Source organism: Hoplias malabaricus, chromosome 12 (genome assembly GCF_029633855.1).
Source record: "Hoplias malabaricus isolate fHopMal1 chromosome 12, fHopMal1.hap1, whole genome shotgun sequence".
Lineage (NCBI taxonomy): Eukaryota > Metazoa > Chordata > Actinopteri > Characiformes > Erythrinidae > Hoplias > Hoplias malabaricus.
The window spans coordinates 3,411,925-3,556,103 of record NC_089811.1 but is presented as its reverse complement, the minus strand read 5'-3'; the positions used below and the strand labels follow the sequence as shown (position 1 = coordinate 3,556,103).

The 144,179-nt window shown below is 44.1% G+C and overlaps 3 protein-coding genes across 4 annotated transcripts in view; all 3 read left to right on the top strand.

Moving 5' to 3' along the window:
* The window catches only part of znf385b (zinc finger protein 385B), a 47,431-nt gene extending 5,484 nt beyond the window's left edge, over positions 1–41,947 (top strand). The window contains exons 2-7 of the mRNA XM_066640970.1: positions 143–253; positions 21,515–21,680; positions 28,917–29,207; positions 33,370–33,551; positions 38,010–38,111; positions 40,968–41,947. Of these exons, the coding sequence (XP_066497067.1) occupies positions 143–253; positions 21,515–21,680; positions 28,917–29,207; positions 33,370–33,551; positions 38,010–38,111; positions 40,968–41,180 (1,065 nt within the window). The 3' untranslated portion in view covers positions 41,181–41,947. The remainder of the gene's footprint in view (positions 1–142; positions 254–21,514; positions 21,681–28,916; positions 29,208–33,369; positions 33,552–38,009; positions 38,112–40,967) is intronic.
* Positions 41,948–70,174: 28,227 nt separating this feature from the next.
* Positions 70,175–134,830, top strand: sestd1 (SEC14 and spectrin domains 1). 2 transcript variants are annotated; one of them, XM_066641172.1, is made up of 19 exons: positions 70,175–70,296; positions 78,423–78,483; positions 78,931–79,016; positions 81,289–81,397; positions 83,955–84,045; positions 89,704–89,817; positions 103,404–103,517; positions 103,855–103,949; positions 107,152–107,207; positions 109,746–109,984; positions 117,961–118,083; positions 124,716–124,907; positions 124,997–125,111; positions 126,073–126,232; positions 126,656–126,737; positions 127,252–127,374; positions 128,640–128,831; positions 129,878–129,990; positions 132,393–134,830. In XM_066641172.1, exons 3-19 carry the CDS (start codon positions 78,962–78,964, stop codon positions 132,553–132,555), a joined length of 2,136 nt encoding a protein of 711 aa, XP_066497269.1. In that variant the 5' UTR covers positions 70,175–70,296; positions 78,423–78,483; positions 78,931–78,961; the 3' UTR covers positions 132,556–134,830. The 2 variants fall into 2 exon arrangements, with proteins under 2 accessions (XP_066497269.1, XP_066497267.1); XM_066641170.1 differs by having other exon boundaries at positions 124,713–124,907.
* A 6,435-nt stretch (positions 134,831–141,265) lies between these two features.
* Positions 141,266–144,179, top strand: part of ccdc141 (coiled-coil domain containing 141) — a 49,786-nt gene continuing 46,872 nt past the window's right edge. Inside the window, exon 1 of the mRNA XM_066641208.1 lies at positions 141,266–141,367. Coding sequence (XP_066497305.1) covers positions 141,266–141,367 — 102 coding nt within the window. The remainder of the gene's footprint in view (positions 141,368–144,179) is intronic.

Sequence of the window (144,179 nt, the reverse complement as noted above, 5' to 3'; positions counted from 1 at the left end):
GGTTTGACTCTCTGTGGTCTCTGTTTTCCCTGCATCTCTCTCTCTCTCTCTCTCTCTCTCTCTCCCACACACACACACACACTATCCCCTCTCTCCCTTTGGTGGACGTCTTTCTGAAAGTGCCCTTCTGCTTGTCCTCCAGATGGATCCTGTCCAGAAAGCTGTAATCAACCACACATTTGGAGTCTCCATCCCACCTAAGAAAAAGCAAGTGATTTCCTGCAACATCTGCCAGCTCCGCTTTAACTCGGACGTAAGTAGAACCTGCCCTGCGTCCGGAGTGTTTGGCTCTGTGTGTGTGTGTGTGTGTGTGTGGAAAGTTCCCCCCCATGTGTTTTTGGTGCGTTGTTGTTTTAAAGCGCGTCTGTCTTCTCTTTGCCGTTTCCGTTCGGCGGAGCGTGAGAAGTGATCTCGGCTCGTGTTGCCGCAGGCTGGTGTTCCCCGGTCGTTTCTCTGGTCTCAGGCTCTAACCTCTCAGAGTTAAACATAGTGGAGGAGGGCATTTAATAATAATAATAATAATAATAAATGGAATTTTTAAAGCGCTTTTCAGTAACCCAAAGACGCCGTTACAATCAGATGAACACATAAAGACAATCACATCCATAACACTACATAACATACAATGATACAAAACAGGAACAAGGTTTAAAAAGATCAGATCAGGCTTTTTATAAAGAGCTTTACTGAGTGGAACTGTAATGAACTACTGCTGCCAAAGCAGTGAAAGGAAGGCTTGGTGTTAACAGCAGAGTAACAGCAGCACTCACACTGAAGACGTAAACCAAAAAAAAAAAAGAATGAATAATGTAGTAAAAGACAAGTAAAATTTGTATTTATTTCATATTTAGATTCATACAGATACACGTTTACACCATATTTTAGTGGTCATTTCTTTCTCTCTCTCTCTCTCTCTCTCTCTCGTTCTCTTTCTCTCTCTCTCTCTCTCCCTTTCTCTCTCTTTTTTTCTCTTTCTCTCTTTCTTTTTCTTGCTCTCTCTTTTATTTTTCTCTCTCTCTTTCTCTCTCTCTCTCTCTCTCTGTTTCTTTTTCTTGCTCTCTCTCTCTCTTTCTCTCTCTCTCTCTCTCTCTCTCTCTTTCTCTCTCTTTTTTCTCTTTCTTTTTCTTGCTCTCCCTCTTTCTCTCTCTCTCTCTCTCTCTCTATTTCTGTTTCTCTCTTTCTCTCTCTCTCTCTCTTTCTCTTTCTCTTGTTCTCTCTCTCTTTCTCTCTCTCTATTTCTCTTTCTCTGTCTCTTGCTCTCTTTCTCTCTTTTTTCTCTCTGTCTCTCTTTCTCTCTCTCTTTCTCTCTCTCGCTCTTTCTCTCTCTCTCTCTCTCTCTTTCTCTGTCTCTCTTTCTCTCTCTCTTTCTCTCTCTCGCTCTTTCTCTGTCTCTTGCTCTCTTTCTCTCTCTCTTTCTCTCTCTCGCTCTTTCTCTCTTTCTCTCTCTCTTTCTCTGTCTCTTGCTCTCTTTCTCTCTCTCTATCTCTCTTTCTCTGTCTCTTGCTCTCTTTCTCTCTCTCACTCTTTCTCTCTCTCTCTCTCTTTCTCTGTCTCTCTTTCTCTCTCTCTTTCTCTCTCTCGCTCTTTCTCTGTCTCTTGCTCTCTTTCTCTCTCTCTTTCTCTTTCTCTCTTTCTCTCTCTCTTTCTCTGTCTCTTGCTCTCTTTCTCTCTCTCTATCTCTCTTTCTCTGTCTCTTGCTCTCTTTCTCTCTCTCACTCTTTCTCTCTCTCTCTCTTGTTTGGTTCTTGTTTGTAACGTGTTTATTGTTGGTTTGTGTGTGTTTTGTTTTAAACTCTACCCACTCTATAAGGGATTTTTTCGTTGCCAATAGACTTCCTCTCCACTGTGATGCAGCTGACTGTCCGCACACTGGAGACCTTCTCATTGTAATAAAGCCATAAGCTAGGGGCCTTCTCACAGCTGTGGTAGAGTCTGTAGAGTCTGTCTCCAGACCAGGAGCTGAGACTAGAAGTGAAGCAGGGCCTTTCTCACCACCTTCACACCTCACACATTTCTCACATTAAGAGACCGACCTCTACAACGATAGGGAACTATCACACACTCTACAGAATGTCCGCATGTTTATTTGAAATAAGTAATAGCACTAATATTTATATTAAATTATACTGTCTCCCACACTTCCTGGAGTGTCCGTGTTATTAGATGCACTTTATTATTAGCCCCGTGCACAGCCGGAGCGCTGAGGCTGTGTTTGTTCAGCTGAGAAGACCTTGTTAACTGTGTGGAGAAGGTGGAGCGGTTCTGAAGTTGGATCTGAAGCCTGGCCAATGACCACTCAATGCCAAACTTACACTGTGTTTACACACTGCTGAGTAATCTCAGGCAATACGCCACTCTTAGACGTGTCTTCATTACGATTTTACAGCCTTCACTCACTGGGGAAGGCTATAAAATGCCATGGGGTTCCAATATGTGCGTGTTTTAATGACATTGTGGGGACCCGCTCACACAGTGTGTGTGTGTAACCGGTTTGGAACCAACAGGGAGGGAAATGTGGGGACATTTTAAGGTCAGGGTTAGGTTCCCGCTAGTAGCACTCGCTCCTGGTAAGTCCCCACAATTGAATGAATCTGTAGGTAATGTCCCCACAATTCACACATACAAGTTTCTCTGTGTGTGTCTGTGTGTGTTGCACTCTATCCACCCAAAACCCCACAAAGCTCATTCAGACATGGCTTCTGACTCAGTTTCAGCTTCACTACACCCAGCAGATGCAGCATTGTTTCACTTTCTCTGATTAAAGCAACACTAGGCAGTGTTTTTACATTGGAATTAAAGAGTCATTGTGATGCTCCACTGAGATGTAAAAGTGAGAGCAGAGCCTCTGTGGAAGCTGTTCCATACGTCCTGTGTACGTTTTAGAAGGCTTTCATTCCAGGACAGTGCTGTAAATGTGAATTACACTCTGCTACTGTAGGGGGAGCCCCGGAGCAAAACTACCAGCTCTTCCCTAGTGTTCCTTTAACTCAGGTTTTAATACACCCTCCTGAACAGGACGTTCAGAGTCTTATTTTCTATGTTTGAAGCCCAAAATTGATAACATTCACTCAAAACACCAGAAAACAAACCTCTTTTTATAACAGTGAGAATTTCCCATGTTGACACTGGGTCTAAACACAGAGCTGCTGTTTGTTGACCACGAGTTCTGGACTTGTTGCTGTCATTGTTGTGTGAAGCTCTCTATGGGAAAATGTGTAATTGCGTACTGTAGTGCGGTGACGCTGGGCCGGCTGCTGGCATTGATTAAGCCGTTTAATTGAAGCTGAATGGAGGGTGGCAGCGAGCCCGGCCTGGGGAGGACCCCGCTGAGAGTGGGAACGGAGAAAAGACTTCAATGCGCCGAGGAAACGTTTGTCTTCTGAAATCAAGGTTATTCATTGGTAGTTTGTTTTCTGTGATGCCTTCTGTTTGTGCTCATTCAGAGGTTACAGAACTTTTAAGGTGGAAGGGTGTGTTTGAGTAAGAAGTGACTGTATTTTGCTGGTGGCTGAAGTTGGCTGTAGCTTGTTGGTGCCCCGCCCCCTCGTCTGAGTCTGTCCAACCACAGCGCTGGATGTGTGTTCATGTGAGAGCGCACAGATGAGATTAAACACAGCAGAACGAAGAAGAAAGAGAACCGAGCTAAAACGGCTAAAAGCCAGAGCTCCTCGCTCTTCACTGCTGTGTGCTCGGGGTCGGGGTGAACAGCGAGCGGCTCGTTATTATTTAAAGGAACAGGCGCTGAAACTGGTCGCTCTGAACAGGGCTGTTTAGACAGGGGGAGAACGCTGCTGTGGGGTTTGATCCTTGTGGTGTTTTGACAAAAAACTGTGTTTTCACTTGTGGAAAAGGAGAGTGTGCCCTTTTCAACAGCCTCTTCTCTTTTGAGAAGGCTTTGCTCTGGATGCTGGAACATTGCCGTGAGCCCCAGGAGCATTAGTGAGTTAAAGAGAAGATGCCCAAGGCTTGGCCTTGGGAACGATGACCTTAAACGTCCCAGTTCACCAGGTGATGTGGTGAAGTGAGAGGGAGTGAGGCGCTGTTTAACAGAATTAACTGGACAATAGTCAAGAGGTCGATGTGTAATAAACGTAATTGAAGCCGTGCTCTTGTGCCACAGTTTTATTCGTCCCTGTGGAGTATTTTTCAGCTGCAGCGTGGTCTAGTGAGTGTCAGCACACCTCTGGAAGTGCAAGGGGCCACTGGATACCCTGGGGGTCCACATCTGAGCACTCACTCTCTCCCTCCCGCTGAGTGTGATTAGCTGATTGTTATCGACTTTAAAACCGGCCTTTTCTCAACTCGGTGAAAATAGCTCTGAATTACAGCAACTGGGAGATATTAACTGCTCTCTCCCTCTCTCTCTCTCTCCCTCTCTCACACACACACACACACACTTACACACTTTTACATGTTCTCTTTCACTTGCAATGGCTAAATTGCTCCCTATTGAAAAATAGAGTGCATTATTTAAAAATATAAGCCATCATTACATCACCTGTAGACTGCACTACGTAGAGAACAGGGAGTCATTTGAGGCTCAGATCATCTCTCTCTCTTTCTCTCTCTCTCTCTCTCTCTCTCTCTCTCTCTCTCTCTCTCTCTCTCTCTCTGTCATTCTCACTCTCTGTCCCTCTCTAAGTCTGTAATTCTCTGTCCCTCTCTCTGTTCAGTGCTAATCTGAAGCGGTTAGCTCTGTCGTTTTGTTTGATCTGCTCGTTCAGGATGATTCTCAGTGGAGTGTGTGTGTGTGTGTGTGTGTGTGTAGGCGTGTGGCAGCCCTCGGGGGTCTTTGATGCTAATTGTGTGTGTGTGTGTGTGTGTGTGTGTGTGTGTGGCGTTAGCCGCTGTGTCTTATACAGGAAGCCCTGCTCTTGCTACTGTGTCAGAACACATCACTCTCACTCACTCACACACACACACACACACACACACACATAGAGAGAGAGAGAGAGAGCCTGCTCGTCTAGACATCATGGAAATGGACAAAGGGAGAGGCGTCCCTCTGCTGTGGTGACGTTGATGTTGATGTGAAGAGTTCCATCGTTCCACTGTTCCATCTTCGCTGTCTGTGCCGTGTTTGGTGTCTGACGTACAGCTTTAGTCTGAACCCGACCTACACCCAACAGAACTTCACAGGAACCCGACCCGCCCACATCAATAGGTACGGACCCGTCCTGAGCCCGAGAGAAAACTCTTTCTGAACCAAACCCAACCTCAGCCCACGTTCGGGTCCATGTCCAAGTCCATGTTCATGTTCATGTATTTGAGGGAGTATGTATGTGAGAATATAAATGAATAAGTGAATATCTATGTGAGTGACTGAGTGAATGAGTTTAGATATGTGAGCATGAATGTGAGTATAGATGTGAATGTATGTGAATGACAGAATGAACGAGTTTGTGTGTGAGTATATATATATATGTGTGTGTATAATTGAATGTATTAAAATCTAAGTGACAGAGTGAATGCATTTGTGAGTTAGTGAGTATATATGAGAGAGTGAGTTTATATATTAGTGAGAGTGACTGAATGAATACGTTTGTTTGTATGTATTTGAGTGAGTGTATATATGTGTGTGTGTGTATAAATGAATGAATTAATGATTATCTGAGTGACTGAGTGAATATATTTATGAGTGAGCGAGTGAGTATTGATGTGTGAATGTTTGTGATTATGTGAGTAAAGGAGTTTATGTATTAGCCTGAGTGAGTGAATATGTATGAGAGTGACTGAGTGAATGGGTTTGTTTGTGAGTGAATATATATGAGAATGATATGTGAATGAGTGAGTTTAGATGTGGATGTGAGTTTCTGAGTGATTACGTTAATATATGAGTGAGTGAGTGAGTGAGTGAGTGTATACATGAGTGAATGTGTTCATATATTAGTGGGTGAGTATGTTTGAGAGTGACTGAGTGAATATATATGAGAACGATATGTGAATGAGTGAGTTTAGATGTGGATGTGAGTGTCTGAGTGATTACGTTTGTATGTGAGTGAGTGAGTGAGTGAGTGAGTGAGTGTATACATGAGTGAATGTGTTCATATATTAGTGGGTGAGTATGTTTGAGAGTGACTGAGTGAATATATATGAGAACGATATGTGAACGAGTGAGTTTTGATGTGGATGTGAGTGTCTGAGTGATTACGTTTGTATGTGAGTGAGTGAGTGTATACATGAGTGAATGTGTTCATATATTAGTGGGTGAGTATGTCTGAGAGTGACTGAGTGAATGAGTTTATATGTGAGTGAATATATATGAGAACGATATGTGAACGAGTGAGTTTTGATGTGGATGTGAGTGTCTGAGTGATTACGTTTGTATGTGAGTGAGTGAGTGAGTGTATACATGAGTGAATGTGTTCATATATTAGTGGGTGAGTATGTCTAAGAGTGACTGAGTGAATGAGTTTATATGTGAGTGAATATATATGAGAACGATATGTGAACGAGTGAGTTTAGTTGTGTATTTGAGTGTCTGAGTGATTACGTTTGTATGAGTGAGTGAGTGAGTGTATACATGAGTGAATGTGTTCATATATCAGTGGGTGAGTATGTTTGAGAGTGACTGAGTGAATAGGTTAATATGTAAGAGTGACTGAGTGAATGGGTTAATATGTAAGAGTGACTGAGTGAATGGGTTTATATGTGAGTGAATATATATGAGAACGATATGTGAATGAGTGAGTTTAGATGTGGATGTGAGTGTCTGAGTGATTACGTTTGTATATGAGTGAGTGAGTGAGTGAGTGAGTGAGTGAGTGTATACATGAGTGAATGTGTTCATATATTAGTGGGTGAGTATGTTTGAGAGTGACTGAGTGAATGGGTTTATATGTAAGAGTGACTGAGTATATATGTGAATGTGTAATGGCCGCTGTGAGCTCTGACGGCCGTCTGCGTGAACCTGCGGTCACGTCTCTGTGTCGGTTCCTTGTGAGCACGTGGCGCTCGGCCGAGAGGCGGCAGAAAAGCGAGGGCTACGGCTTTTTAAGCGGATTTGGAGGGAGCATCAAGCGCTCGGCCGCTCTTTCTTCCTCGTCTGGGTGGTTTTGGCCGAGCTCGGCCGCGTAGATTAGCTCGGGAGCAGAAAACCTCCGTCTACGGCTTCATTACAGCCTCGACATTTCTCCGCTGGGCTGCTGTGAGAGGGGGATGAAAAGGAGAGCCGTGATGTAATTTAATCCCATTCTTTAGAGCGTGCTGAGCCTAGGCTGTGTCATCCTATCCCCAGCCCGAGGCGAGAAGCGAAAAAAGGCAACAGCGTAAAAAACAGGAGGCAGCCGGAGGCCTTTGCTAACGCTGTCCTCAAACAGAGCCGTAATGAAGTTTGGAGGGAGACGCGCTTTCCCTCGCAGCCTTTCATCCCCGCAGTTAAAGCCCCGGCAGCTGCAAGGTGTAGACTTTAGAGACTTCTGCTGAAACTGCATCGCGTACAGAACGAAGAGAGGAAGCGTCTGACGCTGCGAAGCTTCAAATTAGCCTCAGAAGGTCGGAGCAGAGCTGGCAGGGCTCCTCTGCTCCTGCGCCCTCTGTGAGCTGATCGATGTGAACCCTGAGCCTCGGAGAGCAGTAGTCGAGCGGCGCAGTTTCCCTCACACAGATCAGCTCTGACGCTCTCTGAAGTTTTCTAGCTGCAAAACCAATGTCGCTAACGAGTAATGAAACCTTACACGACCCAAACTCGGGCAGAATCTCTTCTACATAGTGCTCCACTCCTCTCTTCTCTCCTCTTTCCTTCTCTTATCTTCCCTTCTACACTCTTCTCTTCTTCTCTTTTACACTCTTCTCTTTTCACCTTTTCTCTTCAACACTCTTCTATTTTCACATTTTCTCTTCTCTGCTCTTCTTCTCTTCTACACTCTTCTCTTTTCTTTTTCTCTTCTCCACTCTTCTCTTCTCTCCACTTCTTTACCCCACTCTTTTCTTTTTTCCCTTCTCTCCTCTTCTTTTCTTCACTCTCCTCTTGACTTCTTATCTCCACTCTTCTCTTTTCTTCTCTTCTCTTCTGTTCTTATATCCATTCTTCTCTTTTCACCTTTTCTCTTCTCTGCTCTTCTTCTCTTCTACACTCTTCTCTTTTCTTCTCCTCTCCTCTTTTTCTCTTCTCCACTCTTCTCTTCTCTTCTTTACTCCACTCTTTTCTTTTTTCTCTTCCCTCATCTTCTTTTCTTCACTCTCCTCTTGACTTCTTATCTCTTCTCTTCTCTTTTCTTCTTATCTCCACTCTTCTCTTTTCTTCTCTTCTCTTCTCTTTTCTTCTTATCTCCACTCTTCTCTTTTCTTCTCTTCTCTTCTCTTCTTATCTCCATTCTTCTCTTTTCACCTTTTCTCTTCTCTGCTCTTCTTCTCTTCTACACTCTTCTCTTTTCTTCTCCTCTCCTCTTTTTCTCTTCTCCACTCTCTTCTTTACTCCACTCTTTTCTTTTTTCTCTTCCCTCCTCTTCTTTTCTTCACTCTCCTCTTGACTTCTTATCTCCACTCTTCTCTTCTTATCTCAAATCTTCTCTTTTCGTCTCTTCTCTTCTCTTTTCTTTTCTTCTTATCTCCACTCTTCTCTTTTCTTCTTTTATCTTTTCTTCTTATCTCCAGTCTTCTCTTCTCTTCTCTTCTCTTCTCTTCTCTTCTCTTCTCTTCTCTTCTCTTCTTATCTCCACTCTTCTCTTTTCACCTTTTCTCTTCTCTGCTCTTCTTCTCTTCTCCTCTCTTCTTTTTCTCTTTTCTCAACTTTTCTTCTCTTCTTTTCTCTTCTCCACTCTTCTCTTTTTTTCTCTTCTCTCTTCCTTTCTTCTTTTCTCCACTCTTCTCTTCTGGTCTCTTCTCTTTTCTTCTCTCCTCTCCTCTCCTCTCTGTTTTCCAAATCCAAGTGTTTTGGACGGTGAGGGTTTGTTAAAACCTTACAGTCGTTGGGGTCCATGTCACCCCCGTTTCAGCGAGCGCTGTTAGACGCATCGTTATAGATCTGTGCTAATTGATAGCTCTCAGTGCCCAGATCGATGCGTGTAAAAGCTCAGTTGTGGTTGGCATTAATGTCCATTAAGGTTCAGACTGAGCTTAGCCTTGTTTTCGGCGCTCGATACTGGGCCCGCTGTGGAGTAAGAGCTTCAACACTGTTTACGTACCCTCAGAACGCTTTTAACACCCGGGGCCCCAGAAATGACTCAGTGAGGATCAGCGCTTTACGATCTCCTAATAAAACCAGCTCGCTGCTCTTTCTCTCCTGCTCACGGCTTTCTCTCATTATGTAATTACTCTGCTGCACGAAGCCAAGCTGCAGCTCTGTTAACCGCTCACTTTCACTCCTCTCCTGCTCCGATACACATTTCATTTCATATTTTGCTCCGGCTGCTTCTGGACTTCTGGCCCGCGTCTGTGGGCCGGCTGTAAATCTTAAACTCTTTGCAGATGTGGCTCGGATGAGGTCATTCATTGTGAGAAATGTTTGTGCTTCAATGTAGTGTTTTCTGCTGTTTTCACTCCACATCTTTTACTCCATATCTACTGCAGCAGCTCCTTCTCTTCTCCTCTCCACTTTTCTCTTCTCGTCTCATCTCTTCTCAACTGTTCTTGTCTCTTCTTCTCTACTCTTCTCATCTCATCTTGTCCCTTTCCTTCTCTTCTCTTCTCCACTCTTCTCTTCTCGTCTCTTTTTCTTTTCTCTTTTCTACACTCTTCTTATTCTCTACCCTTCTCTACACTTCTCATCTCTTCTCAACACTTCTCTTCCCGTCTCTTCTCTACCTTCTTTGTTTCTGTTCTATATCTTCTCTTCCCTTCTCTACTCTACTGTACTCTTCTCTACACTTCTCTTTTCTACACTTCTCATCTCTTCTCTACACTTCTCCTCTCATGTTTTCTCTACACTTCTCTTCTCTTCTCTAGATTTTTTGTTTCTGTTCTATATCTTCTCTTCCCTTCTCTACTCTAATGTACTCTTCTCTACACTTCTCTTCTCGTCTCTTCTCTACACTTCTCTTCTCATCTCTTCTCTACATTCTTTGTTTCTGTTCTATATCTTCTCTTCTCTACTCTACTGTACTCTTCTCTACACTTCTCTTCTTGTCCTTTCTCTACACTTCTCTTCTCATGTCTTCTCTACATGTCTCTTCTCATCTCTTCTCTTCTCTATACTTCTTGTCTCTTCTATAAATTCTTTGTTTCTGTTTTATATCTTCTCTTTTCTACTGTACTCTTCTCTACACTTCTCGTCTCTTCTCTACACTTCGCTTCTCATGTCTTCTCTACACTTCTCATCTCTTCTCTACACTTCTCCTCTCCTCATCTTTTCTCTTCTCCACACTTCTCTTCTCATCTCTTTTCAACATTATTTATTTCTGTTCTATATCTTCTCTTCCCTTCTCTACTCTACTATACTCTACACTCTTCTCATGTCTTCTCTACATGTCTCTTCTCTTCTCTACACTTCTCATCTCTTCTCTACATTCTTTTCTATACATGTTTCTGTTCTATATCTTCTCTTCCCTTCTCTACTCTACTGTACTCTACTCTTCTCTACACTTCTCTTCTCATCTCTTCTCTACACTTCTCTTCTCTTCTAATGTTTAACTTCTCTACTATTTTTCCTCTTCTGCCATTGTCTTCTATTTTCTCTACTCTTCTGTTTATTTCTTATTTCCCATGTTTTTGACTCTTTTTTCCTCTTCTGTTCTATTCTTGTGTCTTATTGACCATTTTTTCTTTCATTGTTTCCTCCTCTCTGCTCTCTTCTCTCTTTTGCCTATTTCCCCTCTCCCTTCCTGTCTCTCTTTCTCTTTTTCTCTGTCTGTAAACACACCGGGGCACAGTTACTCTGTGTATTATTCAGGATCTGCCCTTTCTGATCTGTTACATCATATCAGCTTCAGTTTGTACATTCTAAGAACTACATCCTAGTGTGTGTGTGTTTGTGTTTGTGTTGTGTAACAAGTTTAACTGATGTTGTGGGGACCGAACTGTGCTCGGACTGGGGTCTTTGTGGAATTAAAGTAAAGTAAAGTAAAGTTAAGGTTAGGGTTTGGGTGAGGGTTGGGCACATCAGTTCAGGTTAAGGTTAGGCAAGTGAACAAACGTGTGTGTGTGTGTGTGTGTGGCAGAGAATAGACCAGGGAGGAGGATGCTGGAGGCACTCTCCACCAAACAACAGCATTCGTATATCATCAGCGTGGCTTTATAGTGCTGTAGTGAATTTACTTGTGAATTTATAGTGAATACATTGAACCCCTGTGTTTAGAGAACCTTCTTAAACAGAGTAAACGTAGAGAGGAACATTGAGTCTCCGAACCACAGACAGCTACAGGACCACAGCCCAGTGTTTCGACTGGTTGGTGTTTGCTGTCTTTTCTCAGTTGATTTCACCTGTGGACATTCCTCTGTTCAGCTGCCACTTCAGCTGCATGTGACTGACGCAGTCTCCAAACTGAGCATCATTTCAGCCTCCTGTTCATTCTCTCTCTCTCTCTCTCTCTTTCTCTCTCTTTCTCTCTCTCTCTCTCTCTCTCTCTCTCTCTCAACCAGCCATTAGCCAAATTGAAAGGTAACGAGATAAGAGGGGGTCGGGAAGTGGCGATGTTTCCCCGAGTTAAGCTTCCCAGCTCTTAATTAGTTATAATGAGCCTTGTTTCGTTTGGAGCAGGGCAGTTCTGCACAACGTTAAGAGCCCTAATCTCTTTCTGACTCTGGAGAACAGGAGAGAGAGAGAGAGAGAGAGAGAGAGAGAGAGAGAGAGAGAGAGAGAGAGAGAGAGAGAGAGTGGGACCCCTGTGGCACTTTGGACTAAATTGGCTTCAGCACAGTCCATGTGTTCAGAGGTAGCTGTGTTTGAGGAGCTGTGTTTGTAAAAGTGTGCGATGAAAATAGGCTAATACAGAGTTAGGAGTCTTGCCCAGGAAGCCTTCTTCTTATAGTGTGGTGTTATTGCCAGAGCTGGAACTTGAACCCCAGTTTGCTGTAATAGACCAGCCCTCACACTTCTGAGACTTGGAAAACTGGAGACCTGGCAGTGGGTGTCAGGAGCAGAAGGGGCATGTCCCCCTGTCCTAGGAGAAAAAGAGAGCTGTCGTTGTAAACGTAACTCTGTAGTTTATGAAAAATAGAGTATGCATTGAAAGAATTGTGCTAATTATAGATTAAATAATTCAATTAATTTTGAAGTATAGCCCCCCCCTTAATTTGCCTCACAATGGTTTTCTCCACTGCCAACACTACCATCATCAGGGTTGCCATGTCCTTGTATTTGAATGAATATAATTTATATATATATTTTTTTTATTTACTAAATTTTCTCACAAATTTTTATAGTTACAGGTTGCGTTTTTTGTGCTTGTTTCAAAATGTATATGCGGCTTTTTCCCTACAGTACAACTTCGTACTGGAATTATCTTCATTGTGCTTTTCAATTAAGAATCTCTTAGATGAGATCACGCAACTATGCCCATATATATTGGCCTCTACAGGCCATTTTTGGTATTACATCTTACCCACACACACAAACAGCTCTTGAGATATTTTACTGATTATTACCCCCCCCCCCCCACTCTTCTATGAAATTCACTGGCCCTGTGCCTGGTTGGAGGAAGGGGTGGGTGATATGGCACTAAAATGACTTCATGATGTTCAGAGTATTTTTGTATTGTTTATATTCTTGCTGATAAAGGACAGAGATATATTTTAGCAATTTCACGAACATAATATTGCACTGTTATACTATACTATAGTATAACTATACTATTGTTATACTGTTACTACAATTAGTAACAATGCAGTTTTTTTAAAATTCCGTAGAAACAAAACATTCTGTAAATGTTTGGTTATTTTGGTTATTTTTTATATAAAATCACAATCTTATTAAACTACTGTTGTTTAATACGATTCAGATTTTGTTTTGAAAGAATGTAACAAATAAATGTAGAAACTTTAAAAATGGCAAAGAATGTAGTATTCATTCATTCATTCATTGTCTGTAACCCTTATCCAATTCAGGGTTGTGGTGGGTCCAGAGCCTACCTGGAATCATTGGGCGCAAGACGGGAATACACCCTGGAGGGGGCACCAGTCCTTCACAGGGCAACACACACACTCACACATTCACACCTACGGACACTTTTAAGTCACCAATTCACCTACCAATGTGTGTTTTTGGACTGTGGGAGGAAACCGGAGCACCCGGAGGAAACCCATGCAGACACAGGGAGAACACACCACACTCCTCACAGACAGTCACCCGGAGGAAACCCATGCAGACACAGGGAGAACACACCACACTCCTCACAGACAGTCACCCGGAGGAAACCCACACAGACACAGGGAGAACACACCACACTCCTCACAGACAGTCACCCGGAGGAAACCCACACAGACACAGAGAGAACACACCACACTCCTCACAGACAGTCACCCGGAGGAAACCCACACAGACACAGAGAGAACACACCACACTCCTCACAGACAGTCACCTGGAGGAAACCCACACAGACACAGAGAGAACACACCACACTCCTCACAGACAGTCACCCGGAAGAAACCCACACAGACACAGAGAGAACATACCCTTAAAGCGCCACCATAAAAAACTAAAACAGTCGCCGTGCTGAGTCAGTGTGGTCTGTCTGTTTGTGTTAGAGCTCATTGGCTGTTGAGCTCCTCACGGCTTGAAGTGGTGAAGCAGATTGTTTTCCTGTGTTGTTGCTATAGGCTTCTTTTGTGGAAGGGACACCCCTTCTACACGAGTGAAGTCACTCATCCACATCAGTCACTTTCTGCCTGCTGCTGTGTGCCCAGAATGGCTCACATAACGACCTTATGCCATGTTATTCTTAAGTTCATGACCTCATTACGTACTGCCAGAAGCAGTCGCTGAAATGTTGCAGTTGCTTTCTCTAAACGGGTTTTTATCATCAACACGGGTCGGTGTGCGCTGTTGAATTGTGCTGAGATGAACTGCACAGCGCTGAAAACCCCTCACTCGCCTTTGTGCCCACGGATATAAGGCTCAGCACAGCCCAATAGTGCACACCCTCCCCACAATAATACAGTGTTCCACGATAATATTCTTAGACGGTATGATGGTATGACAATGAGGATATCACCCATCTCTGTTCTTGGGAATGATAACGTATGGCACCCTCTTATTCGGAGGCCTTTTTTGTGTGAAGTTCTTGGCTGATTTGGCGGAGTTATTAAAAACATGTTGGATGAGAGGTTGTGGGAATATAGTGGTTTGTAACTGGAGTGTCACTCTTTTATTGAAGGCGGTACGGAGAGGTTTCGGAGGCTGGGTTGTTCATGACCAGGTCTCGTGCCCTTGGAAGAAGACAAAAGGCTAATGGTTTTGACAGCTGGCGTGAACGCATGCAAAACTCATGTCACATAATTGGCTGATTCATCTGAGACTGTCAGTGACTCAGCCCAAGGAGAGGCATCAAAGCAGCGTAAAAACACCACACACCACACACACACACACACACACACGCATTCAAACCTCACAAGCTCACACTCCCTCCCTCACAGAGATCTCGCGCAACCTCTCACACACTGTCTTTTCTTTTTGTCTTTACTGAACACACACACATTTCAGAGCAGTGGTGTCACAGCGATGCTCGTCCAGCGCTCTGACAGAGGACGAGAGAGAACGACCACAGCTCTGTCACAGTCCGTTCTCCAGCCTCCTCACACACCGCACCCCAGGCGTGAGGCCAGCTCCTCCTGAGGGACACATTACCACACATTACCAGAGGACGCTCAGTTACAGAGAACATTGCTGTGAGTGTGTGTGTGTGTGTGTCTCTTTCTTGTGATAAATCCTCTGTGAATACGTTGTGTTTACAGCGAGGTGTGTCAGTGTCACTCTGTTGAGTCACTACACTCAACAAGTGAGAAACACTTGAACTCTCCTCCTTGGTGGTGTGTTCTCCCTGTGTCTGTGTGGGTTTCCTCCGGGTGACTGTCTGTGAGGAGTGTGGTGTGTTCTCCCTGTGTCTGTGTGGGTTTCCTCCGGGTGACTGTCTGTGAGGAGTGTGGTGTGTTCTCTCTGTGTCTGCGTGGGTTTACTCCGGGTGACTGTCTGTGAGGAGTGTGGTGTGTTCTCCCTGTGTCTGCGTGGGTTTCCTCCGGGTGACTGTCTGTGAGGAGTGTGGTGTGTTCTCCCTGTGTCCGCGTGGGTTTCCTCCGGGTGACTGTCTGTGAGGAATGTGGTGTGTTCTCCCTGTGTCTGTGTGGGTTTCCTCCAGGTGACTGTCTGTGAGGAGTGTGGTGTGTTCTCTTTGCGTCTGTGTGGGTTTCCTCCGGGTGACTGTCTGTGAGGAGTGTGGTGTGTTCTCTTTGCGTCTGTGTGGGTTTCCTCCGGGTGACTGTCTGTGAGGAGTGTGGTGTGTTCTCCCTGTGTCTGTGGGTTTCCTCCGGGTGACTGTCTGTGAGGAGTGTGGTGTGTTCTCCCTGTGTCTGTGGGTTTCCTCCGGGTGACTGTCTGTGAGGAGTGTGGTGTGTTCTCCCTGTGTCTGTGTGGGTTTCCTCCGGGTGACTGTCTGTGAGGAGTGTGGTGTGTTCTCCCTGTGTCTGTGGGTTTCCTCCGGGTGACTGTCTGTGAGGAGTGTGGTGTGTTCTCCCTGTGTCTGTGTGGGTTTCCTCCGGGTGACTGTCTGTGAGGAGTGTGGTGTGTTCTCCCTGTGTCTGCGTGGGTTTCCTCCGGGTGACTGTCTGTGAGGAGTGTGGTGTGTTCTCCCTGTGTCTTCGTGGGTTTCCTCCGGGTGACTGTCTGTCAGGAGTGTGGTGTGTTCTCCCTGTGTCTTCGTGGGTTTCCTCCGGGTGACTGTCTGTGAGGAATGTGGTGTGTTCTCTTTGCGTCTGTGTGGGTTTCCTCCCGGAGCACCCAGGAAAAAAAAAACGTGTTGGTAGGTGGATTGGTGACCAGTTCAGTGTTAGATTAAAGCCACAGTGTAAACAGTCTACAGACGTATGGTAGTTGTTCTTTTGGGGGACCACAGCTCTTTAAGGACCCCCTCTTAGTGACAGCGCTGCTCTGTGAGTGCGTAGGACACTTGGAGTGTACGGTAGGGTCGGCTGACTCAGCAGAACACAGACAGCCCCTGGTGTCATGTTCATGTTTTTCCTCTTGAGCACAGAGCTGCAAACACAGCAACAAATGTCACACACATTTTAATCCTCATCCCTCAGCAGTACAACCAACTCTGGACTCTGCGTTTAACCCATCTCTGGCATTGAACAAACACACACGCACACACACACACACAAACAGTAGTGATTAGGGCCAGTGAAACTGCACACACTTGGAGCAGCAGCAGCCACCTCGGCTCCTAAGGAGCAGCCGGGGGTTAGGTATTACTACGTTGTTATGAGCGTTTATACTTGTGCATTGATGTCTGCATGGATCTTCAGTTACACAGCCACAACACTACGGCTGATTCACACACACCTTCCTCCGCTCTGTGTTGTACACAATATAGTGGTGCAGTAGTGTTCGATTTCTAAATGTATGAAGTACACTATTTAGGGAGTAGGGCACCATTTGGAACATTGTTTACATGTGGTGCCGGAAACAAATACATATTTTCCTGTGTTTTCCCGGTCCTTGTTGCGATTATTTTTCCCTTGTTCCATGTATTTATTGGGAGTAAAAGTTAAAAACCTTCATGACAAATACCAAAGTGCATATCCCTTTAAAAACCAGTATTAATTACAGTAACAAAGTACATGTGCTTCCTTATTACCACCTCTGTCCTTAACAAGCCCCACACTGTTTCTCTCTCTCTCTCTCTCTCTCTCTCTCTCTCTCTCTTCTCTCTCTCTCTCTCTCTCTCTCTCTCTCTCTCTCTCTCGTCTTCTCTCTCTCTTGTCTTCTCTCTCTCTCATCTTCTCTCTCTCTTTTGTCTTCTCTCTCTCTCTGTCTCTCTCTCTCTCTCTCTCTCTCTTGTCTTCTCTCTCTCTTTCTCGTCTTCTCTCTCTCTCTTCTCTCTCTCTCTCTTGTCATCTCTCTCTCTCTCGTCTTCTCTCTCTCTCTCTTGTCTTCTCTCTCTCTCTCGTCTTCTCTCTCTCTCTCTCTCTCTCGTCTTCTCTCTCTCTTGTCTTCTCTCTCTCTCATCTTCTCTCTCTCTTTTGTCTTCTCTCTCTCTCTGTCTCTCTCTCTCTCTCTCTCTCTCTCTCTTGTCTTCTCTCTCTCTCATCTTCTCTCTCTCTTTTGTCTTCTCTCTCTCTCTCTCTCTCTCTCTCACACACACACTCTCACTCTCTCTCTCTCTCTCGCTCTCGTCTCCTCTCCCCCCCTCTCTTTCTCTCATTTCTTTTATAGATATAACTGTGCTCACTGATGAGGTTAAAATGATTCTTCATTAGAGGCACTGCTGATTTTCCAGAGACAAGTCTAACTCCGCTTGGCTCTCTCTCCATTTTATCTTTAAAGGAGAAGTTGGAGAAGAATGCAGAGATAATAGACACCAAGCGGCCGCATTATTCTCCACCCAGCCTCGATTTATCAGTGCTCCACAGCGTGCTTTTAACCCTTCGCCCGAGGCTGCACGAGTGGAGCTTTCTGGTAATGTCTTTCCCGCGGCTTTGCTTCTTCTGACGGGTCTCAGACTTCACACTCGTCACATCTTCTCAACAGAAGCTCATGAGGAAACAATTACACTGAATTATATATAAACCCCGCTGAAGTGGAGACTCGTATAAGCCCTTTAATGCAGATACACGGTTAAAAACAACAGTGTGTTCAGATACAGAGCAGTCAGTCATTTTCTGCAGTGACTCTTATATACGTTTGGAAACAGGAAGTACACAGACACAGTGATGTAATAATCATGGCTGCCACCACTTGAGGGACCCACTCTATGGAGCAGTAGCTGGGAATGCAAGCAGCTTGATTTTTTTTGGTCTTATATGAGTTTCAATGAATACAATTAAAATAATAAATAGATCATTTATTTGCCATATTTTGTTGGTTATTATTTTTAAAATCAACAAGAATTTGAAATCTACACCCACTTTATTTCCATCATGTGTTGTGTATTCACATAAAGCTGAAGTGAAATGGGCTGGATGGTGGTTTGGGTTTGATGAGGTGGATAAAAACCGGCGTTTCCCATGTGTCCCATTTTCCTGAACGGATTCTTTCATAGTGTTTATTTAAAGGAGTGCTTTCAACATTAATTCGTTAACATGTGATTAATCTGGACATTTGAACATGTGCTTTTTCATTTGACCAAATTTGGCCAGAATTTCTCCCATAATTCACTGGTTTTACAGAGCGTAGTGATGCATTAGTGGTTATATTAGGAGATGTAAACACAGCGTCGCTACTGTTGACTTCAGAAGGTAAATTACAGACATGAAACATGGATTATATCATAACTCACCTCTCTTTTTTCTTTCTCATTCCCGCACACAAACAGCTGCTGTTCTGTGTGTATTTTTTGTTTTTTTACTTCTTGTGCCAGGCTTAATCCACACATGTATCTTTAATAAAGTTGTTGAAGCTGAATATGGAGGTGTCTTATGGTCTGTGAGCTGCACACTGCCATTCGCTCAGTTAAAGCTTACTGTGTCTGAGTTTGATATTAACTCTCGACCTGAAACATTTACGCAACAAATTGTGAAATTCTAATTAAAATTTCACAAAACACTACCCAGAATATTTTTAATAAAGTAAAAAGGTTTCCTCTAATGGGTTTGTTGTGCATTCCACTCTTCACAGTGTCACAACTGAGGCAGGATGCAGACATACACGCAAGGAATAATTAATTAAACTAAACCAATAACAAACAGAAAACAAACACAAGCATGGAGTCAAGAACACAAACTAGAACTTAGTAGAACATAACAACTGTGAACTGGTGGCAATGTGTAAGACAATTGACAAAGAGACACATCTACACACACAAGAACCGACCAGGGAACACTGAAACAAAGGGACTGTATACACACACAGAGCACTGACAAGGAACACCTGGGGACAATAACGAGAGGGCAGGGCTACAAAGGAGACACTGATGAGAGGGCGGGGCTAAGGCGGGACTAGGGCGGAAACAGGAAGAATAAACAGAGCCGTGTGCTAAAAGAGCACATGGTGAGGAAAACAAACACAGGATGTGACACACATAAACAAAGAAATACTGATATTTTAACATGCGATTAATCGTGATTAGTCACAGAATGCAATAATGAAGCTAAGAAGCTAAACCATAAAAGTGTTATTTTATCAGAGCATCGTATTTTGTGTTGCTTTTCAATGAAAACGAGTAAAAATAGAAAAGAACGTCATAAACTGTTTTTAACGTTATTTAATGGTGTTTATTTACACTTTTAAACGCTTATGAAACGCAATAGAGATAAAAAAAAGCTGGTTGTTAGCCTCATGCTTTTATTCCCGAGTATCTCTAACACACTATACACAAGGCGACTGGGCCAGATCTCTGAGGAATGGTCTAAACGTGGTGGAAAATATTCCCGGGGGATTCGTTGAAGACGCGACAGCCTATCTATATTTGAAGAGAAAAGGCCCGTCTCCAGGTCTGTGGAGGCTGGGGCTTTGATCTCAGGAAAATGAGCAAGTGAGCCTCTAATGCCTGGCAGTCAGAAATTCAAAAGGTTTCTAATCCTTCATAAGCACTCTGTCCCTGAGTGTGAAGTAGTCATTTTGCCTTTAAATCCATGCGGAAAGTGAACCGGCTCCTAATGGAAGACAGCCTGGCTGTCCATTAGCACACCGCCGCTCGCTAACCGCAGCCTTTCTCTCTGCTCGGGATCAGTTTCATCCAGCAGTGTTATCTTTACTCAACCGCAACAGGAATAATGTCATTCTTATGATTGTATCCCATGTATTCAATATGCCGTGACAACCTTAGCTCCTTTGGTTTGCACTGACCCTGTGGGGCTAATGCATCTGACGTGATGAAAGCTAATAGCTTAGCATTGTACAAACTGCCCACCTAAAATCTCTAGTTGTATCTCAGACTGATCCATATATATATTCTCTATTTTATGGCATATTTCCACTGCATGGACTCGACTCGACTCTAGGTAGCTAGGTACCTGCTAGCTTACGGTTCCAGCCGAGCCTAGTAGGTACTAAATGGTGACATGTAAACCCTCAGATCACTAATTGTCCAGAGAGACCTGTCACTCACCACGAAATGCAGAGCTCCAGCACATGACTCGCCACTTTTAAAATCTCTTACAACAGCTTTCACAGTTATTTTTATTTGACTCACATCAGCAGCTCGCAACATTACCCCGAGGAGTTTTGAAGAGGTTTAAACGCTTCTTGGTTCAGTGGCCGATGAAAATCTCCAGCGAAAGCTGAATGTGCAACAAGGAAAACTGATCTGTGAGAACTGCGGCGCAACAACAACACATGAATACACAAAGAGTAAACAGCGCTTAGCTTTACCGCCGTCGTTGTTGCGCCGCAGTTCCTGTTAGGATGGGGACATCACTGGTTACATTTCACGGCGGAGCTGTGCTAGTGGAAAAACGACTTTGGGACTGAACACAGCTCCATCATCAGTTCAGACAGATCAGTAGAGTTTGTTCCTTCCTTGTTGCAGCGTCCAGCTCTCGCTGGATTCTTTCGTCGGCCACCGATCCAAGGAGCGTTTGAACCTCTTCAAAAGACCACGGCGTCATTTTACGAGCTGCCGTCGTGAGTCAGATAAAAACAAACGTGATCTCTGCTGCAGCTGGAGATTTTACAGATGGAGAGTTGGTGCTGGTCGTCTGCGTTGCGTGGCGTAGAGTGACGACTCTCTCTGGACGATCAGCGCTCTGCAAGATTTACACGCCACGGTTTAGTCCCTACTTGGAACTGGGAGGAACTAAACAAGGTACTAAACAAGAACCCGGTTCCTGGTACCATATTTGCCTAATGCAAAATAAGTTCTTCTATGTTAGCTAACAGGTGCCCACTTTTGCTAGCATTGCACTGAGTGAGGGGAGTGGGGGTGGTATGGTGCTCTCTTGGACCCATGACATTAGATGATCACCTGATATGGCCAACACTCGTTTCACATTTTAACATTTCTAAATGCATGGACTGAGCATATACCGGTCTCGCCTGTGGACTCTTATTGTTGTAGCATTGTGTGCTTGCCTAAGCAGGGAATTGAACCCTGGTCTATATGAAGAGGCTATAAATGGTGTATGAGTTTTGTGAAAGCCAGGAGAAGTCTAGTTACGTGATATCCACATTAGCCTCGTCGCTCCTGTGCCAGGCACATCTTGGCTGACTGACAACACCGGGGTGAGAGGGACTTGTCATTTTTGCCAAAGATTTTATGTATTTATTTATTTTATTGTGTCTTTTGCTCTCCTGGTCTCGCTCTTGTTTCTGGCTGGATCTGTGCCTGCTTCTGAAAGCTATTTGGCTCCTGCATGTACCTGTGTATATCTGTGTGTGTGTGTGTGTGTGTGTGTGTGTGTGTGTGTGTGTGTGTGTGTGTGATTGCCAGTTAGAGCCAGTTGTTGTAAATGAGCCTCATTTGCACGGTTCATTTGTTCTCCTTTGTAGAGCCAAGCCGAGGCACACTACAAAGGCAGTAAACACGCCAAGAAGCTCAAAGCACAAGAGTCCAGCAAAAACAAGCCGAAAGAACGAGGCGGCGTCCCGGAGAGCGGCTCCAAACCGGCCAGCACCGGCCCCGTCCCGTCCACTGACAGCAGCACTGACCAGTCAGGTTAATAACAGCACCACTCAGCCCTCTCTCTTTCTCTCTTTCTCTCCATCTATCTATCTATCTATCTATCTATCCATCTATCTATCTATCTATCTATCTATCTCTTCTCTATCTCTTCTTCTTCTCCTGCTCTATCTCCACCTGCTTTGGCTGTTTATCATGTGTGTGGCTCTGTCAGCATTTTGTATTAGGTCTTCTTTTGTCACTGTGTGTGTGTGTGTGTGTGTGTGCGCGTGTGTGTGTGTGTGTGTTATAAATATATTCAGGACTAAAAGAAATGCAGGTTGTGGTATTATAAAGGAATAATTAATAATTAGATTACACAATTTATATATATATTTCTATATGTGTGTTTCTGCAGATCTTTGTATTTCATACTTTGTGAGGACTGAAACAGGTCCTGATACTTCTGTTTGTATGTGTGTGTGTGGTAGTCTGTACCTATAAGTGTGTGTATATGTACGTGTGTGTGTGTGTGTGTGTGTGTGTGTGTGTGTGTGTATGGTAGTCTGTACATATAAGTGTGTGTATATGTACGTGTGTGTGTGTGTGTGTGTGTGTGTGTGTGTGTGTGTGTGTGTATGGTAGTCTGTACATATAAGTGTGTGTATATGTACGTGTGTGTGTGTGTGGTAGTCTGTACCTATAAGTGTGTGTATATGTACGTGTGTGTGGTTGTCTGTACATATAAGTGTGTGTATATGTACGTGTGTGTGTGTGTGTGTGTGTGTGTGTGTGTATGGTAGTCTGTACATATAAGTGTGTGTATATGTACGTGTGTGTGTGTGTGTGTGTGTGTGTGTGTGTGTGTGTGTATGGTAGTCTGTACATATAAGTGTGTGTATATGTACATGTGTGTGTGTGTGGTAGTCTGTACCTATAAGTGTGTGTATATGTATGTGTGGGTGTGGGTGTGTTTGTGTGTGTGTGTATGGTAGTCTGTACATATAAGTATGTGTATATGTACATGTATATGTGTGTGTGTGTGTGTGTGTGTGTGTGTGTGTGAGTGTGTTTCGTCAGAGGACTGATTTTGATTTGATTGCGACACTTCAGGAAACAATTCAGTGAATCACCAGTGAATCATCTCGGCACAGTTTGATTCTGTTGTTTGTTGCAGTTAAAAAAAACACTGCTGTTAAAAATCAGTCCCAATCTGTTTTTCTTATTTCACACACTGTTCAGATTCCTGCGCCACTGCTTTAATTAGTGAATGCTATTCAGCCAAAGATATGTTTTCAAACCTGTGATCAGTGTCTCAAGCCTTGGGTAAAAAGGAGCCCTGAGTGGCCGTACACGTTTGTAGCTCTGCACTCAAATATGGTCGCCCACCTGTTGCTCCGCATACTTGGCCAGGTATGATTTGGGAAGTGGATCATTCACAGAGGGGTTTAATAACTCCAGCAGCGCTGCTGTGTCTGATCCACTCGGTCACTGAAGAGCAGCAGAGCAGCAGACTGTGATTGTGAAACTACAGAGTGGTCAGTGGAGCTGATCTGTGTGTGATGTTGAGGACATAACTCAAACTCTCCCAGCGCTGATGTGCTGTATTTATAAATGCTTCAGGACATAGGCTATCCTCCCCGGCTTAGTCAGCTCCTCAGACGTCTGGTTCCTATCACCAGCACCGGCTCCAGAACAAAGCCGTTCGGATCAAACCATTATGAGGGGCTTTGTTTACACTGTAATGACATAATTATGCATTATCCACTTTATTAACAGAATCAGCTCATTATTAGCTCATTACAGACAGCAGCACAATAATCCATTATCCCAGCATCCGGAGTGAGGGCTGTTTCACTTCAGAGAGAGTTCTGAAGCAGGTTCTGCACGGAGAGTGTCTCTAACAGCGGAGGTTCCTGAACACTGGGCCACGCGCTGGTGCCGGGGCCGAGGGTCATGCCTCTGTAATAACGTGTGATTATTAAACTCTCGCTCTACTGCATCGCATCCCGTCTTCCTGCAGTGGACAGAGCACGCTGCATCTGCCGCAGGGTTCTGAGGACACTGTTGTCCTTTCAGAGTGTGTGTGTTTGTGTGTGTGTGTGTGTGTGTAGTTGTGTGCGCTGTTAAAGGTCCACTGAGGTGCATGTTAGCTAAACTTACATTAGGAACAGTGGGCTCTGCAGAGCTTCATTGTTCGGCTCAGGGGTGAGTCACTGTGTGTGTCTCAGAACTCAGTAATGATCTGTATGTCCCTGGCACAGCGCCCCCTGCCAGCTCTGAAAATTCTGTGTTAAATTGCATTCCTTGTGTCCACTCGGAAAATCACTCCCAAAAACACAGCTGTGTCCAAACTTTAGCACACGACGGTAACTGAGGGATACTTCTAGCAGTTTATGGCTCCGTTTGGTAAATGGCCTTTGAGAGAGAATGCATCCTATTTACACCTGAACACACACACACGTACACACACACACACACACACACACACACGTACACACATACACATACACACACGCACGCACACACACACATACACGCACGCACACACACACACACACACATACACACACACACACACGCACACATACACACACACACACGCACACACAGAGCTCCAGCTTCCCTCTCTCTCTCTCTCTCTCGATTATATATGTAATATCTTAAAGTATGTGTGTGTATATGTGTGTGTGTGTGTGTGTCTGTCTGTCTGTCTGTCTGTCTGTCTTAGAACAGTGATACACACACACACACACACACACACTCCGAGTGTAAAAGGATGCTCTGAAAGGAATAAGGAAGGTGACAAAGAGCTAATGGTTGTTTGTCTCTGAGCGTCTGATCTCTGAGACTGTATTGATTTATGGAAATAAAAGTACAGTCAGAAACAAAGAAACAGTCCTGATCCTCCAGGTAAAGCCAGCATCAGTTAACCCTCACACTTTAAGGTCCCACAGTGCCCCAGTTTCACAAATGAAATAAAAATGTAATCCTTTTATCATCAGAAAGTGAGCAGACCGTGTTCGTGAAAGGGCTCATTAAGTAAGTGAAGGTCCTACAGGGGCTCTTTAGTAAAGACAGTGGTTCTATATAGAACTATAGTAAATACTGGTCCGGTCTGGGGTTTAAAATAAGGGTCAAAATGACCCCAGGGAAGTAACTGAAGATGACAGGAGGGTGTTAGGCTCCTGCAGGAACGTCACTGCCGCTCAGCTTCAGGGTCCTGGGTTTGTATCGGGTCAATGATTCTGGGTAGTATCTGGACCCACTGTGTCCCAGATCAGGATGAAGTGGTTAGAGAAGATGAATGAATGAATGAATGAATGAATGTATTCTACAGTTAGGAACAAAGGAAAACAAATAAAAACATGCAGATAATGTTGTATTGTTAGAGTGTATTATGTATTAATAGTGTGTCTCTGCCTTGTGCCCAGTGAATTCTGGGTAGACTCCGGACCCACCGCGACCCTGAGACTTTTTCTCATGTGTGTAAATGTAATAATTCCTCAGAAGGGTTTCCGTGCTGGACGTTCACTGAGTGTGTGACCACTGGCCCGAGGGAGTCCGCGGGGTCAGGACTCAGATCTTGAGCTAAACTGACCATCAGAACAACACAGTTATGTCCGGAGCAGTGGACTCTGAGCTGTGTCGCTGCCCTGAGGGTCCCGGGGGTCTCAGTGAGACGGGAGCATGGATGTGAATGGGCGTTTATTAATAGGGGTGTGTTGTAGTTACTGAAGGCCTAACGCGGCTGATGCTCGTGTACAGAAACTAGAGCACCCGCCTCCAGGGACGAGCCTTACACAACACACCCAGCTAACAATCCACAGCAGAGGAGTTTAAAATGTGTCACTGAACAATGCAGCCCTCTGTCAGCTCTGCTAAACTCTGCTAAACTCTCTCTCTCTCTCTCTCTCTCTCTCTCTCTCTCTCTCTCTCTCTCTCTCTCTCTCTTTCTCTCTCTCACTCGTTCTCTCCCTCTCTCTGTCTCTCTCTCTCTCTTTCTCTCATTCTCTCACCCTCTCTCGCACTCTCTCTCGCTCTCTCTCTCTTTCTCTCTCTCCCTCGTTCTCACCCCCTCTCGCTCTCTCGCTCACCCTCTCTCTCTTTCTCTTTCTCTCTCACACACACTCTCACTCTCTCTCTCTCCCTCACTCTCTCTCTTTCTCTCATTTTCTCACTCTCTCTCTCTCTCTTTCTCTCATTTTCTCACTCTCTCTCTCTCTCTCTCTCCCTCTTTCTCTTTCTCTCATTCTCTCACCCTCTCTCTCTCTCTTTCTCTCTCACACACACTCTCACTCTCTCTCTCCCTCTCTCTCTCTCTCTCTCTCTCTCTCTCTCTCTTTCTCTTCCTCTCTCTCTCTCTTCCTCTCTCTCTCTCTCTCTCTCTCTCCCTCCCTCTCTCTCTCTCTCTCTCTCTCTCTCTCTCTCTTTCTCTCTCACTCGTTCTCTCCCTCTCTCTGTCTCTCTCTCTCTCTTTCTCTCATTCTCTCACCCTCTCTCGCACTCTCTCTCGCTCTCTCTCTCTTTCTCTCTCTCCCTCGTTCTCACCCCCTCTCGCTCTCTCGCTCACCCTCTCTCTCTTTCTCTTTCTCTCTCACACACACTCTCACTCTCTCTCTCTCCCTCACTCTCTCTCTCTCTCTCATTTTCTCACTCTCTCTCTCTCTCTCTTTCTCTCATTTTCTCACTCTCTCTCTCTCTCTCTCTCCCTCTTTCTCTTTCTCTCATTCTCTCACCCTCTCTCTCTTTCTCTTTCTCTCTCACACACACTCTCACTCTCTCTCTCCCTCTCTCTCTCTCTCTCTCTCTCTCTCTCTCTCTCTCTCTTTCTCTTCCTCTCTCTCTCTCTTCCTCTCTCTCTCTCTCTCTCTCTCTCTTTCTCTTCCTCTCTCTCTCTCTCTCTCTCTCTCTCTTTCTCTTTCTCTCTCATGAAAATGATCATTAATAATATTTCATTTTTCTTTTCAATAAAAGTCTCTGAATACACCAAATTCCTTTCGTCACTTCATCTCCTCCTCAGCCACTGCACACTGTTCCCTGCCTGTTCTAGAGACTAATTCCGGATGTTTGACAGCGTATAATTCACTGGGAGCAGCAGGTGAAGAACCACATTTACATTCGTTTAGAGGAGGGAACACAGAATTGATGAACACAGGGGTGTGCTTTTAGGTGGGATCTCATCTGATCAGACTGGGGGTGCGTTTTAATGACAAGGGTAAACAGGATAAGATCAAAGTATATCCAGATCTGCATCTGGACACAGATCGCATGTTAATTCCAGGTGTGAACACATCTCATGTGTGTTACACGGTGCTAAGGAGAATCCCTAGAGAATAATGCAGTGTACCTGTATATCTGTAATTTTTTTTTCCAGTCTTATTTAATAGACACTTATATTTATTCAAACACACAGTAAAACAGTACAACGGCTGTGTCATTGTTTGTTTAAGTAGCTCCAGGGTTGAAATTTTAAATTTGTTTTTGTTCTTATAATGACCTCTTAGAAACAGCCAAACATGCATTGTCTGTAACCCTTATCCAGTTCAGGGTCGCGGTGGGTCCAGAGCCTACCTGGAATCATTGGGCGCAAGGTGGGAATACACCCTGGAGGGGGCGCCAGTCCTTCACAGGGCAACACACACACTCACACACTCACACCTACGGACACTTTTGAGTCACCAATCCACCTACCAACGTGTGTTTTGGACTGTGGGAGGAAACCGGAGCACCCGGAGGAAACCCATGCAGACACAGAGAGAACACACCACACTCCTCACAGACAATCACCCAGAGGAAACCCACGCGGACACAGAGAGAACACACCACACTCCTCACAGACAGTCACCCAGAGGAAACCCACGCGGACACAGGGAGAACACACCACATTCCTCACAGACAGTCACCCGGAGGAAACCCACGCAGACACAGAGAGAACACCCCACACTCCTCACAGACAGTCACCCGGAGGAAACCCACGCAGACACAGAGAGAACACCCCACACTCCTCACAGACAGTCACCCGGAGGAAACCCACGCAGACACAGAGAGAACACGCCACATTCCTCACAGACAGTCACCCGGAGGAAACCCACGCAGACACAGAGAGAACACACCACACTCCTCACAGACAGTCACCCGGAGGAAACCCACGCAGACACAGAGAGAACACACCACACTCCTCACAGACAGTCACCCGGAGGAAACCCACGCAGACACAGAGAGAACACACCACACTCCTCACAGACAGTCACCCGGAGGAAACCCACGCAGACACAGCGAGAACACACCACACTCCTCACAGACAGTCACCCGGAGGAAACCCACGCAGACACAGAGAGAACACACCACATTCCTCACAGACAGTCACCCGGAGGAAACCCACGCAGACACAGAGAACACACCACACTCCTCACAGACAGTCACCCGGAGGAAACCCACGCGGACACAGGGAGAACACACCACACTCCTCACAGACAGTCACCCGGAGGAAACCCACTCAGACACAGGGAGAACACACCACACTCCTCACAGACAGTCACCCGGAGGAAACCCACGCAGACACAGAGAACACACCACACTCCTCACAGACAGTCACCCGGAGCAGGACTCAAACCTACAACCTCCAGGACCCTGAAGCAGTGTGACTGCGACACCACCTGCTTGTAATATCTGAGCAATCTGAAAAATGCTTGATTTTATCACTATCCATTATTTTCAAAATAAAATGTTGCTATTATGGACCATGCCCCTGAAGACTGACCATGAACTCAGATATAGTTCAGAGCAACTTTTGGATGTGTGAAGCCAAGCCCCTCACCCTTTACACTAGAAACCACATCATATATCACATCATACCACATCATATATCAGTCCCATAGAGGGGGCCCCACATGTGAGTGCCATATTAAAAAGAGTTATGTACAGATTTCCTGAAACATCCAGGTCACTAGGTGTCCTCAGCTCTAACAGCCAGTGTTTGTTAGAAACTCACATCATGTGACCTTCTGGAAATGGTGGGGTATTGGGTTGATTTCATATTTTATTTTTTGCAATAAATCTGTCCAGAAGGAGGCAGCAGATTCCCTGTCCAAGCCTAAACCCTGCTCAGGAAACAACCATTGGCTCATGTGCTGCTGAATGTTCACCTCTTATTGGTTCTGTGTTGAACTGTATGTTTGAGATAATAGGGGAAATATGATTTCTTATGTTCATAACACAATAACAAGATAATAATTCTCTCTCTCTTTCTCTCTCTCTCTCTGTCTCTCTCTTTCTCTCTCTCTCTCTCAGAAAAAAGTCTGGAGACGTCCTGTGCACTCAAAGCCTTTGATTCCCCACACTCCTTCATGTCCACTCCAGCTGTGTCGTCCAGTCTCTGTAAGGTGACCCCTGCCCCCTGTACGCCCCCCGCAGAGCCGGCCAGTCAGTCAGCGCTGCCCACGCCGAAGACCATCCCCAAACAGTGCAGTCAACCAGAGCCCAGTCTGGAATCTGAAGAGGAGAAGGCTAAGAAGCTGCTCTACTGCTCGCTCTGCAAAGTGGCCGTCAACTCCCTCTCACAGCTGGAGGCTCACAACACAGGTGTGCAGAACATCTGGCCTGCTGTAACAGTGGTCTCCCCCAGAAGGCTCCCTCTATTGTTCTGTGTCTCTCTCTCATTAAATCTGACTGTTTAAAATGTCCACAGGAACGGTGAGAAATCAAAGCCTGCTCACTCCCCGCTGCGTTTGTTCTTTGAAAAGGACGTTGAAAAAGAGGTCCATAAGGGTTTAAAGTTTAATTTTTAAAGAGCCCACATAAGAGAAAGTCAAAACTCCTGGATGTTTCCCAAAAATAAATTGTGCCAAGTGATTCCAGGTAGGCGCCGGCCGCCGAGACCCTGAACTGGAAAAGCGCTTTACAGACAATGAATGAATGGATGAATGAATGAATTAGGCTTATTGTTTAACCACGGGTCAAATCACACTACCCAAACCATACAGACCATAATAGGACTAGGAATGGTGCTTCTCTACTGCATGGTGCCTACTCGATTCGGCTTCGCGCTCCACACATTTTTGAATCTGGTCCCTGGTCACTTTTCCATTAGCATGGCGCACTTCTGAAAAATAGCCGGTGTAGACGTCAAAACACAATCTCTGACTACAACGGCGGTGGTAACGTTAAGCGGTGTTTACTCGTGGTGTATCGGCGAGTTGTTGTTGTTTGGGACTGAACACAGCTCCGTCATCAGTTCAGACAGATCAGTAGAGTTTGTTCCTTCCTTGTTGCAGCGTCCAGCTCTCGCTGGATTCTTTCGTCGGCCACCGATCCAAGGAGCGTTTGAACCTCTTCAAAAGACCACGGCGTCATTTTACAAGCTGCCGTCGTGAGTCGGATAAAAACAAACGTGATCTCTGCTGCAGCTGGAGATTTTACAGATGGAGAGTTGGTGCTGGTCTTCTGCGTTGCGTGGCGTAGAGTGACGACTCTCTCTGGACGATCAGCGCTCTGCAAGGTTTACACGCCACAGTTTAGTCCCTACTCGACTCGCTCTGAACCACGAGAGAACAGCCACTGAACAAGAACCTGCTTCCAGCAAAAGTTATTGGGAAATGACTTAACACTGTGCTGCTCCTGTCTTTCAGGAAGCAAATAGATCAACCTTCCAGTGAATCCACATTCTTTCAGGACTGCTTTATGACTGACACAACAGAAGCCAGCCAATGAGAGCAGAGGTCATTTACATACATATATCCCTAAAAAAATCATCAACTAAAACATAACAGAATGCTTGTTTTTAAAGGATGAAAAGAGGTTGAAACTGTTCTCAGAAGTAATTACAAGCCTTGGGCATAAAGCCACAAACATTTGCAGCGGACTTCAGGGAAAGAAAAGTAAATAGAGAAGTGTAGAACATGTGCCATTTTAAAGCTTCATAATTATAGTGTGTAGACACTGAGCCACTTCCACATCCAGTGGCTTCAAAAGAACACCTGACCTGGCGGCGTGTTTCATAAACACTGCTGTATCGTAGCAGGAATCTGAAGCATTCTAGATGATCTCTCTGCTGTTGACAACTCCTCGTCTCTACAGCATTGTGTGCTGTTCTCACAGGTCTGAGAGTTAGTGGCGTTAACCCTGCCTCTCTCAGACTGAGTGAATCATTAACATGAATGAAATGAACACAAGAGGAAGCTAGGGTTTTACACCATTTAGAATAAAACACGGAACTATCACAGTTCATTCATTCATTCTTTTCCTGTAACTGCTTCATTCAGACCAGGGTCATGACGGGTCCTAAGTCTACATGGAATCATCGACAAGGCAGGGACACACACACTCACACATTCACTCACACCTGTGGACAGTTTCACACAGAGAGAACACACCAAACGTGATCCACAGCGAGGACTGAACCCAGGATCCCGAGGCCACGGAGTCAACTGGCAGTGACTTTATCTGCAGCATCACTGCACCACCCTTAAAAGCAGTTAAAACTTTTAAAAAGTCCTGTCCACCTTAAATGTAATATGTCCAACAAACTGTCTGAAGTTTACTTCGTTAGTTTTTCACCGGAGCTCAGAGGCTAAAGTGTCTGATAAACAGAGGAAGCTTATAGACACTTATTAATGGCAGCAGTGGACATTGTAATTCACTTGTCTCTAGCCATTCTCAGCTGTTTAGTAACCACTAATAGACCTGATTTTGTGGTTTAAAGAGTACAGCACTCCTAAATCTTGCTCTAAAATTATTTACAAGGTACAAACCAGATTCCAAAAGGACACTAAACAAATTGTGAAACTGAATGCAATGATGTGGAGGTGCCAACGTCTAATGTTTTATTCAGAATAGAACACAAATCACAGATCAAAAGTTTAAACTGAGAGAATGTATCATTTTAAGGGAAAAATATGTTGTTTCAAAATTTCATTGCGTCAACAAATCCCCAAAAAGTTGGGACAAGGCCATTTTTGACCACTGTGTGGCATCCCCCCTTCTTCTTACAACACTCAACAGACGTCTGGGGACAGAGGAGACCAGTTTCTCAAGTTTAGAAATAGGAATGTTCTCCCGTTCATGTCTAATACAGGCCTCTAACTGTTCAATCGTCTTGGGCCTTCTTTGTGGCACCTTCCTCTTTATGATGTGCCAAATGTTCTCTACAGGTGAAAGATCTGGACTGCAGACTGGCCATTTCAGTCCCCGGATCCTTCTCCTACGTAGCCATGATGTTGTGATTGCTGCAGAATGTGGTCTGGCATTATCTTGTTGAAAAATGCAGGGTCTTCTCTGAAAGAGATGACGTCCAGATGGGAGCATATGTTGTTCTAGAACCTGAACATAGTTCTCTGCATTAATGGTGCCTTTCCAGACATGCAAGCTGCCCATGCCACAAGCGCTCATGCAATCCCATACCATCAGTGATGCAGGCTTCTGAACGGAGCGTTGATAACAACTTGGGTTATCCTTGTCCTCTCTTTTCTCCGGATGACATGGCGTCCCAGTGTTCCATAAAGAACTTCAAATCGTGACTCATCTGACCACAGAACAGTGTTCCATTTTGCCACACTCCATTTCCACAGCCCATTCTGTTATTTCCTTGACAGTGGCGTTCCTGTTTGAGGTGCAGTGACGTTTAAGGGCCCGGAGATCACGAGCATCCAGTAGAGTTTTACGGCCTTGACCCTTACGCACAGCAATTGTTCCAGATTCTCTGAATCTTTTGATGATGTTATGCACGGTTGATGATGATAACTTAAAAGTCTTTGCTATTTTACGCTGGGTAACACCATTCTGGTATCGCTGCACTATCTTTCTGCGCAACAATGGTGGAATTGGTGATCCTCTTACCATCTTGGCTTCAGAGAGACACTGACACTCTGAGAAGCTCTTTTTATACACAATCATGTTGTCAATTGACCTAATTAGTGTTAATTGGTCTTCCAGCTGTTCGTTATATGCTCAATTTCCTTTTTCCAGCCACTTATTGCTACTTGTCCCAACTTTTTTGGAATCCGGTTTGTACCTTTTGTGCTATATTTGTACATCTATAGAGGACGGTGTCGAATTGTGCACAGTTTGTGTAATCTCCACAAAAAAAAAACATGAAATAAAACAACACGCTCTGGAGCAGCTGCACATGAGTCTACAATCACCATGCTAAAACCTAAGTGTATGTTAAAGGGTTAGAGTCCTCCAGCACTGGGCCATAGATCAGTGGAGCTCTGTTCTCTGGAGGAACTGAGCCCCATTCCAGACCATCTGGGATGAGTTAGTGGAGGTTTGTGACCCAAGACTGATCCTCCAACATCAGTATCTGATCTCACTAAAGTCCATGTGGCTGAAAGGAATCAAATACTCAGAAATGTTCTAATATCTAGTGTATAGTTTTCTTGGAAGCTATAACCACAGCAAACAGAGACATATTCTCTGCTGATACACACAGTTTCTGAAGCTGTTTGCCATAAGCTGTTGAGGCTGCTACAATAGCATTGACGTTCCAGCACCAAACAAAAAAAAACCAGACCTCAGTGTGTGAGCTGATGGACTGCATTCTGTATTTTGTGGAATGAAGAGAAGAGTCCCTTGTACACACTGACCTTGTGACTTGAAAAACTACAGCATAAGCTGCACATCCACAAATAAAACAGTCTAACAGAGCTTAATTACTCAATTGATTTATTTTCTCTGTTGACCTTAAAGTCATAGTTTCTTAAAGACGTCATATGACAGAACTCTGTTGCTCTTTGTTTTCCACCAGGTTCCAAGCACAAAACCATGCTGGAGGCTCGGAACGGGGCAGGGCCCATTAAGGCCTACCCCAGACCTGGGTCCAAGCTCAAAATGCAATCCAATGTCCTGAAAGGCTCGGGTCTGCAGAACAAAACGTTCCACTGCGAGATCTGTGATGTCCACGTCAACTCAGAAATCCAGCTGAAACAGGTAGTCACATTAGTACATGTCTGTTTTGTTTGTTTGTTTTGACTTGTCTCTATTCACTATCCCGAGTATTACAATATAGCATGTGTTTCAGACAACCACACAAATGTTTGTATATACACTCATTGACAAAAAATAAAGCACCAAGGAGGAGTTGTTGGAAACGAATGAAACTTTGTGTATGAATGTAATGATGGTGTTTTAGAATTGGGGGAAAACTGTACAATTGACAGGAGGTATCCAGTTGGGTCTCCTGTAACTTGGATTCAAGATGAGATACGGTTGGGCATGCACTTGTACAGGTTCCATATGGCATCCTGCAGCACATTTACCCACAGATGTTGCAGCTGGGCCTGTAGATCCTGCACACTCTTAGGTTGCAGGAGCTGGCATCCTAGCTGTTCCCATAAATACTCAATTAGTGATAAATCTGGCAACCATGGCCAAAGAAGTGTTGAACCTGATGGAGACATTCCTGGGACACCCTTACAGTGGGTGAGCATTATCCTGCTTAAAAATGGCAGTTGGAAGCCCTGCCATGAGAAGCAACACATGTCCACAGGTTTTCTTGCACATATGTCCCTCATATCACTACCTGGAGTGATCCATTGTGAGACGTCTAGCGTCAACAGTCTCTCACCCAGTGGTACACTACACAAAAGTAGCCTCTGAGAGTTTTTTCGTAGGGCATATCTGCCTGAGACAGAACAGCATGCAGCGATTTGCAGCAAGAGTTTTTTTTTATTTTTTCTCTCAATGAGTGTATTTTAGTAGAGCTCTGGCTGGTGTAGACCCATGTGAGATTTCCCAGGTGTTTTTTAAAAGACACTGCCAAGTATTCTCAAACTGATGATGCTATTTCTGCCTTACACTCTAAACCCTGTGGTAATGCAGCTATGGAGAAATGCAGCTCCATGACTTAGGACTCTGTAGATGGCTCATAAATCACTCTGCATTTACATTTGTGGCATTTAGCAGATGGTTTTATCTGGAGCAACTAACAGTTTCAAAATATCTTGTTAAAGAAGGAGGATAATGTAGTGTTAGGTGTTTTACGGATGCTCTGCCCACAAGTTGATGGATTCTGGCTGCTGTAATTCTGACTGGCTGTCTGTACATTCGTGTATATGCGCTTTCGTGTATCCTTTTGTACTGGCTCTGGTATTGGTCCAACGTCAATCATAAAGACTGCTTACATACATCATGCCAAAATAGTGGACTTGTGATTGGTCCATTTGCTTGTCAGTTAAATTTATATTCCCTCAGCAGTAGGCAGCTCTTGGCCATGTTAAGTAGCGAAACACTAGTCTACACCTCACCATAGGATCAGATACACCAACCTGCCAAAGCATTAAAATACCACTTTTTTGTGACATTGACATGCTAGTGATGTGTTAGTGTGTGGTGCTGGTGCGAGTGGATCAGACACAGCAGTGCTGCTTGAGTTTTTAAACCCCTCAGTGTCACTGCTGGACTGAGAATAGTATGCAGAGCAACAGATAAACTGCATGACTGATTGCTGTATATGAAGGTAGCTGCTGAGTAAAGGATAAATAAATAAGAACCCAGGGCCGTGAGCTCCTTTACTTCTGAAAATGATTTATGACAGAGAACTTTATAATGAATAAACAACATCTGAGTGTCGTGGATATCTTTCTGCATCCAGATCCTCTAACAAGCCTCCAGCTCACCGTTCACCGTTATATAATCCACAACTACAGCCTTTTGAAATGTATTTTCTTTATATAAGCACGACACGTCCCTGCTGCTGCAGACGGCAGTGATCCTGGAGAGTTCATATCCAAGTCTAATCCAATCTAACACACCTCCCTGTGATTTTCACACACCTCTGATCATCCTGATTAGCCACATCAGGTGTTAGAACAGAGCTGGAGCTGAGGCTCCTGAGCTGTTTTCAGCTCCCTGCTTTATATTATATAAATCCAGAACAGCAGCAGAACAGTGGATTATAGTGTCGTTTACATAGGATCATGTATACACTCAGCTGCCACCAGAAATAAAGCACTGACAGGTGGCATGGATAGCATTGAATATCTGTGTACAGTGACGTCTGTCGTACATCAGGCAGCAGTTCTTGAGGTTGAAGTTGGAATGAGGAGAAATGGGAGAGTGTGAGCCACTGTGAAAAGAGCCAGACTGTTGGTGTTGGCCATGAGGTTTTGGTCAGTGCATGTCCAAAGTGGCAGGTTCTGGGGGTGCTCCTGGTGTACAGTGGTTAATAGCTACCTGAAGTCGTCCAAGAAAGGACAGTTGGTGAAATGGCAACAGAGTTCTGGGCACCCAAGGCTCATAAATACACATGGGGAGCTACGAGTTAATGCTGGCTCTGAAGGAGAGGGGCCAGAACACAGTGCTGCACATCGTGTGCTACTTCTGTGGGATCTGACCAGATGGATCAGGGAAACGTGGGCGACCCGGGACCAGTTGTTAGTTCTGACTAGGAACAACCAATATATTTTGCCACATTCTGTGTTGGATTTCCTTCTTGAAGGAGTTGGATAATCCTTTCCGTTGTTTCCGTGGACATTTCTCTTGTCAGCACTGTATTTGTTTTGTTTTTAAATGCAGTTTTAGACTTGTGTCTGTATTTGTTTTAGAAATGCACATTGCAGAGTAAATAATTTGCATTTTTTCCTAAATGTTGAGTGATTCTGTATCTTTTCCTAGACTTGATCTGGGGCAAACAGAATCTGCCATTAATTACAGTAATTTAAATAAATTTATATAAGTTTATATAAATCTTGGAGAGCATCCCCTAAGTGGCAATTCGTTATTTTTATAAGGGGTTGTGACATATTTTGCTGTTTTCTATTAAGTGAAACTGAACTAGTCCTGGGGCGGCACGGTGGTGTAGCAGGTAGGTGTCGCAGTCACATAGCTCCAGGGGCATGGAGGTTGTGGGTTCGATTCCAGCTCCTGGTGACTGTCTGTGAGGAGTGTGATGTGTTCTCTCTGTGTCTGCGTGGGTTTCCTCCGGGTGACTGTCTGTGAGGAGTGTGGTGTGTTCTCCCTGTGTCTGCGTGGGTTTCCTCCGGGTGACTGACTGTGAGGAGTGTGGTGTGTTCTGCGTGGGTTTCCTCCGGGTGACTCTCTGTGAGGAGTGTGGTGTGTTCTCCCTGTGTCTGCGGGGGGTTTCCTCCGGGTGACTGTCTGTGAGGAGTGTGGTGTGTTCTCCCTGTGTCTGCGTGGGTTTCCTCCGGGTGACTGTTTGTGAGGAGTGTGGTGTGTTCTCCCTGTGTCTGCGTGGGTTTCCTCCGGGTGACTGTCTGTGAGGAGTGTGGTGTGTTCTCCCGGTGTCTGCGGGGGGTTTCCTCCAGGTGACTGTCTGTGAGGAGTCTGGGGTGTTCTCCCTGTGTCTGCGGGGGGTTTCTACCGGGTGCTCCGGTTTCCTCCCACAATCCAAAACACGTTGGTAGGTGGATTGGCGACTCAAAAGTGTCCGTAGGTGTGCGTGTGTGTATTCCTGCCTTGCGCCTAATGTTTCCAGGTAGACTCTGGACCCACCGCGACCCTGAACTGGTTAAGCGATTACAGATAATGAATGAATGAATGAATGAACTAGTCCTGGACTGTTGCCAAACAGCACATAATCATTTCCTGCGTCTGCATTGTGTAGGTCTACTTTGTTGCAGTCAGTTAATTTGTATCATGTTCATTACCGGGAAGACTGTGATTAATCCGTGATCAGTTGGGGGTGAAACATGCTTTTTGAGGAACGTACTTAAATAGGGCCCCTTTTCTGCAGGTTTAACCCAGTTTCTCTGTGCACATTTCTACTTATTTGAAAGATAAGAGACAAGATAAGACACCACTTTATTGATCCTGAATGGAAGTGCAGCATCACAATACACTACACACAGTGCACAAGAGACGACACGCATTCATCTGAATAAATACGGCAATTACAGAAGGCTATAAGGCATGAAATATGTACAAAAATATATGCCATTATTTTTACACAGGCCACAATATATGTCTTTACCCCCCAATAGGATACATTCAGGGAATGAACAGTTAAGTGTGTTGAAATATACAAATTATGTGTGTTCCGTAGAAGAACGACTGTGAGAGTGTGTGTGATGTTCTGTGATGGAGTGGTGTTCCTGCCTTGTGCCTACGGATTCTGTGACACTGATCAAGATGAAGTGGTTACAGAAGAAAGAAAGAAATATGGTATTTGAAAAATGGTACAGAACTGTTGCAAATGACATTTAATCAGGGTTAAAATCTTGTAAATGTTGCCAGTGCACAGTGAGGAAGGAGGTGTTATTTTAAGCTCTGAGGTTATTATGTGTTAGTTTCCTGATGGATGTCTGGGTATAATGTTGTAATAATGCAAATATTCCAGTAAACAAAATGTGGTGCATAATTGTGCTCTGTTTGCTGTGAGTATAGATGCTGCAGAGACTGAAAACCCTCTTTCTTTTCCTCTGTTTGCAGCACATCTCCAGCAGGAGGCACAAGGACCGGGTGGCAGGGAAGCCCTTGAAGCCCAAATACAGTCCGTACAACAAGCAGCAGCGCAGCTCCAGCGCCCTGGCAGTAATGCATTATTAATGTTCCTCATAATCAAGCACTTTCATCGCGAACTTCTCAGCTCTCAGGGATGCGAGACTGCTCCCGAGCTGCTTTACTTGTTAGCAGATGCTATAAATATGCTTCTGTGGGTTTTCTGTGCGCTTGAACACTAATAACCCTGAGCCTTGTGACCGCCGCACATTACTGTGACTTTATTCTTACATAATGGGCAAACCTGTATTAGACTGAAGCCTATTAAATTGGAGACAAGCTGAATGTAATGACATCTGTCGAGAGCTCAGTACCTCGTTCTGCAGCACGCGCTTAGGTCCTTTATCTCCAGAATCCACAGTGGAATAACAGCTCATCGTCAGTCAGAGCCGTCGATTCGTCACTAACATGAGGAACACTTCTGTGATCATCCAAACACCACAGCTACGGTTTAGTCTCGTTTTAACGCAGACGGCAAACAGATAAATATACACAACGGCTGCTGCCCACTAGTCACGTGATCTTCCAGTCGTCCAGTCGTCTCCAGGACAATGATCCTAATCCTAAAGCAAACTCCAATGTTGAAATCTAAATGGGTCTGGATGTGTGTCCACACTTGAACTCCTCGGTCTTTTATTAGATAATTAATCATTCAGAGTAAATAATTCGTATTTCATAACTAAATAGTTAATTGTACGGTAATCATTCATGAGTAATTCATAATTGTTACTAAATAATTCGTATTAGACTGAATGATTCATAACTGTTACTTGATATTTCATAGGTACTTGTTTATTCATAGCAGATACTGAATGATGAATCATAGATAAAGAATATTTCATCTTAGTTGTTGAGTTATTAATAAATGTTACAGAATAATTTAAAGTAGATACTGAATAATTCACAAAAAATACAGTATAATTATTAGTAGGTATTGAATAATTCATAGTAGTTACAATAATAAGGCTAAAAGAGATTAGGATTTCTTTGTTTACTCCAACTTGTAATCAACATGTAATCAACATATAATCAACATGTAATCAACATGTAATCGACATATAATCATCATGCAATCAACATATAATCAACATATAATCAACAGTCAGCTGATTTGTATCTGTTTAAGGCGGAATTTGGAAAAAATGATCAATCCATGATCAACTGGAACTGCATTGCATTAATGCATTTTTATCTCAGGAAATGTTCACGTCATGCCAAATCGAACCTTCCCTGTGTTAAAATCGCAGTAATGCACGAGTGGCTTATTGCTTTTATAAAACGGCGGTCAAAATGAAATACAATAAAAGGCACAAATGTCCAATTCGTAAACATATTTATTCATAAACGAATATTCACAATAAAGTATTCTTCCACCACACAGTGTAGTCCATTAACAGCGAGCACTGTTGCTAAGCAACATGAGGACATTACCTACCCACTCCATTGAATAAATACGTTCACGTATATTCAGGTTTTTTTAGTTGAGTAGAAATACTTATATTTCTATCCACTTTATGAAGGGACTCTTACTCTACAGGAGACACTGCAGCACGTATAGCGCTAGCCTTGGGCTGTGGTTTTAGCGTTTAGCTCAAGAAACTGGCTGAGTAGCATTAGCTTAACCGAGCACTGTATTGTCTCCTGATATCACACTGTTCTTGGATAACTGAATGAATTCATACAGCACATATGTGAGTAGTATAAGTAATAACCATTCCTTCACTAATGTAAACTCTGGTAGCTAAGCAGTCTGAAAAGTTATGAAAAGCCGTCATGGAAAGTTAGACAGTAAATGAAACACCCACTTAATCATTAGGGCTGCTGTTTATGTTAATCTGGAATTTAAATAATATTATATAAATATAGACACACCATTTATTCACTGTTAACCCACCAATATATCCAAAGTTTCCATTTTATATGCTGCACATTAGTGCTAGCTTACTACCAAGGTTTAAAACAGTAGCGCATTAATATGGAATTCAGATGTTGTGAGGTGGTCATAAGTGTGTGAATAATGTGTATATTACAATGGCTCAACCAATCAGATTTTAGAACTGGAACTATCAATTTTATAATTCCTAATTATTTCACAGAATTTACTGAGTAATCACTACGTATGCATAATACGTACTGAATGATTAGTTGGAGTTAGGAAATCATTTCTGAATTTGATTTCTACATCATTAGTAACGCATTTCTGAAAATCAGTTAAAAATTTACAGCAATGCAGTCACACCACACACACCAGAAGAATAAAACAAACTCAAGTGGGACAGTAGAGGCTCTTTTTCCAGCAGAAATCACACCTGTTGCCAACAGTAACTAAATCATGTCGTTGTATATTATTCCAGTAGCGTTCACATCAGTCTGACACCAGTGGAAACACTCTGTGGAAAGAGTGGATTTCAGACTTTCAGTTTGACTCTGCTTCAGTGGAGACTCCTCCTGTTCATGAAAATGCTTACACTTTATCACATATTTAATGTGTTCATTCCTGAATGTGTACTGTGTTTATGTGAGAACGCAAAGAAGAGGTTAAATGGCGCTAAACAGACACAACTAGGGAAGTAAGAGCACTGAGTAAAAACTTAGAAGAGAGACAACAGAGTGAAAATGGCTAAAAACCAGAGCTTCGGCTCCTCGCTCCTCACTGTTGTGTGCGCTCAGGGTCGGGGTGAACAGCAACCTCATTATCATTTAAAGGACCAGACACTGAAAGTGATTGTTCTGAATAGGGCTGTGGGGTTTGGATCCTTGTGGTATATTCATTTAGACCCAGAAATAGACAACAGCGAGCCTTTGTCGTAAGTTATGTTCAGGACTTACCCTCGAGTCCTCATTACAGTGGGCACTAACTCTCCTCCTCTGTCTCCTCCTCCTCCTCAGGCGAAGCTGGCTCTGCAGAAGGACCTGGTGAAGCCCGTCTCTCCAGCATTCATCTCCACGCCCTTCTCCCCCACCACCCTGCCGTCCCTCTCCCTCCACCCGCGTCCCAACGCCTCCATCTTCCAGACAGCCACTCTGCAGGCGTCCTTCCTCCGGCCGGCCCCAGGACCCCTGCGGCCGTCCAGCAGCTCCATCCTCTTCGCCCCCTACTGACCCCCCATCCTGGCGCCTTCGCTGTTGCCACGGTAACAACTCCGAGGCTGGGGCCAGAGAGAGAGACTGTCGCTCTCAACCCCACCTCGCAGACAAAGGCTAGCTCCACAGCGCCACCTGCAGGATTACGGCCGGCCCAGAAGGACTGCACAGCCCGGGAAGGAGGGTGTGTCTTTTTAACCCCTTAAACCCCCAGGCGTATTACTGAATGAACTACTGTCTTAAAGCAATGCTTCAGCTTTTTCTCAGTCTAATCTCCGAAAGTTACACAGTGCAGTTTCAGTGAAACATCACCGTGACTTTGAAGTTGAAAATGAGAACGGTGAGATTTTTTTAGCAGCTTTCCATTGATTTCTAAGTGAATGGAGATGATTGTGTGTGATCAGTGTTACAGTTGTGGCACGTAGAGATAAGGCTGTAAAAGTTCTGGAGTATTCACTGAAGACATGTTCAGAATATGAAAGAAATGTAATTCTTTGGGGAGCAGTCGTCTGGAGTGTTTCTGGGAGTTTAAGGGGTTAACGGAAAAGGAAAATCCTTCTGAGTGAAGAGAGGGAGCTGCTGGAAGGATTCTCCCGGACGGAAATTTAAAACAGTGTTTGAACTGCTTCCTGATTGACTTGAATGATCATGGTCTTCCTTTTCAACCGAACAGACGATTCCAGATCCACATGGACACACACACACACACACACACACACACAAACATATGTACACATGCTGTGCTGGAATACGCCGGAAACAATCACAAAGCTGAAACATGTTCACTCAGTGGTTTGATGTGGTCGGGGGGGGGGGGGGGGGTTGATGAGGTTTTGGTCTTGTGTTTTGTGGTCGATAAGCTTTCACCAACACTTCCTTGGTTTCTGCTCTGATGTTGTACTACAGTCTCCTCACCAAGCTTTAGGAGGAACATTCCCTCTTAACTTCTCTCAGTCTTGTCCATTTTGTACTAATAACCTCAGTCTGTCCGCAACACACACTACAGTTATCACCCGTGTCCACTTTTCCTGTCCATGCTGCATCAATGGCCACTGGGAGCCCAGAGCTTCCTAATATCCCACTGTACAAGAAGCTCTTACAGAGTTATTTAGCTCATGAAGATTTCATTCTGAATGGTGACACAGACACACACAACTCCAGGGACCTGGAGGTTTTGGGTTCGACTGTCTGTGAGGAGTGTGGTGTGTTCTCTCTGTGTCTGCGTGGGTTTCCTCCGGGTGACTGTCTGTGAGGAGTGTGGTGTGTTCTCTCTGTGTCTGCGTGGGTTTCCTCCGGGTGACTGTCTGTGAGGAGTGTGGTGTGTTCTCTCTGTGTCTGCGTGGGTTTCCTCCGGGTGACTGTCTGTGAGGAGTGTGGTGTGTTCTCTCTGTGTCTGCGTGGGTTTCCTCCGGGTGACTGTCTGTGAGTAGTGTGGTGTGTTCTCTCTGTGTCTGCGTGGGTTTCCTCCGGGTGACTGTCTGTGAGGAGTGTGGTGTGTTCTCTCTGTGTCTGCGTGGGTTTCCTCCGGGTGACTGTCTGTGAGTAGTGTGGTGTGTTCTCTCTGTGTCTGCATGGGTTTCCTCCGGGTGACTGTCTGTGAGGAGTGTGGTGTGTTCTCTCTGTGTCTGCGTGGGTTTCCTCCGGGTGACTGTCTGTGAGGAGTGTGGTGTGTTCTCTCTGTGTCTGCGTGGGTTTCCTCCGGGTGAATGTCTTTGAGGAGTATGGTGTGTTCTCCCTGTGTCTGCATGGGTTTCCTCTGGGTGCTCCGGTTTTCTCTCACGGTCCAAAAACACATGTTGGTAGGTGGATTGGCGACACAAAAGTGTCCGTAGGTGTGAAGAGTGAACGTGTGAAGGACTGGCGCCCCCTCCAGGGTGTATTCCCACCTTGTGCCCAATGATTCCAGGTAGGCTCTGGACCCACCGTGACCCTGAACTGGATAAGGGTTACAGATAATGAATGAATTAATTAAAAGAATGACACAGTCACCCATGTGACACAATGTGAATTAATTTATGTGCATTTCAAATTGAATTTCTAGTTCTTACTCCATACTTAAAACACAGGAAAAGCTCAAAGGACACTGGTGGATGTGGACAGTAAATGTAATGGCTGCAATGGTTCATATTACCACTGCTGTAGAGATCTGTGATAGCAGAGATCTGAACCCCTTAGTTTACGCTCCCTTAAAATGATATCAGCCATTCTCCTAGTAGCAGTCACTCCAGATCAGACACTAAGCAAACGTAATGTGTTCTGACCATTATTTAGTGCTTCACATTTAAGACATTTACCAGAATATGGAGATTAGTGTGAGCAGGTGCAGTCCTCTCACTAAAGCTGCAGCAAACAGCCTCCAGTGTCCCATCCACAAACTGATATCAAGGCTTTAATTGGTTGCCTCTGAGTGGTTGGTTCGTGATAGGAGCGGCTCTGGAGCGGTTCCAATTTGAGAGATCAGTTCAACCTCTTTCCACAGCGTCGCATCTCATCTCCTGTTCTCTGTTAATAGTGTGGTCTGTCGCTGATGTTGTTCGTGTGTTTGATTTTTAAGAAAAAGCCAGACATTCCTGAACTTTATTTGTTTATTTATTTCAGAAACTGTACTTTTGTTAGTCTGATTAAACACAACAGGAGTAAGATCCAACCGCTCAGAACTCAAAAAAACACACACACAGCACCACCTACAGGAGAGAAAATGTGGGGCATCATTTCTACAGTGATAGGAGACATGGAGCACACATAGAGCTAGGATTCTGCTCTGATTTATAGCACTCTACTCAGCATGAACATGCACGCACCAGGACTCCTCTTTCAGAAAACCAGGATTCATGCCCGTGGTTACTTTATACCCAAAGATAATGTATTAATGCCCTGAGATTTACCAAAGACAGTGATCCACTTCTGTCAAGGTGATCTGACTCAGTTTCTTGTGGCGTATTATTTTAGAAAGATCACACTAGACACAAAAATGTGGAAAAGGGATTTGGAAACTTTGCAGCTCCCAGTTGCTGATGAATGCAGCATGAACTCTAGCCTCTGTGAAGTCCGTTTTCTTTCTTTTCCCCTGATCTGATATAGGACAACCAACCTTTCAGAATCCTCATTCGTACAGAGACGACACTCATTCTCAGCTCCTGGACGATGCAATAATGTATAGTGTGTTCTTTAAAGGTTTTCTCCATTACGTATTTAATGTTTACCTAAAAGATTGCAATACTAGTTTTATTTTACAGAGCGGTGGAGGAGGTGCTAAGAGACATAGATGATGTTTATTTGTATTTTCTAGAACCAGAGGAAGAGAAACTCCCACCCACAGAGAGTCCTTTATTTCATAGATCATATGTATGTATGAGAGTATGTACATAAAAAAAGATATTTCCTTTTCAATAAAATAATATATTTCAACCATTTTTTTCTTCCCAAATTATGCTGTACAGTACTTTTTTCATCAGCGTCAGATCCAGTGCATTTTAATTTTCTAATGGGAGGGGCCTACAGAGGATCTGAACCAATAACTAGCATGCCAGGTGAAAACAGCAGTAATTTCATATCAGTTTTCTCTGTGAAATGTACAGTATTTATTTTAACAGACGTGTGTTTTTTATGATGAAGTTGGTACAGATATATTTCTTTTATGGAGTTTAATGTGTGGTGCTTCTTTGTTTGTTATACCTTGTGTTTCTTTTATTAAACCCTCCGGGTCAGTGCTGTTTACGTGATATGATTATTATTACTGCATTATATCGTACTGTCCTTAGGTCAACTCTCATTTTAACGAAGGATGGAATTTATTCCCTGGCCCTTTCATTCTTATTTCATTATCCAGTCATGGAACTCACTCTTTCCAAAGCTTTGGCTTAAAGTGGCCCCCGACTTTATCTGGAGACTGGGGTCTAATTTAATGATGTTCTTAAGGTTACTTTATAAATATCTTCTACACATGGGACATTCCAAATAATATTTATCATCTTTGCATTGATAAAAGCCTGGAGAAGGATTGAAGATAGACTAAACTACGGCTGCTGTAGAGCACCATGGAGGACACCTCGACATCTGGGTAATTATTTCTTACAATAGAGTCACTGAGCTTCATTTATTTATTCAATCCTTTATCTTCTGCAATTGCTTCGTCCTGATCAGGGTCCCAGTGGGTCAGGAGCCTACAGAGAATAACTAGGAGCAAGGCAGGAACTCACCCAGTCACTCACACCTGTGGGACAGTTTCACACAGCCAGCACACACCTACCAATGTGTGTGTGTTTGGACTGTGGGAGGAACCCAGGGCACCTGGATGAAACCCACACAGACACGAGGAGAACACACCACACTCCTCACAGTCAGTCACCCGGAGGAAACCCATGCAGACACAGAGAGAACACACCACACTCCTCACAGACAGTCACCCGAAGGAAACCCACGCAGACACAGAGAGAACACACCACACTCCTCACACACAGTCACCCGGAGGAAAACCCACACAGACACAGAGAGAACACACCACTCTCCTCACAGACAGTCACCCGGAGGAAACCCACACAGACACAGGGAGAACACACCACACTCCTCACAGACGGTCACCCGGAGGAAACCCACGCAGACACAGGGAGAACACACCACGCTCCTCACAGACAGTCACCCGGAGGAAACCCATGCAGACACAGAGAGAACACATCACACTCCTCACAGACAGTCACCCGGAGGAAACCCACGCAGACACAGGGAGAACACACCACACTCCTCACAGACAGTCACCCGGAGGAAACCCATGTAGACACAGAGAGAACACATCACACTCCTCACAGACAGTGACCCAGGGTGAGTATCAAACCCAGGACCCTGAGACCCTGCAGCTGTGTGGCAGCGGCAATTCCACTCTGCGAACCAGCTTCTTTTCACTGGGTCATAACTCAGAAAAGTCTCAGAGATCTCCAAGAAAATTTCTAGTCTTTTGCAAAGAAACATATTAAAACAATAGCAATCTGAAACAGAGCAGCTGCCTGCAGAAAGAATACTGTGCCCAAAAGACACATCCTGGAATTATTTATTCAGAATGAACTCCAGCTGATTTGGTTTATTTTCCCACACAATGAGCATCTTTAAACATAAAATACATTTCCAAATACTATCTCGGGTCAGTCATTCTGTAACTAATTTGAGACTCAAACCAGGTTCACACTGAAAGATGAGGCAATCAAAACCGAGAGAACAAACCAGCCCAGAGATCTGATTAAACTCTATGGGTGCATTTCCACGGCATGGTACCTGCTCTACTTGACTCTACTTACTATTTTGGTTCTGATTCATTTCCCACTACCATAGCTCCATGACGAAAAGTAACTTGTGATGTCACAAATACCGTCACTAACAGGAGCCTCAGGCTTTGGAAACCACAACAACGGTGGTAACGTTAAGCGGTGTTTACTCATGGTGTAACGGCGTGTTGTTGTTGTTTGGGACTGAACACAGCTCCGTCATCAGTTCAGACAGATCAGTAGAGTTTGTTCCTTCCTTGTTGCAGCGTCCAGCTCTCGCTGGATTCTTTCGTCGGCCACCGATCCAAGGAGCGTTTGAACCTCTTCAAAAGACCACGGCGTCATTTTACGAGCTGCCGTCGTGAGTCGGATAAAAACAAACGTGATCTCCGCTGCAGCTGGAGATTTTACAGATGGAGAGTTGGTGTTGGTCGTCTGCGTTGCGTGGCGTAGAGTGACGACTCTCTCTGGACGATCAGCGCTCTGCAAGGTTTACACGCCACGGTTTAGTCCCTACTCGACTCGCTCTGAACCACGAGGGAACAGCCACTAAACAAGAACCCGCTTCCAGAACCAGGACCACATTTACCTAATGGAAAAGCAAAAAAGTGGAAGAGCACCATATGCCTTAACAGCGATTAAACACAATAATGCTGTTGTATGTGTGTACTTGAGAGTGTTAGGAAAGTAAATGAGTCTTGAACCAGCCACAGGAGCAGATGAAATTGAGGGGGCAGAGTTTATGTAGAGCCAGAGCCAATGCCAGTCTTCTGTACGTTGAATAATCACTGCAAACACAACCAGGTTTGACCAGGGCTGCCAGTGTGTTTGGCTCAGTCTGTTCTGATCATATTTAATGCTAGTTACAGTGAGCTGTATCTAATTCCATCCAGATGTCTAGCTAACGATTATGTTTACAAACATTTAGATATGGTCTGAAAGTCAGGTCCGTGAGAAGATTTGCATAACAGCTGGATTTTCAGCAAGGGTCCCCTAACAAAACACACACACACATAGTAGTGTTAGCCCTGTCATCTGAAGATATTAACGTGAATCAATAGTATATAACGTACAATAGCAAATTATATCTAAGGCTCTGATAAGCAAAGCTGAATACATTATTCTAAAGACTATGATGCAAAAAACTAAACAGAGAGCAGGACAGTCTTAGAAAGTATAACTAAACACAGAACACAGAAGAGAAGAAAACTGAGACTCCAGTATTAAACTGACGAAGAGACACAGGAGTAATTAATAAAATAAAACTCAAACTAACAGCAACGACTAGAGAGAGAAACAGAATTTTAACTATAATCTAGGACACAAACAAGGAATTATAGCAACAGCAAGAGACAGAAAAACAACAATGAAAATATGACAATGACAACATGAATGTAAATCATGCTAAAAAAAAAAAGAGACAAGGAATCAGGAATTTAAAAGAATATTAGGCAGTTTTTTACAGATTTAGAACCACTGTAATGCTCCACCCCCCTGTAATACAGAGAGTAGAGGATCTGTCGCTGCTTCTCTGAGCTCAAAACAGCAGGAACTGCATTATGTAACTTTTAGAGGAGGGTAGAAAAGCACCTCCTCCCATCCTTCCTAGTGTGTCTTTAAACTATTAAAAAAACAACACATGAGAATAATTTAGATAAGTGACTAACACAGCATGGGAATGTTAACTTAACAGAAACAAAGCAGAAAAGCCAAGACAGAAACAGGGCTAGACACGGCAGCACAGAGGGGTAGGGCAGACGCATCGGTGATACAGTGTGAGACTGGAGAGTCCTGGCCAAAGGCTGGAATAGTGGAATTAGCAGAAAGCCAGAAAATCTAAATCTGAGCCTATGCTAACCTCATCTCTTATTCTCTCTCTGCTCCATCCACTCTTCTTTTTACCGGTACGGTAACTTGGGCATGATTATGTCTTCCTTCTTCAGAAAATGTAATGACAAGTTGAGTATGACACACGTCAGGAGTCTGTCCACAAGCTCTGATTAAACTGCCCTTCACTTAAAGCTTCATTATCAGACTGATGCTAATGCTAATGCTAGCTGGCAGACATCCAGCCCATGGTGGGTGATTTCTCCTGATGGGTTTCGCCTTCTCGAGCCTGGAGGAGTCAATCAAATCAGAGGCTAGACCTCCACTTTTCACACTGACCATAAGTGCTTGGCCTCTGGTGTAATCAATGCTGTCAACCATTAGCTTAGCTTATGAAATGGTTAATGGTGTTTCCTTTGTCCATTTGCTGCAGTGTAATGAATAGCTACGGTACTGAAGTAAATGGTATTAAAATGTCCAGCAGCAGAATCCACTATTAGCCAATAACCAGTACCAGGCCAGTACAGTACCAGTACCTGTAACCAGTTACAACAGCTGAATTACATTCATTGTTTGAATGTAAATTGCTGAAATGTTCAAGTTTACAAACTGCTACAATTGAAAAGATTGCATGACGTAACAAACACTGTGTCCAAAATGGTGCCCTATTCACTATATAGTGCACTATTTTGGGGCTCCGTCAAATACAATGCACTTAAACAATCCCACAATGCATCGCAAATAAGAAGTGTACAACCCATGTGCACTAGCAGATAGAATATTACCCATAATTCACTGTGTTGTTTGGTAACAAACTGGTATGAAGTCGTGTCTGAAATCGTTCACTAGCCTCCTGGATTCAGTTCCCTATAATAGTACACTATATAGTTGATAATATAGGGAATAGTGATTAGGAAACCATTTCGAACACAGGGATAGTCATGTGGCAGTGAACACGCACAAACACCACGAGTCACGAGCAACCATCACAGCACCCAGGGAGCAGTTCCACACTTCCACCATGGATATCGAAGGAGGAGAAATCTATGTTTATATGGATGGACCCATTGACCTTCCTGAATCGACTCCTCAAACTTCATGATTTTGTGAGTCATCTGAAGTCCACAAAGGAGTGACCAGGACAAGGACCAAACCCAGAAGCCCCAGGCCCTAAGGTGTGTGGCAGTGACATCACCATCACTCCCTTGTGTTGTCTAGACGACACAGTCCTGCAGGTTGTGGGTTCGAGTCCTGCTCTGGGTTACTGTTTGTGAGGAGTTTGGTGTATTCTCTCTGTGTCTTCGTGGGTTTCCTCCGGGTGACTGTCTATGTGGAGTGTGGTGTGTTCTCTCTTTGTCTGTGTGGGTTTCCTCCGGGTGACTGTCTATGTGGAGTGTGGTGTGTTCTCTCTTTGTCTGTGTGGGTTTCCTCCGGGTGACTGTCTGTGAGGAGTGTGGTCTGTTCTCCCTGTGTGTGCGTGGGTTTCCTCCAGGTGATTGTCTATGTGGAGTGTGGTGTGTTCTCTCTTTGTCTGTGTGGGTTTCCTCCGGGTGACTGTCTGTGAGGAGTGTGGTCTGTTCTCCCTGTGTGTGCCTGGGTTTCCACCGGGTGATTGTCTATGTGGAGTGTGGGTGTTCTCTCTTTGTCTGCGTGGGTTTCCTCTGGGTGACTGTCTGTGAGGAGCGTGGTGTGTTCTCCCTGTGTCTGCGTGGGTTTCCTCTGGGTGACTGTCTGTGAGGAGCGTGGTGTGTTCTCCCTGTGTCTGCGTGGGTTTCCTCCTAGTGCTCCGGTTTCCTCCCACAGTCCAAAAACACACGCTAGTAGGTGGATTGGAGACTCAAAAGTGTCCGTAGGTGTGTGTGTGTTGCCCTGTGAAGGACTGGCTCCCCCTCCAGAGCCCAATGATTCCAAGTAGGCTCTGGACCCACTGCGACCCTGAAATGGATAAGCGCTTACAGATAATGAATTAATATATTTTACGGTATGCTTCTTTGAATTGCAAGTTAAGGAACGATCTCCAGCAGCACAATCTCGTCCTGAGTAAGACCGGGCTTTGATCAGGGATCTGTGTAAACTGCTGCTTACCTCTGGATATGTTCCAGTCTAATAGCATCAGGGGACTGGTGGGTTTTACTGCAGAAGGTTTTACTCCACCAGCTGTTTGTTTTGACTCTGAGTCAGCAAACAGCCCATCACGGCTAATCAAGCTGATTGAAACTTCGTGCCAATCTCTTCCGCCTGCATGATTCTCCAAACTGAAAAACACGGCTGATGATGCAGGCCAATTTTACCAGATGTTTGTGTGTGTGTGTGTCAATCTAGAGCCACGGTTGTTCAGACATAGCAGTGGCAGGAAAACAGTGCAGTGTGGTTTATGCATTGTGTGAATTTATATATTATGGGGTGGTTTCCCAGAGAGGGATTAAGCCGAGTCCTGGACTATATTCCCATTTCAAAGGAAAAATCACAATTCAAAATGCGGTTTAATCCAGGACTAGGCTTAATCTCACAATATGTCTAAAGGGTGCACATTACTTTGGGGATCTGGAGACTACCAACCCACAAACTGTGAAACAAGACCATCCAGTAGATTCCCGCTCTTCACTGCTGTGCACTCGGGGTCGGGGTGAACAGCGAGCGGCTCATTATCGTTTAAAGGAACAGGTGCTGAAACTGGTTGTTCTGAACAAGGCTGTTTAGATGGGGGGAGTACACTGCTGTGGGGTTTGATCCTTGTGGTACTTTGAACAAAGCAGGTGTTCTGTGCCATCAAATCCTCCGCAACTTTACAGCATCAGGTATCTCTCTCTCTCTGTTATCCCTTGCTTCAGCCACCTCTCCATGTCCCCGTTTCCACTCATCCTCTTTTCTTAATGTGTGTCTAATTACCTTGTGGTTTCAAAAATAATGCAGATGTTCCTTTCATGGCCAAAGGTTTGTAGACACATCCTCAGCTAGCGTTATATCTAAAACCTCCCCTCTTTACTGCACTAACAGCTTCTGCTCTTCTAGGAGCCCTTTTCGCCCAATCCAGGGCCATTTTTATAAGTATTTGATGGCATTCAGCCACATCAAACCTATATTTGGCCTCTGATGGCTCGGGAAAGCTCCTTTGAGCTTCTGAAGTATCTGAAAGGAAGGGAAGAATACATGCGTTCTGCCTCACATTGGCGCAAACAAAAAATGTTTTCCGGAGTCATGAAAAGAGGCTCCAGGCTTATAGCTCCACAATGATGTGTACAGACCGTAATGGCACCCATTTTTGCAGCTTGAAGGGAAGGAATGTTATTTCCTGTGTTCATCCCAGAGTAGAAGCAGCAAAGCAACAAGGAAAATAACTCCTAAATGTGCCTTCTTCCCTCACACATTACAGCTCTGTATGAACAAGCCCTTATCGGACGCCGCTGCTGCTGCTGCTCCTGCTCTAAAACATGTTTGCCTGTACTTAAGTGGTCAGGAAATAATGTGTAAAATATATTTTTTCCTAAAAGCCCTGTTTCTTCTTCATCATCCATCAGCCCCCACCACCCACCCCCTGCTTCCATCAGCCCCCACCCCTCCACCACCCTCCCTCCAGCCCATAAGCAGTGGGTCGTTGTAAGTGCTGCAATTACACATCCTGCTATTTGTTCATTTCCAGCCCCAGATGCAGCTTTGTGCTTGTGGACTGTGAAATCAGTGAAGGCTGAGCCCCAAGTCTAACATTAAAATCATGTTCAGTAAAAGCATGACTTAAGATTTATGGAGTTTTCACCAAGTATTAAGGCTAATTTTACTAAAATGATTTCTCATAATCCAAAGCTGCCATTTTTTATTTGGAGCAAGAGTCCACAGGTTACATTTATCCACATCCGATCTGTGTGGTCAGAGTGTAGTTGCCTTCTCTGGCTTGGCTACATTGGTTGTCATAGTAACGACAGGTTAGGTTAGGGTCACTCACACACTCACACCTGTGGACAATTTCACACACTCACCCAGTCACTCACACACTCACACCTGTGGACAATTTCACACACTCACCCAGTCACTCACACACTCACACCTGTGGACAATTTCACACACTCACCCTGTCACACACACACTCATACACTCACACCTGTGGACAGTGTCACACACTCACCCAGTCACTCACACACACACCTGTGGACAGTTTCACACACTCACCCAGTCACTCACACACACACCTGTGGACAGTTTCACACACTCACACACACACACACACACTCACACCTGTGGACAGTTTCACACACTCACCCAGTCACTCACACACTCTCACCTGTGGACAGTTTCACACACTCACCCAGTCACTCACACACTCACACCTGTGGACAGTTTCACACACTCACACACACACACACACACTCACACCTGTGGACAGTTTCACACACTCACCCAGTCACTCACACACTCACACCTGTGGACAAATTCACACACTCACCCAGTCACTCACACACTCACACCTGTGGACAAATTCACACACTCACCCAATCACTCACACACTCACCCAGTCACTCATACACACTCACACCTGTGGACAGTTTCACACACTCACCCAGTCACTCATACACACTCACACCTGTGGACAGTTTCACACACTCACACAGTCACTCACACACTCACCCAGTCACTCATACACACTCACACCTGTGGACAGTTTCACACATGCACCCAGTCACTCACACACTCACACCTGTGGACAGTTTCACACACTCACACAGTCACTCACACACTCACCCAGTCACTCATACACACTCACACCTGTGGACAGTTTCACACACTCACCCAGTCACTCACACACTCACCCAGTCACTCACACCTGTGTAATGTCACACAGCCAGTCCATCAACCGTCATGTGTGTTTGAGCTGTGAGAGGAACCCGGAGCACCCAGAGGAAACCCACACAGACACAGGGAGAACACACCACACTCCTCACACACAGTCACCCAGAGGAAACCCACACAGACACAGAGAGAACGCACCACACTCCTCACAGACAGTCACCCGGAGGAAACCCACACAGACACAGAGAGAACACACCACACTCCTCACAGACAGAGACCAATGTGGGGATTGAACTCACAGCCCCAGGACCCTGCAGCTGTGTGTCAGTGAAACTTCTCAAACCTGTGGATGAACTCTGGCTAATCAACTCTATCCACTGTGTCCTCAGTCAGGATTTCAGCTTCTTCAGCAGCAAACCGGTGTGTGTTCGGAATTCATTTCAAACTAAAGCTCCAGATAGTTCTCCTTCCACGCAGAAAGACATCAAAGGGAAGGGAAAATGGTCCGTAAACATTTCTCATGCCCGCCGTGGTAATGTGCTTTAGTTCTGACTTCTTCATGGTGCAGGTTTTATTTCTGCTGCTGCGTCTTCTCGTCTGCGTCGTGTTCCTCTCAGCTGTCGGATATGTCATGCTGTTAATGAAGGGAGTTTTTTTAAACCCATCGTGAATGTGAGAAGTGCATGGAGTGAAAGGGAGGCAGAGGGAAGGAATTATACATTTAGATCATTTAGACTTTTGTAATTCTACATTTAAAGACTGTAGTCCCTCTGTGGCTCTGCATAATGTTTAAGCCCCTTTCAGCCTGTCCTTCAACGGTCAGGACCTCCACATGTAATGGCATGCTCTGGAGCAGCTGCACATGAGCCTAAGGTCCCCATGTTTGAAGGTTATTGATGGCTAGAGGAGTGTTCTCTGGAGTGATGCAGCTCCATCCATTTCCTTTGCTATGCCCTGGAATGATGTTTGTGTCCAGAACTAATCCTCCAGCATCCGTCCCTGACCTGACCCCTGCTAATGCCCTTCATTTGGGAAAGAACACAGGATGAGCTCCCCTTAAATATTTGGACAAGGAGTGTATGTGCCCAGTGTTGTAGAAGTGGCTGGAAACGTTCATTTCTAAATCACATTCTCAGATTCTATCAGAACTGAGTTGTTATAAACATCAGCAATCAAGCTGGTTGATTTAGCATTTCGCTGTGTAGCGCTTGGCCCATTCTTGGTAGGTTTGATTCGGCTCCAGACTCGTCTCTTGTGAAATGGTCAGACCATGTGGTAATGTTTTCTTAGGCACTGTAATCTCACACGGACATGCAACTCATCTATTTGTCCTCGTTTCCCTCAGAGCACTCCTGTTCCTGGCCTCGCTAAGCGATGGGAAGTAACAGATGTTGACGGTGGCCGAGCAATATGGCCATTTCTGCCGAGACTTAAACAAAGACAGAATGCACCGGCCCCTGTTTAATCGCTTGTTTTGTAGATGGTTTATTTTTACGCAGTTCTCGAGCATCTCCTCGTGAAGTGTTTATGGGTTCTCATGCTCCGGGCCGAGGTCTGGGTGCCAAAACTGAAACTAGCTCTTGGTTTTCTGCCGTGCTTGGCCCCGCTCACCCTCCACATGCAAGGAGAACTGGATGCTTTCCGCTCGTTTCTGACTCTTTCCGTATCGCTGCGTTATTTCCCTGAAGCAATCACTCTCCGAGCCACAAAGCCCTGCGCGTCTAAATGTCATCTGAAAATAAATCTACTGAGCTGGCCATTAAAGTGGCCAAACATAACACTTGGAAGAGCTGCAGCTGTGAGGCCGTCGTAAACCTCTACTGATGGACACCAGGGGGTGCTTGACCCAGAGCTTTACAGGAATGGTCATCAATTTTGATGAAGCTAATAGTTTTGAAGTAAAAGCACTACCTTTGTGCAGTGTCTCGTCCAAAACTTCACCCATAAAGCCTCTCTGTACAGACAGTAGTAGTCGATCAGGGACCCCCACTGAACCATGGCGTCTTACAGTAGGCAGTATTTACGCCTTTAAATTACAGCTTCAAAATCTGTGATGCTTCACACACCTGCAAAAGACAGAAAAGAGCCTCTGTCGTAGCCGCCCACTTAGTTTCTTTAAAGGGGAAATACTATAAAAAGTCACTTTTTGAATGCATATGAGTGTTAGTATGTTCATTAAGTTTGAACATGGTAAAGTTGCTGAAACCTCAATGTGAGTTCGAGAAACAAAAGAAAACAGACGTTTAAGAGATTTCGCCCTCATTGCCTCTGAGGGGCTGCCGAGGCCTTGGGCCTGAGCCTTGTGTTTGAATGGTGTCTGTAGCTACTTCGCTTTAATCACAGCCCTGATCTTCAAGGGCTTTGTGTTAAGACATCAGCAGGAACACACCAGGGAGCGGGGCTCAGAAGGCTGCCCTGTATCACCCTGCCACCGAGCTAAATCGTCTCCGGCTACGGCTAATCCCTGCTGTTTGCTCGGAGCACGGAGAAGAGTAGGAATCATTGTCTAAAAAAGGGATGCGACTGGGCAGGTGTTACTCATCTTAGAAGAGCCACCTACTGAGCTCGCTCTCTTCATTCAAACACGTCCCAGTCGTCCCTTCACTCACTTGTGTGCTCACCCTCACACCTCCATGACTAGCCTCCTGTGCACCGCTAGCTACAAGCAAACAACCCACACAAATTCACAGCTCCGCACTCAGATATGTTTCAAAGCAAGCACTCTCGCACACGAAAGCTGTTATCTAACCACTACATATGTCAATATGAAGAACTTCTTATGCACAGCAGGCCTCCTACCCACCGGTGAAATGGAGAGATTCGAGCTGAGGCGAGTGTTTAGCTTCCTAGCACAGCGCTAATTATAAAATCTTTGTTTAGTTGCTGGGTTGGAGCTGTTGATGCTCAGGTTGTGCTAGATGCCATTGGTCAGTTTCTGACCTCAAACCTGTTCTTTTCTGGATAGTTTTGGTTCGTAGACCACACATGAGGATGTGTTTGGGTGTATATAAATGTTCATCTTAAAGGGAAAACCTGCAATTGTGGGTAATCACATTTCTCTCTTGTTTACTTACTTACTGAAGCTAAGCATCTTTTACGGTGGAACAGTGTGTTTGAGGGGTTGTTTGTACGTAGCTGAAGTTTAACTTGACTGTGAGACTTTGAATTACCACAGAAACCCATTTGTAACTGGAGTTGTTTAGTTTTGTAGCACTGTTGCTAATGCAGTTAGCCATCTCCAGAGTTTGGAGACATTTCCACCTTAAGTGATCTGAATCGGCAAAAATAAGTCAATATTACCCATCTAAGGACCAGGAATAGAAAAATATCCTCATCTCAGTTCATGCTTTTCAACGTTTGGGGTTGTCTCCTTTGGGGCTTCGTAAGAACATCAGACTGGTTTCCATCACACAACCAGACAAATGGTGAGGAAACATCTGAATTTTATAAAAATTGATTTTGATTACAGTCGTGAACTATGCATTTAAAGATAAACTGTGCCCACCACTAAAATGCAATAGAAGAAAACTTGAAATATGAATTTAAAAATCATTAGAAATTCTCTCTGCACCAGTTCATTATAAATATTCATCATTAAACACATAGTGGTCAGAAGGAAAGAAAATGAGCAGACAGTGGCTTTAACTTACTAGAGGCTTTTACATGTGGAAAGGTTTCCACTGCAAGGTACCTCCATTACTCGATTCTTCTCTCTTTTTTCCTACTCCATTGGGTAAATTTGGGTTTGGAATCAGGTTCTTTATTAGTACCTGTTCGCTCCTTGTTCCAAGCAAGCCGTAAAATTACACTGTGGTCTTTTAAAGAGGTTCAAACGCTCTTTGGACTGGAGCCTGAGAAAAGAATCCAGCGAGACGCTGGACGCTGCAACAAGGGAAAACTCTGAACTGATGACAGAGCTGTGTTCAGTCCCAAACAACAACAACATGTGAGTACATGACGAGTAACGAAAGCTTAATGTTGTTGTGGCTTCCAAAGCCTGCCGTTCCTGTTAGAGAAAGTGTGTTGTGACGTCACTGGCTATAATTTGGGGGAGAGCTGTGGTAGTGGAAAATGAACCAGGCACAAAAATAAATAGTGATGATTAGAGTCATGTAGAGTAGGTAGAGTGCTGAGAAAAGTCCACCCCAAAACTAATATCCGAACAACGGTAGTCCTGACCACTGATGATAGTCATGGCACAGGATGAGGGTTTGTAATAAAGTGCACAGTAGGTGGACTTACAAGGGGATAAAGTGGCATTCGTCTCTTTCCTGGATTCAGTTTTTTAGCACAGCTCCAGTCGGAGTTGATCTGTTACAGCTCTGCAGCATTTAGTCCTCAGAAGCTTTTAAAGCAGCAATAGGTAGAATTTGTACCTGAAAACTGCATATTCAAAATTGTTGTGATTCTCCACTGACCTGTAACATGGAGAACAGAGCCTCTGTCATTGCTACCCCAGGCTCAGTAGTGCAGAAACTGCACTATGTAACTTTTAGAGGGGGGGGGGGGGGGGGTAGGAAAGAGTGGTTTGAAAGAGAGGCCCCACAAGGAACCGTCTTGTTCCTCTTCACCCTGTACACTGCAGATTTCAGGCACAACTCACAACTACAGAAGTTCTCTGATGACTCAACGGTCATTGTCCTCATCACAAAGGAAGACGACAGGGAGTACGGAGAACAGATCCAAGACTTTGTGGACGGGTGTCTGTGCGGAATGTCCACCTCCAGCTGTAAACATCCAGCGCTCAGACACTGAAACAATAGACTCTTATGAGTACCTAGTTATTCATCTCAATGGTAAGGCGGACTGGTCAGACAACACTCGTACACTTTCCAGGAAAGGACAGAGGGACAGTGGGGTGCAGGGGGCACTTCTGAAGTCCTTTTTCAATGCCGTTGTAGCAGTATAAGGAGTAGTCCATTGGGGCAGCGGTATCTCTACTGCAGAGAGGAGGACACTAGATAAACTCATTAAGAAGGTCAGCTCTGTACTAGGAACTCCCATAGACCCGGTGTAGGCGGTCTTAGTATCCATGCTAGAGAACGACTCTCACCCCATGCATGAGACTCTGGCTGCACTGGGCAGTGCTTTCAGTGACATCTCTGATGTCTAATATTAACCACAGGAATATAAAGCCCCTGACTACTGAGCTGTGGAGCAGCGGTGGAGGGAGGGATGATGCTCCGTACAGTGCAACAAGGATGAACTGGAGTATTATTTGTGATCCAGAACTCATCATCCACCATCAGTATACAAACACAGCTGCTCTCTCTCTCTCTCTGTACTGTAGAGAGTCTCACAGCACTGAGAATCACAGAAACCCACCACCTCTTTGCGTGAGGGGCATAAAGGATCCCACGGTGTAGCATATTGAAGTGGGAGAAAAAAACATTATACGCTGTTAGCCATATTAGCATTTTCTTCATAGGATCTGTGTTTCTTTGCCCTTAGTGACTAAATCTGAGTGAGTTATTCATACACAGATCATATATATGATCAGTGAGTGATGTGTCCACAACACAGCGAAGCTGAAGCCAAAACCCAAATGACTCTCTGTACACCTTCTGTAGGGCACTGTGTCGGTCATGAAACAATGGTTTCTGCACTCATGTTTTGCGTTGTATGTTGAAAGTTATCTTTAGTCAGCTATAAGGTTTATGTTTGCCTCCGACTAAGTGTCTAATTACCGTCAGAGTGCAGTATTTTTTATTTATATTATCTGTACTATGTAGGGAATATGGTGCAATTTTTGGGACATGCCCCAAGGTCCTTTACTGACTGAAACAGATGAACAGAGCCCTGTTTAAAAACGTGACGTGGATAAAGCTGTGTTTGAATAATGAACAAGTACCCAATATAGCGGCTTCTATAATGACATCTGTAACACATGGAAATTGTTTACAGTGTACAGGTTCCATACTTTTGAATTGCGGGGTGGTCTCCAGCTGTGTTTTTTCTTCTCCTCCAGTGCCATGTGTCCTGGTCCCAGGCTTTAAACTTGTCCCTGAGGGAGACAGGCTGTAATTACACATCAGCACAATTACTGCGCACTGCTGCGGGAACAATGGTCCAGCCAGACTTTATCTCTGCATATGCTCGTCAACCCAACACACACATGCACACACACATTCAGCCCACGGCATTACGCCTTTATCTAACCATAAACCACTCACAGCCGCACTGTCTGCCTCTCAAGTCGTCTGCTTCGTTACAGAAGGAGCCCTTCACTTCTACAACTGCTGCCGTCACCACACATCAGGAGTAGAGTGTGGAGAGAGGGGAGATGGAGATGGTGTTGATCTGAGAACTTTATACCCGTGTTTACTCCAAATTCTCACTGCTGAAGCTGGAGTTCTGTTAGAAAATAAATACACTATGTTAATGGTAATCCTTGTCTGGGAGAATCTGGAACTGTGACAGAGTCCTAGACATCATTAATTCAATCATCTTCCATAACCACTTCATCCTGTGGGTTCATGGTGGGGACATAGAATCACTGGGCACATGGCAGAACTAATCAGGGCATCACACACTCACCCAGTTATTCACACCTGTAGACAGTTTCACACACTCACCCAGTCACTTATTCACTCACACCTATGGACAGTTTCACACATTTTGCTCCACATCCTTTCAGACCCACTGTGTTTATGTGACCTACACACAGTGGAAGGATGGACACAAACAGGACAGCTGGGCCATACTGAAGTAGCATGGGTGAGGCCATCTTGATTTGATTGGACTGTGAAATGTTGGCATCTGAAAATGTGGGGATAATAGTGAAATTATTGGTAAATATAACTGTTTGATACACATAGGCTCACACTGATGAAACTGCACAACAGGAGGCATTTCACAAGAAGAAAAACTCATAGCACTTTGACTAAAATTATACAGAAGTAAGAGTGAAGCACTGTGGTGAAGCAGGTAGTGTCTCTGTCACACAGGTCCAGGGTCCCGGAGGTTGTGGGTTCAACCCATGCTCAGGGTGACTGTCTGTGAGGAGTGTGGTGTGTTCTCTCTGTGTCTGTGTGGGTTTCCTCCGGGTGATTGTCTGTGAGGAGTGTGGTGTGTTCTCCCTGTGTCTGCGTGAGTTTCCTCCGGGTGACTGTCTGTGAGGAGTGTGGTGTGTTCTCTCTGAGTCTGCGTGGGTTTCCTCCGGGTGACTGTCTGTGAGGAGTGTGGTGTGTTCTCTCTGTGTCTGCGTGGGTTTCCTCCGGGTGACTGTCTGTGAGGAGTGTGGTGTGTTCTCTCTGAGTCTGCGTGGGTTTCCTCCGGGTGACTGTCTGTGAGGAGTGTGGTGTGTTCTCCCTGTGTCTGCGTGGGTTTCCTCCAGGTGAGTGTCTGTGAGGAGTGTGGTGTATTCTCCCCATGTCTGCGTGGGTTTCCTCCGGGTGACTGTCTGTGTGGAGTGTGGTGTGTTCTCCCTGTGTCTGCATGGGTTTCCTCCGGGAGACTGTCTGTGAGGAGTGTGGTGTGTTCTCTCTGTGTCTGTGTGGGTTTCCTCCAGGTGACTGTCTGTGAGGAGTGTGGTGTGTTCTCCCTGTGTCTGCGTGGGTTTCCTCCGGGTGACTGTCTGTGAGGAGTGTGGTGTGTTCTCTCTGTGTCTGCGTGGGTTTCCTCCGGGTGACTGTCTGTGAGGAGTGTGGTGTGTTCTCCCTGTGTCTGCGTGGGTTTCCTCCAGGTGAGTGTCTGTGAGGAGTGTGGTGTATTCTCCCCATGTCTGCGTGGGTTTCCTCCGGGTGACTGTCTGTGAGGAGTGTGGTGTGTTCTCTCTGTGTCTGTGTGGGTTTCCTCCGGGTGACTGTCTGTGAGGAGTGTGGTGTGTTCTCCCTGTGTCTGCGTGGGTTTCCTCCAGGTGAGTGTCTGTGAGGAGTGTGGTGTATTCTCCCCATGTCTGCGTGGGTTTCCTCCGGGTGACTGTCTGTGTGGAGTGTGGTGTGTTCTCTCTGTGTCTGCGTGGGTTTCCTCCGGGAGACTGTCTGTGAGGAGTGTGGTGTGTTCTCCCTGTGTCTGCGTGGGTTTCCTCCGGGTGACTGTCTGTGAGGAGTGTGGTGTGTTCTCCCTGTGTCTGCGTGGGTTTCCTCCGGGTGACTGTCTGTGAGGAGTGTGGTGTGTTCTCCCTGTGTCTGCATGGGTTTTCTCCGGGTGACTGTCTGTGAGGAGTGTGGTGTGTTCTCCCCGTGTCTGTATGGGTTTCTTCCGTGTGCTTTAGTTTCTCTCCCAAACACAAACACATGTTTGTAGGTGGATTGGATCCTAAGTGTCCATAGATGTGAGTGAATGTGTGAGTAGGTGTCGCCCTGCAAAGTGTATAGCCTCAAACTGTCCCAATTTATTTTTAGAACATTTTCAGAATGACTGTGTTTTTTCAAAAGAAAAACCGAAGTGGATCAACAGATAAAGGTAAAAATTAAATATATAAAATGTTTATTATCCTCATTTTGTTTTTGTTTAAATACACTGTTGGGGAAATAAGTTTTGTAATTAGCTCTTGTGCATCAAAGGCTGTCAGCATCATTAACCACAGCTCATCACGTTATAAAGCCTCACTGAACAGTGTTTGTGAGAGTCATCGTTCACTGCCTCTGAGAGAGGGATTAGAAACCCCACATCTATCCATTAAACCTGACTGGACAAACAGAGCCACCTAGTGGTGATCTCTCTCTCTCTCTCTCCTCTCTCTCTCTCTCTCTCTCTCTCTCTCTCTCTCTCTCTCTCTCTCCCTCTCTCTCTCTCTCTCTCTCTCCCTCTCTCTCTCTCTCTCTCTCTCTCTCTCTTTCTCTCTCTCTTTCTCTCTCTCTCCTTACAGTGAGCAAACATGATTACCATAGCAACTGAGTTCTTCCCTCTGCTTTTCTATATTTGGCCACCACATGGTGTAACATGGCTGTTTTTATTTCTCTGCATTTAGTGGTTAATTCCCAAGAAGATGCACACTCACAGCATGAGAGTGCATCACTTTTCAGTGTGTGTGTGTGTGTGTGTGTGTGTGTGTGTGTGTGTGTGTGTGTGTGTGCTAATAGAACAAAAGCAAAATCACACTTGTGCTATTTCTGCCTTCTGTGCCACCCTTGTTTATGTCACTTGTAAAAATGCCGTTTTCCCTCTCCTCTGTGTGTGTGTGTGTGTGTGTGTGTGTGTGTGTGTTTGATAATAAACTCCTCCACAGACAGCCACAGAGGAGCACTAACATGTGCTTATTAAAACCCAGACTAATTTTAGTAAATCAGAGAGTCACATTATAATTAGACACATTTCATCCTCCTGATTATTCAACGAGGAACAACACACTCCCTTTGCTCCTGCCTCATTGATTTACGCTGTCATTTAAAAGGGGGTCTTTCAGCCCACGTCTTTAATGCACAACTGGAGCTATTACAAAGCAGCTTTTAAAAATGCGGGTCCCATCCACAATTGAAAAAGAGGAAGTCCCTCAGAACAGGAGGAGTATTCAATGAGAGGATCCAAGACTCAGACAGGGAGCTCATTCTGCGCTGGGGAAAAAAAATAACATGACAAGAGCAGTACTGATAAAAAATGATGTATTTTGTGCATTCCATCATCAATTCAATCATTCATTCACTCATCTTCTGTAAGTGCTTCATCCTGATCAGAGGAGGTCCAGAGCCTACCCAGAATCCTTGGGCACAAATGAAGCCAAAACATCTACCGACATGTGCTCTACTCAGAGCCGTCCCACACAGACCAGAGGCAAACCCGGGACCCTAACAGGAGCTGTGTGGCAGTGCCACTGGGCCACCTCTGCAATGAATATACAATAGTGAACATATAGTACGAGCTTGTCATTGGACTGTAATATTAGGTTTAAAGTTGCACTGTGATAGACTGACCCCTTTGGTGGAAATATGAAATTGCATTAAATTTATACAATGGAATATACAATGCGCAATATGCCGTGATTGTGAGTGTGTTAGGGGCGGTGGCATGGTGGTGCAGCAGGTAGTGTCGTAGTCACACAGCTCCAGGGGCCTGGAGGTTGTGGGTTTGATTCCCGCTCCGGGTGACTGTCTGTGAGGAGTGTGGTGTGTTCTCCCTGTGTCTGCGTGGGTTTCCTCCGGGTGACTGTCTGTGAGGAGTGTGGTGTGTTCTCCCTGTGTCTGCATGGGTTTCCTCCGGGTGACTGTCTGTGAGGAGTGTGGTGTGTTCTCCCTGTGTCTGTGTGGGTTTCTTCCAGGTGACTGTCTGTGAGGAGTGTGGTGTGTTCTCCCTGTGTGTGCGTGGGTTTCCTCCGGGTGACTGTTTGTGAGGAGTGTGGTGTGTTCTCCCTGTGTCTGTGTGGGTTTCCTCCGGGTGACTGTCTGTGAGGAGTGTGGTGTGTTCTCTCTGTGTGTGCGTGGGTTTCCTCCGGGTGACTGTCTGTGAGGAGTGTGGTGTGTTCTCCATGTGTCTGTGTGGGTTTCTTCCAGGTGACTGTCTGTGAGGAGTTTGGTGTGTTCTCCCTGTGTCTGCGTGGGTTTCCTCCGGGTGACTGTCTTTGAGGAGTGTGGTGTGTTCTCCCTGTGTCTGCGTGGGTTTCCTCCGGGTGACTGTCTGTGAGGAGTTTGGTGTGTTCTCCCTGTGTCTGCGTGGGTTTCCTCCAGGTGACTGTCTGTGAGGAGTGTGGTGTGTTCTCTCTGTGTGTGCGTGGGTTTCCTCCGGGTGACTGTCTGTGAGGAGTGTGGTGTGTTCTCCCTGTGTCTGCGTGGGTTTCCTCCGGGTGCTCCAGTTTCCTCCCACGGTCTAAAAACACACATTGGTGGATTGGCGACTCAAAAGTGTCCGTAGGTGTAAATGTGTGTGTGTTGCCCTTTGAAGGACTGGTGCTCCCTCCAAGGTGTATTCCTGCCTTGCGCCCAATGATTCCAGGTAGGCTCTGGACCCAATGAATGAATGTAAGTGTGTTTATGTGGAATGAGTGTTCAATAAAAGAACTGGATTCAAACAATTGTTTTCTACTTTATAGAATTACATTTGTGTCAGAAATATTAAAGGTAATAGCTGAATAGCTCCCTATTACAGAGATAGTGCACTATGTCATAAAGGCATCCCACCCTGCAACAACCAGCCTGTTTTTGTCCTGTGTAATACATTTTAGTGCTTTTTTTCTAATATGAAAACAAACCTGGAGCCAATATCCAGAAAATGACTGTACTTTATATATAATTTCAATTGTGTGTATAGAGTACCCTCAATAGCACCTATCCAGCGAGCTAGCAATGTTAATGAACAAGTGAAAACTGTTAAACTCACCTCAGCATGTGTTTTACAGTCATTAACCAACAGCAATAGAGATGTCTGTGTTCAAACAGTACAGCGAGCAACAGTCAAGAAAAAGAGGTAAACTGTATAGCTCCGCCCCCAGAGGAGCCTTATAGGTCTAATGAGCACAAGAGACCAATCAGAATGCTGTCATTGTCACTCCCTCTTACTGTGTGTGTGTGTGGTGTGTGTGTGTGTGTGGTGTGTGTGTGTGTGTGTGTGTGTGTGTGTGGTGTGTGTGGTGTGTGTGTGTGGTGTGTGTGTGTGTGTGTGGTGTGTGTGTGTGGTGTGTGTGTGTGGTGTGTGTGTGTGTGTGTGGTGTGTGTGGTGTGTGTGTGTGTGTGTGTGTGGTGTGTGTGTGTGGTGTGTGTGTGTGTGTGTGTGTGTGTGTGTGTGTGTGTGTGTGTGTGTGTGCGTTTGCAGGCATCATCGAGCGCCTATTAAAATTCAGAACACTTCTGTGACCTCTGTTGTTGTTCGAAATCTCAGTGGTACATTTCACTCCCTGTACTTCACTACTGAATACCCATATGCACATGCATTGCAAAATGCAGTGTACAAACAGTGTAACTTCCAATGTATAGCATAATGGTGGTGTCTTACTAACGATGAAGGTCCTAGAGCAGCAGGAATACAATTTTGACAGAGCCTAGTTATTAACTTTCTTCAGTGTTGTGTTTTATTTGTTTATGTGACAGAATATGAATGTGTCACACAGACATCTCCCTCTGTGTTTCAGAGCAGGTTCCGCAAAAGTCTTTTGGTCGTACCCTAGTCATTTCACTATGTAGCAAATGCTATACAGCGAACAGTCAAATATTCAGAGTGAAATATCCCTAATGCAGCACAAGCAATAAATCAATACATTAATTCATTATCTGTAACCCTTATCCAGTTCAGGGTCACGGTGGGTCCAGAGCCTACCTGGAATCATTGGGCGCAAGGCGGGAATACACCCTGGAGGGGACGCCAGTCCTTCACAGGACAACACAGACACACACGCACATTCACTCACACACTCCCACCTACGGACACTTTTGAGTCACCAATCCACCTACCAACGTGTGTTTTTGGACTGTGGGAGGAAACCGGAGCGCCCGGAGGAAACCCACGCAGACACAGGGAGAACACACCCCACTCCTCACAGACAGTCACCCGGAGGAAACCCACGCAGACACAGGGAGAACACACCACACTCCTCACAGACAGTCATCTGGAGGAAACCCACGCAGACACAGGGAGAACACACCACACTCCACACAGACAGTCACCCGGAGGAAACCCACGCAGACACAGGGAGAACACACCACACTCCACACAGACAGTCACCCGGAGGAAACCCACACAGACACAGGGAGAACATACCACACTCCTCACAGACAGTCACCCGGAGGAAACCCACGCAGACACAGGGAGAACACACCACACTCCTCACAGACAGTCATCCGGAGGAAACCCATGCAGACACAGGGAGAACACACCACACTCCTCACAGACAGTCACCCGGAGTTATTTCAGTCTCTACAGGGTGACTCACAGCAGATATATTTTCCTCTTGACACAGTAATGCTACTTTTTTCAGTTTTAACAAACAAATCTAACGTAAAACCAAACCTTTAACCAAAAAAAGAGGTTACTCTGTATGTGAGGAACTCTGTAGAACGTGAAGCAGGTGAACAATATCAGGATATCTGTGTCCTTGCAGACCCAGTCTCATCAGTAATATGCACCATTTCACTGGAAAAGTCATTATCCTGTCAACTTTAACGTACGGAAATGAATAACTACACCCTTAGTATTTAACACAGTGGTGTGTCTGTCATTTAAGCTTTGGTCAGAGTGCCTCAGACTTTGTTATTCCTCTACATGTTCCCTACCTGCATTATCCAGCGTTATCCAGACGACTGGTTTGTTTCCTGAGTCTATGAATAAGAAACAGGCAGGTTTGACTTGTTTAATGCAGATCTGTATTATTTTAGTTCATTGCCTTGAAAGACAGAGCTCAGTCTTTGGATGATCAGTGTCAAACCGGAAAGCACTGTATCACACTAATGAAAGTGGATGAAGACAGTTATGAGAAGAGTTTAAAGACAGAAGATGGGTGTGGTCACTCTGTTCTTCTCGTCAATGCTCAGTATCTGACCACAGGAACACTGCCGTCCAGATACTAATTACTATAATTACTATATTACTACATTCTTCTGTGGTCCATCCTTAGGCCTGGATTGATGCTGACATTTTAGTGTATTTGTGTGTGTGTGTGTGTGAGAGAGGGAGAGAGAGAGAGAGAAAGATCAGGGGCAATTCTTGGAACAGAGCTTTATTGAACCTAGCTGTTATTTCTTGAAAACATCCATGGCTAATCTCACACACACACACACACACACACACACACACACACACACGACACATTAGGAGTTTTGTGGATATCATTTATCTCATCCTGTCTTCTGATCTTTATTGTATTTCTATAACATTCATTCATTCATTCATTCATTCATTGTCTGTAACCCTTATCCAATTCAGGGTCGCGGTAGGTCCAGAGCCTACCTGGAATCATTGGGCGCAAGGCGGGAATACACCCTGGAGGGGGCGCCAGTCCTTCACAGGGCAACACACACTCACACATTCACTCACACACACGGACACTTTTGAGTCGCCAATTCACCTACCAACGTGTGAACTGTGGGAGGAAACCAGAGCACCCGGAGGAAACCCATGCAGACACGGGGAGAACACACCACACTCCTCACAGACAGTCACCCGGAGGAAACCCATGCAGACACGGGGAGAACACACCACACTCCTCACAGACAGTCACCCGGAGGAAACCCACGCCAACACAGAGAGAACACACCACACTCCTCACAGACAGTCACCCGGAGCGGGAATCGAACCCACAACCTCCAGGCCCCTGAAGCTGTGTGACTGCGACACTACCTGCTGCGCCACCGTGCCGCCCCCTGATCTTTATAGTATTTCTATAATATTAATGAGCTAATACACATACAGACAGCACTAGTCTAGCACCTTGGCTCTACCAGTGGTACAACAGCTCACTTCTGTCCAGTTCAAACAGTGGACAGTGCTTGATTTTCTACCGGCGACGTGCACCCTTTGATGCCTCCTAGAACACAAAGTCTAACCTCTTTAAAACCTATCTTAAATATGTTGTTTAAACCAAACATTCTATGGGTCTTTATTTATTTATTTCTATTTACATTTAAAATATATTCTTTATATTTTTTTATAATATATTTTTAATATAAGAAATAAACTTACGTTACTTACGTTAATAAAACGTTTTTTCCTCATTTTTAGGGGAGCTTGAACTTAAATTAGGGCTTTCACAACCCTTAAAATTGGGTCTAGAATGTGTGTGTGTGTGTGTGTGAGAGAGAGAGAGAGAGAGAGAGAGAGAGAGACAGAGAGAGAGAGAGAGAGAGAGAGAGAGAGAGAGAGAGAGAGACAGAGACAGAGAGAGAGCATTTTTATTAAGCATAGAAAATCACCTTGTCACCTTGTCCATTATATCATCACCCCTGACCAGACAGGAGCACTTTGTAGTTCTACAATTACACACTGTAATCCACCTGTTGCTCTGCATACTTTGTTATTAGTATTTATATAACTGTGACACAGCAGTGCTGCTGGAGTTTTTAAACCCTGTGTCCACTCTCTGTCCACTCTGTGAGACACTCCTCCCTCGTTGGTCCACCTTGTAGATGTAGAGTCAGAGACAGTAGCTCATCTGTCGCTGCACAGTGTGTGTCGCTCGTCCTCTAGTCCTTCATCAGTGACACAGGACGCTGTCGGCTGGATGTTTTTGGTCGGTGGACTGTTCTCAGTCCAGACACTGAGGGGTTTAAAAACTCCAGCAGCACTGCTGTGTCTGGACAGTGAGTGTAGAAAAAAAACATCACCTAAAATATTGGATGTTTAAGCTGAGATTTATTGCTCCCACCCTCCCACCTTTTTAACAGTGTGACTGCTCCCCCACCCTCACTGTAACTATGTAATTACATACCCCCAATGACCCCCCACCCCCCAGCTCCTTGTAACACCTCTGTGCAGGACTGTGTTAGTCCTTTTGTCTCTCAGGTCAATCACCTAACACACACCTAACGCCATTAATCTCAGGAGCTCAGAAATGATCTGTGCTTAAAGCTTCAGTGCAGCGGTTTGTAACTTGTTAGAGGCACTGGCTTCTGTTTATAGCAGTAAAGTAAATCCGTAACACTCCGTATAATGGAGTTATGCTGTAAACACATGTTGCATTGTTACTGGCTAAAGGCTACAGCGAGCTCAGGCCTGCATTATCTGAGCAATCAACTTCAAAGCCCCTCGTTCTATTACATTACCCACTCAGAGCTACAGCAGGATTTCAGGGATTATCTGGGCAGCATCAGTGCCATTTAAACAAGGAGCAACACATTTGTTTATCGCACTGGTAAAAAAAAATATTTACCAAATACAGTCATCATTCTCATGTAGTTATAGTCAATGCACAATTTTATTTACAAGGAATGAGCCTCATTTATCCTGAGATTAAATGCATTAACACAAATAGTAAAACAAACAAACAAATAAAACCTAAATATAATACAGACAAAATATGGTAAGTGTAAATATAACACCCTCATAATGCAAACGTACTGCACAGGTTTCTTTTCTTTTTTTTTTCTTTTTTTTTACAAAATTATACATAGAATTATAACAATTTTTATTTTTCATTAATATGCAAGCTGCTATCTCAATGTATTGAGATACTATCTCGTTATTTTGAAATACTAAGTCAATATATTGAGATACTATCTTGTTATTTTGAGATAATAAGTCAATATATTGAGATACTATCTTGTTATTTTGAGATAATAAGTCAATATATTGAAATAGGATCTCATCATTTTGAAATACTAAGTCAATATATTGAGATACTATCTTGTTATTTTGAGATAATAAGTCAATATATTGAAATAGGATCTCATCATTTTGAAATACTAAGTCAATATATTGAGATGCTATCTGATTATTTCGAGATATTAAGTCAATATATTGGGCGGCACGGTGGCGCAGCAGGTAGTGTCGCAGTCACACAGCTCTACCTGGAGGTTGTGGTTTCGATTCCCGCTCTGGGTGACTGTCTGTGAGGAGTTGGTGTGTTCTCCCAGTGTCCTCGGGGTGCTCCGGTTTCCTCCCACAGTCCAAAAACACATGTTGGTAGGTGGATTGGCGACTCAAAAGTGTCCGTAGGTGTGCGTGCGTGCGTGTGTGTGTTTGTGTGTTGCCCTGTGAAGGACTGGCGCCCCCTCCAGAGTGTATTCCCGCCTTGCGCCCAATGATTCCAGGTAGGCTCTGGACCCACCGCGACCCTGAACTGGATAAGGGTTACAGATAATGAATGGATGAATGAAAGTCAATATATTGAGATACTATCTCATTATTTTGAAATACTAAGTCAATATATTGAGATACTATCTCATTATTTCGATATTCTAAGTCAATATATTGAGATGCTATCTCATTATTTTGAGATAATAAGTCAATATATTGAGATACTATCTCATTATTTTGAAATACTAAGTCAATATATTGAGATACTATCTCATTATTTTGAAATACTAAGTCAATATATTGAGATGCTATCTCATTATTTCGATACACTAAGTCAATATATTGAGATACTATCTCATTATTTTGAAATACTAAGTTAATATAGTGAGATTGTATACTATCTCAATATATTGACTTATTATCTAAAATAGTGAGAGAGTATCTCAATATATTGACTTAGTATCTCGAGCATGCGCAACCCAAGCTCGGCCCACCCACTGCAGCGTCAAATTTCATTGGCTGGCGCGGAATAGTGGGCGTAGTCACGGTGGGCGAGGCCCAACCCCCTCTCCGACAAAACACAGCTAACGGTTAGCACTGGAGTCCTGGCTAAGGCTTCTGCTATCACTGTTTTACTCCGGAGCGGGGAATTAAGCGGCTGTATCCGAGGAAAGGTAACTTATTTAGTCTTTAATAACGCGGGGGAAGTGTGAGTTTGTGCCTGTGAAAACCCTCGCTGGCTCCAGGGTCAGCGCTGCAGACGTTAGTGCCGTACCGTTTAAGGTGGAAGGGAATATTCAGCTGGAGTCCTTTAGCTTTGGACGTAATTGAGAATTGAGCTTTCCGTGGGCTTTAATGGGCTATTATGAAAAATAAGCCTTGTGTGTGTTTGTATAAGTGCTGAATTACCCCTCTGAATGTGTAATCCTGAGGGTTTTGTCCTCTGAAACAGCCCGCATGTGCCTGGGTTAGAGACGCCTCGTGTATCTGTGCTACTCTGAATGGGAATATAAGGTTACACAGATCTGGGCTGTGTCCTGGTTCTGTGCCTATCAGCTCCTAGTTCCTGCTCTGTGTTCTGTTTTGTGTGGATTGTCCTTCATGAGGAAATGACAGGGACCCTGGGGTTTGAAGGCCACTCACTTTTCTCTCTATCAGGGTTTGTTTCAAAGACATATTTAGCTGTAAATTCACAGAAAAGGGAAAACCTTCCCAGTTATTGTAGTAGGTTTAAGGGGCAGAGCCTAGGTGAAGTCAAAAGAGAACCCGTCCTTGTGGTTCTTGTATGAGGTTGGATCAGAAGTGTTCAGTCTGCACCACAAAGTCATTTACATAGAGCTGACACTGTGAATAATACCACACAGGCCACTGTGTCCAGTCCTGCTCATGTGAAGAGTACTGTGCAGAAATCAAGAGTCCACCTTAAGACACAGTAGGCTCTGAGTTTATGAAAAGTATAAAAGAATACTTAATATTATTACAGTTAGTACGTTAATGTGGTAAGCAGAGTCTGTGCAAAAGTTAGAGGGCAGTAAGACTGTTATTTACTTATTTGTTTAAACAGCACTTTCCTAAATGGTATATTTAGAGGTTACATAAAAAAATCGAATGCCTGACAAATGCTCAAGACCTGGTAGAGCATCAGTTCTCTCCCCTCAGAGCTACAGCCATCTTCTTTGTGATTTGTGCCCATCCTTCTACTCTGAGAAGAACAACAGGACCCACTGGATCTGAAAGGATGTGGATCAAAGCATCAAACGAGTGTCCAGACCTCAGCTGAAGACTGAGAACTTTGGAAGTGTGGGAGAAACAGTGCTGCTGATTTCGTTGAAAGCGAATCTCCAGAAGAAATGGAAGCTGCAGTAAAGGGAAAGTTTGGACACAAATTACTGAAGGATGTTGTGGTGTATTTAGTTACCACAAAGATCAGCGACCTCAGCAGCGTTCTCCCTCGGCTAAACTGCCCTGTTCAGAACGGACGTATTCAGCGCTTTCACGTAAACACAAGTCTGCCGCGGTGATTGGAGTAATTTGACATAAGATGCAGCACGAAATCAGAATGGCTTGTTTTATCCCATGTTTTCTGACAGACTTGTTTTACATTGTGTGGGTTGGTGGGCTTCAGATTCCCAAATTAAAGGCTAAGCAGCAGCTCTATTAAAGTGTCAAACAAATAAATACAGTGGAGGTTGAGTTCCTAACTTGTGTTTATTGATAGTCAGAAAACATGTTATTTCTTACTAATTGAAGGAATAAGGTTTAAAAGACTGTTGCCCCCCCAGCGGTGTTGGGAAACTCTAATAGGCGTCTTGCCTGTGACGTAGATGGTGGACAACAACTCTAGAAGCTGCACTTAATTTAATGCAAAATGACGAAAAGGTGTGTTGTTTTTGGCTGCAATCATTCAATGTACAGTGGGACATCTGTGAACAAATGGCCCAAAGATCCCAAAATATCCAGAAAATGGACTAAATTTGTCCACTTTAAACGGCACTTTAGAAAGGACCATCCGCTCACTCCGTTATCTGTAGCTCATTTCACTGGCGCTTTTCCAACAATATGGACATGTAAGGACACCAACGAAAGGTGTTCAAGAGCCTCTGTAACATGGAGGTAAACAGGGTAAGGACACTCACTTCGCCTGTTTTAGTTGGTGTTAGTTAACGTTAGCTTGACTCGCTAAACTCGGTGCTCAGATTATACTCGGCTACGTAGCTGCATTACGGAGGTTTATAGTGTCGGATGAATTCGAGTTCGACTTCGATCACATTTACAAGAATAACGGTACCTCTACATTTGAGTTTAGCTTATTGCTAGGCTATTGTCATGAATAATGTTGGTTATTTAGCTAGATACTGTCATAACAGTCAGTCATAACGGTGTTTTACCGCGGCGTTGTTCAGCTGTTGTCCACCAGTGACGTCACGGTCGCGTTCGAGAATTTCCGTAGAGAGCTCGGGTTTTTCCGTCAATTTAATAAAATTGTCAGTTTTAAAGCAAATTAAGCTGCTATTTTCATTTTAATTCATACTTATATCTGTCAGTAACTAAAATAATGTGGAATATTCATGGAGGTCCATTAAGTGGTGCTTAGCCTTTAAGCTAAACAAGTATTAAACAAGTAATTATTTTTTTCTTCAAAATAGGGTCTGCTTTTTTATTTAGCATTTTTATTAAATGTTTGTTTAAAATGTTTAAATAAAAAATATGGTAATATTAATAATTTGGTGGTATTATTATTATAAAAAGTAACTTTTACTTAATTGCTATTTTGATTGGAACTGAAACAAATGAAGCTCGGTCTCTGACTTTCGCTTCAAGAAAGTATTTATCACTGCAGTGCCGTATAAGTAACGTTTATTTGTTTATACGTACTTACGTCACTCGCATCATTCCCAAGTGCTTCGTGGAGTAAAAACAGCAGAATTCAAATCGTCTAAATCCTCTGTATTCTTTCTAAGGAGTTTGTTACTGAAACTTGTAAATGTACTTATTTTCAGCAGAAACTCTGCATGAGAAACTGTACGTGACCCTTTGGATGTATGATGTACTCTTTCCTAAGGCAGGATTTTCAGTGCAAACCGATATGCGTGGAAGGTTTTTCAGTGTAACATGGTCTGGCAGCAGTTCAAGGTGAATAGACTAGTGAATAAACAACTTTTGACTTCACCATTATAGAAACCAGTGTGTCAGATCTTGTTGTCTGTGAGAGTTAGTCGAATAAATGCTGTTCAGAAATCTAAGGTGCTGTAAGTTACAGGAGTTTGAGAGCATGGAAAGTCTGTGCTGACACAAACCACCCATTTCTGTGATTACAGGATATTTTAAAGTCTGTTTTGAGGTGCACATGATTCACTACAGCAGCTCTTTCCCATGGCCTTCGTGAGGTTAAAATGAAGCTGTCTGAAGGAGGAGGCAGTAAAAGTGCAAGGGAACTATGAATGCAGTATTGGGGAATCATTGGTGTATTGACATTGGACCAGGGAGTTTGTGTTGTAACTCCAGTGTCGGAGTCTGTGAGTAGACCATGAGCTTTCTGGAGGGTGCTGACCATATGATTTTTATTGTATGGAAATATGGTCCATTGTACATGCTTCTGGGCACTTATCTATCCATCGATCGATCGAGAATTAAAGTTTATGGCAAGATGTGACCTTTATTTGAAGCCTTGAAGCAGTCTGAAGCTGTGTTCTGTAGCCTTGGCTGCAGCCGAGGTAGGGCCTGTCCTCTGTAGACCCTATCTTAGGTCACACAAATGGACTAAGGAAGCTGTGTTATGATGTCACTGGAAAGGTCTTATCTCCTTCAAAGCACTAACATGACTAAGTTAAAATCGACTGTATTTGCCTGTTAACGTTATCCTGCAAAATACTACTAAAAATGTTATTGAAACTGACACATTCACAATCTGTAGTCAGTGTGTGACCATTGTCTGTAAGCGCTTATCCAGTTCAGGGTCACGGTGGGTCCCGAGCCAGCCCAGAATCAGTGGGTGCAAGGCACATCCTGAAGGGGGCACCATTTCAATGTGGGAGGAAACAGAAGCACCCGGTGGAAACCCATGTGGACACGGGGAGAACGCACCACACTCCTCAAATGGAATTAAAAAATAAAATGATACAAAATTAAATGTACGCTAGCTTTGGTATTGAAACATGCCAGTAAGCTTATGTGGCTTGAATACGTTTTATTAAATATGGTACAGAGACAAGTATTTTGTAGTACCTGAAACACTTACATTTTAAAATGAACTCTACTTACTTCGCCATGTCTTATTTATTATCAGTATCCAGTTGCATCCTCGAAATCTGTCCGAATGTAGGCTGTACATGAACAGTCGAGCTCATCTGCGGCCTAGGCTTCTGAATGCAGCTTGTGTGTGTGACAGTGCAACACTTTGTTTCAAGATGGTGTGTTTTTGTTGTAGCATGATTTTTAAAAAGTTTCTACTACATGCTGCATTTAAACAATTGTTTGTGATCATTTCTTGTAAAAGTTAGAGCTTCTCAGACATATTGCCAGGAGTTGGCTTTGCAGAACAGCAAGGTTTACACACCTACTTTACTTGGGCTTGACATTAAGTCTGTGTGAGCTGTTTATTTTTCAGCCCAGTTAGGCTGTGCACAGCAGGGGAACACAAAGCTTCCCTCGTTGTTTACGGTATCTCAGTCCAAGTGGGAATAAATCTTAGCTCCTTCTTAGACTTGGAGATCTCAGCATCAGCCTTTGTGTTGACTCTTTTCAGAGCTTTACCTGGTGCTTGGCCAAGTTGAGGAGGTTTTAAAATCATGTTGACTGGCTAGCTTAGCTCCTGCTGCTGTAGTTATTCTTATTATTGTCCTAATTGTTAACCTTTTAATAAATATTTATTTGTTAAATTTATTAGACTGTACATTTTCACTTGCAGTTACCTCTGCAAGGCAGCACTGCAGGTAGTGTCACTGCCAGGGTCCTGGGGTTGTGGGTTCAATACTAGCCTTGGGTCAGTGACTGTCAGGGGTGTGTGGTGTTCTTCCTATGTCTGTGTGAGTTTACCAAACGTGCATTGATTGATGGATTGGATGTGTGACACTGTCCACAGGTGTGTGACTGACTGACCCCCCCTCTCCCAATTCTTGCCTTAAAACCTTCCTTCAAGTGTGCATTTTGAGGTTTGACTTTTTGAGGTTTAGTGGTTCAGCTGTGTCCATCACTACGGCTTAAGTATACAAGTAAAATTAAAGTATATTAAGTAGACAGTTAAGTATGCCGAAAGTTGTTGAGATTATTATTAATTCGTGGAGGTGTTTCTGATACATTTGTTAATGAATTTCTGATGAGTTCATCTGAAGTACACACTCCAGATTAGTGTTGTCACGATACCAAAATTATGACATTCGATACAATACCTGCCTAAATATCTCGATACCGATACAGAAACGATACCTAAATCGTCAGGAAAATAATGTACTTTCTCTGCAAGCTGAGGGCGGTCAGCAAATCGCTGGTATCTACTTGTTAAGTGTGACGCCACACGTGATGTTTTGCCATTTCTGGGTCCACTTGCACCATCGGTCCTGTGTCGTACATTCAAAAGACGTGTTTACTGTTTGGATAATACTTAATGTCTCAGTTAATTATGGGATTTCACTTCAGCAGAAAAAGGAATAAACTTAACATAAAAGGAAGCAAACGTGTCTTTGGCAGAACTCTTTGGCCGTTCTGATCTACGGACCGAATGTGCTTCTCTGTCGAGGGAACAGTGTCTCCCGGAGCTACGTCTCCGGGAGCAGAGAAGCAGCGAGAGAGTTGTCTCTCGCACACACGGTCGGTCCTGGTGTTCCAACGAGTCGTGCTACCGGCAGTTCTCTTCTGTAAGAAGTAGCTAAGGTTTGTAGAGAAAGTCACTGGTGCTAGTCAGGTTTCTGCTTTTTAAATAATTCGGTAGAAGGTCTGAAAAGTCGCTGAAACTAGTGGAAACATCATTAAGGGAGGGAGAGGAGGCCAAGCGCAGCGGGTGCACACTGCCTCACTGTGGCACTCATTGGAAATGCTGCTCTTATCTTGTTCTTGAAGTACCGGTACTCAATATACGTGGTCTTGTACTGTTTTTAATGACAAAGTATCGAGGTACCGTGCAACACTACTCCAGATTATTAAAGCCACAACATCAGAGAGTGAGTGGGCTGCTCCGTATATTTATTAAATGAGTCACTGGCACTGTTTATCAATCAGACTTATATACGTGACTATAAATATTTCTGCATGAATGACAGGTTCCCAGTTATGTCCTGTTTATTTATCAAATATATATTACTTCTGGTAAATAGAATACAAAGGTTCTTCCATTTAGTCGCATTAATATTGTCAGTAGTAAAATCTTGTCATGATTACAGTGTTCTCATGTCACTGAGTTGTTTAAATGTCATACATCTTCAGTTTTGTTGTTTATGAACAAACAGTAATGCCCTGATTATACACGGTCCAGACACCTGTCGGATGTATGTGTATATGTATATATCACTAAGCTGAGTAAAAAAGGTTTTTTCCCCTAACTTCAGCATTAAAAATTACATTTCTAGATTCTAGTTGCACTTAGAGATACATTTTTTGGTTTCTGCAATAATGGCATAGGCTTGCAGTGGAACATGGGTAATCCTCTTCACAGATGTGTCGTCTGATACGGACATTGGGTAGAGATACACTTGCCGTATGGTCAGGTGTTCACATAAAGGCTTCCACTAGAGGGCAGATCAGAGACAGACGCAAGTAATTGCAGACTTCGGTCTGACAAAGGGGCATTCAAAAGATTCCACCATTGTGATTCTGTTTTCGCCTGCACTGCCCCCTACCCTTTAGGGGTGTACTGCACCTTCCGTACGTGTAGCTTTTATTTTGTGAGGACCTGAACAACCGGAGCTCAAAATGGAACGGGATACGCGAGGCAGCCACGGTATATTTCTACCCTTGAGAGGTTTGAGGTTTGCGTCAAGAACAGCTTTGTACATTTTAACCAGACAAGCACAAACGAGGTGTGAGTTTTGGGTTAGGGGGCGTATGTGATGTCCAGGGCATGTTCCTGCCCAGCGTCAGTGTCTCCAGACCCTTAACAGGATGAAGCGGTTACAGAAAACGAATGAATTACCTCCACAGTGACCTTTGAGCTCATTGAGGTGTTAGTTACTTGTCAAATCAGGCAAGTGAATTTCAAAAGTCTTTCAAGTCATGGTGCTGCCTTTGTCTGTAATTGGATCAAGTACAATACTATGAAACTGATTAGCATTGCTTTTATACGCGATAGAATATGAGATATTTTGTCATTCTGATGCCCAGTTCACAATCGGTTTCCTTTTATTTGTGATAATAAATGCACCCCCTCTGCGTATTAAGAGCTGTGGCCAGGGAAGTAAAGCGAAACTGTTCATAAATTGGTATGAAATTATGGAAAGTATTCAGTAAAAGTGTAATAACACGTGTTCAGAATTTTAAAGCATACCGTAATGGAATAGTTTAACTGTTTTTGAGAGGATTGTGTGCTTTTGCCAGTGAATTGCTCAGGGTCTTTTTTTCGCAGTCGACTGCAGTGGTCCAAGCTCACTGTCTGTTGGCCACGGTCCTGACTCTGGGTTTTCCAATCTCTGCTTAGCCCATGGTTTTCTCTCCCTTTCCTCAGTGACTTGGCTCTTTGCTGTACATCAGCTTATGCTTTATTACACTGCCTTCGCCAGAGCCATGTGTAGTCTTGTCCAGCTGGATTAGCCGAACCCCCTTCCAGATTTTATTGCTGTTTAGGAAGTTAATAACGTAGTGCATTTTTGGCATTTGATGTTTATGGCTTTTCCCTGGCCGAGCTGAGCTGAGCTGGACTGAGCTGGAAAGAGATGACTGGAGCTCTGCTGCTGGACGCTGATTATTGGATACTTACAGGAGAATTTCCACTCTAAGCAGTTTATCTGGAACTGTCCTTTCGCCCCAAATGAGTCGGATGAGGGGTGATTACTCTGCACCCGTTCATAAGAGAAACTCACAGATGGAGCAGAGCACAGAAGGACAGACTCATTTCTGTCTGAGCTCGTCTCATCAGAAAAGCACATCATGAAATCAGATTATTAAACTAACATTGGTATTAATTTTCTCTTTCATTTGTGCTTTGGTTATTTCTCTATTATTCATTTCATTTTTTCCCCTCTGCTCTTTCGCTCTGCTCCATACTTTGTGTGTTCTTTTGTCTTTTAAAAATATGTATTTGTCTTATTTTCTCACATTTTATCCTTTGTTCTCTCTCTCTCTCTCTCTCACTCTCTCTCTTTCTCACGCCTAGAGAATGGACTGTAGGGATGTCTGACAGAGAATGATCACATTATTCTGGACCATTCGTTGAGGTAAGAGTGTCACGTTTCTCCGCTGTTGATTGATTGTTTTTGGGCAATGAATTGAAACATGAAAGAAAACACCACACTCAGTAGTAATTAAATATATAAATGGAGAGGTCTTTTCAAAGATGAACTGCTCGTGGTGCCCCTGACGGACTCTGGAACACATGTAAAGGTGATCTGTTCTCTACTCGCATTGGTGAATGAAGTAAATGTCTGTCAGAAAAGTCATGTCATGCTCCTTTATGGAAATTGAGTGAATGACACGTAATCAACATTCTGACCTTTCTTCTTTTCCTGTAAAGACTTATTTTCAGTTTGGACATTTCACAAATGAGTCTTTTGCCATCTATAAGTGTGACTGCTGGATTGTGTCCTTGTTTTATGGCACATTGAGTTGTTGTATGTAATGACTCCATTTGCCAATCAAACTGTTTTTTTACATTTTGTTTTCAGCTGTCAGTTTTGAGGACCAACTCGGCCCAGCATGGAGGCGTCTAACATACTGCCTGTCTTGAAGAAGAAGCTGGCATTTCTGTCAGGTGAGGGCTTCTGTTGTTTTGACCCAGCTCTGCACTGAACACTAACTATCGCTAACTGCTGGAGCTGATGCTGGATGAAGCCTGATTTTCAAGTGGCAAAATCTGTTAGAAAAACCAAAGTGTCATCAAACTTGAGACTGCTTTGGACTCACCGTTGCCTGATTTGCTCTGCGTCCTATTCATACCCCACCCAACACATACGTTCTCGTTTGGGCGAGTGATTTTTCATGCTGCTCTCTTGGCGTCATGTTCTACTTGCCCCAGGCATTCGGGCAATCTTTATTATTGAACCCTGGCATGTCGGAACATGTGTCCCGTGTCTGTGGGAAATATGCTGCTGTGTTTCAGTAGATTCACATTATTGGCCTGTGTCCAGCCAAGAAAACAGCTGCAGAGAATTCTGTGATCAGAGATCACTTACACTCACTGGTTAGAAATGGATGGTAGATCTCACTGCACCGTACAATGAGAGTTAACAGGATTGGGGCTGAACAGCTGTGTGGCCATGAGTTAGACTTTGGTTTACCAGGGAGCGTCAGGACTGGACACTGAAGCAGTGAGAAAAGTTCATGCAGTCTGAAGAGTCCAGATCGATGTTATTACAAAGGGCACGTCGGTGTAAGAAGGGAAGTGCACAAAGCGCCCACTCTACAAACCTCTGGAGGCTGTGTTATGATCTGGGGTTGTTTCGGTCGGTCAGGTCTAGGCTCGGCAATGTTAGGTTAGTGTGCTGCTGCATTGTGTCTAATGATTCTGCGTAGGCTCTGGGCCCACCATGACCCTGAACAGGATGAAGAGGTCACAGACAACGAGTGAATGACCTGTTTATGCTGTAGCACGGCTTGTATAATACCGTCACCCAACCCCACCCTCAAACAGACAAATCCAATGATTCTAACAGATGAATTCTCATTTAATAAAACCAATGTTAAAATGTGCGCAAGATAATTTCTCATTTCTAATTAATATTTAGTGCTGATTATCCCAAACCGTTCTCTTGGCTTTAAAATAAAAGGTCTGTCTGTAGTTTAACCTGCTTCAACTTTAATTAGCGTCCTCTTAGCTCCTCCTATCCTACAGGTAATGTCCTGACTTTGCCCCCCCACATTAACCTTGTTCAAACTTGAACGCTGGTACGTTAATGGACTCTAGAGACAAACGGGCTCCTGTAGACATCCCACTGAAGAAGGACATGGTCACCATGATCACCACTTCCTTAAACAATACCAACAAGATAAACACAACAACGATGTACTAAAATAGCTGTATCATTTATCTCACGTTGTGCTCTGGGTGGAGGCAAGCACAAAGCTAGAAATATCTAACCGCAGAAAGACGTAGCATTATATAGACACCATGCTAACAGCTGGATTTGTGATGTTAATTCTTCAACTGGAACGAGTCAGAAGAACCAGTGTGAATTTGTTAAAATGTTATAGAAATTTCACTATGGTCTTAAACTAGGAGAGTATATCTTTATTAATGTTTTATGCATGAAAATAGGCAGTTATTCTGTGTGATTTGCAATACCTAGTGTTTACCCATAGTTCCCTTCAAGCCTCCAAACAGTGACTGGAGTCCTTGATTCAACATGGGTTCTCATATTAGAGGAATAAGTGAGCTCCTTCTTAACCATGCCGTGTTTAGCAGTGAGTCCACTCCACTGTAAATGATTTATTTGCTGTAGTTGAGTTGGAATGTTTTGGTCTTGTCCTCTGAGCCCAGCTTTAGGCTGTGGTTTTTCTTCCCAGTAACACGACTTTGTTTTGTGTTTTTTCTTTTCCCTCTTCGACATGTTTCCAGCCATGGTAGTGACATCTGGAAACAACTTATTCTTAGAGGAACCAAATGGAGTAGAAGATGATTGGTTATAGGGACCTAGAGTGAGGGAGAAATGGTAAAGTGACAGCGGCAGTATTTAATGGTGGCCTGTATACTATACTGAGCCCCAGATACTATGAAGTCAGCACCTGATAATACTGTGTGGGACGCGTTAAGGTTTGCTGCTCAGCTGAGATCACACTTACTGGTCATGAAGGTACATCCATGGTCATTTCCTGTTGGCGGTTCTGTACAGAGATACAAAACCAAACCATTTTCAAAGTCGTCTCAAAGTCAAAGTTGTTTATATTCAGCCATATTCTCAAATGGAGAGGTCTTGTGTCATACTGCTATTAAAAACGTCCATATTGATTTTTACGGCGTCTCTGACAGACTCCAGATCTGCTGACTTGTGGCTGTTGTTTGTTTGCTCTTTATTTTTTTGGTCCAGGAGGTAAAGACCGGCGCAGTGGCCTGATCCTGACCATCCCGCTATGTACAGAACAAACCAGCATGGAGGAGCTGAGCTCCACTCTGGACTACCTGCTCTCTATTCCCAGGTCAGCACACTTACTACACCTGCACAGTGTGAACATAAGACTAGCGCACTCGAATAAACCTTAATATAGCAATTTCGTTTGGTGAAGTCCACTCAGTCTTATCAAAGATTTTCAGAGTATTTTCCGAACATGCTAAGAATAATGCAGGGATAATATGACCCCAAGTGTGGATGGGGGCAGCACGGTGGCTCGGCGGTGGACTGTGGCTGCCACACAGCTCCAGGACCTGTTGGGCCTGAGTTCTATCCCCACCTCGGACCACTGTCTGCGAAGGGTTTGGTGTGTTTTCTCAGTGTCTGTGTGGGTTGCCTCTGGGTGCTCTGGGTTCCTCCCACAGTCCAGAAAACGGGTGTGGCTATGGTAAATTGTCCAGGGGTGAGTGGGTGATGTCCAGTGATGTCCAGGTTGTGTTTCTTTGTCACACATATAGGATGATCAGGACGTATTGGTGACACACTACGTATTGGGGAATAAATAAAGCTTGACCAGAAATAATATACTGAAATAGTTTTTTATATAAACAGCTTTGATAACAGTCAATAAAGAACACTAGCTTGAACACACCTAGCTTCCCTTTTAGCAACCCACGTGAAGCTTGCTGAGTTCACAGACAGAGCCTCGGGATTCTCCATGAGCCATCCATCATACCTTTAGAAGCCCTCAGCAGAAAGAGAGTTATTAGAGCATGCATGGATTGATATTAGCCTTGCCTTTAACTTAATTGCAATGCACGGGGCCAGTAACTGCAGTAATCCTTTATCAGCCTGACATTACAGATATCCTTATTGATTCTTAGGACCTTTTGAAAGTCTTTTTGGCTCTCTGCTTCTAGAAGGCTTTTGGTGTATTGTTCTCCGTGGGAATGAATTCTGGAGTTTGGCTTTGCTTCTTTTTAAGGGCAGTAAGAAAGTGAGATGGCACAGTGGGTTAGTTTTAATATTGTGTGTCTGTGTGAGACCTTTACATTTTAAATGGCTAAAACAGAGTTAAACCAATCAGAGGCAGCCAGACACTGTGCTGCAGACATTAAAACTGTCACAATTAAACGCACTGTACATTCAGCACTAAAGAAAATTAAAACCTGATCTTGGTTATAAAAACCAGTGGCTTGTGGGTGTTCCACAAAACAAGATTTTTGGGTTCAGCCACATCGTTTAAGCTTCGAGTTAAATCTGTTCAGCAGGGAAAGAGCTGAGGGACATTCCTACAGGACAATCCTCGCTCTAGGCTTAGTTTATGTAGCTAACTCCTGAATTCTGCTTTGTGGAACAGCCCAGTGAACCTAAGTTAATAGGAAATAATTTCAGTTCAAATTGCAGTTGCAGGATTGGTCGGAGAAACTGCGACTACAGATTGTTCCTCGGTTGTTCGGCAGTAATTTGTACTTTGATAACAGCTTGTCAAAGGGTATTTTAAACTCTCAGCCCATTCACTCTTCGGAAGGAAAGCAGCAAATGTGGGATACATTCAATAGATTTAGGTTTGACTAAAAGTGAGATTTTATTTAACAACCAGGAAAAAAAAACAAATACCACAGACCAATGAAAAACAGTACCAAAGAAGTAGAGAAAAAGAAACCGAGGCTGGATTGGCTCTTTTTGGAGTTGGCTTACCACAGAGTGCCTCCTGTCCCCATCAGTGGGAGCCGTAGGTGTGTGATTGTAGGTCTCCCAGTGGAAGATGTGACAATTATTAAAACAATGTGCTGTTCCTGGCTGTCAGCAAGCAGCTGGATTTCCTGAAGACCACACATCTGCAGAGAGTGGCTGGAGTATATTGTAACATGTTCCTGAGGAACACTTCGTAATGGACGTAAAGTGGAATACTGTGTTAAACTCATTTACGCTGATCAAACCTAAAAGAACGGAACTGTAAATGGCTTGTTTACTTCCATAGGACGAAAAGAGGTCATGTAGATATTGAGTGTTCACAAGTGTACCTCAGAGGGGGAAAATAAAATACAAGAAATGCATCTGTTTGGTTGTTGCTGGGAAAGAGTGCAGATTTCTCCTCTCTTTTTGACCATTTTGAGTGGAATGGCTTCAGCCTGCAGTGTTTCCACTTGTGCTTTTGTGGTGGCACTCCCCAAACTGCTCTCTACTCATGATCTTTTGAGTTTTTTAATGAGCCTGGCGCCTGTTCCTGAGGCTCCCAGACTGAACCAAAGTGGTGTTTAAATGCCAGCAGATCTGGACTGCTCTATGAAAACAGTCCGGCACTGTTTCTGTTTATTTATTTTATTTCCCCCCCAGCAGATTTCCCAAATAATGGGCTGTACCGAATGTGCCCATGCCAACTCACACTACTTTGTATTTTTGCAAAACCAGTATCACCCAGAGTCCAGTTCCAGTGCCACCTCATTGCCAAACAAATGAGGTCCTCTGTTCAGTAGATGCAGCAGATAAGAATAGAGGCATGTATTTGTGGCTGAATGTAGACTCAGTTCTTCCCTCCCCAAGTTTCTGATCTGCTCTGTGAAGTTTGAATGGCAAAACATGTTGTTTATCCTGTGAAACCTGGTGTTTGCTGATCTCTCTCTCTCTCTCTCTCTCTCCAGTGAGAAGTGTAAAGCGAGGGGCTTCACTGTGATTGTGGACGGAAGGAAATCTCAGTGGAACGTGGTGAAGACTGTTGTCTTGATGTTACAGGTAGGACTATTTTAGGACAATCTCCTAGAACTTCACTCTTTCAAAAGCTCCTTATCTACATGCATGTTATTCCAGAAATCATCCAGACTTTAACTGGAGTAACAGTATATGTGAGCATAAATATCTGTAATCTTTGCCCTAGACATTACACAGCCTTCATCCTTGGTTAATATCCAAGTGCGTGTATTTACAGAGCCATTAATGTTCCAGAGGGTCGTGTTGTATGTTTTGCAGGTGCTGCCCCATGCCTAAGGCATGCAGAACATTCCCAGCTGTGTGAACATGTGCTACATGTGTGAAAGGACAACGACAACAGTTTATATGTGAAAATAGCTATAGTTAACAACATGCCCCTACTCCAAGAAATGACATTGAGCTGATGGTCTGGGTCAGGTGTGTTTGGGGAATAGCTGAGAGGTGGAAATGTGTCTGAACACTGCATAATTGCCATGGATTACCACTTACCACTTTCACTCGCAAATCTCATGTTGCTTTTGCTACTTAATGAAAGTGCTACTTCTAATCAAGTAGTGTTAATTTTGGCGGCTGATTTTGTTTGTGTTTTAGTTTTTTGACAAAAATATACGTTAATTTAAATCTGATTCTAGTCATTTAATTATTAACTGTTTAGTTCACGGTGGTGAAGCAGGTAGTGTTGCAGCCACACAGCTCCAGGGACCTGTGGGTTCGATTCCAGCGCCGGGTGACTGTCTGTGAGGAGTGTGGTGTGTTCTCTCTGTGTCTGCGTGGGTTTCCTCCGGGTGACTGTGAGGAGTGTGGTGTGTTCTCCCTGTGTCTGCGTGGGTTTCCTCCGGGTGACTGTCTGTGAGGAGTGTGGTGTGTTCTCTCTGTGTGGGTTTCCTCTGGGTGACTGTCTGTGAGGAGTATGGTGTGTTCTCCCTGTGTCTGTGTGGGTTTCCTCTGGGTGCTCCAGTTTCCTCCCACAGTCCAAAAACACACGTTGGTAGGTGGATTGGAAACTCAAAGTGTCCGTAGGCGTGAGTGTGTGTTGCCCTGTGAAGGACTGGCGCCCCCTCCAGGGTGTATTCTCGCCTTGCGCCCAATGATTCCAGGTAGGCTCTGGACCCACCGTGACCCTGAATTGGATAAGGGTTACAGATAATGAATGAAAACTAAACATTTCAGTCTAGTTTTAGTTCATTAATTTAAAAAAGAAGCCTTTTTACTTTACTTTATATTTAATATTATTATTATTTGAGGTAAGTATTACTAACAAAATAGCTTAAGGTATGTTACATTTAAAAACATTAGATTGTAATAATGTACTTAATCAAGTGTCTCAAGCTTTCTAACGTAACTAACGAGAAACTAAAGTTTCAATGGCTTTTAGCAAAATAAAAAGACTGGCCCTGAACTGTAACCCGCGACCGCTCGTGTTCTTGTGTCTGGTCCTGATTGGCAGGAAGTAGCCGGTCCTGCTGCAGGCTGAAAGATTTCCCTGTGGCCACACGCTGCACGGCCGTGTGCTTTTCCTTTGCATACGGTGCTAAATAATCACTTTCTTTCATGCTGGTCTCTAGAGAGCACTCCCCCATGTTAAGTTTGTTTTTTGCTACAGGGAAATACAGTATCACTTTGTGTAGCTTAATTATTTGGAAATGAATCCATTGACACGGTATATTTAATGAAAAGGCTCTTCTGGTTCTTGTGATTGGGTCTGGATTATGGCAATACAAGCCATGCCATGATGATCAAGGTATTTTCGTGTGGTATAATCACATTAGATTCTGACACACATGCAGCACAGTTGTGCTACCACATTTAAAAAAAGCCATCAAAAGAATCGCTCTACTGCCTTAAATTCCATTAAACAGCACAGACACCGCTCTCTGGCTCTAACGAACGTTGCTGTGCATCAGGGTTTCTACAAAATTGATCACAGAAATGATAAACTCTTGTATCATAAATGTTCGGGTGTGCTTCTGCTTAACAATGACTGGGACTGGGACATACACTGTTCAGACTAAACCTCATTAAAGATGCTAAGGGTTGTTTGTGAGCTGTGTGCAGAGCAGCCTTTTAAAACAAGCATCTGTTTCCTAAGTGTTCTTGCTGCAGTCTTAATGAGTTAAGCCATTATCACAAGATCAGCACCAGTCGGCTCTGGCTGTCTTCCCTCTCTTTGCAAAAAAACAAAAAAAACAAAGCTCTCCCTTTTGAAATGGTTTATTTGAGGTTTTATTTGTGATATGAATCGGAGTCTGTTCTCCACTTTTATTCTCCTTCTTTCCGTGACCTAGAAGCACGGAGGTAGCGCAATAAAAACCCAGTGTGTTTGACCTACTTAAGACGTGCTGTTAGCTCATAGCTATTTGGCTCCTGTGTGTTTTATCATTTTTCCACTTTGACTCTGAGGTACTTAATTAAGAGCCCATGTTGTAATATTATTTCCTGATAGAAATTGTCTTGTTGAATCTAATTAATGCTAAATCAGGACTTAATTAAAGGTTACTTAGCATAACAGGAAAGGCTGAGAGCACTGTTGGCTTTTTGTGAAAACCATCAGGAAAGTAATGGGGTGAAGTTGTTGGTTCACCACAGACTGAACTGGTGTGTTTTCCTTCATTACTGCACATTATCCACCAGCGATTCATATTTGTCAGAAATGTGCTGCTTTAGTTTTGCACATAATGGCATTGAGGTGACTGCGTGGTAGTGGTGTGTTAGTGTGTGTTGTGCTGGTGAGAGTGGATCAGATACAGCAGTGCTGCTGGAGTTTTTAAACCCCTCGGTGTCACTGACGGACTGAGAACCACCAGCCAAAAACATCCAGCCGACAGCGTCCTGTGTCACTGATGAAGGACTAGAGCAGCGGTCCCTAACCACCGGGTCGCGACCCACGACACGCACAGATGCATACATGCGTAACCAGTAGTTGCCTCAAAAATGAGTGAAAAACAAACATCTTTGGCAAGCTTCTTTGGAAAGGGGAAAAGGCCCAATGAGGAGACAGAAGAAGAGCCTACGACTTCCAAGAAAACGAAATCTGCATTTAAAAGACAATATCAGGATTCATACTTTAAAATACGGGTTCATTCCTACGGGTGATTCTCATGGGCCGAGCCCGCTATGTGTAATATGTGGCGACAAGCTAGCAAATGAGTCAATGAAGCCTTCAAAACTGCTTTAAAAGTATGTTTCAAACAACAACTGTGCCAGTGTTCTGGGTTAAAGTCAAGGCAGAATAATACTGAGATCGCCCAAAAAGCATTTAAAAGCCCTGCTTCCATTTCCAACCACCTATCTTAGTGAAACAGGATTTTCTGCCGTGACCGCAATCAAAACGAAACTACGGAACTGAGAGCTGGACGTACGGAACACACTTCGGGTGTCACTGTCTCCCATTGCCCCGGGATGGGACCGGCTCATTGCAGAGAAACAAGCTCAAGGCTCTCACTAATTGACTAATCATCCTTTTATATAGAAATGACCCAGTATTGTCACTTGAATCAAGCTTAGTTTTTTATTATAATTATTTTTTTATTAGAAAGGATTTTCGTTCTAAAATAAATATTTTCATTTACAGAGATGTTGATTATTAATTTATGAACAAAAGGTTGTTTATTGTCTGTTGACGTTTGCATTTGACATAAGACCACTGCGGATGATTTTTTATTAGATTACGTCATTAACGATTATCGAGCATATGAAGGCCGGTCCGTGAAAATATTGTCTTAGATGAAACCGGTATGTGGCGCAAAAAAAGGTTGGGGACTAGAGGACGAACGACACACACTGTGCAGCGACAGATGAGCTACTGTCTCTGACTTTGTGTCCACCTTGTAGATTCAGTAATGGTTAAAAGATTCGAGCAGCACTGCTGTGTCTGATCCACTCGTACAAGTGCTTATTTGAGGAGTGTGTTTATGGGTGAGGGCTTACGTCCATAACTTTTAGCCAATTTCCTAAAAAAAAAAAAAAAAATTGTCTAATTGACTGTTAAGGTAGTGTCACAGTCACACAGCTCCAGGGGCCTGGAGGTTGTGGGTTCGATTCTCACTCCGGGTGACTGTCTGTGAGGAGTGTGGTGTGTTCTCTCTGTGTCTGCGTGGGTTTCCTCCGGGTGCTCAGTTTTCCTCCCACAGTCCAAAAACACACGTTGGTAGGTGGATTGGTGACTCAAAAGTGTGTGTGTGTGTGTGTGTGTGTGTGTTGCCCTGTGAAAGACTGGCGCCCCCTCCAGGGTGTATTCCCGCCTTGCGCCCAATGATTCCAGGTAGGCTCTGGACCCACCGCGACCCTGAACTGGATAAGGGTTACAGATAATGAATGGATGGATAATTGACAGTTAATGGTCAAAAGTGTTTATTGAACTTTGAATCCCTAATTCTGATCAGAGTGGTATGAGCTTGGGTTAGTTCTTAGCCCAAGGGTTAAGTCTGTAGTAGTAAACTTGAGAATCTAAATGTGTTTTGGCCGACTGACTGCAATTACAGTAGGGGAAATCTGGACAATTTTTGGCCAAACTATCGATTACTGACATTTCCCCTGAGGTGTGTGTTGTAATTGGCTGCAGCGTGGCTGATCTGATGCTCATGACCTGGATTTGTTTGGCTCGGTGGAGAGTGCTGAGCTTGGCACATCCCTCCGTTATTTTCACAGATCCTGCAGAGAGCCCTGAATGATGGTGTCAATGCCTCTGTCTGCCCTCCATTTTGTAATATCGCTCTGCCTGATGGGAACAGGCTGAAAGTCTCCGTGAGGCTGCTTGCTTTTTCTGTCACAATTCAGGCCTCGATTTTCATCATGTTTGTGGGGGGTGGATTTTCCATGTTTAGTTTTTGTTGGCGTCGAGGTTCTTTGAGTTCTTTGATATAAGAAAGACCTCCGTAATGCGCTCCACAGTGTCCAGTTACTAGTTTAGAGGATATGAAAAATTAAAAGTTGAGTAGTATAGAGAACTGTAGTAGTTTGGGGACCTGGAACACACACACTGAAATAAAGCAGCACGGTCTGTTTTTGTGGACGGCCCAAATCTGAAAACCTGGGCTAAAACAGATGTTCTGATTGGGTGCTGCTTCTAACAGAGTGCAGAACTTTTACACCTCAAGTCTCTCCAATCACAGCTTTTCACCGGTGTGGTTTAAGACGAGGTTAAACGGTGCGAGACGTACAAAAGAAGCACAGAGATATAAGGGCACTGGGTGAGAACAGAGAAGAGAAAGGAAACTGCTAAAAGCCAGACCTTCTGCACCTCGCTTCTCACTGCTGTGCACTCGGGGTCGGGGGGGAAAGCTACTGTGGGGTTTGATCTTTCAGTTAATGTGGAGTTTTATTTTTTTATTTATTTTTTTGGTTTGTTTTCTGCGACTTAACCCCATTGGCTCGTCTGCACCGTATAGCATCTCTTTGCTCGTTCTTGTGTTCTTTTAATTAAAAACTGGCACTCTACCAGCACGCCTCACACACTCCGTGTAATGGGCCGGGTTTAGGCTTCATGCCCCGGTTGCTAAGTGTGTTTGTGGCTCTGTTGAGGATGGTGGCGATGTTCAGCTTTAACGTGTTAATGATTTTAATCTGTTATTTCAATTGCTTCAAATGGGATTTTAATAGCTGAAGAGCTGTAAGTCTCACGCTCTGTGTGTTCTGTGAAACGACGTAACGCCGGATTTGTTTTGTGTCTTCTGCTGTTTTTAGAATGTGATCCCTGCCGAGGTGTCCCTGGTGTGTGTGGTGAAGCCAGATGAATTCTGGGACAAGAAAGTCACTCATTTCTGCTTTTGGAAGGAGAAGGACAGACTTGGCTTTGAGGTGAGAGAAGGACACACACACACACACACACACACACACACACACACACAGCCTCAGAGCTTTTATCTCAGAGAAGACTGGAGTGAGGTTGTTGTCGAAGCCCAAACCTTGACTGAAGGGAATATCTAATGGTCATCTCTATATTTGCTGAGTTTAAAATACCTTAGTCTCCCTTTGCTGTCACATTTCCATGAGGATTTGATGGCATTCAATCACTTGAACGTTAGTGAGGTAGGGTACTGATGCTGAAGCATTTGTTTTGGATTCCAAACACCACTCCAGCTCCGCCCAAAGGTGGCGTTCCATCGCTCAATACAACCGTTTACAAGTGCCCTCCAGCCAAACCCTGGGGGCTTTATACCACTAATGCTGATGCATGGCATTGGGCGTGTTCACCTTTTGCTCATCTGCAGGTGTTCCAGGGCTTCCCAATCTAGTTGCATGTCTTCTCTATGCTTTTTTTTCTTAAACAAACTGTGTGTGTGCTTTCAAACATTATTCTAAGTTCATAAAACACAGGCTTCTGAAGTCTAGTTGAACAGAAAAGTGTGTAACAGAGCAAGACATTTTGCAACTGCCAATTCAAAAATTCAAAAGCTGCATTAATATTCAGCACATCTTTGCAGAGCAGAGCAGTACATGGAGCTGTGTAATATGAGAAACCGCTGCAGGTAATGTCACTGCCGCCCCAGGGGTGTTTGCTTTGTAAGCAGGCAATTTCCTCCATTGATTAGGTGTAATGAACCTGTACATAATGAAACCGTGCATCTACAGACCCTGGGCTCGATCATTTCTCATTTGCTTTTCATAAACAAACGGTGTGGTAGCCTTTAGTTTATGTTAGTAATGAGCCAGTTTTATTTATTTTATTTTTTTCAGCAGGTAGATGACCCAAGGTGATGTTGTGGTGATATTTACGGTTCCGGATGTAGTGGTCAATGGATATTATGGGATGGTTGTTATGCAGAAATATGCCTAACTTTGATCCTTTTAATGTTATTTATATCCTCCCTCTCATTAACTGTTGTATGACTCTTGATTTTTCGGCACGGTGGCTCAGCAGGTAGGTGTCGCAGTCACACAGCTCCAGGGACCTGGAGGTTGAGGGTTCGATTCCCGCTCCGGGTGACTGTCTGTGAGGAGTGTGGTGTGTTCTCCCTGTGTCTGCGTGGGTTTCCTCCGGGTGACTGTCTGTGAGGAGTGTGGTGTGTTCTCCCTGTGTCTGCGTGGGTTTCCTCCGGGTGACTGTCTGTGAGGAGTGTGGTGTGTTCTCTCTGTGTCTGCGTGGGTTTCCTCCGGGTGACTGTCTGTGAGGAGTGTGGTGTGTTCTCTCTGTGTCTGCGTGGGTTTCCTCCGGGTGACTGTCTGTGAGGAGTGTTGTGTGTTCTCCCTGTGTCTGCGTGGGTTTCCTCCGGGTGACTGTCTGTGAGGAGTGTGGTGTGTTCTCCCTGTGTCTGCGTGGGTTTCCTCTGGGTGCTCCGGTTTCCTCCCACGCTCCAAAAACACACGTTGGTAGGTGGATTGGTCATTCAAAAGTGGCCGTAGGTGTGTGTGTGTGTGTGTCTGTTTTGCCCTGTGAAGGACTGGCGCCCCCTCCAGGGTGTATTCCCACCTTGCTCCCAATGATTCCAGGTAGGCTCTGGACCCACCGTGACCCTGAACTGGATAAGGATTACAGATAATGAATGAATGAATGACTCTTGATTTTTATCAGGTGCTATAGGACTATGTGGTATATTGCTAATCATTACCACAGTATTGGCCTTTGCTGTCCTGTGCTGAAGACTGCAGTATGTAAATTAGCTTTAACAAACAACCTCCCAGGATGTCTGCTTTTGATAGACAGGGCTGGAACACCTCTGAGGGGCTGAGAGATGAGTGCTGGCTGGTTTCTGTGCTGAAACTCTACTGTTGTTTTACATGCCTATATACAGGCCTTTTTATACACTGACTTGAAGGTTGTGGCAGTGATCATGCCACACAGGAGGTAGGAACGTATTTTATTTATACACAGAACCATATTTTCAAACCAAAAATCGTCAACCTTTTGGCTCGGTGCAACTTAAACAAAATCCTTTTCATAAATGTCTTTCCCTTCCTCCTCCTCCTCCTCAGGACTCTCTGGCCCTTTGTACCCATCACTGCATCTTCACCAGGATTTTCCTCTTTGAGAGTGAGGCGCCAGCCCTGCCTCTGTCCATTTGGCTATGGGCTTGGTTCGCTGTTTCTAAATTTGTCTGCTTACGTCCTCGTCATCTTCCACTTCCCTATTTATGTTTCAGTGCTGAATTACCAGGATGTGTTTTTTTGATCCACACCAAATAACCAGGATGCATTGGTTTGTGAATTGCCAGTGAGAAGGACCTGAATGCCCTGTCGTATCAAACAATGAGCTGAGCACGGACGTCCTATCATCATCTCCCTGTGGCAGAACTGCTTCGGTTCGTGCGGTAGAGGATTTTCTGGACAAAACTTTATCCATTTTACCAAATGTCCTTTTTATTATACACTTTAAATGTCGTCAGTGTGAACTAGAACTAAACACGACTAAAATTTAACAGTGTATTTTTGGTTTTTTTGGTCCAGTCCAAGGGAAATGAACTCTGAACATGCCTCAAGTCCATTCTTTGTTTTCTTTCTCTTGAGAAACAGCCATTATTTCTTCTCCGGCTCATTACCTCACCTGGGAGGTGGGGCATGGCCAACAGTGAGGCTTTAGCTAGCCCCTCCCTCCTCAGTCTTTGGGGGCTTGGGTCACAATGTGTGATGCCTCTCTTTTGGCACAAGCCCCATTCCCTTCATACAGTGCTGTAACGGTGAGTGGATTTGTGCTGGACATGGGGTTTCTCTTTGAAAATGGATGATAAATTTACTTCGACCAAAAAAAAACCCAAACTCATTACCACATAAAGAATCAAAAGCTAGAAAGCAAACCTTGCATCCTAACATCTGTATATCATCCAAGCTGTTCGGCCTGGAGGGTTGTCTGACCTATTTAACGGTAGAGAAACACTGATAGGCCCGCCCAGTCATCATACTATTATTGTAGGACCTTGTACGTCTCTTATCTGGTCATACCGGCCAGTCTTGTTACTCTCAGACATATGGGCAGTGACTGTAAAACTGAAGTGAGGAGTTGTGTGTATTTTGCAAAATGGCTCCCCGTTGCACGGCTTGTGGGTTGCACCATAACCACAGTGTGGACCACAGGATCGTAAACCTCTGGAAAGGTTTCTCTTTATTGGGAAACTGGCAATAATAAATAAAGGTTCTTTTTTTAACGTTTTATTGAGTGAATGGAATAAATCTGATGTGTCTTGTGAGAGCAGACTCTTATACGTACTCATCTTTCCATTGGCGTTCCATTTGTTACAGCAGAAGGCTTGCTTCAGGGGCTTATTTGAGGAATATAGTATCTGTGCAGTCATAAAGATTAGAAAGGACTTTCTTCGCCCAGACGAGGGATGAGAGGCAGTGTCACCGTTTCCAACTCAATTCAATTCCAGATCATTGTTTCAGGAACGCAGACGCCATGGTGGAACCTAAGACTGAGCCTTGAGTGAACACAGGGGAAACTGTTTCTATTTTTGATTTTGTATTTGTCTCTACGATCATCTTCCGAAGATTTCTCAAGCAAAAGGAAAAGCTCGCAATCTTTATAGTGCATTATTTTTCCTACATTGTGGGTGGGGTACAGCAGGAGCAACCCTGCTTAAACCCTACTGTTAACTTGACACTGTACACTGTGAGTTTGGATTGAGTGTTGAGTAAATAGACAGTGAATGCGGTGTCGAACTATTCGTTTTCCAGGTACCGAGTTCATAAAGAAATGAATCATTCACGTTTCTAACCAACATCCACAAAGCAGAAGAGTTGACTGTTCAGTCTGGTTTTGGTCTGTTTGGACATCTTGGTCCGTTTTTGCATTCATACGTTAATCAAACCACACCACAGTTAGGAATTGGACACTGCTCGGTCTCAGACCTCCACATCAGTGTTCGAGTGGCGGCACTCGGTTTTCTCATAACTCACACAAACGGAGCACAACCATAACCAGAGGTCGTTTTAGTCCGGGCAGATTACCTAAGTATTGGGTATTTTAAAAAGCCTTTTTGTGTATCATACAGCTGTAGTTCAGAATTCAAACAATGCCCTGCCCTTTGGTCATTTTATGGTACCTGTTTGTGGTATTAAAATAACAAAATTGTCATTTTCAAACAAAAAAAAAACAAACTAGAAATTAAGAAGTAGGCAAGAGATAAGAATTTAAGCGCGTATCCAGTTCAGGGTCGCGGTAGGTCCAGAGCCTACCTGGAATCATTGGGCGCAAGGCGAGAATACACCCTGGAGGGGGCGCCAGTCCTTCACAGGGCAACACTCACACACAGACATTCACTCACCCACACCTACAGACACTTTTTGAGTCACCGATCCACCTACCAACGTGTGTTTTTTAAATTTTTTTTTTTTTAATCTGTGGGAGGAAACTGGAGCCCCCGGAGGAAACCCTCGCAGACACAGGGAGAACACACCACACTCCTCACAGTCAGTCACCCGGAGGAAACCCTCGCAGACACAGGGAGAACACACCACACTCCTCACAGACAGTCACCCGGAGGAAACCCACGCAGACACAGGGAGAACACACCACACTCCTCACAGACAGTCACCCGGAGGAAACCCACGCAGACACAGGGAGAACACACCACACTCCTCACAGACAGTCACCCGGAGTAAACCCACGCCGCCCTATATCCTTAAATTTGTACACCTAAATATATAGAGTTGTTTGCAACTGTGCAGGCACCTATTACCGTACTAAAAGAAATTACTGTCTCATAGATGCTGTGAATAAAATAGATACGTCATCTCTCAAACACCAGAAATGTAAAAGTACTAAATGAGTGGTTTCAGCTCATTCTTTCTGCCCCCTCCCACAGCTGTAAATGAATAGTTACAGCCCCCGCTCAAACCGAGCCACTTAAATTAATGAAAGGCTTGTTAATTAGCTCATGAATAGAGACAGATGTGTTGGGAGCAGGGAGAAGCTCCGCTGTAGAAGGGGAAAACTGACCTACAGGCTGTGGATCTGCAGCCAGGTGCTGTACAGGTGGACTGTGGTGTCTTTTGGAAAGGGGACTCATTGGCTCCACCTTTTCTTTTTGTCTTTGATCTTATTATGTCTTGTGGCCTATCATGGGTGTCCAAGCACAAACAAAATGACTGCAGAAAGCACACACACTCACACTCGAGCACAGATGGCCGTCTCTGTCTGAATAGGGGTCAGTGTTGTGACTGTATGAAGTGAAATGACCTGACTGGGGAATACTTGTGAGCACACTCATTACCATACTCTTGACCTACTTCAGCACACTCTGTGAATGGAGAGTTTGTGCTGCAGTTGATCTCAGAAGTGCAGCACGAGGACTCTGCGCTCTTAAATAATCCCCTAAGCCAAAAAAAAAAAAACACAAGCCAAAGCCATGTTTGGCTTCAATGAGGGAGCATATGGAGATGAGTGAGGGACACGGAGCCTGTGAGCTCTGTACTCATTTCCTCAGTTTTAAAGGGGAAATCCACTCATTTTCCAGTGCTCGTGTACATCCACATACATAAACACAGTCATTCTGAGTGGTTCTAGAGAAGCGTCTAGAAAAAGGCGGAATGCTTGGCAGTGGTACTGATAGGAACCAGATGTCTGAGTGTAACGCGTCTAAACCTCCTCAGACTTGAAACTATTATGAATTCATTAAGATTTACAAATACGTTTAAAGCCTTTTTATGTGTAGCATATAATCGTAATATTCATAATTCCAACGTTCTGCTCTTTTGGCATTTTATGCTGCACAGTATTTAAAATCAATTGTTAATTTATTCAGCAAAATAAAACCCTAACAGTTAAGTAAATTGAAAATGGCAAGCAAGAAGAATTAATTGGTCATAGCTTTAATTGGATTCTATCAGGAAAAAGTGCTGCAAAACACGTGAATCCATGGGGGATAATGCTGTATCCAAGTGTGAGTTTTAGTAAGCAATTTAAAATTGGGAATTTCAGTGTTTACGTTCGTGAACATTGTGTATTTTAAGTCTTTTTTTTTAATGTAAAAACTGTTTATATGTGACGTCTAATACATACATCCCAATGCCCAAAGAGCCTTGGTGCTTTCTCGAGGCCACCTAACTCATGGAGGTTGAGGGAGGAGACAGCTCTGTTCCTTCACTCCCCTTCCTCAGATTTTCCCACCATTTGTGGGAGTTGAACCGACGACCTTTCAGTCTCAAGGTCACGTCTGCCCCCTCATGTTTTACCATCGTCAGCGTTCCGTGGTGTCCCCAGTGGGCCAGGATTCAGCCCTGTCCCCGGAGACCGCTGGTACAGTCCCTTGTGATGCTTCAGTTGTGAAAGCACTGTTGGCTTTGCTCTTGTGGGTGGGTGGGTGGTTGAGATGGGGCCCCCTTCCTCCTCTCATCACACACAAGGGTGTCTGGATGATGATATATGTTTTGGAGGAAGCACAAGCTTTTGTTGGTGGCTTTTTGTGTGATGGGGTGGTTTAGCTAATTGCTAACCAGGTGGAGATCGAGATGAACAGCTGTGCATAGGGATCTGTTGTTTTGAAAAGCTATTCATATGTAATTTAGAGGACAACTGGAGGTGGTTTTGGATAATAAATAAAATTATTGTAACTATCTGTGTCTAAATCTCATTGTGTCTTCATGTCTGAGTCTCTTCCTCTGTCTCTTCATATACATGTCAATTTTTCTTTATCTCTTTGTCCTCCTGTCTCTGTTCGTCTCCTTTTGCTTGTCTCATTCTGTTCTCTCTCTCTCTCTCTCTCTCTCTCTCTCTCTCTCTCTCTCTCTCTCTCTCTCTCGTGTCCTGGAAGTCCAGTTATTTTTGCTCTGAAGCTAATTGCATGTTCTTTTCCACGTCCAGCTTTAGAAACAGACCATATTTTCTAGATCTCTTCCTTCTGATGCCAGAGAGTTTCAGTTTTTCCGTTTGTTCTCAGAAGACCGATGTGTTTCCTGTACATTGATGACTAGCATTTTCTCCGAGCTGAAAGCTTAATTGTTGGCGGATTTAAGAAAAATGTCATGGTGTGTCCTTAGGGCTGCTTTAAGTTTGGGTTAAAAATGAAATGTCAGAATTCAGCAGTAAGCTGGTTTAATGGGAGGTTGCAGAGGAGCGGAGGAGTCTGTTTTCGTTTACTTCTCTCTCTCTCAGTCCACAGTCTAATCTCCCACATTCAGAGTCCAGCTACTGTGTCTTTCACAGTTTTCCACTGAAATCAGCACAAAGATGATCCCAAATATTTAAATGTTAGCATGACAGCGGGTGCGTTTTCAGGTTGCTATGAAACAAATCGGTGAACGTTCACGATGGCAGATCCGAGGGGGCGGGGCTAAGATAACGCTCTGACATTTTTATCGTTTAATGGATTTATTTTAGAGTCCAAATCATAGTCTGAAAGTGGTCAAACACCCTGGGTTTAAATGCGTAAATTAAACTCTGACCTGTTTGTATTCAGAAGAGTGTATTCAAATGTGAGCTATGATAGTAAAACCGTGAATGTAATTTATTCAGTCTCCTATTTATTAATACAATGATACTCTAGGTTTTTGTCGTAGTATACGTTTGACAACAGAGAATGAAATGACATGCCTCTGCTTTAAATGGGTTAAAATAGACATAACATTAGCTGCCAGTTAATAACGTCATAGCAATAAAAACAGTAAATAAGTTTACTTTTCAGACTGAAACTCTGGAACAGTGCTCCAATAATTGACTCAGTCACAATTTCCTCTCGAAACACTTGTTTGATGTGGAAGGAATCCTGGCCGTCCCTAATGACCAAATCACAGATTAGGAAATGACACCTAATTACATTTTCAACATTTTCAAGTCTTAATCTTTGCATTGCTGTGTTGGTCTGTTCTCTCACTTGTTCTTCTTCTTTGTCTTTAGAGTGAACAGTTAAAATCCCCCTCTAGTCATCAATTCAACACCTAAAACTCAGCTCCGCTCATTAGAACGACTTACTTTATCAGTTATTACCAAGAAAAATGGCTTGGATATATCCCTCTACCTTCTCTTTGATTCAGTAAATGTGGATCTATGAATATATATAATACAGGAGGTCCTCGGGGTACGTCAGTCCCGAGTTACGATGTTCCGTGGTTACGACACATCTCCCATTTACTGTATAAAGCCTTGTTTCGACTTAAGTGGTTTTGCGTCGTAAACGTCGTAACGTGAACTTCGTGTTTGGTGTGTGCGGCGCGGCGGAAGAATACACGGTTACGCGGCTCGGGACCGAGGAGGATAGGTGTTAGGATAGGATAAGTGCTTACAGTATGTTATTTACGTACAGTATGTACGTATGTTCCGACTTACACCAAAAATCGGTTTATGATGCGCCGTAGGAACAGATCAACGTTGTAAGTCGAGGACCCCCTGTAGTTATACAATTAGCCCTGCGCTATATCTTCACCCACCACTCGCTACCGCTCGAAAGACCCACCCTACACGTTGATGGGATTGGTTCCTTAGGTTTGTGATGTAAGAAACCCTGGCTGTCTGAGTCTGACTCTCCAGGGTCTTGTGGAACGCTCCAGTTTCAAACCGGAAATGCTCTGCCATGGCATTGACTGCCTGTTGAATCATGAAGACGCTTCACGTGAACATATTAAAAAGGCTGAACGCTTCTTATTTGCCCTGGAGGAAACTTTGAAGCCCACTATAAATCCAAAGTAGTAAGAACACACTTTCTGCACCAAACAATTTTTATTTCCAAAGTCAATCTACAGTAAACAGCTCATGTTTAAACAGTGAAGGTGGTGTCAGAGTAAATGTCTTAATCGGCTGATAATGGCACTCGTTGGCGTTGACCCTTTGGATGAACTGTATTTTCATGAAGCTAAAGTCAGCCTTCTCTTCAGATTCTGTCGTCATTGGTTAAAAGCACAGACCCAGGAGTTGGCCGTTTGCTTTATTTCGAGTGAGGGTTGTATCTAGTTACATTCTGATGGATTTATAACAATACTTTTACTTTTTCTACTCGAGTGCATTTGTGAATAAAGGACACTGCGTTACCCACAAGTACATTGTCAACATTTCTGTTTCGTTACCGATTCCTTTTGTACTATTCTATTCCACAAAACCTTGCATTTGTCACATTGTTGTAGACAGAGTGCATCAGAAAAAGGAAGACACAGGGCCCAGCTCCGGGAGCCACCGCGACCTGGCTTTACAGTTCGAATAATGATCCGATGCTAGAGAATATTCATGGCTACTCCATGTGCTTGTCTTCAGCTAATGATTTTGTCATGTAACACACTCATTATTTAGATGAGGGTTTTTTAAATAGACTCCAAATCTGGGTTGTGCCCTGCAGGCTCAGTGTGGCTCTGACTGACCTTGCGGATGTGAGAGAGAGAGAGACCTGGCTGTTGTCCAGACCTCGATCTCTCATCTCCCAGAGATGCCCAGGGTCAGAGTATTTGCGGAAAGCCTGGCAAGAATTATTATTATTACTATTCTGCCAGAGACAACTTGATTAAACAAAACGGAGATTAAAGTTTTGGACAGGAAACCTCTCAGGTACTTCTGTGGTTCTGTACCACCTCTTTATCTTCTCTCTCTCTCTCTCTGTGGGCAGTGTGATGACAGAGATAAGAGACAGAGATAATACAAGAAATGTCAGGCTGTTGGAGCTGATAGACACAGTTCTGTTCAGAGTTGTGACGGTGTCCTCTGAGGTGTGTGAGCTTTCTCTTAAGAGCCCATATCTTTCTCCCTGCAGCCTCTAGCTGTGAAACCAGCCGTATCATGGGCTTCTGTGTTCAGATACAGAGCGATAAATGTAGACTGTGCGGTCAGAACTTTGTTGACACCTGCTTCTTCAACGTTTTTCTGGAGGTAAGAAACATTTCTTTGAGGGTTCAACGGTATTCAGCCACATTGGGGAGGTCAGGTCATGTCGGGTGATGTGTTCTGGATCATAGGCGCCACAGATATAAAAGCCACGGACGCCGCGAGTCTATCAACCAAGCCCCTCGCAGCCCGTGACCCGAGGTGGGGATTGAACCCACAGCCACGGGACTCTGGAGGTGTGTGGCACTAACGCTACCTGCAGCATCACCACACCCCACTGCCCTGCAGGTTCATGGGATTGGTTCCATTGCTGTATGACTCACAAACCCCAGCTCTGGAACACTGTGTTTTCAAAGTGGAAATGCTCCATGGCACTGACTTCGTTTTTACTCAGGAATTCCACTACACAGACGTGCTAACAAGGTAATAGACTTGATTTACACTGGAGTGGATCTTTAAAGCCTTAATAACCACACACATTTACAGTAGGCGTGGGTGATATTCTTTCTGAGCAGATTGTTAGAGGGTGCTTTCTTGAGATCCAGCTCCTGGACTGACTTGTGTTGCTGTTTACCGCTTGACATTGATGGTTTTACTGGTGTTTCTTGTGTATAATAAAATGTGTACGTTTAAATAGTGGCCAATTTTCTTCTCCTAGTCCTTAATCGCTAATATTCAGTGCCGTGAGGCTCCCTCAGAGACCAAGGAGCTGCTGTTTAGACCTCACACAGAGGAGGCCGGCTGTTTCTGGACAACTGCAGACATTTGGAGGCAGACATTGTGTGTGTCAAAGAGACTCGTCAGTCTGTTTATTGTCCTGCCCCCATGTCCCGAATGTTGACTCAGCTGAGCACATCTGCAAGGCCATTGAGGCACACACACACACACACACACACGGCACCACTGCATGCTTTGTTCTGACAGTGTGACAGGTTTGCAGTGGGCCATATTTTATCCTCCTTGTGTTTTATATGGACAGCAGTGTTATCCCTGTTTACACTTGTGATTGCAATTTGTGTGTGTGTGAATGCAGTGCAACATGAGCATTAGTGAAGTCTGCTACTGATTATGGATTGTTATTTCTGGATCACTATCCCCACTCCAGCTTATCCAAACGGAATTGGAATGAGTGTCATAGCTTCAGAGAGCAGCTCCACAGCTTGATGCTGGAGGTCTCTATTTTAGCTTTTGAGCCAATGCTTGGAACTGGGCAAGGCTCTTGTTAAGTTGCTCCAAAGCATCCAGTCGTATCAGAAATGCCTCTTTATGGAGATTGGACATGTGTGTGCCCAGTTGTGCACTTGAGTCACCAGTGGGTGCACCTTAAAACGGTTGACATCACTGGTTACAGCTTTCCTCAATGTCCGCTGTTAAAAAGCTGTGCATCTCACATTTTTCAGCCTTGAGCAAATCCTAAAATGGACACCCACACACTCTCCTCACACAATGGAAGTCTCAGCCCCCTGTGAAGCGTCCGGATGTTTTATGGTGAGTGCAGCAGGAAGCTGACTGTGACTCAGTGCAGAGGGCATTGGTCAGACACACAGACAGACAAAAGGATGGATGGGTCAGACGGGTCGTCTCCTCCGAGTCAGGCCGGTCATGTTTGTGTTAAAGTCCCCCAGGGCGCCTCATGCACTAGTAATGAGTGTCAGTGACATTTAGCTCGTCTGCGTGGTTCTGACCCAGCAGAGTTCTGGCTCACCTGCCGTCTCCGAGCCCCCGCCTTCAGATTTTACATCAATTATTCATGGCTCATTAACCTTGGATGACATTTTTGTTGTGGCGTATTTTCCCAGTGTTTTTCCTGCTGGGTTCGAGCCGCTGTTCGCTCTCAATCAGCGACTGCTGAGGGACAGTTCAGAGACACGGAAACTAGGGCTGTCACTCAATACCCACTGAGCTGTCTATATAGGCAGCACTGACTGGCGTTTTGTATTAATGAACTTTAGCTGTGTTTGATTGCTTTATGAGTTTCAGTATATCAAGGGTATTTGTAGGTTGGGCTCTTTAGCTGTTATTACTTGAGTCACAAATGCAGGAGGTGAGAGTCATCACTAATTTAATCGCTGTCTTGTTTACAGTGACTCAGCACACTCTTATGTAAGGTTTGATTTTGGCCAAGCATTCTGTCAATCTACATAACTGTCTTTGTTAACAGGGCAAGTCAGTTAATTAGGAGCTGAGACGCATCCTAACTTATTAATCACTAAGCAACGGACATATTCTGGACTGCGTCTGGAAAATAATTAATGGCTGAGTTTCATCATTATGTCAAAGTAGACAACTTTTGTGATTGATATATCGCTCCTAAAAGAATTGCGATAAACGGTATCATTCCTGTTTTAAGACCAAATTTATGCCACTGAAGCAAAGAGAATTAATTAATGAAGGTACACCCCTTTTTAAAGAGCAATTGAATTATTTATCCTAAATTCATAAAACAATAAATCACCATTTTCAAACATATTAGCTTTAGAACAGATCAGGGAGACGGGCTGAAATATTGGGGAAATGCATTCTTATTTAAACAAACACAGCAGTAAACAGTGCATATTTCTTGCAGAAAACTAGAGCTTCTTGCTCCGTGCTCCTCACTGCTGTGCACTCCGGTTGTAGGTGAACAGCGAGTGGCTCAGTGTCATTTAAAGGAGCAGGTGCTGAAACCAGCCGCTCTGAACAGGGCTGTTTAGACAGAGGTAGAATGCTGCTTTGGGGTGAACAAATTAGATCACGGACATATCATTAAGACCCAAAACTGTGCTCCTTTATGGAAAAGGGGTGGAATATGAACTCTTGTATGGCCTAATAATATAACTTTAACTATAAACTAGTTGTTTACTTGTTGTTTGTTACATTTTAAATAATTGGTATTAAGTGTATTATTTTGTATAATTAATGAAAACAAAATACTGGTTAGTGATTATGTCAAAGTGTAAACCTGAGCATTCATAGTAAAATCACATGTACATAGTGCCATGTTTTCAGTTTTTATCTTGGTGGGAGAAAGTATATATAAAGTACAGGGTGGGCCATTTATATGGATACACCTTAATAAAATAGGAATGATAGATAGATAGATAGATACTTTATTGATCCCCAGGGGAAATTCAAGAATGGTTGGTGATATTAACTTCCTGTTTGTGGCGCATTAGTATATGAGAGGGGGGGGGGAGGACTTTTCAAGATGGGTGGTGACCATGGCGGCCATTTTGGATCCAACTTTTGTTTTTTTAAATGGGAAGAGGGTCATGTGACACATCAAACTTTATTCTTTCATGAGTTATTTCCAAGTTTCTGACCAGTTATAAAATGTGTTAAAAGTGCTGCCCTTTGTGTTGGATTGTCAATGCAACCCTCTTGTAAAACTTGTAAATAACTCATGAAAGAATAGTTACGTTAAAACCAAACACACCATTTTTTTATTTGTGAAATTCCCAATAAGTTTGATGTGTCACATGACCCTCTTCCCATTGAAAAAACAAAAGTTGGATCCAAAATGGCAGACTTCAAAATGGCTGCCATGGTCACCACCTATCTTAAAAAGTACCCCCCCCCCATATACTAATGTGCCACAAACAGGAAGTTAATATCTCCAACCATTCCCATTTTATTAAGGTGTATCCATATAATTGGCCCACCCTGTATATCTATATGTGTGTGTGTGTATATTTCTATATCAGATCATATATCTGCTTTTGTTTTGCAGGTGATCCTGGTCTCTGCTAATAAACTTACGCGCTACATCGAGCCCTGTCAGCTGACGGATGAGTTTGGGGGCAGTCTGCAGTATGACCACATGGACTGGGTCAACAAGAGACTGGTAAATAACACTGGACTCTAAATACTCTGCTTTACTGGATAACAACCTTTGGACAGAGTTAAACTGTCACTGGACTCTCTCAGTTAGCGGTAATTTACTTCAGAATGTACGACTTCCCAAACCCACCAGGGACCATCAAAGCACTCTACAGTTCTCCCCATGTTCCCCCTGGAAAATCCTGCAGGAGTCTGAGTTGAGAATGCTGGTTTAGAGGAGTGGTATTAACAGTCATCAGGTCTTTTGAGGTTATTTAACGACTCTGTGAGCTTTGAGATAAAGACATGGCTTATAAATGTGTGAAATTCTGTGTGACACTAATCGTGACATTTTTGTTCAGGTCTTTGAAAAATTCACAAAGGAGTCCACTTCCTTGTTGGATGAGCTCGCGGTCATTAACGAGAACGAGAAGTCCAGCCAGCCGGACAAGGCCAGGTATTTCACGTCTCATTATCTGAGACAAAAGCCAGTGATTCACACAACTGTGCAAAGTTTTCCTTTTTATTCCTTGCAGTAATTCTTTCTCCAGGTCTCTCTTGCGCTCTCTCTCTCACTCATTAAACTATATTAAGTATTCATGGTGCCATCGACTCTCGGATTACTGGAATAATTTATTACTAAGGGATGATTTCATAGCTGAACCAGTGTAGCGGGTGAATGCATCTTGGTTACAAGAACAGGGACGAAAACGCCTTTTTTAAGGGACTTTTATTTTCTCTCTGCTCATAATGAACCTACAGATAGACTCATAAAAGCTCAGCTAATGATTAACCACATTAGTCAGAGAACTATAAGAGTTTATACCAGCGTCTTTGGTCTTTAATCAGTCACCCCATGGATTTTTAATTATCCGATGGATTTAATTAACTGCTTATCAGGGTCTGACATTTAGTAACGTGTGTTGTATGGTAGCAGACAGACACCCTTGGGGTCAATCACATATCACCCCTTGCTGCTGTCATGTAGTCAGGCACCTTAGTTTTGCCTTGGGTTAGGGTGTCTCAGTTTTTTTTAGGAAAGAGGTGTAGGGCAAAGGGTTAGGGCGACATGGCCCTTTTAAGGCTACGCACCACTTAATAGACCTCCATGAATATTTTACATTATTTTAGTTACTGACATATATAAGTACGAATTAAAATGAAAATAGCAGCTTAATTTGCTTTAAAACTGACAATTTTATTAAATTGACGGAAAAACCCGAGCTCGCTACGGAAATTCTTGAACGCGACCGTGACGTCACTGGTGGACAACAGCTGAACAACGCCGCGGTAAAACACCGTTATGACTGACTGTTCTGACAGTATCTAGCTAAATAACCAACATTATTCATGACAATAGCCTAGCAATAAGCTAAACTCAAATGTAGAGGTACCGTTAATCTCGTAAATGTGATCGAAGTCGAACTCGAATTCCTCCGACACTATAAACCTCCGTAATGCAGCTACGTAGCCGAGTATAATCTGAGCCACCGAGTTTAGCGAGTCAAGCTAACGTTAACTAACACCAACTAAAACAGGCGAAGTGAGTGTCCTTACCCTGTTTACCTCCATGTTACAGAGGCTCTTGAACACCTTTCGTTGGTGTCCTTACATGCCCATATTGTTCGAAAAGCGCCAGTGAAATGAGCTACAGATAACGGAGTGAGCGGATGGTCCTTTCCAAAGTGCCCGTTTAAAGTCGACAAATTTAGTCCATTTTCTGGATATTTTAAGTAAGAAATAACATGTTTTCTGACTATTAATAATCTTAACAAAAATGAAACATTGCTAGCGGTATGCTGATGTCTCAGTAGTTGCCTGGAAAATGGCCAGTTCCACCTTAACTGGTGAAGCACCTACATTCTTGTGCTTTACTGCAATATTTAAGGGGGAACTGGAACTTGTTGAACAAAGAGCTGTGGAATAATTACTGTGATACTGTTCCTATACAGCTTCATATCACAGAGTTAGGATTGGGTGAAATGTGTTGGCCGAAAGTTCACACGCCTTGCGCCCAATGATTCCGGGTCTGCTCCGAACCCACCGCGACCCTGAATTGGATAAGTGCTTACAGACACTAAATTAATGAATGACAAGCAAATATTATAATTCAGATAATTTTTTTCCGGTTAATCACCTTATTTTCTGTAGTTACATACAGGGGTTAGACAATGAAACTGAAACACCTGTCATTGTAGTGTGGGCGGTTTCATGGCTAAATTGGAGCAGCCTGGTGGACAATCTTCATTAACTGCACACTGCACCAGTAAGACCATGTGCATCCAATGGTTCAAACATTGTGTCCTGAAGGCGGTGCCGTGTATCAGGACGACAACGCACCAATACACACAGCGAGACTGGTGAAAGATTGGTTTGGTGAAGTTGAACATCTCCCATGGCCTGCACAGTCACCAGATCTAAATATTATTGAGCCACTTTGGGGTGTTTTGGAGGAGCGAGTCAGGAAACGTTTTTCTCCACCAGCATCACGTAGAGACCTGGCCACTATCCTGCAAGAAGAATGGCTTCAAATCCCTCTGACCACTGTGCAGGACTTGTGTATGTCATTCCCAAGACGAACTGATGCTGTATTGGCCGCAAAAGGAGGCCCTACACCGTACTAATAAATTATTATGGTCTAAAACCAGGTTCACTTTCATTGTCCAACCCCTGTACATCTGTTTAGATCCTCACATTTAACCCTAAGGACTGACAAACACTACATTGTTTTAAAACATGAGAATAGAATAAACTTTATCAGAATTAAACTGTTACTTTTAAAAAATCAGTAAAGTTATTTTATCTCTGCATTTCATTTGAATGGTTCACATGTTCATGGGCTCCAGCTTGTGCATAAACAGTGCCTCTTTTAATGAGCAAGAATGTGACAGTATGCTTAGTTGTGAGCACAGTCAAAGGATCTGGTTAAATATCTGGATTTATTTCACTCAGGCCCTGACCACACCTCTGGAAATTTTGTTCTTGAAAATATCTGGAAGTAGTTTTTTGCTTTCTAATAAAAAAATAGAAAAATATCTGATTTGCAGCATAGAGCCGCTGTTAGTGTCTGAATTGCACGTGTATCACATGAAATACAATAGCACCACTACTTGGTTTATGTTGCGTTTTTGTCTTTTGAGTCTGTTCTGGATGTTTAAATTAAATCATTTATCACTTTTTCTTTATTGGTACTTCCACAGTTAGAGAAAAATCAATATCACAAAAGCCTAATTTGCATCCAGTTTTCCCCAGTAACCAGCAGTGTTGACGTTCTTTGAATTATTGACTAGTCCTCGTGTGTGAGCAGCTATTAATTAGCACCAAATAGTTCAGGTTCTCTCCTCTGAATGCCTCATTTAAATGTTTGAATTATGAACCATTCGTTACTGACTAATTTAGAGGATTAATAAAATAGTTTTCGCCCATTTTTCTTTCCAAAGTTGTGCGTGAAGCTTTGCATCATTAGCCTTTTGAATAGTTACATTGATTGTATGTTTTTTGCATCATCTCCATGCAGTGTGTTTTCTGTGTTTTATTAATCTCACAGCTGTTCCGTTGCTTTTGGACCACACCAGGGCAGCGTTTAGGTGTTCTACACTGAGCCTCTGTGAGGTTATCTCTTTCGTCAAACTAACAACACTTGTTTTTCACCCTGACAGGCCTTCAGACAGCAGCGTCCTGCCCTCATTTGACCCTGAAACTGTCCTCCAAACTGGTAAGCTGCTTAGTTTATCTTGCTTGTTTGTTCCAGATAGTAGTGCAAGACATGACTTAAAAAAAAAAAAAAATAAATAAAAAGACAACATTGTCAAGAAACAAAGTATATAAAATATAAAATCCCAGGGCTCCTGAGTGATGCAACTCTTTAAATGTTAGAGTTCTTTTCAGAGGAAGGTTCAAGGAGTTTGATCTCCAGTGATACCTCAGCCGTGAGTTCCAGACAGCACTGGCCTCTCTCCGTCTTGTCACTCAGCACAATGCCAGCCAGCTTGGACATCTGTTGATAAAACAGACTTGGACAGTTAACCTTCTGCTCTAAGCGTGTTGTGGTGGTGAGTTAGTGGAAGCACAAATAGAAGTGGCAGCTGACTTCGGATCACCCATGATCTCTTGTTCTGGATCTCTACCACCTCTCCAGCTCATCTCTGGGGCCTCTTTCACAGAGAAACTCCAGAGTATAAGGTCCGGAGATATTCCGGAGTGGTCCTTTCATACATGTAGTGCACAGCAGGAGATTTTCTGTATTAGGCGTGTCCTTGCAGCAGAAATGCTTGGCATGCTTTAGTCATGGGATGGCATCTGTCAGGGAATACTCCGGGACATTAGAAGCTTGCTCGTTCTGACTTTACCCAGAGAATTTATTAGGGCACTAGGAGGATAAAATCCACAACGTCTGGGACAAATGTTGCAGGTGTTTGCATCCACAGTTCCTTCAGGTAACCTCAGGAATGTTTGAAAGGGTTTAGAATTTCTGAGTTCTATTCTCCAAGGATTGCAGTACATTTCCTCTACCTCTCCAAGTGCTGCATTAAGAAATTTTAGGTGACAGTCATTAAAGGCTTTGGTTCCGTCACATATCAAGCTAATAGTGTTTGAAAACTTGTTCTCGTTCACTACGCCCTTCTTAGGGTGTATCATAAAGAGCAGAAATGGTAGTATGTCTGAGTTTCACTTTGCCACATCCATGTTTTTGTCAAGCTTATTGAAGTCTAATTATAAAAGTCTCCAGATGTAAATTAAGGTTTAAGAGTGGAGTTCTCTTGTACTTTGTTAAACTCCTCTTATTAACAGAACAATTAACACTTACGCAGACACGTTACCATAGCTCTTATTTGATTGGCTTATACAAAAAATGATGGTTGGCTTGTATTAATCCATGATTGGCCAATGCAAAATGTGATTGACGGCCTCTTGGTCTCTGGTCTACCACATTCAACTTTGCTTTGAATGTTTATTATTTCAGGCTTAAGCAACCCCCAAAAACACATTTACATGATTTGTCAGCCTTAAAGTCACTGAATGGATAATGGCCGCCTCTGGTCAGTTGTAGCACACTAGAATATTGACCAAACCATAATATTCAGAGTGGAATTTCTGAGTGATGTGGGATTCCCAGCCTGTGTGTCTGTGTGTAAAATTGGAGAGTAAGCTGAGCGGTTTTACTGCACTGCTATTGGATGACAGTGTCCAGTAAAGGAGGCTTTGTGTGCAGACTTGTCTCTGCGCTGTCACACGCTCTAAACAGAGCCTTTGTCCGAGCAGATGACTCATGCCCTACGCTAAAACCTTGCATAATGAGCGCAGAAGTGACCCTAAGTCCTCTGTTTGTTTACGTGGTGTGAGGATAGCTGGGATTCATTCAATGGACAAATGTGTTACTTTGTGTTGTGCTTTGTACTCGTGAGTGGACCTTGTGTGTTCTGGCGTTCGATTTCTTCTGGACATGAGTGTTTTTATGAATAAATGAAGGCGCCGAAACCCAGCTGAAGGACTTCAGAAGCTGAGTGTTCAATCAGCAGCATTTATACATCCTTCATCACTCCCCCTACCCCCCACTTCATTGCCTCCTCTCCCAGCTTTCCACTTCTCAATTGCTGAGAAAGTGATGATTTACAACAAACAAAATGCTCTATATCTTTCTGTCTCTGGCTCACAATTTTTCTTTCTCATTTTATTTATTTCCTTTTGTTTTTCTTTGCTCTTTTCTGTTTCTCCCTCATTCTGTACCACATTCTTATACTGGCACTCTTTTGTTCTCTGTGGTTTTGGCTTTCTGTATTTCTTTTTGAGTATTTTCTATTTCTCTTTATGTAACTTTCTCTTTTTTTCTTTCCCTCTTCTTCACTGTCTCTATTTTTCTTAATTGTTAAATTCTTAAATGTTTTGTAATTATTTCTTCAAAATTGTCATATTTTCATATTTGTCTTGCACTTTGTCTTTCTTTAATACTGTCTCTACTGTCAGAAACGGTCACTGTGGTGGTACCTTTTGCTCTTGTAGATTTTAAAGTTGTGTTCGTTTCATATCAATTTCATTTCCATGATTTATGTTGATTTATTTTACACAATTCTATAATAAAATATAAATATTCACCTCTTTTTCTGGAGAAGGGATAATAATATACCTTTAACGAACAAAACTGGACATTAACACCATTGATTTACCTTTTAATGGTTTACACTGTCATTTCTTCGGTCTCTCTCTCTCTCTCTCTCTCTCTCTCTCTCTCTCTCTCTCTCTCTCTCTCTCTCAGGTCACGAGCTGCTGTCTGAGCTGCAGCAGAGACGGTTTAATGGCTCTGAAGGAGGTGGAGGTGGTGGAGGAGGAGGAGGTGGAGGGGCCTGGTCTCCGATGGATGACGAGCTGCTGGCTCAGCCTCAGGTGATGAAGCTGCTGGACTCCCTGAGGGAGCAGTACACCAAATACCAGGAGGTGTGTCGCCAGCGCAGCAAGCGCTCCCAGCTAGAGGAGATTCAGACCAAAGTCATGCAGGTAACTCCCTCAGCATAGAAAAGGAAAACACATCCTACTCCCAGCGTTCTTCCCCCGATAACCCTGACCCTGTGTGCACAATAACGTTAACTGGCGCACATGGGCGCTGTCCACCTTCAGCAAGAAAAACATGTAAATATGAATATATTCCAGTTTCGAATATTATTACTGAAGGGTAATAATAGTATGACAAATTCATTAGTTCAGCACATGTGCACATTACTGTGAGCCTCTGGAAGCTACCAACACACACACTGTGAAACAGTGACACCCAGTCAGTTTCCTGTGATCTGCCTATGTCTGAAAACGAGAGATAAAAGGAGCTGTTCTGGTTTTGCTCAGCTTCCTTCACCAAGATGCATGATTTTACAACTAGCCAACCCTCCTGAGTCTCTCCAATTCGGTGTTAATTTTGGCAACTACAGCATGGGCCATTTATATGGATATACCTTAATAAAATGGGAATGGTTGGTGATATTAACTTCCTGTGTGTGGCACATTAGTATATGGGAGGGGGGAACTTTTCAAGATGGGTGATGACCATGGCGGCTATTTTGAAGTCAACCATTTTTGATCCAATTTGTTTTTTCAATGGGAAGAGGGTCATGTGACACATCAAACTTATTGGGAATTTCACAAGAAAAACAATGGTGTGCTCCTGAAACTGAAACTACGGATAATTGAAGCCTGTGCTAGCATTTCTCCTGCAGTGTTGCTATCAGTGTGTGAAGAGTGGGAGAAGAGGGTTGCATTGACAATCCAACACAATGGGCAGCACTTTGAACACATTTTATAAGTGGTCAGAAACTTGTAAATAACTCATGAACGAATAAAGTTGCGTTAAAAGCACACAATTGTTTTTCTTGTAAAATTCCCAATAGGTTTGATGTGTCACATGACCCTCTTCCCATTGGAAAAAACAAAAGTTGAATCCAAAATGGCCGACTTCAAAATGGCCACCATGGTCACCGCCCATCTTGAAAAGTTGGGCAACTTATATAACATTAAACAGTTCATAATGCTGAGGCACAAACATAGACTGAGTTGACGCAGAGAGTTTCTTCTCCACTAATCATTGGCCAACAGATGATACGAGTGACTCCCAGATGCTCAAAGGTTTGATTATTTGTGAGTTGTCTCCTCTTCACTATTGTGTCCAGCTGTTTTCAAATCTGAAATAACAGGTCATTCCAGTTTGGACATTTTCGTTTAGTTTTTATTGATTGACAAAATAAAATACTAACATTTAAAATAAAAAATAAAATACTAAACATTTGATCATAATTCGTCTTCAAATTATTATTCTGGACCCACATTTGTGAGGGTACCGTCCTGACAGAATTTCTCTAGCAGCTAGTGTGGCACGTGCAGCAAGCATCAAAACTAGAGCTCAAGTATTTATTTAGTTCTTTTTAAATGCTTCTTCTGGATGTTACCTCTGCCACTACACTGATTAACACAGAAGCGATTTGCTCCTGATGTGGTGCAGCCAGCGGTGTGCCTTGCCCAATCTGCTATAAAATGGGAGTAAGGGTTAAAGCCCCTGGGAGGTTTGCCGTCCCCATCATGCAGAGCAGCACATTTTCTACTGTTCGGCTGCTGAAAAATTGGGCCAGATGTTGTAGCTGTATAATAAATTACATTTTTTTTCTTAACTTGGTGTTTGTTTCCCAGTAGATGAATGTGTCTTGCATGGGCAGCTTACTCAAGGTTAGGCAATCCTGTGTTACACAAGTGCTTTATTAAGAGTTTATATAGTTCAGGGTTCTCAAAGTAAAAGTTTGCAACTGAACTCCAGCAGGGCGTAACGTTCTGCTCTAATGAACCGCGTGAAAATTAACTTCTGATAAACATGGCAATTAACTGATAGAACAAAAAGCAGCTGCAGGAGCAGCATCACCTCGCTTCTTGCTTCGTTGCGCCAATCTTCTCTTCAATTATTTCTAGTCCTTCTGTTAGTTTTTAAATCTGTACATGGTCTGGCACCTAAACATAAAGGTAATGCAAGACCACAATCAGTGCTGTTACTTGTGTAAGAGAAAAACGGTTGAATAAAGAACACTCACGATATTTTGATGCCTGGGAAGGAGAAACAGTTGAAGAGATTAGGAAAATGGAAGGTGTTTTGATAAGTGCAGAGTTAGTGGTTATTTAAATACAGCACAGTGAGATGGGTCTTCAGTCTGTGTTTGAAGACAGTGTATTCTGTTGTTCAGACAGTGGGAGAAAGTGAGAGATGTCTTAAATCAGTTGGAAACCGCTGCAAGACTTGGTGTGAATTGTAGCTCAGTCACCAGGGTTTATGGTGCACATCTATCCTTACCCTTATATCTTCTGCTTGAAGACAAGACTACACTTAATTAAGTAAATCTTTATCCTGTTAAGGTGGTGGTGTATTATTAACAGAACTTCACCAAGAAGCTTCAGATTTCATCACATGCCGTGCTCTGTTTTTACCGTATGTTTGCTTTTTGAACAGAGGCAGGCTATTCCTAGTGTTCTTCATGATCTTTTCTGTTCTGTTCATGGACCGAAGGAGTCCGCAGAATATGAAACAGAAACGTCCTTTGGCTCAGAGACGATGGAGCATGAGTCATATTTCCCTGATGAGAATCAGCTTCATAGTTATTGTCGCTCTTGGGAAGGATGAGGTAGAAAGATGATGTGAAATACTCTTTGTAGTTTATTTAATTTACCTTCAGAACTCCTCTTTGGTGGGGATTTGGATCATTCTCATTAGGTTCATTAGATTCGCTTTGAATCAGTCACTTCCAAACACAACCCCATTGTAGGCTTTAGATAGAATCAGGAATGTTTTTCCACTTAAAGGCTGAGCACCACTTAATGGACCTCCATGAATATTTCACATTATTTTAGTTACTGACATATATAAGTGTGAATTAAAATTCTTGAACGCAACCGTGACGTCACTGGTGGACAACAGCTGAACAACGCCGCGGTAAAACACCGTTATGACTGACTGTTATGACAGACTGTTATGACAGTATCTAACTAAATAACCAACATTATTCATGACAATAGCCTAGCAATAAGCTAAACTCAAATGTAGAGGTACCGTTATTCTTGTAAATGTGATCGAAGTCGAACTCGAATTCATCCGACACTATAAACCTCCGTAATGCAGCTACGTAGCCGAGTATAATCTGAGCCACCGAGTTTAGCGAGTCATGCTAACGCTAACTAACACCAACTAAAACAGGCGAAGTGAGTGTCCTTACCCTGTTTACCTCCATGTTACAGAGGCTCTTGAACACCTTTCGTTGGTGTCCTTACATGCCCATATTGTTGGAAAAGCACCAGTGAAATGAGCTACAGATAACGGAGTGAGTGGATGGTCCTTTCCAAAGTGCCCATTTAAAGTTGACAAATTCTGGATATATAAAGTTCCATTTTCTGGATATTTTGGGATCTTTGGGCCATTTGTGCACAGATGTCCCACTGTACATTGAATTATTACTTTATCATAGATGATTACAAGTCTGGAGAAACTTTCTCTGATAATTATGATTCAAAGATAAGTTTAGGTCTTGTTATTCTTGAATGTTCTGTGAGAGTTACTAGTTTTTTTTAAACAGCTAGATTTATGCCCCAGTGAAGCTCAACCTTATTTGATGACTTTGTCTACTCTTTCTGGCTCTTTTTTCTATCCGTTATAAATCACACTCCCACTGAAGATCAGTTTACAGAAGGGAGTTTACAGACTGCTGCTTAAAAACACAGCTTCATTAATCACAGGGTATTATTATAGTTTCAAAGGCAATTTAATGGACTCTGGAGCTGATGGTTGCTGTGGAATACGAGCTGTTGTCTTAGTGTTGTGTTGTTTTCATTGCTGCCTTCTCGCTGCTTTAGAGCTCTGGAAAGAAACAGGCTTTGATGGCACCTGACACTTGAGTCTGAACTTGAGTTCAGCGAACATTAAAATGTCAACAGAGCTTTTAGAGTGCTGCTTTTTGGAGATGATGCTTTCTCTAACTGAAGGGAACAGGAGTCAGAACATGTGAGTGTAAACTCTGAGCAGTTTGAGGTCAGATCAGGCCTTTAGTCTTCAGAGGACGTGTGTGTCTTAAAGATTTTCTGAAACGCTCAGATTGAGTCTCGTTCTATGATGATCAAAGATCTGGGGAGTGGGGGTGTGATTCGGTTCCCAATTTCCAAACGTCCCAAAACAAATGAACACAGCGTACCCTAAGTTTGTTATTGTTTTTAACGGTGCCTTTACGTATTAGTAAATTAGTTTTTGTGTCAGCACTCGTGGTCAAACTAACACAATCATCCATTCATTCATTCATTATCTGTAACCCTTATCCAATTCAGGGTCGCGGTGGGTCCAGAGCCTACCTGGAATCATTGGGCGCAAGGCAAGAATACACCCTGGAGGGGGCGCCAGTCCTTCACAGGGCAACACAGACACACACACACACACCTACGGTCACTTTTGAATGACCAATCCACCTACCAACGTGTGTTTTTGGACTGTGGGAGGAAACCGGAGCACCCGGAGGAAACCCACACAGACACGGGGAGAACACACCAACTCCTCACAGACAGTCACCCGGAGCTGGAATCGAACCCATAACCTCCAGGCCCCTGGAGCTGTGTGACTGCGACACCTACCTGCTGCGCCACCGTGCCGCCCTACATGAAAATCAGATTCATGAAATCTAAAAGCTGACTCACTCATTAACACAGCTAATCACGGTAATTATGCAGCAGTATTTTAATGTAGGTGTAACAGCTGTATTCAAGTACAGCAGGAGTGCTCTTGCCTCGGTGTTTACCTCAGGGCAGTAGCAGAGAAGAGGGCAACAGTAAAATGAAGAGCTGGATGATTTCTGGTTGTTTGTTTAGAGCAGAAAGTGTAGGTCAGGGCAGGTTCATGTGTGTGTTCTGTTATTGGTTCATGTGTGTGTGTTTGGCTGAAGGCGTTTGGCCTATTTCTGGTCCTGTGCGGTGATGTTGCCGGAGGGCCGAATGTGTCGGGAATGTGTTTGTTTCTGGCAGCAGTGTGTTCATTACATTTGTACATTTTATAGCATTTGGCAGATGCACTTGTCCAGAGCGGCATACAATTTTCATCATCTTACAGATGTAGACTAACACAGAGATAATAGTGTTGCCTGAGGAATAATGCATTTTCCTGCCCAAGATAGGAGTCAAAACCTACTCTACTGGGTCACGAGCAGCAGTGTTGTTTACTCGTGAATATAATATTGGAATATACAATATACCTCATCAAAAAAAGAAAAAATAACCTGTGTTTTTCCAAGGTTTTAACAGTATTGTGTCATTCCCCTCATAGCATCAAGCACTGAATGTATTCCAAGTTCAGTCGAACGGCTGAAACTCTTTATCATCCTTCACTGCCTGTGTAACGAATGGTAAACGTGACACACATTTGAGAAACTTCGTACCCGTTCTAATGCATTTTAATCTGAATCTTTTTTTGTTTTCTTTATGACTTCAAGTGCTGTTAATATGCTTACACTTTGAAGTTTGTTTCAGTGACTCAGGATTCAGGCTTTTCTGGAGTTGACACTGATTCTCCCTGCTGCTGGAGTTGAAGGAATTGAATCATTGACCCCATTTAATTTTAACCAACGTAATACCACCGCTATAGAAAGATCAAGCAAAGCACCTCCTAAAGGTAAAGGTATATTCACTTATTTAAAGGATAAGCAGCAGCTCTATGAAAGTGTCAAACAAATAAATACAGTGGAGTTTGAGTTCCTAACTTGTGTTTATTGATCGTCAGAAAACATGTTATTTCTCACTAATTGAAGGAATAAGGTTTAAAAGACCGTTGGTCCCCCCCCCCCCCTCTCCCCAGCGGTGTTGGGAAACTCTAATAGGCGTCTTGCCTGTGACGTAGATGGTGGACAACAACTCTAGAAGCTGCACTTAATTTAATGCAAAATGAGGAAAAGGTGTGTTGTTTTTGGCTGCAATCATTCAATGTACAGTGGGACATCTGTGAACAAATGACCCAAAGATCCCAAAATATCCAGAAAATGGACTACATTTGTCCACTTTAAACGGGCACTTTGGAAAGGACCCTCCACTCACTCCGTTATCTGTAGCTCATTTCACTGGCGCTTTTCCAACAATATGGGCATGTAAGGACACCAACGAAAGGTGTTCAAGAGCCTCTGTAACATGGAGGTAAACAGGGTAAGGACACTCACTTCGCCTGTTTTAGTTGGTGTTAGTTAACGTTAGCTTGACTCGCTAAACTCGGTGGCTCAGATTATACTCGGCTACGTAGCTGCATTACGGAGGTTTATAGTGTCGGATGAATTCGAGTTCGACTTCGATCACATTTACAAGAATAACGGTACCTCTAAAATTGAGTTTAGCTTATTGCTAGGCTATTGTCATGAATAATGTTGGTTATTTAGTTAGATACTGTCATAACAGTCAGTCATAACGGTGTTTTACCGCGGCGTTGTTCAGCTGTTGTCCACCAGTGACGTCACGGTCGCGTTCAAGAATTTCCGTAGAGAGCTCGGGTTTTTCCGTCAATTTAATAAAATTATCAGTTTTAAAGCAAATTTAGCTGCTATTTTCATTTTAATTCATACTTCAACAGCAATTTCCAGATGCTACAGTTTCAAAGATTTGCCTTAAATAACTTAGCATTGCTCTAATTTGAGAGGCAAAAATCAGTGTTTTGTCACTGAAGTGTCCCTTACACATGTAAACCAAACCTAGCTTACTTTCTCAGTTTGACCGTTATATAATTAAAGCAAGCAGAAACTGAGATTTTCACCATTTTCTGTAAAGGCTGGTACTCGCGGTCATTTCATTTTCTAATGTTGCAGCAGCTCGTTTGAAAGTTCAGAGAATCAGTGCAAGTGCAGCCATATTGTTGATGTTTAGCACTACTCCACTGCTCCCTCATGTCGTGGAGATCAGTCTGTGTAATGGATTAACACATCCACTCTAACAGAACACACAGATGTGAGTTTTAGACCTGGGAGATTCTCATTACTCCAATGACTCTGCTCTGAGAACGTCTCTCTACTGACTCTTTACTCTGAGATGATCCTTTTCATTAAGAACACTGCCCTGCTGCTTTAAACTAGTCTCTTATGAAGTGTTTTAAATCACACAGTAAACAAGCCTTCAAGTGGCGGCTCATTTGAATTCCACATGATTACTGTCATTACATAATAAGCTTAATTCCTTTCATATTTAATTACTCGCTATTAGAGGTCTGTGCAATAGCTGAGGGTGTGTGTGTGTTTGCATGTGGTTAGGGCTGCAATAAAAACCACAACAAGGCAGTGTTAACATGTGAACTGTGTTGTTGTGCATCACGGCCGTAACCACACATTTTTCTTCATGAATGCTCTTAAAAGGGACTTTTTGTCCCCTTTTTCACAAGTGAACACAGTTCTAGGTCTTAATTATCATCTGTGATCTGCTTTGGTCAAAATCCCACAAGGATCAAACCCCACAGCTGTGTTCTGTCACTGTTCAGAGAGGCCACGTTCAGCGAAACGAAAGCGTTGGTTTTTAGCCGTTTCTGCTCTGTTGTCTTTCTGTTCTTGTTTTCTTCATTTTTCTTCTTTGTGCCCGCTCATAAACATGAGTCAAGTGCTGTGATTGGAGAGGCTCAGACTCTGGGCCGGGGCCAATTCAAATGTCTCTGCACTTGACGTCAGAAGTGGAGAAAATTCAGAATGACACATTTTATCCCATAACAAAACTCACTGGTAGTCTTGTTTCATAGTGTGTGGGTTGGTAGACTCCAGATACCCAAATAAATATGCACATGTACTGAACTGGGGGCTCAAGGTAAAAGATGTCACACATCAAAGGCAAAAATGAGTCCTCCACAGACAGTCCTCCTCATCTCTCACCTTCCTCTCAGTTAGAGTTAGATACAGAGATGTGAGGGTCACTGTGACGTCGTCTGCGCTGTTGTAATTTCTGTATCCGTGTGTGTACAGGTAGTGAACTGGTTGGAGGGTCCAGGTACGGAGCAGCTCCGGACACAGTGGGGGATCGGAGACTCGATCCGAGCCTCACAGGCCCTGCAGCTAAAGCACGAGGAGATCGAGAGTCAGCACAGTGTAAGTATAAAGAGACTCTAAATCTGACTTGTTTGTGTTTATTTCTAAACGAATGTTGTTTGTCAGTTTCAGTAAACTGAGGCTGTGTCTGAAACTAGCAGGACGTTGTCTACTAAGGCGTTATTCCGAGGGAGGAAGGTGCAGGGTCGTGTCTGAAATGAATGCTTGTATAAATGCTGTCTGCTCCAGTATCTTCAAAGTTGTAATTATTTTGGCGAGCGCTGTAGGTGCACCACTGTGTTGGTGTGGAAATGTGTCTGCTTTTAAAGCCTGTCTCTGATGTGACTCGGTTACAAACACCTTAGTTACAAAACACTAAGGCACTGACCAATGAGAGTGTAAGGTTGCAGCCTTCTGTTTCAGACACAGCCCACGACTTTGTAGGTTTAGTTTGAGGGGAACAAGAGTGTCGTCAGTTTCAGTTTGATTCTCGAACGTTAATCAGAGATTTACATATTGTATTTATCCATAAATAAAACATTAGTTTGTTAATTATTCACTAACTGCAGCTGTAGCGTGTTTTGTAATCTTACCCCGAACACAGTGCAGTAGTTCTGCAGGATATTCGCTGTTTCTGTTTGTGTTCTGACCTGCTGGTATAGCACGGTCTCTAGGGTTCGATTCCCTGCTCGGGGAAAGCACGGATCAGTAATGAGAGATGACTGGGTTTGGACTCCCTGCTTTAAAAGTTACATAGTGAAGTTTTAAGGCTCTAATCTCCCTATTAGAGGACAGTGGAGCATCACAATGATTTGTGCAGCTGTAATTTTAAGGTAAAAGTATTACATAGTGTTCCTTTAAAGACAGAAGAGGTCAGAAACCAGGTGACTGTCTGTGAGGAGTGTGGTGTGTTCTCCCTGTGTCTGTGTGGGTTTCCTCCGGGTGACTGTCTGTGAGGAGTGTGATGTGTTCTCCCTGTGTCTGTGTGGGTTTCCTACGGGTGACTGTCTGTGAGGAGTGTGGTGTGTTCTCCCTGTGTCTGCGGGGGTTTCCTCCGGGTGACTGTCTGTGAGGAGTGTGGTGTGTTCTCCCTGTGTCTGCGTGGGTTTCCTACGGGTGACTGTCTGTGAGGAGTGTGGTGTGTTCTCCCTGTGTCTGCGTGGGTTTCCTCCGGGTGACTGTCTGTGAGGAGTGTGGTGTGTTCTCCCTGTGTCTGTGTGGGTTTCCTCCGGGTGACTGTCTGTGAGGAGTGTGGTGTGTTCTCCCTGTGTCTGTGTGGGTTTCCTCCGGGTGACTGTCTGTGAGGAGTGTGGTGTGTTCTCCCTGTGTCTGTGTGGGTTTCCTCCGGGTGCCACAGTCCAAAAACACACGGTAGGTGGATTGGCGACTCAAACGAGATCGTAGGTGTGTTGCCCTGTAAAGGACTGGCGCCCCCTCCAGGGTGTATTCCTGCCTTGCGTCCAATGATTCCAGGTAGACTCTGGACCCAGCGCGACCCTGAACTGGATAAGCGGTTACAGACAATGAATGAATGAATGAATAACACAATTTCAGCATAATGACTCCCCCTGTGTTTGGTGAATGACCCTAATGTTACAGCTGCAGTTACAGAATAATTATTTACTAACAGCTAAGAAACTTGTGTTTAATTAATGGGTACCACTTTCTTTTGTCTAAGAAGACACTTGTTTTCCACAACACGGAATAACAGCAAAGTGTCCGAACTTTTTTCAGGCGGTGTAGCTCCAATCTTAAAGAGAGTTAACCTTGGGAAAGTGCTGACAGCTGCCTGAGTGTGGGGAACTGGGTTTGAAAAGACTTGGGGAGTGAGTTCCTGTCCTGGGTCTATTTCCAAGGCTGTGTTGTAGTGGAGTGATTGACACTGCAGAGCACCGACCCATTTAAACTTTTATTGCCTTCTAAATAAATGGGCTCCGTCGTCGTGGAGACCTTTAACAGCAAAAGTGCTGAAAAATGGGAGCTTGGGTGATTTTATTCAGTGGGAAGGCGCCGATTAATTTTCTGTGATTTCCATGAGGGAAAACAAATGAGTGTGATTTGATTCTAGCTCATAAACTGTTTATTTATTCCGCGTCTCGACGTCCAAACGGTGAAGATGAATGACCGGCCGTGAATGACTGATGTGAGATCCCAGTGTGTTTCTGCTGCTATCACATTAAAGTAACAGATTCGGTCCTCGGCGAGCTGCTGTGAGACGGAGTGTTTTCAGTAAGGCGTCTCTGCGGTGGCTCTGAGGTCAGTGGGGAAATGTCTGTGGACGCATTAACAGTAAACTGCAGCAGTTGTGTAGGTCAGATGTGTAATTAGTGGAATTAGCCACAAGAGAAGCGCATTGATTAACGCCTTTATAATTAAACTCTCGCCGCGTGTAAAAGCAGATGTTATGGGATGAGCCATCATTATTTACCGAGCGGGAATAAACCATAGTTCATACTCAGAATTATTGATATCTCTCTGACTCTCTCTCTCTCTGACTCTCTCTCTCTCTGACTCTCTCTCTCTCTGACTCTCTCTCTCTCTGACTCTCTTCTCTCTGACGCTCTCTCTCTCTGACGCTCTCTCTCTCTGACGCTCTCTCTCTCTGACTCTCTCTCTCTCTGACTCTCTTCTCTCTGACGCTCTCTCTCTCTGACTCTCTTCTCTCTGACGCTCTCTCTCTCTGACTCTCTTCTCTCTGACGCTCTCTCTCTCTGACGCTCTCTCTCTCTGACGCTCTCTCTCTCTGACTCTCTTCTCTCTGACGCTCTCTCTCTCTGACTCTCTTCTCACTGACGCTCTCTCTCTCTGACTCTCTTTTCTCTGACGCTCTCTCTCTCTGACTCTCTTCTCTCTGAAGCTCTCTCTCTCTGACTCTCTTCTCTCTGACGCTCTCTCTCTCCTCTCTCTCTCTCTCTGACGCTCTCTCTCTCTCTGACTCTCTTCTCTCTGACGCTCTCTCCTCTCTCTCTCTCTCTCCCTCTCTCTGACTCTCTCTCTCTGACTCTCTTCTCTCTGACTCTCTTCTCTCTCTGACTCTCTCTCTCTCTGACTCTCCTCTCTCTGACTCTCTCTCTCTCTCTGACTCTTCTCTCTCTGACTCTTCTCTCTCTGACTCTCTTCTCTCTCTGACTCTCTTCTCTCTGACTCTCTCTCTCTCTCTGACTCTCTCTCTCTCTCTGACTCTCTTCTCTCTCTGACTCTTCTCTCTCTGACTCTCCTCTCTCTGACTCTCTTCTCTCTCTCTGACTCTTCTCTCTCTGACTCTTCTCTCTCTGACTCTTCTCTCTCTGACTCTCTTCTCTCTGACTCTCTCTCTTCTCTCTCTCCTCTCTCTGACTCTCCTCTCTCTGACTCTCTTCTCTCTGACTCTCTCTCTCTCTCTGACTCTCTTCTCTCTGACTCTCTCTCTCTCTCTCTGACTCTCCTCTCTCTGACTCTCTCTCTCCTCTCTCTGACTCTCCTCTCTCTGACTCTCTTCTCTCTGACTCTCTCTCTCTCTCTGACTCTCTTCTCTCTCTGACTCTCTTCTCTCTGACTCTCTCTCTCTCTCTGACTCTCTCTCTCTCTCTGACTCTCTTCTCTCTCTGACTCTTCTCTCTCTGACTCTCCTCTCTCTGACTCTCTTCTCTCTCTCTGACTCTTCTCTCTCTGACTCTTCTCTCTCTGACTCTTCTCTCTCTGACTCTCTTCTCTCTGACTCTCTCTCTTCTCTCTCTCCTCTCTCTGACTCTCCTCTCTCTGACTCTCTTCTCTCTGACTCTCTCTCTCTCTCTGACTCTCTTCTCTCTGACTCTCTCTCTCTCTCTGACTCTCTTCTCTCTGACTCTCTCTCTCCTCTCTCTGACTCTCCTCTCTCTGACTCTCTTCTCTCTGACTCTCTCTCTCTCTCTGACTCTCTTCTCTCTGACTCTCTCTCTCACTCTCTTCTCTCTTCTCTCTCTCTCTCTTTCTCTCTCTCTCTGACTCTTAACTAAAATGTAAAAATACTTCCATGTTGCTCTCTCTCTTTCTCTCTCTCTCTCTCTCCTTCTTTCTGTCTCATCTCTGTCTCTGTTTCCATGTTGCTGTCTGTCTCTCTCACTCTTTCTTCTCTTTGTCTCATATCTCTCTGTTTTCATTTTTGCTGTCTCTCTCTCACTCTTTCTTCTTCTCTTTCTGTCTCATCTCTATCTGTTTCCATGTTGCTCTCTCTCTCTCTCTCTCCTTCTTTCTGTCTCTGTTTCCATGTTGCTGTCTCTCTCTCACGGACAGTTTATATAAACTGGACCCAGTGATCCCGCTGTTTTCAGTGAGGAAACCTGTGCTCAGTCGTGTCACTTCCTCCTCAGGAAAGCGAGAGACTGCGCAGGCGCCCACACGATGTGAAACTCTGTACCGTCTGTAGGAGCTGCGCTGTTAAATCCCAGAATGGAAATGTTTTTGCTTCGATGCACAGATTAAAGTTAGTGAGAGCCTGCTGTGATCAGTCTGGTGATTAGTGATCACCGTCACAGGAGAATACTTCTGTTCTAGTCATAAACAGACTCTTCTCTTTTCAAACAAACAGGAGTGTAAACATTAATTAAAAAACACTTCAGTGAAGGACCACTAGGAGGTGAACGTTTGAATGTCACACGAGGCTTGATCCCAGGTCAGTCACCTCTTACGAGGATTCATAAAATAAACAGCAGCAGACGCCTTAGAATTACTGTCACTGCTTCGTGAACAGGTGTGTTACAGGTGTGTAATATAAACATAGACTTCTCACCACCATTAAAAGACTACACTTTCCATTGCCACAAGCCTCTTTCTCGCTCTCTCTCTCTCTCTCTCTTTCTCTCTCTCTCTCCCTCTCTCTTTCTTTCTCTTTCTCTCTCTCTCTCTCCCTCTCTCTTTCTTTCTCTTTCTCTCTCTCTCTCTCTCTCTCTCTCTCTCTCTCTCTCTCTCTCTTTCTCTCTCCCCTCATATTCCCTCTCTCTCTCTGACAGTGTTAAAGTGAACACTGCGTAGTGTCACTCATTGATTTAAAGCTGTACTGAGCTGTAGATCATTGAAGAGCGTCAGTGCTGTGGTGAATATGAGTCACATGCTCCACATCTGCTTTCAACCAACAGGGGGCAGTGCTGCAGTGCTACAGAGAAATGATGAGGGGAGTGTTTATTAAAGCAGCACTAATGCATCTGTTCAATGCGAGCATCGGTTTCCACTTCATTTACCCTTTGGTTTAAATGTTTTGTCTCTTTTAGAATCATTTAGAGTTTTCCTGGGCTCTCTCAGACCTGTGTGTGTGTGTGTGTGTGGAGCAGTGGTTTGTGGCTGTTTCACCTCAGCGACACTCAGTCCCCCAGCTTTTTCATTAGAGGAGTTATTTGTGGTGTGTATTAGGGGCTGTCTCTGTGTGTGTGGTCTGTGGGAGTCTGGAGTTGGGGATAGTGGTCTTTTTCAAGCCGGTGGTGTGTGTGTTGGTGTTGTAAACAGAGTGTGATTGGCTCTGAGCTGCTACACTGTGATAGTTGTGGGTCTGTAGTTGTTTACTGTGCTGGGGTTTTGTGATTGAGGGCTTTTACCAGCGTAATCACACACTCTGACACACCCACCCCCCCTGCCCCTGAGCCTCAGACTATCTTCACACTGTCGGACAAATCACCTGATCTTCACGCAGCGCGGCCTGTCGCTTTGCTGTAATTATAATTCTGGATTAGTACACGCTCTCTTTCTGTTGCTCCGTCTCTGCAATTATTTGCGTTTTATTTTCTACCATCCTTTCTATTTCCTTCTTTTCCATATTCTCTCTCATCAGGTTCTTGCTTTTTTTCTTCTTCTCCTACCCCCACTTTTGTTTTCTTTCTTTTTCTTTCCGTCCAACATCTACCATTTCATTGCTTCTTTTGTTTCCTTCTTTATTTCTGTAATTGTTCTCTCTTTCTCTCTCTCTCTTTCATGCGTTTTCTCTCTCTCTCTATCTCTCTCCCTGTCTCTTTCTCTCACGCTCTGTCTCTCTTTGTCTTCTGTCTCTCTCTCTGTCTCTTTCTCTCTCATGCTCTCTCTTCTCTCTCTCATGTGTTTTCTCTCTCTATCTCTGTCTCCATTGCTCTCTGTCTGTCTCTCTCTCTCTCTCTCCCTTTCATGCGTTCTCTTTCTGTCTGTCTTTCTCTCTATCTCTCTCTCCCTCTCTCTCTTTCTCTCTGTCTGTCTCTTTTTTTCTTTCTGTCTCTCTCCCTTTCATGCGTTTTCTGTCTCTCTCTCTCTCTCCCTGTCTCTCTTTCTCTCACACTCTCTCTCTCATGCGTTTTCTCTCTCCATCTCTCTCTCTCTTTCTCTCATGCTCTCTCTCATGCTCTGTCTGTCTTTCTCTCTATCTCTCTCTCTCTTTCTCTCATGCTCTCTCTCATGCTCTGTCTGTCTTTCTCTCTATCTCTCTCTCCCTCTCTCTTTCTCGCTCTGTCTCTCTCTTTCTCTCTGTCTGTCTCTTTTTTTTTTCTTTCTCTGTGTCTATCTGTCTCTTTTTCTTTCTCTCTCTCTCTTTCTCTCTCTGTCTCTCTCTCTCTCTCGCAGAAAACAAGGAAATACTAGTATTTTAACTTGTGATTAATAATGATGACATTAACGTGATGAAATATTTGAATCGATTGATACCACTAATATGAAAGGGTGTTTTATTTAAAGCAGCAGTACAGTGAGGTGTGTGTGTGCGTGTGTTTCTTGTGCAGGAGTGGTTTGCGGTGTACGTGGAGCTGAATCAGCAGATGGCAGCTCTGCTGAGTGCCGGCGATGATGAGGATCTTCTGGAACTGAAGGCTCTCCAGCAGCAGCTCAGTGACGTGTGTTACAGACAGGCCAGTCAGCTAGAGTTCCGACAGAACGTCCTGCAGTCCGCTCACGACTTCCACGGCACGGCGCAGGACGTACGGCCCTCTTTATTACTCCTTTAACTGTGTCTGTATGTAAAATATATGTGGTTTGTTAATGTACCACGTTGTGACCGTTTGTCTAGCTCTCCCAGCAGTTGGACGGGTTACTGGGCATGCTCTGTGCAGATGTGGCCCCAGCTGACGGAGCCGCCATTCAGCAAACCCTCAAACATCTGGAGGAGAAACTAAAGAGTGTCGGTAAGAGCACCAATTCTCCCAGACATTCACATCGCACGTCTTTTGAAGAAAAGAAAGAACCACGTAGCAGTGAACGCACACAAGGGGCAATGAGAGTATACACACACAGCTCTGGGTCTTAATAAAGCCTATGTGACCCTTTTTGTTCAAAATACCACAAGGATGAAACCCCACAGCAGTGTTCTTCCCCTGGTCAGAACGGCGGGTTTCAGCGCCTGTTCCTTTAAATGTTAATGAGCCGCTCGCTGACGAGCGAGGACCAGAAGCTCTAGTTTTAGTCGTATTTCTTTGGGTTCTTTTTCTTCCCCTTGTTTTACTTTCTCCACATTCGTTGTGTCTGTTTTGCTCCGTTTAACCTTTTCTTTGTGGTTGGACGTGGGTCCAGCATTCTGATTTGAGAGGCGCTAACGAGGAGGCGGGGCAGTTCTAAAGTGTTGACACTACGTCCTAATGTACTAAATCCTAATGAACATATAGTGAGAAATACTTATTAATTACAGGGGGTCCTCGACTTACGACGTTGATCCGTTCCTACGTCGCGTCGTAAACCGATTTTCGGTGTTAGTCGGAACATACGTACATATTGTACGTAAATAACATACTGTCCGCACTTATCCTACCCTCACACCTATCCTCCTCGGTCCCGAGCCGCGTAACCGTGTATTCTTCTGCCACGCACACAACACACGAAGTTCACGTTACGACGTTTACGACGCAAAACCACTTAAGTCCAAACAAGGCTTTATACGGTAAATGGGAGATGTGTCGTAACCACGAAACATGACGTAACCCGAGGACCTCCTGTACAGTGATAATAATAGCCAGGGTTCCAACTGAAGTCCTGAGTGAAAACGACTTCCGTAGGTGGCTGATAAACGTTTCGCACGTTTGTGTCCATGGTGTACCATGTCTTATATAAACACGCTTTTTCCTGTTAACTCTAGTGTTATTTCTGTTGCAGAGGGAGCTCTGCAGAACCTGAGGGAGAAGGGCCAGGTGCTCCTGGACCAGATCTCCAACCAGTCGTCCTGGTTCTATGGGAAGGACATGCAGATCGAGAACAAGGAGAACGTCGACCACATCCACAGCATCATGGAGGACATGCAGCTGCGCAAACAGAGGTTCAGATCTCTCTCTCTCTCTCTCTGTCTCTCTCTTTCTCGTTCTCTCTCTCTCTCTCCCTCTGTCTCTCTCTCTGTCTCTCTTTTCCTCTCTCGTTCTTTCTCTCTCTCCCTCTCTCTCTCTCTCTCTCTCTCTCTCTCTCTTTTTCCCTCTCTCTCTCTCTTATTCTCTCACACACTGCTGTTACTCCAGTCATTTCAGTTTCAGTGGCCTAACGATTTGTTTACTCTTTAAATATTTATACAGCAGATAATAGCCCTCATTATATATTTACTAAATGTGGGAGGTATTTGTTGTTTCTGTTTTATGTGGAAAATTTAAGAGCAAATGAGTAGAAACCTCAGTGATTTTCTTCTTCTTTTTAGAAGCTTTTAAGACTGTAGCCTTTCGCCTAGTCGTTCATTTTTTTGTGGACTTTTAAGGTGCGAGGACATGGTGGACGTGAGGAGACTGAAGATGCTGCAGATGGTCCAGCTTTTCAAGTGTGAAGAGGATGCTTCACAGGTCTGTGGGTCAGCCTGTTTGTGTTTATTTTGGCTACTGTGGGCCCTGTATGTGGTGGTTGAAGTAGTGAATCGTGTCTCCTGGCGTTAGTCAGGGTTTTGTGGTGCTGAGGATGTTTTGGTAAAACTTCACGTAAACCCTTCATTACAATTTACACAAACATCCACAAAGGCTTCTTCCAACAAGCATCGTTTTTCATAGAAGCTGCTTTAGTCGTGCTCGGTGTCACGACAGCCGACGTTCAGAGGAATGAACCTTTAATTGTCTTATGTCAGTTGTGATGAAAGTCTTATAAACGTTGCCTTATGAATGAACAGCTACAGTGAAACGTTGCCCGTTTTGTTGCACTGTATTTAATTCACGTTATGAACCACGCTGCAGCTCGTTAGATCTTTGTAAAGGATTTGGAAAAACTAAATGATTTCCAGAAAGCAAAACGTACTGGATGTTTAAAGCCAGACTCTTGCTCAGTAGCAGATGTGTGATGATGGTTTATTTTCCTCTGATTCTGAAGGCAGTTGAGTGGCTCGGGGAGCTGCTGGACGCTCTGCTCAAGACACACATCAGACTCGGTGATGATTCACAGGAAACCAAAGTCCTCCTGGAGAAACACAGGAAATTTGTGGATGTGGCACAGGTAACAATGTTTCAGTCGAGGTAGAAATGTACACAGGGGCACCAGACATTCATTCATTGTCTGTAACCCTTATCCAGTTCAGGGTCATGGTGGGGCCAGAGCCTACCTGGAATCATTGGGCGCAAGGCGGGAATACACCCTGGAGGGGGCGCCAGTCCTTCACAGGGCAACACACACACTTTTGTGTGCCTCCAATCCACCTACCAACATGTGTTTTTGGACTGTGGGAGGAAACCGGAGCACCCGGAGGAAACCCACACAGACACAGGGAGAACACACCACACCCCTCACAGACAGGCACCGGGAGGAAACCCACGCAGACACAGGGAAAACACAACACACTCCTCACAGACAGTCACCCGGAGGAAACCCACACAGACACAGAGAGAACACATCACACTCCTCACAGACAGTCACCCAGAGGAAACCCACGCAGACACAGGGAGAACACACCACACTCCTCACAGACAGTCACCCGGAGGAAACCCACGCAGACACAGGGAGAACACATCACACCCCTCACAGACAGTCACCCAGAGGAAACCCACGCAGACACAGGGAGAACACATCACACTCCTCACAGACAGTCACCCGGAGGAAACCCACACAGACACAGAGAGAACACATCACACTCCTCACAGACAGTCACCCGGAGGAAACCCACGCAGACACAGGGAGAACACATCACACCCCTCACAGACAGGCACCGGGAGGAAACCCACGCAGACACAGGGAAAACACAACACACTCCTCACAGACAGTCACCCGGAGGAAACCCACACAGACACAGAGAGAACACATCACACTCCTCACAGACAGTCACCCAGAGGAAACCCACGCAGACACAGGGAGAACACACCACACTCCTCACAGACAGTCACCCGGAGGAAACCCACGCAGACACAGGGAGAACACATCACACTCCTCACAGACAGTCACCCGGAGGAAACCCACGCAGACACAGGGAGAACACACCACACTCCTCACAGACAGTCACCCGGAGGAAACCCACGCAGACACAGGGAGAACACACCACACTCCTCACAGACAGTCACCCGGAGGAAACCCACGCAGACACAGGGAGAACACACCACACTCCTCACAGACAGTTTAAAAAAAAGTTTTGTTTTTTTTCTGGCTTGTCTTCAGCAATTAAATTGTAATTGTTCCTAGAATTGGGAAAGGATCAGTAAAAACATGTAAATGGACCAGCAGCAGTTAAACCTATGCACACAACTGTACATAACTGTCTTTGTGTTCCTCAGAGTACGTACGATTACGGCAGGCAGCTGCTGCAGGCGACAGTGGTGCTGTGTCAGTCACTGCGCTGCACTACTCGCTCGTCCGGAGACACACTTCCCAGACTCAACCGTGTGTGGAAACAGTTCACCGTCACCGCAGACGAGAGACAGCAGAGGCTGGACATGGCCAGCACCTTCCACACCACTGCAGAAAGGGTACGCACAAGTTAACTCTAATATTTTAATAAGGAACAAGGCTTGAAATATGACAGCTTACATTTTTAAATTAAATCAAATCATAATGAGCAAAAATGAACTCTTATATCATTACTGTCTAGAGAAAAACATTCATTAATTGTCAGTAACCCTTATCCAGTTCAGGGTCTCAGTGGGTCCGGAGCCTACCCAGAATCATTGGGTGCAAGGCAGGAACACACCCTGCAGGGGGCGCCAGTCCTTCACAGGGCTAGAGAAAAACATGTATCTCCAAAATAGTATTTTATAGTAACAGAAGGAATAAACATTAACATTCCATAGAAGTCATTGTTTCTATTGGTCCCTTCATCATGTGAAGGACCACTGCTGCATTCAAATGATGTGGTAAAACGTCGACAAATATGGAGACGCACTGAACCATCACTGGACTGGACCTGCCTTGTATCTTGTAAAAACCTTGTGTAAGAAAGAAAACAAAAGAAGTGACTTCAAAATCAGGCTTTCTGCCTCACTCCTGGTGGCCTCACGTTTGGAACAGGGTGGTTTAGACTGCGGTGTTTGATCCTTGTGGTATTTTGATTAAATTAGGTCACAGATATTTAATTAACTGTCTTCAGTTGTGGAAAATGTCCTCTGTGAATATCTGAGGTGTTTCAGCTCCTGGTGGTGAATCTCTCCACGCTTCTTTCGTTTTACCTGCTTCTGTTTTGTATGTGTTTTTAATTTGGATGTAAAAATGTCATCATTGCATCGTCACCTTCTATTTATAATGTCTTATATATAGTAACACTTACTGATTTCTAACGTGAACTTTGACAGCCCTGATTCACGCAGCACGTCTGTATAAATGTATATGAGAAAGCAGTAGAAACTGAGGACTGTCTGTGTGTTTGTGGGAGATAAATAATGCTGCTGTGTGAGAGCAGACAGGTTTTGACTTCAGGAGAGAGACTGAAAGTCCCTGGCACTGATCTCTACAGCTCTGGTCTGTCTCACACTGTAAACTCTCTCTCTCTCTCTCTCTCTCTCTCTCTCTGTTCCTCTAGGTTCTGAAGGAGGAGGTGGAGCTGCTGTGTGATGTGGAGGTGTTTGAAGAGGTGGAGACTGTGGGGAAGGCTCTGCTGGACAGACTCACTGTGCCTGTGATTTTTCCTGATGGGTAAGAGTTCAGAGGTCTCTCTGCGGTAGAGCTGGATGATACAGACACAAAAGGAGTGGAAGTCTTCGGGCACCTCACATTTTTGATGGGATTTTCACTCAGGGTGCCACAGAGAGGTCGTATATTATTCTGGAGGTACCTCTGTGCATCAGGGTTTGTTTGGGTTGGTGGCCTGTATTGAGTTTATATCACTTCCCTTCCTGGTACACATGCTGTACAAAAAAAAAAAAACTATATAGATGCCCGTGGGAGAACACAAACAGTTTTATATTTCCATATTTTAACCACTCCTGTAACTTATTGAGAGCCTTAAGCTGTGTAAAAATGGCTGAGGATTTTCCTCAGACAATATGTAGCACCCTACAGTTAATCTTCCAGTAATCAGATCTCCTCCTGAATCTGTTCCTGGATTTACAGGTTAGCTCGTCTTGCTCTGATAACTAAACAAAGACAAATAGATACTGGATCATTTGTGATGCCTGCACAAGTGAGGGCCTCCGATTTCTCTCTTCCCTGAAGCCACGCTGCCCCAGTGCCTCCCCTTATATATCCTTACTGGTTGTGTGAGTGTATTTAACAGCAGGGTCCGCACAGAGCTTAGTCATTAAGGTGATATTTTGCGAATCAATTCAGAATTCAATTGATTCTTTTTCTGTTGCCCAACGTTTTTACCTTTAATAAAATATAGGATTGCATGTCCCATTAATCCAGTTCACAATGAACTTGCAAAAGTTACACAGCCGTACAGTTCATACTTTTCACTAGAAATGTTTCAGAAACTAGACGTTGTTTGAAAATAATGTGACCTCAAATATTTTCTTTGTTTTATTTTTTTTTTTGTATATTTGTCACATTATTGGATCGTTGTGTTAACACTTCAGAAGTTCTACCTCTACAGCAAAGTCAGATGTGGCTTTCTAGAGTTAAACATTCATTCATTTATTCATTATCTGTAACCCTTATCCAGTTCAGGGTCACGGTGGGTCCAGAGCCTACCTGGAATCATTGGGCGCAAGGCAGGAACACACCCTGGAGGGGGCGCCACAGGGCAACGCACATATTCACTTACATCTACGGACACTTTTGAGTCGCCAATCCACCTACCAACATGTGTTTTTGGACTGTGGGAGGAAACCGGAGCACCTGGAGGAAACCCAGGCAGACACAGAGAGAACACACCACACTCCTCACAGACAGTCACCTGGAGGAAACCCACGCAGACACAGAGAGAACACACCACACTCCTCACAGACAGTCACCCGGAGGAAACCCACGCAGACACAGGGAGAACACACCACACTCCTCACAGACAGTCACCCGGAGGAAACCCACGCAGACACAGGGAGAACACACCACACTCCTCACAGACAGTCACCTGGAGGAAACACACGCAGACACAGAGAGAACACACCACACTCCTCACAGACAGTCACCCGGAGGAAACCCACACAGACACAGAGAGAACACACCACACTCCTCACAGACAGTCACCTGGAGGAAACCCACGCAGACACAGAGAGAACACACCACACTCCTCACAGACAGTCACCCGGAGGAAACCCAGGCAGACACAGGGAGAACACACCACACTCCTCACAGACAGTCACCCGGAGGAAACCCACGCAGACACAGAGAGAACACACCACACTCCTCACAGACAGTCACCTGGAGGAAACCCACACAGACACAGGGAGAACACACCACACTCCTCACAGACAGTCACCCGGAGGAAACCCACGCAGACACAGAGAGAACACACCACACTCCTCACAGACAGTCACCCGGAGGAAACCCACGCAGACACAGAGAGAACACACCACACTCCTCACAGACAGTCACCCGGAGGAAACCCACGCAGACACAGGGAGAACACACCACACTCCTCACAGACAGTCACCCGGAGCTGTGTGACTGTGACACTACCTGCTCCCAAAGAGAGAAATATCACAGATAACCAGATACTATGAAATAAAATGAAAAGAAATACTGATATCAGTAAAAAATGTTTTTGTCCAGCTCTGCTGCAATGTCTATAATATAGTTCACTCCACTCACTCTAGTTTTTCTATAGAGCTGTACTTGACAGCTCTCGATTAACTTCACTCACTTTTGTTCCTCATAAATGACATGTCTGCTTTACTGATAGCTGAAATATAACTGATTAAAGTGTCAGTTCCAGTCCTTTGGGAACCTTTTATTGATGTGAAATATCAGGCAGATTTTCAGGGGCAGCGTCTGAGGCGAAGACATTGGAATGAATTAATATTCTATATAATATTTATATAGTGGCTCTCTAGAAGAGATTGTCCCAAAGCTTTTCCTTAAGTATCTTGTTGATAAAAAATTGAACTGAAGATCTGTTTCCTTTTCTCTCTCCCTCTCCCTTTCCCCTCCCCCTGCAGGAGCGAGCAGTTTTTCGGCAGTCCCGGCGACATGGCGTCCTCAGCCGAGAACATCCGAGAGAAGATGAAGCTGGTGGAGGACAAGAGGCTGCAGCAGGAGGAAGAGGCTCAGCAGCTCCAGGAAGAAGCAGCAGCTCTGGAGGCAGAGCCAGATGAGAGTTAATGAATGCTAAACCTCTGAGCACCTGAAAGACGTCCTGACTAAAGTGCTGGGTTAAATTTACTCGGTTTCACGCTGTGTGCATCATTTCCACATGAGCAGAACAGTGCGCCAACACTGGGGCGGAAAGCTCTAAACGAAGAATCGCATTTGACTTTTTTTTTACAGAGCAGTGCGTTTATTTGCTGTTGGATGAGTGGAGAGGTTAAGCTTCATCAAGGAGGTCTTATTACTTCTAATTATTCAATGACATGGCTTTCATTGTGTTCATTGTAGGTCACGTGAACACGGCTTTTCATCGGCGGCATCCAGCGAGAGCCAAATGACTGCATGTTTCAATCAGTTAGGAGAAAGAGAGAGAGAGACCATCCTCTGTTTTTGTAAAATTGGAAAGAAGCTATAAATGTTGCTTTTGTTAGTTTGCTGCTCATTGACTTCTCCATAGGCGACACAACTACTAAATGTTGTCTTTCAGTTTACTTAGTATATTTTCTTCATGTGGAAATGATGTAAGGTGGGAGTAAATTCAATCCACATCTCTTTTTCAGTGGAGCAGTGTTCATGTGGACTTGTATTAGTCCCGCCCACCCACTTTTCTTCCCCTGTGAAGAGGCCGTGAGTGTCTCCTTTTGTAGTCTGCCTAAGCTAAGCCACCTTAAACTCCTTAAACGCTGTTAAAGGTTGATCTCCTTTAGGCTCCTACTGCTTTACTTACACTCATCTGGCCAAAAGAATAAGAATAAAAAGACTTTGCATATAAAGCTTTACCTTTATAAGCCGCCCCTCCCTCGGCCGGGTGACCTCAGCTTTTAATGGTGCTACTGAAGCCTATAGAATGTACAGAAAAAAGCACCGTCTCTCTCTGTCCCCTCTCTTTGTACTCGGTGCTGTAGATTTCTAGGCCTGTGGTGAACTTCCTGATTGACACTAAGCAATGTATTTTTCATTCTTCTTCCTCAGCTTTTTCCATAGAGCATTACCAAAACTGTCTGTGTTTCCTCCCGTGCCAACGTTAATTAGAGGCCTTTGAATCGGGCTCGAACTGCCAAAGGTACTGTTAAATTCTGGTGATTTTCCACTGCTTGGTACCTACTCTACTCACTGTTTTGATTTCCCATTAGATTTTTTTTTTAAATACCTGGAGCCGGGTTCTTTTTTAGTACTTGCTCTCACATGGTTCCACCCAAACCGAGTAGGGACTAAACCGTGGCATGTAAACCTTGCAGAGCGCTGATTGTCCAGAGAGAGTCGTCACTCTACGCCACGCAACGCAGACGACCAGCACCAACTCTCCATCTGTAAAATCTCCAGCTGCAGCAGAGATCACGTTTGTTTTTATCCGACTCACGACGGCAGCTCGTAAAATGACGCCGTGGTCTTTTGAAGAGGTTCAAACGCTCCTTGGATCGGTGGCCGACGAAAGAATCCAGCGAGAGCTGGACGCTGCAACAAGGAAGGAACAAACTCTACTGATCTGTCTGAACTGATGACGGAGCTGTGTTCAGTCCCAAACAACAACAACACGCCGATACACCATGAGTAAACACCGCTTAACGTTACTGCCGCCGTTGTTGTTGTGGTTTCCAAAGCTCACTGAGCTCTGAGCATTAGAGATGGGGTTTTGTGACATCACCAGCTACATTTGGACCGGGAACCAAACAGAGTATTGTTGAGTAGAGTAGGTACCATTGAGTGGAAAAGCACCATTTGTGCTAGCTGTGTGTGTGTGATAGTGAGAGTGTTTCACAGATTTGGGAGACAGCAGCAAGCCTCTAATATCGATTGTTGCAGTGATTTGTACAGCGTTTAGCGTTTTCTTCCGCAGCAGAAAGGCACAAACAAACAGGGCTTTTTGAAAGCAGTGGTTCAAAACATTGATTAATAAAAATGTGAAACTGAAAAGACGTTTCATCTCATAACTGTTGGTCTAATGTGTACGCTGCTTGCATTATTAAGGCATGTCAAATACTGAAATCCATATTTATTGATTTCCTTTTTTTTTTTACTTTCCATTTATAATTGTATAATGCTTTTTGGCTCTTTTTAAGTTTGTAACTATGTATTTTATGAAAATATGGGGTCGTATGAACAAAAACTGGGCCGGAGAGTGCGATTTGGGCGAGTCTTTAGTCTGTGATGCTGTTGTAGAGACAGACGCTGCGTTTACAGGAATGTCTGTTGTTTTTTTGCGAATATACTGAACATTTTTGCTCATGTTTTCATCTGCATTTTACATCGGCTGTACAGGAAGTTTCTAACACATGAAATAAACGTATTATACCCCATTATTACACAGTGCTGAATGGTGCTTTATGTACTCGATTTGAGAACGATGGCTCATATTAATGGAGGTGTTTGACACTAGATTCAGGCGTAAACTGCCCCTTTATCCCCAAGTGAGATCAGTTAGTTTCTGTGATTATTCGAGCTGTGGATGTGGGACTGTGTGTGCCGGTGTGTGGGCGCTCTACGCAGTGTTTGCTAACTTTAATGCATTAAGTGGAAGAACAAAAGCATTGCTGCGAGTGGCATTCATCCGTTGCTTTATCTTGTTCATAACGTAATGTAAGTGTAAATAAGCAGATGAATTTAAACAGCACACATTAGATCCAGGGCCAGAAGCATCCACAGATGATCAAGTCCCTGTACCAAGTGTTACTATGTGCATGTAATTTACACTCATCCTTCTGTGTAGTTTAAACTATCTGTATATTATAAATACAATGTACATGCTGTAAATAGGTGGTTTATGGTATTGTTTGGATTTATGGCAATGAAAAAGTAATTTTAATATCATTTAACCTCATAGGCCTAACTGCATAGTTATGAATGGGTGAGGTGTAAAGTACAGCGAGAGCCTCAGAGAGACTGAGAACATGTGATTAGAGTTAGAGGCTACAGCAGGATGGATTCAGTAAATCAAGCCTTCCATAGCTGTGCACATGAGAGGTAAGTTTGTTCTCTCCTCAACCTGTTACAAGCTACAGAACCACCACTCTCCTCTTAATATTTCACAGTGTAGATGCTGTATTGCCCTCAGTGTTAATGGATGAACCCAGACAAAAGCCTAAGCTACAGTGACTTTCAATGACATTATTCCCATTTACTCATAATTAATTAACACATGCTTCTGTGGAAGAGATTCTGTTTAATATCAACTTCATTTTCAGGGCAACACAACTGCTGACCCCTGACTGCGAATGTTGTTATGTGGTATGTGACACATTAGCTGTGGTAATGGATTTATCGTTAATGTGCTGCAGACAAAACTGAAGCATGCCCTTGGTTTCCCATTATGACACGAAGAAAACACTGGCCCCCTCAAATTGCCATTGTATAATGTGCATCTTGGTACTGGGTAAATACACTTTAAATCACAGGGAAGTACACCATAAAAACGTGTGACGATACACTGTAAGTGTTGGGTAAGCACATGTTAAGACGCAGGCTGCTTTATAAAGTGTTACTGATAAATTAAAATGAGGGAAATATCAGATACGCGTTCTCATATTTCATCTAAACGTGGTTCTGGTGAAATGTGATGATGGCGAAGAGGACAGTATTTTTATAACACGGGTGTTTTAGTGGACTCTGGGAACTCTTAGTCACAGTGACTGTGTCTGAGCTGATGGCTGTATCAGTGACTGGAGCTAGTGCTTAGTGTGTGTGTGTGTGTGTCTATTATTACCCGGCTGTGATTTAGCAGGGACACTTGACAGATGGCCGAACTATCTGCAGCCTTAGGGAGTGTCCAGGGTCCGGCTACTTTCTCAGCTGTCCAGTCCACACCACAGCTGCGTTGTCCGTGCCTGTGGACGGTTGAAGTTGGGGGGTGTGTGTGTGTGTTTTTACAGAGGTCCGTGGCCCCTCATTCCAGGGGATATTTTAAACTGGAGGGGCGTCATGTTGTGAATCCTGAGCTGTGTTTTGGAAGAGTTCTGACGGGAGATCAGCAGGATGAACTTGTTTGCTTTTGGGGTTGGATCGCCTCGTAATATTTTTCTGTCAGAGATCACTGTGGAATAGTAACTGATACGTTTAGACAGAGGAGAACATGCTGTGGTGTTTGATCCTTGTGGGATTTTGATCAAAGCAGATCCGAAAACCATGAGACACAGTGTGACGCTGTGGTGCAGTAGGTCTTTGGTCTGATTGGGAGTGGCGTGTGTGATCCAGAACTAATGCTCCAAATATCAGTACTTGACCCCGCTAATGACGTCATATCTGAGGTCAATCAAATCCTCACAGCAGTGTTCCAACATCTAATGCTTAGTTGATGTCAGCCAATGTCTGCAGCCCTTTCGGTTTCCCGGACACAGACTCTTTAATCAGACATGCCGGAATTGTTTGTTTTCTGTTTTCATTTTCTTTTATTTTCCATCAGTTCCTCGTGTTTCCTGCTCTGGGCTGATAGGGAGCCCCTGGAGATTCAGGTCCCGCTGGGTGAGCTGATATTCCTGAAGATGAAAGTGTTTGTTTTACTCTTGTTGGTTTTTCTTCCCTCGTGTCCTGGTTTCTCCCTGCTCTAGTTTTCAGGATGAAAGTGTGTTTTAGCAGAAAACTGTGGGTTTTTTCCTCTCCTAATGAGAGCATCCTGGTGTGTGTGTGTGTGTTTAGAGGGTTCTCTTAAAGAAGCTCTTTGGTTTTACTCTGTTTCCCTGAGCTGTTCAGTGTCAGCTCGTCTCTCGGCCGAACTCTCTTCCTCCCATTATCCTGCGGCCAGGGAGTCAGCTCTGTGTTTTATTTGGAAGGTGACTCTTCCTACTTAGAGCCGTTCGTATATCAGCAAAATGAAACAGACGCTGATAAAAGTAGTGCTGACTTGGTCAGATATATAAATACAAACAGCAACAAATCAGCATCAAACCACACAATCCAAAGAGTTGAGCCATCCACACCAAATATATGAAATAAAATGAGTAATGGTGCAGAAATGTTCAGTTCTGTTTCACATTAAAGAGGACACACACCTACAGTCTTTAATGAAACACCAGTGACATGCTTTTGTCAAAACACCACAAGTATCAAACCCCACAGCAGCGTTCTCCCCCTGTGTAAACAGCCCCTGTTCAAAACGCCACTTTCAGTGCCCGTTCCTTTAAATGATAACGAGCCGCTCGCTGTTCACCCCGCCCCCGAGCGCCCAGGAGCGAGGAGCGGAAGCTCTGGTTTTAGTTGTTTTCGCTCAGTTCTCTTTCTTCTCTGTTTTCACTCAGTGCTCTTATTTCTCGTCTGTTTTGCTGCGTATAACCTCGTGTTTGCCCTCTCACGTAAACGCGGGTCCTGCTCTCTGATTGGAGAGACTCAGATGTGGGGGCGGGGCAATTTTGAAGTCTCTGCACTTGATGTCAAAAGTGGAACATATGTTTTCATATGTAGACCACCCACAGAAAACTGACTGAGAGGCCTTGTTTCACAGTGTGTGAGTTGGTGGGCTCCAGATCACTGGGGCATTCATTAAACAAGGTATTATTTCACACTGTGTCCTTTATAAAGTGAAAGATTTTTTTTCTAGCCTCTTTCTCCATGAATGAAGTCATTTATGGCCATTAGGTATGGAGACCCATTTGACTAAAAGTCACTCATTCAAAACCCATAGAAAGACTTCTCATCTTCGTGTGTTTTTCCCTCCCTTTTCTCTAGGAATTTCACTTTCAGAATCATTTGATTGTCTTCCTGTTTTCTGTTTGCTGGTTCTGTAGAATAATTCATCATTTGCCGAGACCCGAAACAACAGACTGCTTACACACACACACACACACACACAGGAAGTTCTAAATGCAGTCATAAATGGTGTAATTAAGTAAGGGATGGAAGAGAAAATAGTGAGGTGCATTAGAGAGGGATTGACCTCAGCAGCCTTTCATTAAAATTCCATTTAAGCATGAGAAAAAATGTCTGCCAGAAGATGGATGCTCTAAAATAGGCTTCAACTTGGCGACAGAATGATTTACTGACGCTGAAGCCACTTCTTTTGAGATCCAAATGTAACTCAAGGCTTCAGTACCACACCCTCATAGGGCTGACAACTTTACCTTCTGCTTTGAAAACAGTTACTGTACGGACGGTTTTGTCCATCACGCAACAGACAACGTAAAACTAGGACATAAGACACAACAGTGGTCCCTGATCTGAGTTTTAAATGAGATGGTCCTGTATTTCCCCAGAAGGAGGGGATATTTTCTAATGGATCATTTGTAGTAACTGCATTATCATACAGAGTAAACACAGTGTACGCCGTACTGCATTATTAATAGTACACACTGTGTAATATATAGTAAATTCTAAATTACTCCAGAGTAGGTACTGAATAATGAATACTGCATTTATACAGACTAAATATTTCAGGGAGTAAAATACTGGAAAAAAGAAGAGCTATTTATATGAGCATTTATATACTTATTCACTCACTGTAATCGATTATCCAGTTTAGGGTCGCGGAGGATCTGATGCCTACCTGGAATCACTGGGCGCAAAGCAGTAACACACCAGCGCCAGTCTTTCACCGGGCAACACACACTCACAAATTCACACCTATGGACACTTTTGAGTCTCCAATCCACCTACCAACGTGTGTATTTAGACACTCAGACACAGGGAGAACACACCACACTCCTCACAGACAGTCACCCGGAGGAAACCCACACAGACACAGAGAGAACACACCACACTCCTCACAGACATTCACCCGGAGGAAACCCACGCAGACACAGGGAGAACACACCACACTCCTCACAGACAGTCACCCGGAGGAAACCCACGCAGACACAGGGAGAACACACCACACTCCTCACAGACAGTCACCCGGAGGAAACCCACGCAGACACAGGGAGAACACACCACACTCCTCACAGACAGTCACCCGGAGGAAACCCACGCAGACACAGGGAGAACACACCACACTCCTCACAGACAGTCACCCGGAGGAAACCCACGCAGACACAGGGAGAACACACCACACTCCTCACAGACAGTCACCCGGAGGAAACCCACGCAGACACAGGGAGAACACACCACACTCCTCACAGACAGTCACCCGGAGGAAACCCACGCAGACACAGGGAGAACACACCACACTCCTCACAGACAGTCACCCGGAGGAAACCAACGCAGACACAGGGAGAACACACCACACTCCTCACAGACAGTCACCCGGAGGAAACCCACGCAGACACAGAGAGAACACACCACACTCCTCACAGACAGTCACCCGGAGGAGACCCACGCAGACACAGGGAGAACACACCACACTCCTCACAGACAGTCACCCGGCGGAAACCCACTCAGACACAGAGAGAACACACCACACTCCTCACAGACAGTCACCCGACGGAAACCCATGCAGACACAGGGAGAACACACCACACTCCTCACAGACAGTCACCCGGCGGAAACCCACTCAGACACAGAGAGAACACACCACACTCCTCACAGACAGTCACCCGGAGGAAACCCACGCAGACACAGGGAGAACACACCACACTCCGTACGATTAAGAAGAACATCTGGAAAAAAACTTAATATGTAGGAGCTCACAACACAGCTACTACTTAAAAAAAAATGTGTTCATTATTTTTTCTTTATTGTGCTAATTTAGAAGGTCATATTTTAATTAATTTTCAAAACCTAAGATGCCTATGACTTTGTCACAGTATATACAGAATATTATTAATTCTAATTATATACATTACATTTATAGATGTTTAATACTGCACACATAGGAGAGGTATGAGAAACCATTCAGTAGTTCTTAAATACTGACTGATACTGAGTTATTTACAGTAGATATGGAATAATTACCATTAGTAGGTAATGAATCTTCCACAATTTACACTCCATTTAAAGAAAGACAGAGGTTCAACATGAAAAACAGTAGGTACAGAGTACTCCATTATAGATCATGTATTTTATAAGACACAGAATAATTTATGGTAAATACTAAATAACCTCTACAATGTACTAAATATCCCATAATAAACCCATTCAGATATAATTAAGGAGCACATAATGAAAGTACTGGAAATGTATTATAGGAATACAATAAATCACAGGAACTGATGGTAGTTACTAAACTCTTAAACTAACTCTTAAAAGTAGTAACTGAATAAAAATGCTAGAGTTTAAGGGCTTGAAGGACCCTTTTAAAAAGCTCTAAACCCACATTCCTATCTGTTCCTGTCCTTCAGATCTGATGCTGTCCAGTGTGGCTGGGTCTAGACCTTATCCTGCTCACGCCGGATGAGAGAAAACAAACCAAAACACTGAGTGGACACTCAGGGCAGGAGGGGGTGGGGTTTAGAGGAACCAGAGCCACCAAACTAGGGGTGTGTCAGATGGCTTTGAGAGCGCTGTGATAAACGCAGTGGAGATGTCTATTTTTACCCACAGTGCTCTGCTGTGTTTCTGCTGTTGTCTCTCTCAGTGTCTAGTCTGCTGGAGGACAGGAACGAGGGGACAGTGTCTCTGCTGTAGAGCAGTTGGGACAGACACTGCTGGATCGGGGAGGGGGGGACAAATTCTGCTGAGTTGGACAGCATTGTGGCCACTTCTGTCTGTGTGTTTGGATTTAGACGCCTATTGGAACAGCAGAGAGACAGAAAACACACGAGAGAGAGAGAGTGATAGGGTTGTGGATAACAGCAGAACCCTGGATTCCACCTCGTCCGGACCCCTGTGACGCCCCTGACCGGTGCACATTTGGACCGAGAGGACAATGTCCAGCGAAGGTGACTCGGGAGGTCAGCCGTCCACCACAGCCCTCAGCACGGTGGCTGTGCAGGCCGGAGACTCGCAGATTATCGTTTCTGTGCTGAAGGTAAGAGGAGCAGCCTGTTCAGGGACTTTACCCTCTTCCTGTGGTCAGTCGAGTGACTGGACAGAACCCTGCATCTATGTGTATTTAAATGATCTGTGAATTTCATAACACACTGGAAGAAAAGAAGCCTGCTGCACAGATACCGTTCGCTCCAAAGTTAAAGAAAGGTAAATGCAGCTGAAAAGGGACAGCAGTGGTGTTTTAATGAGGTGAATGTACACTAACTTTACTGCTACATCCCAGAGGAGTGGATCAAAACAAAGCAGTTCTAGTAGTGACTTTTCAAATGGACCAGCGCCGCTCTTAATTCAGTTGTTCTTGTTTAAGAGAGAACATTGAAATAACATTATTATATTTTTAGCTGTTGATATCTACAGCATAAATGAATCTGTGTAAATGAAAATGGTGTTTCCACCAAAACCGAGGGATGGACAGATGATACAGGGATGGAAGACTGAATATATGGATGGATAGAGTTGATAGAGAAAGATGAAGGATGATTGGATGGAGAGAGAGAGAGAGAGATTGCAGCATAAACAACTGTACACATAATAAACATACTGTGTATAAGTAGCAGGCCATAAACAGGACATTTGCTGAACATGTAAACGACTCTGTGGATTTACGGGCGCTGGTCTCTCAATGTGACACAGCTCTTAGACCTGGTCGATGACTTCTATTCCTTTACTGCACATGAAACACTAATAAACACCTGTGTGTATTGATCTGAATGAGGCGGTGAGTGTAATAACTGCTGGAGTCACTGAGACGCTGGAATGTCACCTGATGAGTGTTTAATGTCGAGTTTGTTTAGTGTTTTTAGGCGCAGACACATTTTTGAATTCATGAAGTAAATGAAGTGTGTGTGTGTTTGTGTTTGTTTGTAGATAGGTCATAGATTGTAGATCAGGGTTGGTTTCCGGAGCAGGGATTAAGACTAGTCCTGAATTGTACATTATTCAAAATGAAGATCCAGATAAGTCCAGAACTAGGCTTAGAGCAGCGTTAATAAAATGCAGGCCGACACAATGGCGATGCAGGTAGTGTCACAGCCACAGAACAACGGGCCTAGGGTTGTGGGTTCAATCCCTGCCTCTGGTCACTGAGGAGTGTGTTGTGTTCTCCCTGTGGCTGAGTGGGTCCCCCCCCCACTCCATGTGTGTGTGTGTAGGTGAAACTGTCCACAGGTGTGAGTGTGTGAGTGACTGGGTGAGTGTGTGAAACTGTCCACAGGTGTGTGTGTGTGTGTGACTGGGTGAGTGTGTGAGTTACTAAGTGAGTGTGTGAATCTGTCCATTGGTGTGAGTGACTGGGTGAGTGTGTGGAACTGTCCACAGGTGTGAGTGTGTGGAACTGTCCACAGGTGTGAGTGTGTGAATCTGTCCACAGGTGTGTGTGTGAGAGTGACTGGGTGAGTGTGTGAGTGACTGAGTGAGTGTGTGAAACTGTCCACAGGTGTGAGTGTGTGTGAGTGACTGGGTGAGTGTGTGAGTGAGTGTGTGAAAGTCCACAGGTGTGAGTGTGTGAGTGACTGCCTGAGTGTGCAATGCCCTGTGATGGACTGGTGCCGTGACCCAGTGTGTGTTTCTGCCTGGAACTTCATAATTCCTTGTAAGACCCTGATCATTACAAAACCATTACAGAACATGAATAAACACATAATTAAATGCATTTCACACAGAGATGAGCATCGTTTTCTAAATCCTGGGGCAAACTCTAGCGTAACGATACACAAACACCACAAAAACAGATATAGATCCGTCACAAACAAAGAGGAAGGGGTTAGTGGGATGTTTTCCTGTTTAATGTGGTCTTTCAGCAGTCTGTAAAATCACTCTGATATAAGAGCTCTAATATGATTCTGTGTGAAAGGCTATTGATTTCTCTGTTAGTGAGAGACAGCAGACATCAGCATTGATTCAGCACTGGAAATGCTTTCATGAAAAGCTCTCAGCCCTGGATTTCTGCTCAAAACTGTAGTGTTACAGACTTTGATTAAATGTAAATAAGTGTGCTAGGTTTAATGCTGTGTTGATAATAAATGAAATCAGCTGTTTTAATGAGCTACCAATTACTGACGCTGATGTCCAGCAGTGCAGTCTCCACTGACGAGCATTGACCACCATCCTGGAGTGGCCTTAGACCACCATGTGTTAACTAGAGGCGTCTAACCCCCCCACCCCCCCCCCCAGCACTGCCGTGGAGTGCTCTCTGGACGGAGTGATGGAGTCCAATCTCCTTCCTGATTTGAAGTGGTCAGCACCTGGCCGTACTGATGGTCTCGTGATTGCCATCAACACCTTGCACCAATGTTCTTATACCTACAAATGTAGAAGCTGTTACTGCAGCGCCTGTGGTAATCAACACTGAAGGAACCCAGGATGAGCAGGTGTTCACAGTTGTTTCCCCATGTAGCATGCCTTCCTGAAGAGTCCAGGAGGTCTGGAATTTTGGGATGGAAATAGTGTCTACAGGAAGGTGCACTGCTGGAAGTTGAGTTCAGGTGGTGGTGTGTTAGTGAGTGTTGTGCTGGTGTAGAGTGGATCAGACACAGCAGGTGCTGCTGGAGTTTTTAAACCCTGTGTCCACTCTCTGTCCACTCTGTGAGACACTCCTCCCTCGTTGGTCCACCTTGTAGATGTAGAGTCAGAGACAGTAGCTCATCTGTCGCTGCACAGTGTGTGTCGCTCGTCCTCTAGTCCTTCATCAGTGACACAGGATGCTGTCGGCTGGATGTTTTTGGTCGGTGGACTGTTCTCAGTCCAGACACTGAGGGGTTTAAAAACTCCAGCAGCACTGCTGTGTCTGATCC

What these genes read in the sequence shown, in the direction of transcription:
- sestd1 (XM_066641170.1), top strand. Translation starts at nt 78,962, where the DNA reads ATGGAGGCGTCTAACATACTGCCTGTCTTGAAGAAGAAGCTGGCATTT. An exon ending in TCCACGGCACGGCGCAGGAC is followed by an intron (nt 124,908 to 124,996) that starts GTACGGCCCTCT and finishes CCGTTTGTCTAG; the next exon opens with CTCTCCCAGCAGTTGGACGG. An exon ending in AATTTGTGGATGTGGCACAG is followed by an intron (nt 127,375 to 128,639) that starts GTAACAATGTTT and finishes TGTGTTCCTCAG; the next exon opens with AGTACGTACGATTACGGCAG.